Source organism: Jaculus jaculus, chromosome 6, assembly GCF_020740685.1.
Source record: "Jaculus jaculus isolate mJacJac1 chromosome 6, mJacJac1.mat.Y.cur, whole genome shotgun sequence".
Taxonomy (NCBI): Eukaryota; Metazoa; Chordata; class Mammalia; order Rodentia; family Dipodidae; genus Jaculus; species Jaculus jaculus.
The window spans coordinates 155,820,185-155,961,192 of NC_059107.1; the positions used below are offsets into that span (position 1 = coordinate 155,820,185).

General features: G+C 51.5%; 3 protein-coding genes across 6 annotated transcripts; 1 reads left to right on the forward strand and 2 right to left on the reverse strand.

The window, feature by feature from the left end:
• Window positions 1–4,373: 4,373 nt before the first annotated feature.
• Window positions 4,374–18,955, forward strand: Maff (MAF bZIP transcription factor F). The gene is made up of 3 exons (XM_045153256.1): window positions 4,374–4,507; window positions 18,026–18,091; window positions 18,509–18,955. The coding sequence occupies exons 2-3, from the start codon at window positions 18,056–18,058 to the stop codon at window positions 18,953–18,955; spliced, it is 483 nt and encodes a 160-aa protein (XP_045009191.1). The 5' UTR covers window positions 4,374–4,507; window positions 18,026–18,055.
• Window positions 18,956–21,896: 2,941 nt separating this feature from the next.
• On the reverse strand, window positions 21,897–82,692 carry Tmem184b (transmembrane protein 184B). Of its 3 annotated transcripts, none has more exons than XM_045152433.1 (10): window positions 82,606–82,692; window positions 46,696–46,945; window positions 45,070–45,235; window positions 33,296–33,386; window positions 32,865–32,940; window positions 29,405–29,496; window positions 28,528–28,697; window positions 27,953–28,147; window positions 24,836–24,856; window positions 21,897–24,137 (listed from the first exon to the last, which is right to left on the reverse strand). In XM_045152433.1, exons 2-10 carry the CDS (start codon window positions 46,885–46,887, stop codon window positions 23,896–23,898), a joined length of 1,245 nt encoding a protein of 414 aa, XP_045008368.1. In that variant the 5' UTR covers window positions 46,888–46,945; window positions 82,606–82,692; the 3' UTR covers window positions 21,897–23,895. The 3 variants fall into 3 exon arrangements, with proteins under 3 accessions (XP_045008368.1, XP_045008369.1, XP_045008370.1); XM_045152434.1 differs by lacking the exon at window positions 82,606–82,692 and adding an exon at window positions 75,798–75,914; XM_045152435.1 differs by lacking the exon at window positions 24,836–24,856.
• Window positions 82,693–101,551: 18,859 nt separating this feature from the next.
• On the reverse strand, window positions 101,552–129,502 carry LOC101597245 (casein kinase I). 2 transcript variants are annotated; one of them, XM_045152544.1, is made up of 11 exons: window positions 129,440–129,502; window positions 126,029–126,116; window positions 114,202–114,312; window positions 113,910–114,058; window positions 110,287–110,515; window positions 109,368–109,538; window positions 108,787–108,935; window positions 104,414–104,606; window positions 104,171–104,310; window positions 103,502–103,565; window positions 101,552–102,825 (listed from the first exon to the last, which is right to left on the reverse strand). In XM_045152544.1, the coding sequence occupies exons 2-10, from the start codon at window positions 126,102–126,104 to the stop codon at window positions 103,533–103,535; spliced, it is 1,251 nt and encodes a 416-aa protein (XP_045008479.1). In that variant the 5' UTR covers window positions 126,105–126,116; window positions 129,440–129,502; the 3' UTR covers window positions 101,552–102,825; window positions 103,502–103,532. The 2 variants fall into 2 exon arrangements, with proteins under 2 accessions (XP_045008479.1, XP_045008480.1); XM_045152545.1 differs by lacking the exons at window positions 101,552–102,825; window positions 103,502–103,565; window positions 104,171–104,310; window positions 104,414–104,606 and adding exons at window positions 106,298–108,020; window positions 108,118–108,221.
• Between the last annotated feature and the right edge of the window lie 11,506 nt (window positions 129,503–141,008).

Genomic DNA, 141,008 nt, shown 5'->3' on the forward strand with positions numbered 1-141,008 from the left:
CACTTAGAAATCAGTATGACCACAAAGATTCTTAAGTTATAACCCAGTATTGCCATTATCTGTTTGCATGTTCCGATCACCCCAGACTTAGCCAGTGGAAGCATCAGTAAGCCAGAGAGGAAGGCCCACTTTTTATCCATGTGTATGCGTGGTGTGCATGTGTGTATTCATGTTTGTATGTTTGTATGTAAGCACACCTGTTAAGCCCTATCTTATATATTTATTTATTGTGGTGCTGGACATTGAACCTAGGGCCTTAAATATGCTAGGCAAGTGCTCTACCACTGAGCACAGAGTCAGCCAAGTCCCACTTTAAAAAAATGTTTATTGAGGGGCTGTAAAGATGGCTTAGTGGTTAAGGCATTTACCTGCAAAACCAGAGGATCCCGGTTCAACTCTCCAGGACCCATGTAAGCCAAATGCACAAGGGGGTACATGCATCTGGAGTTTGTTTGCAGTGGCTGGAGGTCCTGGCATGCCCATTTTCTCTCTCTCTCTGCTTCTTTCTCTCTTTCTCTCTCTCAAATAAATAAATTTAAAAATTGTTTATGGAGGGTTGGGGAAATGACTCAGTGGTTAAGGTGTTTGCCTGCAAAGCCTGAGGACCCCGGTTAGATTCCCTAGGACCCACATAAGACAGATGCACAAGGGGGTACATGCATCTGGAGTTTGTTTGAAGTGGCTGGAGGCCCTGGCATGCCTACTTTCTGTCTATCTGCCTCTTTCTCTCTTAAGTAAATAAATAAAATATTTAGTAAAATATTTACTGAGGGCTGGAGAGATGTTTTAGAGGTTAAGGTGCTGCCCACAAAGCCTAAGGACCCAGGTTTGATTCCCCAGTACCCATGTAAAGCCAGATGCATAAAGTGGCGTATGCATCTGGAGCTCATTTGTAGTGGCTAGAGGCCCTGGTCCACTTATTCATTCTCTCTGTCTCTTCCTGCTTGCAAATAACTAAAAAAGTTTAATAAAACGTGTTTATTGATCCAGGTGTGGAGGCACACACCTTTAATCCCAGCACTCAGGAGGCTGAGGTAAGAGTTTGAGTTTGACCGAGGGAAGCTGTGAGTTTGAGGCCAGCCTGAGACTACATAGTGAATTCCAGATCAGCTTGGGCTAGAGTAAGATCCTACCTTGAAAGACCCCCCCCCAAAAAAAACTATAAATTTTAATTCATTCATTTATTATTTGTGTATGTACATACACACATGCACATGTGCCACAGAGCACACGTCGAGGTCAGAGGACAAGTTCACGGTCCCTGTACTCCACCTTCTTTGTGGCAGGATCTCTTGCTGTTGCCAACGAAGTGCCGGACTGCAAAGGAACGTCAGACAAGCTGCCCCGTGAGCTTTGGAGTCTCCTGACTCTGCCTTCCGTTGCCCTGACACACTGGGATCTCAGATGCATGTGTCACTTTGCATCCTGCTGTATGTGGGTACTGAGGAATTGAACCCAGGCCAGCAGACTTTGCTAGCAAGTGCCTTTAACTGCCAAGCTGTCTCCCAGCCCCAAAGTCCCCCCATTTATTTTATTTTATTCTTTTTTATTTTTTATTTTTTGGTTTTTCGAGGTAGGGTATCACTCTAGCTCAGGCTGACCTGGAATTCACTATGTCATCTCAGGATGGCCTCGAACTCACGACAATCCTCCTATCTCTGCCTCCCAAGTTCTGGGGTTAAAGGCATGTGCCACCACGCCCAGTCCCCAAAGCCCCATTTAAAAAAAATTTATTCATTTTTATTTATTTATTTGAGAGTGATAGAGAAAGAGAGAGAGAGAATGGGCATGCCAGGGCCTTCAGTCACTGCAAATGAATTCCAGACACGTACGCCCCCTTGTGCATCTGGCTAACGTGGGTCCTGGGGAATCAAGCCTCAAACTGGGGTCCTTAGGCTTCACAGGAAAGTGCTTAACCGCTAAACCATCTCTCTAGCCCCCCAAAGCCCCATTTTAATATTAAAAATTTTTAATTTATTGCACTGGAGACATGGCTTAGTGGTTAAGGCACTTGCCTGTGAAGCCTAAGGATCCATGTTTGACTATCCAGATCCCACATTAGTTAGATGCACAAAGGTGAGGCAAGCACAAGGTCACACGTGTCCACTACATGGTACAAACGTCTGGAGTGTGTTTACAGAGGCTGAGGCACTGGTGTGCCAATTCTTTATCTCTCTTCTCTCTCTTTCTCTCTCGCTCTATCTAAAATTAAGAAAAAGTGGGGGAGGGTATTACCATGGGATATTTTTTATAATTATGAAAGTTGTTAATAAAAATAAAATGGGCTGGAGAGATGGCTTAGCGGTTAAGCACTTAAGGTTTGAGGCTCGATTTCCCAGGACCCACGTAAGCCAGATGCACAATGGGGTGCGCGTGTATGGAGTTCATTTGCAGTGGCTGGAGTCCCTGGCATGCCCATTCTCTCTCTCTCTCTCTCTCTCTCTCTGTCACTCTCAAATAAATAAATAAAAATAAACAAAAATGTAAAATTAAAAAATTATTTATTTGAAAGAGAGAGAGACAGAGAAAGAGGAAGACACAGAGAGGGAAAGACACATAGAGAGAGCATGGGCGCACCAGGGCCTCCAGCCACTGTATACGAACTCCAAATGTGTGCTCCACTTTTACACAAGCAAAGGCCTCCAGCCACTGAGCCATCTCCCCTGCCCCTTGAGTGTTTCTTTTAGCTATGCAAGAGGAGGGCAGCAAGCCATTGGTTTGGGGCGTTATTCTGAGTGCTGGAGAAAGCTGTCTTGACAACTGGTCACTAGGGAAGCTAGTAAGACATTGCCTATGAAACTCCAGGCTTTACATAGGTACTGGGGAAATGAACCCTAGGCCAGCCAGCACGCTTTGCTAGCAACAGCCTTTAACCTCTAAGCCATGTTTACAGCCACTTTTTTTTTAAAGACAAGTTTGGGCTGGAGAGATTGCTTAGCGGTTATGGCAAAGCCAAAGGATCCTGGCTTGACTCTCCAGGACCCACGTAAGCCACATGCACAAGAGAGTGCATGCATCTGGAGTTCATTTGCAATGTCTGGAGGCCCTGGCGTGCCCATTCTCTCCCCCCACCAAACAAATAAATAAAAATATTTTAGGGCTGGAGAGATGGCTTAACGGTTAAGGCGCTTGCCTGCAAAGCCAAAGGACCTCGGTTCAATTCCCCAGGACCCATGTAAGCCAGATGCACAAGGTGGCGCATCATCTGGAGTTCATTTACAGTGGCTGGAAGCCCTGGCGCACCCATTCTGTGTGTCTCTCTCTCTCCCTCCCTCCCTCCCTCTCTCAAGTAAATAAATGAAAATAAAATATTAAAACATATTTTTAAAAGTCAAGTTTGCATTATTTTGCCTAGACTAAAGTGATCCTCCTGTGTCAGTCTTCCATGCAGTCCTTCCAAGCCGTCGGGAATAGTTTCACAGTGTTACGCCCACCTTAGCAAACTGGTCTTTGCGACGATAACAATGACTAGCGATGGGAGAAAGCCTTTGGGGGAGGGCCAAGGTGGTGGCACAGGTCTGTAATCCCGGGACTGTGGAGCCTGAGACATGAGGAGTTACAGACCAACCCTGGGCTACGCGGGGAGACCCTGAAGAAAGAAGGAAGGAGGGAAGGGAGTACCTGTAGGTTTTAAGGGCAAAGTAGGATGGCATCTAGACCAAGCATGGGACACGCAGGAGAGGGTCTGATCTATGCAGAGGGAGAGAGAAGGATGGAGAAGTCTTGAACTGCTGAGCTAAGTGTGACTGGAAGGAGTCAGGTAGGACTGACGACCAGAAGTTGGGTTTTGGCCGAGCTGTGCTTGCAGTCCGCATCCGACACCCATGCGAAGGCCCGGGGCAGACGGTTGGAATCGCTCTGCAAAGACAAATCTGGGGTTCCTAGGTGTGTGGATGGCGTTTAAAACCACGGGACTAGATGAGATCATCCAGGTAAAGTGTGTAGGTCGAAGGGAGACGAGGCCCGGCCGAGCCGACAGGCAATAAAATGAAGCAACTGACACTTCCACCCACGCGGTTCTCGCGAGGTGTCACGTGAAGGCAGCCAGCGAGCGGCGTAAGCAGGGATGAGAACACAGGCGTCAGCAAGGGCCCCGGGGCGTGGCCTGGAGGGGGCGTGGCCTGGAAGGGCGTGGCCTCTGCGGGAGGGGGCGTGGCCCCGGCCTCCAGCGGCCGCTCGGAGCCCTGCGAGCGGCCGGGGCGCTGACGTCACCGCATGACTGGGTTTTTATGAATGAAAGGAATCCTGTGAGTGAGTAATTCCGGGAAGCTCGCCTTACAACTCGGCGCGGTCCCGGCCCCCCGCGCCGCCCGCCCGCCCGCCCGCCCGCCCCACAACAAAACTCGGCGCTGCGCAGCCCCGAAGCCCGGTTCCGAGTGACCCGCGGAGGAGACACGGGTCCCGGGGAGCGGCCTTGGGGAACAGCCGCCGCGACAGCCTCGGGGAGGGGACGGCGACGAGACCCGCGCGTGCGACGGGGCACCGGGCCTAGCGGGCAGAGAACCGGGTGAGACATGCGGGTCGGGATCGCGGCGGGGGGGGCGGACTGGGTCATGCGGGGGGACCTCCCCCGCCCAGACGGCCGGGGATGCCGCGCTCGGAGCTCGTGTCTGGGACGGGCGCCGGACCCTCGCCGTCGGTGTCCCTGAATGTCCATCTGTCCCGATGGATGGCGCGGGGACCGGGATCGGCGCCGGGGGACCGAGTCGGGGTGGCGGGGTGTCGCGCCCCTTCTCCTGGCTCGAGAGGAAGGGCCGCGCGGGCGGGCGGGCGGGCGGGCGGGGGCGGAGTGTGCACGTACGTGACTCGCCGAGGACAAGTCCCTGGAGCGGTGCCCGGGGACCGTGTGTGCGCCGTTTGTTTACGTCCAAGGGCGGCGTGCGTGCGTGCGTGTGTGTTCCCTGGCGAGCGCCCTGGGGAATCCTGGCGGGTGCGTGTCGTGCATGAAGTGTATGTACCTCGGCGGTGTGTGTGTATGTGTCCGTCCGTCTGTCCGTCTGTCTGTCTGCGCGCTCCCTGGAGCCTTGACAGTAGCGGCGCGTACCTTGGAGTGGGTGCGCCCCAGCAGTCCACGGAGTAAAGGCGGAATAAAAGACCTGGGTGAAGGAAGCCACCCAGCCTCGGGGTCACACTACGTCTGGAAAATTTCTCCCGAGCTCCCCTATCCTACCCCTCCCCCCCCGCCCCCAGGAGCCAGGACTGCCCGGTCCCTGCTGTCCCTGGAGTTTCCCATGGTCCGTGCCACGTGACCTCAGTGTTTGTCTCCCGCCCAGTGCTGGGACTTCTAGCGGTAGACTGGGGGCGGAGGTGAGCAAGCGAGCAAGCTTCACCTGGCCCCTTTCCTGAGCCCCAGGGTTTCACGCTCCACAGCGAGGGCAGACCTTTGGGATTAGGACTGTCCCATCCCCTTGGTCTCCGGAGAAACAGGGAGGGCCAGAAAAGCCATGGCAAAGGTGGAGGTAGGTTAGGCTCCACTGGCTGGTCTGGGTTCCGGAGGATGGGGTGGGGCTGGGTGCCACCTTCCTGGTAGTTTCAGTTCGCAGGTGGGACTTGTTAGACTGGACCTCCATGTGGACTGTCAGACCCCAGGGCTAAAGACTGGCCCAGCTTGCAGACCCGGAGTCCACCCTGGACTGGCAGGATCAGCAGGCAGAGGGAATGGGTGGTCTTCCTGCTGAAAGGGTGAATATGAGAGGTGCAGTTTACACCTCACCTCACCCACCTAAGAGTCTGCAGAAAACACCTACTTAGCCCAGCAGCCTGAAGGGTGGGCTGGTGCTGGGAAATCCCCGTGGTCCTACTTCAACCCAAAGGGCCTGGTCCTGCAGGAGGGGCAGCGCTTGCTAGGGGGCGGAACCAATGATCCTTATCTATAGAAGAAAGGGACAACCCCCCACCCCATGTGGCAGGATGGGCCCCTCTCGCCTGTTTTTCAGAGAAACTGTGAGAAAGCAGGGCTGGTCACTGGGTCCAGAGCTAGAGCTGTTATGAACAGTTTGCAGGGCTGGGGCAGGATTGCAGGAACCAGGTGGGTCCATCCTCAAAGCTGGTCAGGAACATCCCCTGGTAGGGCCAAGGGTCAGAGAGTGAGGGGAAGCGGCTGGTTGGCTCAGTCACAGATGGAAAGTTAGTTCTGGAAAGTTCAACCTTCCCTTAAATCCCCATGGAAACGCTGGGCCCAGCATCCCTTGTCAGTGCTTTTGTTTAGTCACTAATTCTTTAAGGGGAGGAATGATTTATCTTGAATGGTGGTTTCAGGGGAAGTGTGTCCATCAGGGCAGGAAGTGGGACCAGCTCGTCTGTGGTGGTGGGACCATGAGGCTGTTTTGTTCACATCTCAGTGGATCAGCAAGCAGAGCCCTTGCTGATGTTTTTAGTCTTGTGTGGCCATATGGCCAGCTCTAGAGACTGCTTTCTGGGAGCAGCTAGCTGAGTGGAGGAGACAAAAAAAAGTGAAAGAAAGAGCCACAGAACTAAGTGCAAAGACACCACTGAGACTGGAGACATGAGGGGAAAGTCACTCCAGTTCAAAGTAGTAATAAGGGCTGGAGGGATGTCTTAGGGATTAAGGCGTTTGCCTGCAAAGCCAAAGGACCCAGGTTCTATTCCCCAGGACCCACATTAGCCAGATGCACAAGGGGGTGCATGTATCTGGAGTTCATTTGCAGTGGTTGGAAACCCTGGCACGCCCATTCTCTCTCCCTCTCCCTCTCTCTCTCTCTCTCTCTGTCAAGTAAATAAAAATAAAAAAAAAATAAAGTAGTAATAAACCGGGCATGGTGGTACATGCCTTTAATCTCAGCACTTGGGAGGAAGAGGTAGGAGTATCACCATGAGTTTGAGGCCAGCCTTAGACTATATAGTGAATTCCAGGTCAGCCTGGGCTGGAGCAAGACCCTACGACAGAAAACAAACAAACAAAGAAAATAAGTAAATAAAGTAGTAATAAGACTACTTAGCCAGGGAAATCAAGGAAGGCTTCTCTGGGGAGGTGATTTGGGAGTAGAGTTTGATAGAGTGGTGATTGTGAAGCCCTCAGAGCAAGGACTGTGATTCCTCACAGAGCCTGGCACACAGCACATGCTCCTCGGATGTTTAGTGATTAAAGAAATGAACACTGGGTTCATGTCTTTGAAGAGCCATAGGACACATGGAGAGAGAGGACCAGGAACCCAGAGGAGCAAAAAGCCAGGACAAGCTGGGTGTGGTGGCGTACATTTTTAATCCTAGCACTCAGGAGGCAAAAGTAGGAGGATCACCATGAGTTTGAGGCCACCCTGAAACTACATAGTGAATTCCAGGTCAGCCTAGGCTAGAGCAACACCCTACCTCAAAAACAAAAAAGAAGAAGAAAAAAAAAAAGCCGGGCATGGTGGGGCATACCTTTAATCCCAGCACTCAGAAGGCAGAAGTAGAAGATCGCCATGAGTTTGAGGCCAGCCTGAGACTCCATAGTGAATTCCAGGTCAGCCTGGGCTAGAGTGAGACCCTACCTTGAAAAACCAAAAAAGGAAAAAAGCCATGGGCCGGAGAGATGGCTTAGCAGTTAAGGTGCTTGCCTATGAAACCTGAGGACCAATATTCGACTCTCCAGGTCCCTCGTAAGCCAGATGTACAAGGTGACACAAGCGGGCAAAGTCACACATAACACACGAGGTGGTGCATGTGTCTGGAGTTCGTTTACAGATTACAGTGGCTGGAGGCCCTGGTGTGCCAATTCTCTCTCTCTCTCTCTCTTTCTCTCTCTCCCTCTTGCGAGCACTCTCAATATGATACCACTCCCTCTCATTAAAAAAGGGGGGTCAGTCTGTTGGGCTCAAAAAAAAAGGTTGGGCTGTCTGAGTCTTGAAGGGGGTGTCCCAAAGGTGAGCAGGTTCAGGGCACAGGTGACTCCCTCCTCCTGTCGCCCCCCACATTCACACACTATACCTCTCTTTCTGTCTCTCTTACTTATTTGCAAGCTGAGACAGAGAGACACATACAGAGAGAAAACAGGCACAACAGGGCCTCCAGCTGCTGCAACCAAACTCTAGAGGCAGGCACTGCTTTGCACATCTGGCGTTACATGGGTACTGGGGAATCAAACCCAGGCCATTAGGCTTTGCAAACAAGCACCTTTAACTGCTGAGCCATCTCTCCAGCCCCGACTATACATCTCCTTTGGGGACCAGCCAGTGGAAATCCTGTCTGCTTACTGACTGGGTGTTGGCAGGAGATCCTGGGAGCACAGAGGGAGCATAGCAGAGGCCTGAGGCCCCTCTGCAGGCTAAGGACAGCGGCAGCAGAGTGTTCTTTTTTTTGTTTTTAATCTTGTTTTTGACTTTAAAATATATATATATATTGGATGGGCTGTGTGTGGTGACACACACCTTTAATCCCCACACTTGGGTGGCAGAGTTAGGAGGATCGCCATGAGTTCAAGGTCATCCTGAGAGATGACATAGTGAATTTCAGGTCAGCCTGAGCTAAAGAGAGATCCTTCCTCAAAAAAAGAAGACCAAAAAAACCTATTTTATTTATTTATTTATTTTAAACTTTATTTTTATTTATTTATTTGAGAGAGAAAAAAAGGCAGAGAAAGAGAATGGGCGCACCAGGGTCTCCAGCCACTGCAAACGAACTCCACATGCGTGCGCCCCCTTGTGCATCTGGCTTACATGGGTCCTGGGGAATCGAACCGAGCTCCTTTGACTTTGCAGGCAAAGGCCTTAACCGCTAAGCCATCTCTCCAGCCCCTTTATGCATGTATTTGTTTTACTTATTTGGTGGTGGGGGGGGTTCTAGGTAAGGTCTTACTCTGGCCCAGACTGACCTGGAATTAACTATGAAGTCTCAGGGTGGACTCGAACTCATGACGACCCTCCTACCTCTGCCTCCTGAGTGCTGCTGGGATTAAAGGCATGCACCATCACTCCTGGCTATTTTATTTATTTGTGAGCAGAAAGATATAGACAGAGAGAGAGAGTGAGGAAGAGAAAGTATGGGCACACTAGGGTCTCTTGCCACTGCAAATGAACTGCATGTGCATGTACCACATTGTACTTCTAGCTTATGTGAGTTCTGGGGAATTGAAGCCTGGTTGTTAGGCTCTGGAGGCAAGCTCCTTAACCCTGAGCAATCTCTCTAGCCCCGACTTTTTTTTTTTGAGACAGGATCTCATTTAGCCCAGGCTGGTCTTGATCCTCCTACTGCTGCCTCTTAAATGATGGGATCAGGGGTATGTACCACACCTTGGCACAAGATCTTGAAACATGCCAAATATGGTTAAGTTCGTAGGTCCTCTGATGCTCTTGGGGTTGGAGATGGAGGCAGGCAAGACCCAATGCTACTGAGGAAGTGGCTGTGGTCCTGGGCCAGCTCTAAGAGGAAGTGGCCCCTGGCTGGGCGGGTTAAGAGGGGTGGTCAGGACTGATATCGAGGGTGCTTGTATTATGCCATTGCTTCCAGGAAGTCCTCACTGATTTCCATCACTCTGTTGGTGGTTTTGGAGCTCCACGACAGGCCAGAATCACTCTAAACTCTGAGACCTTTGTTGCTGGGTGGCACCTAAGGTTTGTGGGAGGTTGGACATGTTGGGAAACCCAGGCACAGAGAGAGGGAGTGACACAGCTAAAGTCACACAGCAAGGATATGGGTGGCAGAACCAGGCTTGGAAGCCTAGGCGATTGCTTCCTTGCACACATCAGTTCTCCCAGCCTTGTTCCCTTCCAGCAGGGAGGAGGCGCCCCTTGTTTGCTGCCAAGGCCCAGGCAAACACATTTTTTCCTTGCGTCCTCACCAAGCAAACGGCATGGCTCAGCAGCCCATGCCAGCGGGTGGGCTGCCTGCAGGTCGTCTCAGGAGTGTGCCAAAGGGCCAGGAACAGAGACAGGAAGGCCATAGCTCCTGGCTGGGCAGCTGTCATTGTCCACGAGAGTGTATCACTCCTGGGCCTCCAAAAAGTGCTAGGAACCTCAGACCTGGAGTTAGCTCTGCTGGCCTTCCTGGGAAGAAGAGAGGCCCTGGGGGTGAGGTCCCAGGGTCCAGCAGACTGGTGACAGGGTCTAGTCTTCCCACCCAGAACCCTTGGCCTGCAGCTGGAGGCTGAAAGCCTAAGATGGGAAAGTTCCTCTCTCCCCATGACGTGATGTTCCCTCTGTGACTGGCTGGCTGCTGAGCTAGGACATTCCTGGGCAAACATGGGCGTCTGAGACTTCCAGGATGCTGCTGAGGGCCTGAGGCTAGGATGGGAACATGGGGAAGAGGAGGAAGGGCAGGTCCCAGCCTTCGTAAGGCCAAAGTGCTCAGCTTCGCAGCCAGCCTCAGCACTGTCTGCAAAAGGATAGCCCTGGTCCTGCCTCTTGGGCCTGTGCTAGAGGGCTGTCCAAGCTCACTGGAAAACACTGGTGTGTTGAGAAAGATTCAGAGGCTCTCTCATCTCCCTGGGAATAAGAGTTGTGACTGGGCTTAGCAGTTAAGTGCTTGCCTGTGAAGCCGAAGGACCCTGGTTCGATTCCCCAGGACCCACGTAAGCCAGATGCACAAGGTGGCGCATGCATCTGGAGTTCGTTTACACTGGCTGGAGGTCCTGATGCACCCATTCCCATTCTCTGTCTCTCTCTCTCTGTCTGTCGCTCTCAAATAAATAAAAAGAGCTGTGACTGGTTACAAATATTTGTGCCAAGCTACCCACGTGCAACTATGACCTAATCTAATCTCCTTGTGTTCTTTCCTAGGTAGGGTCTCCCTCTAGCCCAGGCTGATCTGGAATTCACTATGTAGTCTCAGGGTAGCCGTGGGGATCCTCCTTTCTCTCTGCCTCCTGAGTGTTTGGATTAAAGGCGTGCACTCCCATGCCTGGCTAGCTCCTTCTATTTTACATACTAACTGCATTCTACAAGTGAGGAGACCAGGGCTTGGAGAGGACAGTTGACTTTGAGGGCACGGCATCTGCTGCCAAGGTTCTGTGTCAGGCACGGCACCCAGCAGGTTCAGTTCACTGTGCATGGGAGAGGCTTCTCTTTCACCCTGTTTCTTGGGAGAGTGCAGACCACCCAAGCATCCCTCACCACAGAGCTGGAGGGGTGGGGGATAAAGACCCGGTGTCACTTTCATATCTCATCCTTAGCAGGAAGGACGTAGATCTGGCATGTCACAGTTGAGGTGGCCTTGGAGATTGGCATGGTCAGCTTCCTCTTCACAGAAGTGTGAAAAGGCCACCTTGGGAGGAGGCACCTTCCTCAGGGTGGCTTCAGGCTTGGGCTGTACCCTGGGTTGTCTGTGTGACCCCGAACTACTTGGTCGCCCTCTCTGGACACTCACAGCATTGTCAGCAGGGGCCCAGAGACCACAGCCTCAAGGCATCGAGACCCAGTGGCAGGCCTCTGCAGGTGTCAAGAGCTCCTCCCTGCTAAGGAGGGTACTTAATAGGTTGATATTGTATGTATGTAAGTACAATGATTGTGATGGGGAGGTAATATGATGGAGAATGGAATTTCAAAGGAGAAAGTGTGTGGGGGAAGGGAGGGAATTAACATGGGATTTTTTTTTATAATCATGGAAAATGCTAATAAAAATTTAAAAAAAAAAAGAGTTCTTCCCTGCTAGCAAACGATGCCCTCTCTGGGAAGGGGGACAGGTGATCAGTGGTCTCTGGGGGCTTTTCTTACAGTTTTTTGTTTATTTACTTATTTATTTTTATTTTATTATTATTATTATGGGTTTTTGTTTTGTTTTGTTTTGTTTTGTTTTGTTTTTTGGTTTATTGAGCTGGGTCTCGCTGTAGCCCAGGCTGACCTGGAATTCACTATGTAGTCTCAGACTGGCCTTGAACTCACAGCAATCTTCCTACCTCTGCTTCCCAAGTGCTGGGATTCAGGGTGTGCACCACCAACACCTGGCTTGGCTTCTACAGTTTTCTGAGTGATCCTGGCTGAGTCAGGTTCAGATCCCAGTGCTGGCTACAAGGTGCCTCCTGGACAGGCTCAGCAAGTTTATATATGTATTATTTTTATTTATTTATTAGAGAGAGAGAGAGAGAAAGTGCAAGAGAATGAGAATGGGCATGCCAGGGCCTCTACCCACTGCAATGAACTCCAGAAGCATGGGCCACCATGTGCATCTGGCTTATGTGGGTTCTGGGGAATAGAACCTGGGTCCTTAGGCTTCACAGGCAAGCGCCTTAACTGCTAAGCCATTTCTCCATTCCCTCAGCAAGTATTGTATGTATGTATGTGTTTTTTTGGTTTTTTATTTTATTTTATTTTATTTTGGTTTTTTGAGGTAGGGTTTCACTGTAGCCCAGGCTGACCTGGAATTCACTATGTAGTGTCAGGGTGGCCTTGAACTCAGGGCAATCCTCCTACCTCTGCCTCCCAAGTGCTGGGATTAAAGGCGTGCACCACCACACCTGGCTTTTATTTTTATTTATTTATTTATTTGAGAGAGAGAGAAATAGGCAGGGAAAGAGAGGGAGAGAGAGGAGTGGCAGGCACAGCAGGGCCTCTAGCAGCGGCAAACGAACTCCAGACCCATGCGCCACCTTGTGCATCATCTGGCTTACATGGGTCCTGGGGAATGGAACTTGGGTCCTTTGGCTTTGCAGGCAAGCTCCTTAAACACTAAGCCATGTCTCCAGTCCTGCTTTTTTTGTTTGTTTGTTTTTGAGGTAGGGTCTCCAGCCCAGGCTGATCTGGAACTCATTCTATAGTGCCAGGCTGGCCCCAAACTTAAAGCGACCCTAGTACCTCCCTGCAGGCTGGGATGAAGACATTCACTACAGTTTATAGCACGTGCTTCCACTGAAACCTCACAAGGCATTCTTCCAATAGCGCAGATGGGAAAGTGGAGACCCAGGGAAGTGGAGCAGCTTGCCCAAGGTCGGACAGCCAGCAGAAAGCAAGAACAGGACTCAAATCTGTGCTGGCCTCTCCAGCCAGTGCCTCTTTCCCTACATGGGGTCAAAGGGAGTTTGGCCAGACTCATTTGCAGTGACGAGAGAGCCTGTCCCTCCAAGAAGGTGGAGCATAGACGACTGGCCTCCACATGTGCCCCGTGGCACGGCCGCCCATATACACACATATGAATAATACTTAAGAACGGTAGCGTGGCTGGGGTCCCTGTGCCGGCATCCCATTCTCTTAGCATGTGTGATGTCGCCACGGGAGCCTGGAGGCAGAAGCCCCGGGTAGCAGGGTTTTGCTCAGACTGCATTCCACTAGGTCTGGAACTTGGCTTGGAATTTGGTTGGAACACTGATCGACTGGGTGACCATGACAGAGACTCCACCTATCCCCGTCCCCTCAGCACCTGCCCCTGCCCCTGCTGGACTTGACTGGGTAGCCTCAAGCACCCCCGGCCGACTCAGCAGCCTGGTATTGGGCAACAAGGAAATGGATCATGATGGGGAGGGGGTGGCAGGGAACTCCCAGCAAGGACTAGGGGGTCAGGGAGGGCTTCCTGGAGGAATACCTGTGCCCAGGGCAAAGGGTGTGCAGAAGTCTGCCAGACAAAGTGAAGGAGGAGCACTGCAGCGATAGCTTAAGGGTTAAGGCGTTTTTGCCTGCAAAGCCAAAGGACCCAGGTTCGATTCCCCAGAACCTGCCTTAGGCAGATGCACAAGGGGCGCAGGTGTCTAGAGTTGGTTTTAAGTGGCTGGAGGCCCTGGTGTGCCCATTCATTCTCTCTCTCCCTCTTTCTCTGTCAAATAAATAAATAAACACAAAGTGGGGGAGGAAACTTGAAGAAAAGTGTCACAGGGTTGGAGGCAGCCCAGGGAGGTGAGGAAGCTAGGGTGGGAGGAAGTGAAAGCAAGTCCTCAAGGCTGGAGTGCAGACCAGCGGCTGCTGGTGGGAGGTGTGGGGCTAGGCCCAGAGCCTGGGGGTTGGGGGGCACCCTTCGGGGTAGGGCTTGTCTTTGTCCTGGACTAGTAGGAAACCCTAGGAGGTATCCAAGCTGGCCGTGCCTTGTCAGATTCATTTGGTAGAAAGAGCCTCCAGTTGCTATGGGGAAGGGAAGCTGAGGCCAGCAGCCAGGCACGGAGCTGTGCTGCAGACAAGTGATCACCATTCAAATGGGTGTGGTGCCCCGTGCCTGTAATCCCAGCACTTGAGAGGCAGAGGAGGGTTACCACAAGTTTAAGGCCAGACTGGTCTCCATAGCAAGTTTTTTAGGCCAGCTGGTGTATAAAGCGTTTGCCATGCAAGCAATGAGGACCTACCTACCTGAGTAGAGTGCTGGAGGCAGGTGGACCCCTAGCACCTGCTGGCTAACTTGTCTAGCCAAACTGGAGAGCTCCAGGGCCAGAGAGAGGGCTCAGTGGTTAAAGGCCCTTGCTTGGAAAGCTCCAAGTTCAGTGAGAAACTCAATCTCAAAAAATTAGGTGGACAGGCTGGAGAGATGGCTTAGCGGTTAAGGCTCTTGCCTGCAAAGCCTAAGGACCCAGGTTTGATTCTCCAGGACCCACGTAAGCTAGATGCATAAGGTGGTGCATGTGTCTGGAATTTGTTTGTGGCAGCTTGAAGACCTGGCACACCCATTCTCTCTGCCTCTCTCTCTCTCAAATAAATAAGATAAACTAAAATAAAATAATTTTAAAAAATTAGGTAGAGGGCTGGAGAGATGGTTTAGTAGTTAGGCACTTGCCTGCAAAGTCAAGGGACCTAGGTTCAACTTCCCAGTACCTACGTGGTGCATGCGTCTGGAGTTTGTTTGCAGTGACTAGAGGCCCTGGTGCGCCTGTTCTCTTTCTCTGCCTCTCTCTTTCTCTCTCTCTCTCAAGCAAAATAAATAAATAGCTTTTTAAAAAGTAGGTGGGGGAAGGGAGGGAATTAACATGGGATATTTTTTTATAATCATGGAAAATGCTAATAAAAATTATAAAAAAAAAAAAGTAGGTGGAGAACAAATGAAGACACCTGGTGTCGACCTCTGGCTTCCACATGCACACACATATTTACACCTCAAAAAAGAAAGGAAGAATAGAAGGACAAGAGGGAGGGAAAGGAGAGAGGCGAGGGAGAAAGAGAATGAAGAGGTTCCTCAGGATTTGTTCAGAAGGGATGGGCGGGGGCAGAGCATGGAGGCCCCCCAAGGAGAGCTGGTGAGCAGCCTGGACACAAGTGTCATAAAGGCTGGGACGGGGGACACTAAGGCCCTGCTGTGAACCCTCTGCCTTCATCCAGGATCAGCGCCTCAGGCTGCAACTTCACAAGAAGCCTGGTGACATCTTGCTTTGTGTTGAGAGTGTGTCAAGGCTGACTTTGAACTTGCGCTGTAGCCGAAGCCAGCCACGGATTTTTGATCCTTCCCAGAACTTAGATTATAAGGGCACATGCTACCATGCCTGGCCTGGTGGCCTTTTTGTTTTTGTTTTTATTTATTTATTTATTTATTTTTGGTTTTTCGAGGTAGGGTCTCACTCTAGCCTAGGCTGACCTAGAATTCACTATGGAGTCTCAGGGTGGCCTCGAACTCACGGCGATCTTCCTACATCTGCCTCCCGAGTGCTCGGATTAAAGGCATGCGCCACCATGCCCGGCACTTGGTTTTTAGTTTTGAGACAAGGTCTCACGTAGCCCAGGCCGGCCGTGAACTTGAACTAGCCAGCCAAGGATGAACGTGAACTCCTGATTTCTCATGCTCTAACCTCTCATGGGTGCTGGTAGTATAGGCCTGCGCCACCCCTCCCCCCATGCCTAGCTGACCGGGTGGCTTTTTAGTCCTTCCTAGCCCCGGGACTACATTAGCCATCTCTGCCAGGACAGTATAGTTTCTTGCATCATCTTCCTTTTCCTGTCCCCTCCTTCCTTCCATTTGAGCTGCCATCTGTCTGACCTGGTGGGCCAGGAGGAGTTAGGGGTTCCTGAGAAGCTGGACTATGGCCATCTCAGCCTGAGTCACACGAGAATTCCACAGTTACCACATACACATCTGCTCTGACCAGGCTCCATTTTAAGTCCCAAGAAGAGCACCAAGGATGTGACCAGGCCATGCCCTCGGGGAGCTGGCATGCTCACTGGGCAGACACAGAGCAAATATGGGACGTGCCCATGAGCAGAAATGATTCTGTAGACAGTGCTGCAGAGAAACTCATGGGAGGGACAGTGCTGGCTCAGCGCCAGGTATGGGCGTTTGGAGATCCTGAACCGAGTGAGTGTGAGATGTACAGAGGCCTGACAGGGCCAAGAAGCAAATGCTGGTGGGGCTGTCCAGGAACAGCATGCCAGCAGGCATGTATGCAAAGGTCCTGACACAGTGTCAGACAACCAGCCAGGAGGGTGGGAGTGGCTGAGCAGACCACAGACAGGAGTTTAAGTCAGAGGCAGATGCTAGGGCTACAATGCGCTGTGGTGACTTGTTAACGTCAATGACATAGGAGCCACGGAAGGGTTCTGAGACAGTGATATGACCCGACTAACACTCAGCTATTCTGTCACCTAGGGAGAAGTGAGGCAGTCTCACTAGTGAGTGGGTGGGTCCCTGTCCAAAAAGCCCAGCTGTCTGGTGTACTGTCTATCTCTCGGTGTTCCCTTGAGACACCTGGGTCTTATCAAACCGTCAGAGGCTGGGCCGACCTGAGGTTGGTCTCCCTAGACCTCTCAGGGAACCAGGACTTGGCCCTGGCTTCTGCTTTGTTAGTCTGGGCATTGCTAATGATAGTTCACTGGGAGCCCCTCAGACAAAAGCCCCCCTTTTTTCTTCTTCCTCTTCTAGGCTGACCTGGACCTGTGTAGTCTCAGGCTGGCCTCAAACTCATGTTGATCCTCTCACCTCTGCCTCCCGAGTGCTGGGACTGAAGGCGTGCGCCACCACCAAGCCCGGCTCTCCAGGAATTTGAATTCACCTTGTTTCCCCAGTGCCAGGCTCATGGCTGGCAAGTGATAGATGCTCAAGGAATAGTCGTTGAAGAAATATGAGGACCCGTGGGGGTTCCACGCCAGGCTAGGGCCATGCTGGATTAGTGCTGCACAGCTCCCAGGCAGCTTGGGAAGCCTTCCAAAAACAGGCCTGGATGAGAGTGGCTTGGGAGGGGACTGGCATGTTGTATCTTGACAGGGTGCTGGTCCCCATCCATCTGTCCTCATGTGTCTTGGATGTTTTTCTACCTGTGGGTTGTACATAAAAGTTAAAAATAAATAAAACCCAGGGCTAGAGAGATGGCTTAGTGGTTAAGGTGTTTGCCTGTAAAGCCAAAGGACCTCAATTCGATTCCGCAGGCTCCATGTAAGCCAGAGGCACAAGGTGGCACATGTACCTGGAGTTTGTTTGCAGTGGCTGGAGGCCTTGGTGTGGCCATTCTCTGTCTCTCTCCAAATAAAAATAAATAAGTAAATAAATAAAACCAAATATGCAAAGGTGTGGTGGTACATGGTTATAATCCCAGCACTAAGGAGCCAGAGGCAGGAAGACTGTGAGTGTGAGGTCTGTTTGGGCTACAGTGAGAAAAACAAACCAATCTGAAATACCATGACCAGTGGGAGACCACACCTCTGCCCCTATGGGCTGGCAGTTCCTTAGAGGAGTGGGAAACAGAAACAAACTATATGCTGGATAAGAATTGCAGAAGAGGCAGGCGTGGTGGCGCACACCTCTAATCCCAGCACTCAGGCGGCAGAGGTAAGAGGATCGCCGTGAGTTCGAGGCCACCCTGAGACTACATAGTAAATTCCAGGTCAGACCTGGCTAGAGTGAGACCCTACCTTGAAAAACAAACAAACAAACCAAAAATTGCAGAAGAGGTGACTTTTATGAGAGTTCATAATAGAGGGTGATGTGACTAACACAAGGAGGTGTTTCAGCCAAGATCGTCAGAGGACCTCTTTGAAGAGATGGCAGTGGGTAGAAAGAGACCTAGATGACGAAGCGTCACTATGGAGAGTTCAGACCGTAGAGGCACAGCCAGCGTTGGAGGCCCTGAGGCTGAACCACTGTGGTCGCGGGCGACAGGTTGACATCTGAGAAAGGAGCCTTAAATGCCACGGTAGTGAGGTTGGGTTTTACCGTGGAGAAACAAACCAAGGTGACATCTAGCCCCTCTCTCCCCTAGGTATCCAGCACAGAGGCACCTTCCGCAAAGATGTCCGTGGATCCCCTATCCAGCAAAGCCCTGAAGGTGAGGAGCTGGTTCCCGCTGCCCGTGTCTCCAGTGTCTTTGCAGAGCCTCAGCATCCCAACTTCCCCTTCCCTTCCTAGAATCCCCAAGAGAGGATGGCGGGGCAGGTCACTTCCCACCCTGGGCCTGCTTCCCCATTCGAAGGTGTTTTCCGAGCTGGGTTTCTAGGTCGAATCCAGAACTGGATGCTAGGTTAGATTTCCGTGCAGCCCTCGATGTCCTCCTTTTTTGCGTGCAGATCGTGCTTTGGCCGGCTTTCCCTTTTCTGAATTGCGGCTCACCTTTAAGGTGTGGGATGGAGTCCAGCCACGGCCACAAGTGGCCCAGGCGTGGTGGGTTGGGGTGAGTGTGGGGGCGGGGGAGGCGGCACACGGGGAAGAGAGGGGCGCCCCGGCCTCAGTTTCCCCGTGCCCGCAGGTGAAGCGCGAGCTGAGCGAGAACACGCCGCACCTGTCGGACGAGGCCCTGATGGGGCTGTCGGTGCGCGAGCTGAACCGGAACCTGCGCGGGCTGTCGGCGGAGGAGGTGACGCGGCTCAAGCAGCGGCGCCGCACGCTCAAGAACCGCGGCTACGCGGCCAGCTGCCGCGTGAAGCGCGTGTGCCAGAAGGAGGAGCTGCAGAAGCAGAAGTCGGAGCTGGAGCGCGAGGTGGACAAGCTGGCGCGCGAGAACGCCGCCATGCGCCTGGAGCTCGACGCGCTGCGCGGCAAGTGCGAGGCGCTGCAGGGCTTCGCGCGCTCCGTGGCCGCCGCCCGCGGGCCCGCCGCGCGCGTGGCGCCCGCCAGCGTCATCACCATCGTCAAGTCCGCGCCGGGCCCGGGGCCTGGCTCGGACCCCGCCCCCGGCCCGGCCGCCAGCTCCTAGTGCCCGCCCCTGCCCCGCCCCCTCCTCCGATCGGCACCCCTTGGGTCCCCCTCCCTTCCCAAAGTGCCTACGTGTTTCTGTGCCCCCCCTGCACCCCTCCCGTCCTTCCTATGGCTCTGCCATCACCTGCTCTGCCCCTGTGGTGAACCCACGTTCCTGGGCTCGGTCTTCCTCTTGCAGCCCGCTGCCCGCCCCCCCCCCCCCGCCAAAAAACTGGTATCTAATTGTCCTGGGGAGGGGCAACTTTGCTAGGTTATTGGGGCGTCCGGGTTCAGGGTCTCCCTGGGCAGGAAAGTCCATTCAAACTTTCCCAGATTGAAAGGAATGGGGTGTAGAGATGACTAAGACAAGAGCTGTGGGGAGAGGGGAAAGGAGGGCACGCCTCGTTTTTTGGAGGCAATTCCAGTGTGCCAATATGCCCTCCCCACTCTCCCAGGATTCAAGACCAGGTGAGCTTTGTGAGGCTGTCCTGCCGAGCACTGCACGGAAGACCCTCCGGCCTCGGCTTGGGCCTTGGTACACCTGGCGGGGAGTCTCTGGAAATGGGGAAGCTGTTGGGCCTAAGGCCACTTAGTTGCTTAGCGCTTGAGCTTAAAACAAAAGCTGGGCCTTCTCGGTGCTGTCCTAACACTGTGGGTTTCACAGGGAGAGTGGACAGGAGCTGAGAAGGCGGCAGGGCAAGTGAAGTGAGGGAGAGAGAAGGTGACACGGGGAGGAGAGGGAAGGAGCTACCTGGGCTTGCTCCAGGGCTCTACCTGCAGCCAGGGGACCCTGGGGCTGGCTGGCCAAAGAGAAAAGGGACAATGGAACTGACCACTGTGGCAGGTAGGGAGGCAGATACTACAGTCCTAACGCAGCAAATGAAGACCTTTAGAATTAAGGTTTCCATCTCACCTTGACCCTTGAGAAGCCACATGGGGTGGGCTGGCCACTGCTCTAAATTCGGAAGCCGAGCTCCAGCCCCCCCCCATCTACAGCTGCCCCTCCCCACTGTTTATTTATTGCACGAATCTAAGTTATTCTCCCCAGCCAAAGCCCAGATTTCCTGTTTCCTGGGAAATGTGTGGGCCTTAAGCTGGACTTTGTATTTTATATCTGCAAATAAATCACATTTGTCTTATATATAGGGAAAGCCGGATGGCAAAAACAAAAGTTTTTAAAAAATGCCAGGCCTCCACAACTTATTTATTTTCTGACTTACATTGAGCCAGTTATCCACCTTATATATTTTGTAGACTTTCTGAATAAAGTCGAGTTCTCTTTTTCCACAGAGAAGTGTATGTCCTGGACTGTTTTGTGTGTGTTCTGAATGAATGGCCTGAAGTGGGTGGTCAGGGCCCTTTGGGGGGTGGGCGGCTAAACCCCCATCACTAGCATGGGTGGAGATGTGAAAGGGAAGAGTATCACCCAGCTGAAATTCAGAATAAATTCCACTCATACAGTCCCACCCCAAATGGAAAAGTCCTGGACATCAGATGGGTCTTTCTGGTACTTCCATGAAGTCTGATTTTCTGACGTCCAGGTGGAAATCTTTCCTCATATTCTGGAAGGCCTACAAGGAAGCCAGAGAAGTAGCTTGCTCAGCCCATCAGCAGATCTCAGCCTAGTCTCTTTTTTTTTTTTCCCTTATTTATTTTTTTCTCAAATTTTATTAACATTTTCCATGATTATAAAAAATATCCCATGGTAATAACCCCCCTCCACTTTCCACTTTGAAATTCCATTCTCCATCATATCACCTCCCCATCTCAATCAGTCTCTTTTATTTTGATGTCATGATCTTTTCCTCCTCTTATGATGGTCTTGTGTAGGTAGTCATCAGCCTAGTCCTGAGTCTCATATTCATTATGTCAACACCACCACCACCACCACCACCCCCGCCGCCCCTGTGCCGGCCCTCTCGGGGCTGAGGAGAGGCACTGTGGTCTTTGGTAAGGCTGGAACCCCACGTGCATGCTCCTTAGCACTTAGGGTTTGTTGCAATCTCTGTAAAATGAAGGAGCTATAGGGACACAGACCAGGAAAAACAAAACAAAAACCCTGAAAGGGCTGCAAGGTTTAAGAGTAGGACACAGTTGGACATGGTGGTGCACGCCTTTAATCCCAGCACTTGGGAGGCACAGGTAGGAGGATCACCATGAGTTCAAAACATAGTGAGTTCCATAGTGAGTCAGCTTGGGCCTACCTCAGAAGACCCTACCTCAGAAGAACTAAAAAAAGAAGAGTGAGAAAGAGGACTGGAGTGAGAAGCACGTGTGGCTGGGGAAGAGATGGTGGAACAGAGTCGGAGAGCCAAGAGCCAAACCACATAGCTTGGCTGGACCCACAGAGCTTTCTCTCCTGAGGCTGGGGCTCTGCCAGGACTCTATCCTGAAATGCTGAGCTCAGGCCTACAGCATGGGCAGCAGGAAGCCGAGGGGAGGGACAAGTGGGCTGTTTCCCTCTAGGTGGCTGGGATTTTCCCCCACCCACGCTGCATTCTCTACATTCCAGTCAGCAACAGGCCAGGCCTCAGAAAGGCATTCAGAGGGGAGGGAAAGTGCCATGCCCAGTAAGTACCCTTGTCCCAGGCTTCCTGGTGCCCAGGTTCCTAGGATGGAGCATGGGCTCAGGCGAGAAGAGACCCAGAAGAAAGGTTTCCTAATTCTCTTCAATGTCCGGGGAATCAGGGCTTGAACCCAATGTCTCCTCTTCTAGGTGACGAACCCTTACTTACTTTTCTGCAGACCCAGTCGCCTACAGAAGGGATCCATCTAACTGGTGGCTGGGAGGATGGAGGCACTGTCCAGTGAGGACCTGGAACCTGACCAGTCTGACACCGTGAACGCCATCCCATGATCTACGTATCACACACAGGGAAAGGACAGACACCCCAGCTCATGACCACTATACCCCACACACATGAAGTCGGGTGGGAAAAAAACTTCACCTGTAGGCAAGAGAGATTTCAATACAATCTATATTATTTCATATATATTTCTTTCTCATTTTATTTGCTCATTTCTGTCACGCATTTAAAATGTCACAGAGACCAAAATAGAGCGGCTTTCTGATGGAACTCATGGCAGTCATACGACGAGATACAAAACTAGGGGACTCTGTCCTTTCATACATCATACAATTAATTTTCAAGTATTTTTTATGTACAAAGAGCTACTCTATCTGGAAAAAAAAAATTTAAAAAAAAGAGAGACAAGATAGGTTATGCATCCTATGGAGGAGGAAATCGCAGTCGGGCACAGGTTCCCATCCCATGTCATTGGGAACCACTAGTTCCCTGCCACTGAGCACCCCGAGGCCAGGCCAGGGTGGGCAGGGCCCGTGGGGACAGGAATCAGCTGCACGCTTTGGCCTAAGAGGAGAGGAAGAGTCAGAAACAGACTGGTGAGCAGACGTGGGAGGGAGCCAGAGTCACTCCCGAAAGGGCTCACACCCGCCAGCCACCATCCTGGACAGCTCAGGACTAGGTGGGACTGAAAGCTGGCCCTGTGGTAGCCCACATGCAGGCCTCTGGGTCACAACGAAAGAAGGAAGAAGGCAGGGAATGTTGCTGGGATGCAAGTGTCCCATGAGGACCCTCCCCACAGAGCCCAGCGAGGGAGCCTGTTGGTTCTAGGAGTACCAAAGGAAGGTCACAGAGCCGGCCCCTTCCTGCTCCCTCACTCCACCCTCTTCTCAAGGCTACAGCAACTCTGACCCAGGCACTGCCCGGGTCCACTTGCCGGGAGCTCTGCCCGCACGAGGAGTATGTGCTGTCCTCCCTTGAAGTTTCTTCTTAGGCCAGTGACTGGCACAGGCTCACCTGCCTGGGGCTCTGGCCCTGGAAAGAGGCTTGGGATATGGGTGTGCAGAGGCTAGGGGAGGGGATGGGTGGTCCCAGCCATTCCTGAGGCCTGGCCAAGCGTGCCTGGCCCAGTGTTGCAGGATCCTGAGTGCCAGCAGCTTAACAAGAACCCCCGAGGTGCCTGGGCCAGTGGGGACTTGGAAGGGGGCTTTCGTATTTGACTAAGGCACAGAAGAGATGGGCTGGGGCCCCATGTAGCCAGAGGACCCAGGGGTGGGGTGGGGGATTTTCTGGGATTATGCCCTACCTCAGCCTCCACTACATGGCAATCCCTCCTGGCATCCCTGAGGTTTCAGGAATGTGGAGGCTCAGACCTTCCCCTGACCTAGGAGGGAGAAGCCTTGGGGAGAGGCCAGGACCAGCAGAGGCTCTGGCTGCTCCATGGAGGAGCCCCTGGAGCAGTCAGGAAGTGGGGGGGGGGGGCTCTACCCCACCTATCAAGAGCAGGACCTAAGTGAGAGGGCAGTATGGGCTGCTGGCTATCCTTGGCAGGCCAGAAGGAAGGGTAGGAGGCAGGCAGAGTGGCCACAGTGAGGACACCAGGGGTCCGGAGGCCCCTGCTTCACCAGAAGGACCTACAGGCACTGACGCCCCTTACTAGCTGGGTCCCAAGGCTCCTGGGGCCTGGCTCTGATGCTTGCAGCATGCCAGTCCTGAATTGGGAGGGAGTCCCCAGAGCATCCATGTCCCTCTGCCTGGAGCCAGGCAGATCTCACAGACAAGGTGGGGCACACACGCGAAGAGCCGAGGTTGGGGTATTGCACGGTGTGGGGGTAGGCTATGTCTTGTTGGGGAGGGGGCTTAGGCTGTAGCTGCTGGTCCACACACAAGCATTTGGGCCCAGGCATGGCTGGTACTGGGGTATCCCCAGTGCAGAGTGGGCAGCAGAAGCATGGAACTGCGGCCAATGTCCTCTGCTCCAACCCCAGGGCTGGCCACATCTACATATTCCTGGAGGCCTGTGGGGAGTCTGGGCTGCCCCTGGTGCAGACAGCCTAGGCCTGGTTCCTCTGGAAGAGATATGTGAGTGTTTCTTTCTGGTCCAATAAATAAAGGGCAAGGGCAAAGCTGAGGCCACTCCTTCCAGCGCCCGCACCTAGAATTCGTCATCAGAGCTGAGCAGCAGCGTCTTTTCATTGTCACGGGCGCCGCTGAGGCTGTGGGAGCGGGAGAGGCCGTGGGCACCGCCGCGCCAGGTAGGCCCCGGCTCCAGCGTGGACTGCTGCGTGTACTGCTGGTAGGCGGGCGAGAAGTTGTGGATGGCGTCCTGAACGATGTCATGTGGGTTCATGGTCTCCTTGAGGCTGCTGGAGATGCTCTTCATGGGAGCACAGCGGCCTGTGGGGGAGGCGGGCGGAGTGAGGGGCCAGGACAGGGACGATGAAGACTCCTGGGAGAACCCCCACCCTGCGACTATCACTCAGCCTCCACCCCCCCCCCCGGGACAGGGCACGTGAAAGGGACAGGACTGTAGCGACTGCGGCTGGACAGTGGCAGTGGGGAGCCCACAGGGAGCCCGGTCAGAGGGAGAAAGGCACCCCTGGGAGCACAGGGAAGCTGCAGGCAGTGTGTGTGGCTCGCCCTAGACCCCACGGGGCCAGACCTTGGCTCCCACCCGGAAGGACTCTTCTATGGGACTGAGCCAAGCACAGAGGCCTCGCACGCCGGGCTGGCCCCCTGGCTGTTCCTCTGAAGGGTGGGGAGCTCTCTGCCCTCCCTGTCATGATGTGCCCCATAAGCTCAGGGGGAAAAATGACCCAGGCCACCAAGCCAAGCTGGTCTGCCAATCCGGGGCTTGTGACTCATAGCAGAGTCTCCCATTCTGTTTTCTCTGCTTCTGAAACACTGCTACACGCCAGGACAAAAGCTGACAAGCACTACAAAGGACGGCCGTCCGCAGGTGGGTGCTCTGGGCTCTCCCACCCAGGGGTGTCTCCCAGGAGGAGACAGGGACACAGATGTACACAGAGGCATGCCGGTGACAGGACCAGGACAGACGTGCAGGGTGGACGTGCAGACAGCAGAGAGAGACCTACCGTAAGGGCCGTATGTTGGCACTACCCGCGGCCAAACCGGGGGCAAATGCAAGGCAAAGGGGCGGGGAGAGAAGCCGGAGGGATAGAGAAGACAAGAGACAGCTGAGTGAACGGTGCCTGCCCGCCCCAGGCCCTGCTAACACCTCCCCGATGCTGGGCACCCGGTCCTCTACGGCTGCCCAGAAAGTCAGGGGTGATTTCACCCCTAGTGCTCATGCTAATGGGTCACTTGATGCAGTGGGAGTTCTCTCTCCTCATCTGAGCCGTCCCCACCTTCACCACCCCCAGGCTTGGCTGCACCTGCACCACAGCCCAACACACAGGGCTACAGAAATCGAGGCTCTGAGGGGAACCTCAGAGCAGAGCTGGCTCAGCACCCCAACCTGACGTGAAGCTGAGAGAAGCCGGGGCCTTGGTTAGAGGACACACACAGCCTACAGCAGCCGCAGCTTGCCCTGAGCAGGTTGTACTCCAGCTGCACTGTTTCTTCCTGAACCTCTAACTGGTGGCAGGGGTGGGTGTCTGAGGGACAATGTGTAGAATGCCAGCCTGGGCCATCAGCAGACAGCTTCTACAAGAATGGTTCTCTGGCCGCAGCCCAGCTTGCTCCTTCTAGTGGTCTGGTTCCAGTCCCCAGAGTGGTATCCCCAAGCACATACTGTCAACCCAGGCCCAAGGGACATGGGTTAGTGTTGGCCGGATTCTTGCCACCCCCGCGGGGCCCAGCAGGAAGCAAGGGGCACCAGCCAGCTAGTAACTTGAAACAGGGAAGGGGCCATCAACCAGAGTGCGGCCACTGGTATGCCGAGAACCGTGCCCAGCAGGCATGAGGCCTCTTCAACCAGGGCAGGAGCAGTGGAGGGAGTGAACAGGGAGCCCTGTGGCTGCAGACCCCTGCCAGCCGGCGCAGGGGCCTGTGGTGGATGTTGGACCTGCAGAAGTAGGTTTCTTGCCTCCAGCCATGGGGAAAAGCTGACATCTCCAAGGACAATGCCTTGGACAGGAGGCCTCCTCTCCCAGGCCCTTCCATCTCTCCTACTGGGCATGCCAGCTTCCTCTTCCTCCTCTGGAAACAGGCCCAGCCTCCTCTCCCCCGCCCTCTAAGCCCAAGGATTCTACAGGCAACTACACATCCCTATCACTCACCACCAGGGAGTTCACCCCAATAACACAATCACAGCTCTCACACAGACCCTGACCAATCACAGAGGAGAAAAGTTCCCCCAAGGCCACCTCCTGTGTGTCCTGGGCTGTTAACCACAGATCTAGCAAGAAAGGTTAGAGGTATAAAGGAATGCATTGAAAAGCTACTGCCTTCTGACCCTGCTTCTTACAAGTAAGCAGGGCTGCTATTTGAAGAACTTTACAGGGCTGGAGAGATGGTTTAGCAGTTAAGGGGCTTACCTGTGAAGCCTAAAAACTCATGTTCGAATCTCCAGACACAGACGCACACATTTGGAGTTCATTCACAGTGGCTGAAGGCACTGGCACACCCATTCTCTCTCTCTCTCAAATTAATAATAATAATAAAAACTTTACAGAGGCCAGAATTAAAGGGCAAAACAAGTATCGTGAACCATGTTGGGTACTGGGAGTTCTTAGGAATTTATTTATTCCGACTCTGTTATAATTTCTTCTTCTTCTTTTTTTTTTTAAGGTAGAGTTTTGCTCTAGCTCAAGCTGACCTTGAATTCACTCTATAGTCTGAGACTGGCCTTGAGCTCACAGCAATTCTCCTATTTTGGCCTCCCAAATGCTGAGATAAAAGGTGTGTGCCACCATATCTGGCTGCTCTTTTTTTAAAAAAATTATTTATTGAGAGGAGACAGAGAATGGCACCAGGGCCTCTTGCCACTATAAACACACATAAGATATATGAATCACTTCATGCATCTGCCTTTTACATGGGTACTGGTGATTTGAACCTAGGCTGGTAGGCTTTACAAACAAGTGCCTTTTAACCACTGAGCCATTACCATTTCCCCAGCCCCCTTTTTTCTTGTTTGGTTTTTTGTTTTGTTTTGTTTCCCAAGGTAGGGTCTCAGGCTGACCTGGAATTTACTATGTATTCTCAGGGTGGCCTCAAACTCACAGCAATCCTCCTACCTCTGCCTCCCAAATGCTGGATTAAAGGTGTGTGCCACCATACCCAGCTTGATTTTGTTTTTATTTATCTTATTATTGTTATTATTATTATTATTATTTTGGTTTTTCAAGGTAGGGTCTCTAGCCCAGGCTGACCTGGAATTCACTACAAAGTCTCAGGGTGGCCTCAAACTTATGGTGATCCTCCTACCTCTGCCTCCTGGGTGCTGGGATTAAAGGTGTGCACTACCACGCCTGGCTAACCCAGCTTGATTTTGTTGTTGTTGTTTATTTTTCTTTATGTATTTGAGACACAGACAGAGAGAGAGAAAGGGGCAGAGAGAGAAAGAATGGGCGTACCAGGGCTTCCAGCTACTGCAAACGAGCTCCAGATGCATGTGCTACTTTGTGCATCTGGCTCAAGTGGGTTCTGGGGTAATTGAGTCTTGAACAAGGGGTCCTTAGGCTTCAGAGGCAAGCACTTAACCACTAAACCATCTCTCCAACCCTTTTCTTTTTCTTTCTTTTATTTCTTCTTCTTCTTCTCCTTTTTTTTAGGCAGGGTCTCACTTAAACCTAGGCTGACCTGGAACTCAGTCTGTATAGCCCAGGTTGGCATGAACTCACTGAAATCGTCCTACTTTAGCCTCCCAAGTGCTGGGATTATAGGTGTGAACTACCAGGTCTGATGTTTTTTCAAGACAGGAACTCTCTATGTAATCCAGGCTGGACTTGAACTCATGGCAACATTCCTGCCTCAGCCTTTCAGTACTGGGATAACAGGTGTATTACTTTCTTTCCATATCATTTCTGGGTTTCCATATGAGACCCACTGCAAGACAAGGGTGGACTTAGCTTCTAGGACCAAATTGGGGGTCCTCCTTGGCCCTGACCATGGTGGCCCCTTTCCTACTACAGATGAGGGCCAGGCCCCGCAAGATACTGGGCAGCAGGAGTCCTACAATGTGACGCACCAGAGGCTCTGGAACCCCCTTCCTCGGCAGAGGGCTGCCCCAGGGGCCTAGCGCGTACCTTGCGCATCCAGCCTCTTGTCAGCATAGACCTTGTAGGTGAAGGCGTGCCGCAGGGCCAAGGCTGCGAAGAACATTTCCACGCAGATGATGAAGTCCTGATAGCCGGCTGCCACGGTGCCCTCACCCACAGACACACGGGCCGAGTGGATCTTGGGAATGGCCCCACACTTCTCCAAGATAGCCAGCAGCATGCCTGGACAGGAAGGCACGGTCTAGCCCCAGACTGGACCCTGGCCAGACTCCTGGCTCCATGCAGCCCCACCCAAATGCCCACACAGCTAATGAGGTTGAAGGGGACTCGGTGGCTTCCGTGGAGCAGGATGGTGATACAAAATCAAGGCCTCTGGAAGCCCCACCCTCCTGGCTTCCTGACAGCCATAAAACTTGGACATCACCAATTATGCACTTTCTTGCAAGCCTCATCCCTCCCAAGTGTCCTCAGTGGCCGAGTGCCAGGCTCCCGAGAGCCTCTAGGTCAGCCCTTAGATCCTAGGGACACAAACACAAGGGGTAATGGGGCTCGGAAAGAAAGAGGCGCAGGGGCCATGGTCACAAGGCTGGGTGGGGGCAAACCTTGCCAGAAGGAGAGAAAGATGACGGACTTGACCATGAAGAACTTGAGCACAGGGCTGTAGGGGCTGAGCAGCTCCCGCGTGGCGAAGTAGAAGAGGAAGAGGGCGTAAAGGGCCAGGCTGACGGAGATGTTGTAGATGATGGTCACGTAGAGGTAGCCGCTGGTGACACTGGGGAACAGGCATGCTGTGGCTGGGACCACCCTGCTATGGCAGGTGGCTCCCTTGTCACCCTGCCCAAACTCTGTCCCCCGTGGTTCATGTCCATGCTCTTCAGCAGGGCACAATGAGGCAGCAGGGGATGGGACGGAGAAGCACACTGGAAGTGGGGTGCAGGTGTGCCAGCAGGTGTGCCAGCCTTCTGCTCAGCTGCACTCATGTGGGGCCCTGCTGAGGGGCTCCTCCCTGGCAGGGAAGCCAGGCCATGCTGGAGGGCCTCATGCCTGGCAACAAGTGGTCTAGTGGGTGAACCTGAGCCTGCTGCGCTTCCACATCCCTTCAGTGGGCTTCCCGCCCAGGCAGCGCTGTGGCAGGGGTCACAGGCAGTGTGAGGGAAGCATGGAGCCAGGAGTGTGGCCCCTTTTGACGACCCCAAGTGAAACACATGGGAACTTTATACTCGGACTGGCTGCTCCTTCCCTCTCAGCCTGCCTTACAGTAGTCCCCACCCCACTGAGGCTTGCCCGTTGGCACTGCTGTGAAGCCTGAAGGTGAAATGACTAGCTCAGGAGCTCCTGGACTGGCACTGCCAGGCTCAGGCTCAGGCTCAGGCTCAGAAAGTCAGCTCAGGAGGGTCACAGTCACAGGGCCTGTGTGGGTAGGATACCACCCCTGTGCCAATACTCTACCCACAGGTCCAAGGGAGGAGCCTTGCTTACTCGAAGTCACCATCCCGGTACTTGCCGAAGGCCTGGAGGACAACGGTGCTGACAGCCATGAGGGGCTTCACCACGCAGAACTGCAGGGTGGCCTGTTTGAGGAGACAGAACAGGGTGGGCTGGGGGGGGGGCGTGCAGAAAAAGCCCCTCCTCTGGCAGCTGGACCTGGGCTGCATGCTGGACAGAGGGAAGGCCTGTGTCCTGCTGCTAGGGGACTGCTGCTGTCTGCAGGAGGAGGACACAATTCCCGAGGACGCTGGGGATGCAAGAACCAACGATGCAGGGCCGAGTGGACCAGGAGGTAGGTGACATCTCAAAGAGGCTCTCAGAGGGGAAGGCCTTCAGGAACATGGCAGGGGACAGGCTCCGGCAGAGGAAGCAGCTCTCACACAGCTCTGCTTGTCATGCAGGCACAAGGCCAAGGGCCGGGACTGGGCACTGGAGACACAGCGGCTTCTGTGTGCTAAGCAATCCACTCTGCCCCATGGGCATCAGGTGGGCGAGGGCCACCTCCCATGCTCTCAGCTAACTCCCCAGCCTCATGCTCGGTCCTGGGCCAGTGTTTCTGTTGGGCTGGGGTCTGACTTGGCTGGAGATGATGTACAGGCACAGCAGGTGAGAAGAGGCATGCCCCCTCGGGTCCTGCAGTTCTGAGTGGTGTCAATTAAGACAGCACTGGCCTCTGAGTGACACAGCCATCTGGTGAAACAGACATAACCAACCCACACCACAGGGTTGCAGCTGTGAGGGCAGAGAGCCACAGAACATCCTTGAAGTTGCCCACTCCATCTGTAGTCCACGATTCCTTAGCCAGGCTCCACGGTTCATGCAAACCTGAGGGGTAGCTGGCACCCACAGAATCCCTACACTGACCACAGATCTAAAAGCAGCCAACCTAAGCCAGAGGCCTTTCCCCCCTTGAGGAGGAGGGAGTGGGCAAGTGAGAGACTCCAAATACAGAGGCTGAGCCATTATAGCTCCAGATGGAGCTGGGGGTGGAGCAAAGAAGGCAGCCTGGGACCCCACTGAAGACCTGACCAGAGGGGAGCCACAACCAAGGCACATGTGACAGGGGCAGAGCTTTGGTGCTGCTGACAAAAAGCCGGACAGCACTCCCTGGCCACAAGACCCACCCGGAGGAAGTGGACTGACACCCTTCAGGGAAAAGAGAAGAGTGGAGGTCACACCACAGCGCATGGTGAGCCCTGTGACATGAGCTCTTCTATCACCCCAGCCTGACGTTTGCAGGCCAGGACGGATGTCAACATCACATGCTATATGGGCGTGCTGCCACACGCCTTTAATCCCAGCACTTGCATGGTAAAGGTAGAAGGATCGCCAGGAGTCTGAGGCCACCCTGAGACTACATAGTGAATTCCAGGTCAGCCTGCGCTACAGTGAGACCCTAGGTCAAAAAAAAAAAAAACAAAACAAAACAAAACCACCACAACAAAAAAGACCACATGCTATAGTGAGGGGTGGGGGAGTGACATCAAAATGGGAGACTAGTAACAAACAAGAGACTCTCAGGGGAGGGGGAGGGAGGCTGGTGGGAGGGGATTATGATCAGGGTATATTGTCTATATGTATAGAAGTTTGTCAATAAAAAGTTTTTAAAAGCCAGGCATGGTGGTGCACACCTTTAATCCCAGTGCTTGGGAGACTGAGGTAGAAGGATCGATGTGAGCTCAAGGCCACTCTGAGATTACACAGTAAATTCCAGATCAGCCTGGGCTAGAGAGCAAGACCCTATCTAGATAAATAAGAAAAAATAATAATAATCACAAGCTGGTTCCAGAAGTGGATATTTCTTTCCAGAGCTCGGTTGGGCTGGGATGAGACCGCTGTTTCCGCAGTCTCTCCTTCCCTCTTTCATGTGGTGTAGGGGACAGAACTCAGGGCCTCACACATGTCAGGCAAGCACTCTACCGTGGACCTTGAGCTTCAGCCAGGAATTTCTACTTCTAACAAGAGTTCCCAAGGACTCAGGCCCCCCGGGAGCCTTCCTGTGCGCCACCGTCCCTCATCACCCCTCCCTGCCCGCGCAATGAGGCTCGGGAGCAGAGCATCGGAGCCCACTGGGCTGGGAAACTATTTGTAACTGGGCGCTGGTGACGCCAACTTGAGGTCATGAGATCAAAACTTTGTAGACAATATAATCATCAAGCAAGGCTGAGTCACAGCTGGGCCTGGAACCTGGCCGGCTGACCACGTAAACAAAGGCTTGACAGCCCCACCCAGGACCAGGACAGCTTTAACCCTTCCCTGTATTTTGGGGGGGGGGATCCTGAAGCATCTCCAGGAGGCAGAGCCAGGAGCAGAGAGCGACCCCTCATGGCCATGTCTGCAGGGACTGTGTGGGTGGTCTCTGCACAGAAGCTGGAGTTAGAATGGCCTCAGATGGGCTGTGATGCCTGGGCTGGGATGTCATTGCCCTCTTGACTTTTTTCTTTTCTTTTTGAGGCAAGGTCTCACTCTAGCCTAGAATGGCCTGTAATTTACTATGTGGCCATGAACTCACAGTGATCCTCCTATCTAAGCCTCTGGGAATAAATGTATGTGCCGCCACACCAAGCTCCCTCTTGACTTTTTGGCTATACTAGAGGGGTTGACAGAGGCCCTATGGAGGCCAACGGCAGATCATGAAGACTGGGTGTGGTACCCTCAGACTCACCATTCAAGGAGGTACCCTGAATGTGCCATTGCTGTGTTAAAGGCTTATATCAATTACCTCATCTGTTTCTAACAATCTTCCCTTGAGACAAGTATCAGCACACCCATTTCACAGAAGGTTAAACCAAAGCTTAGAGAGGTTAAGCAAACGATCTAAGGTCATAGTCAAATAAGAAGCTGGGTTCAAACTCAGATGGTCAGATACCTAGGCCCAGGCACTTTACACCACCTCTAGCCAGGCTATAGTGGCCAAGGAAACCAGAAGCCACTGCACTGCCAACTGAGAATGTGGGAATAGGGCAGAGAGACCACGACCACACAGGCCTGTCTGCTATGTGTCATATTAAGGAAGCCCTTCCACCTGTAGTCACAGTGACTAGTTTTTTACTGAGTAAAATCCCCAAGTTGTTTCCTCTGATTTTCATATACATCAAGACTTGGGGGCGTGTGTGTGTGTGTGTGTGTGTGTGTGTGTGTGTGTGTGTTGATTTTTTCTCACTCTAGTTCACACTGACCTGGAACTCATTCTGTAGCCCCAGGCTGGCCTCAAACTCATCAAGCCTCCTACCTCTGCCTCCTGAGTGGACTAAAGGCACGTGCAACCACAGCCAGCAGGATGCTCGCTTTTGTCCGAGCACATGCTGCTAACAGCGCGCCTCCAGTAAGCTTGGGGACCTCCACACGTGGGGCCCAGGTGGCCTGCAGCAGGGGCTCCTCCCTAGGAAGCAGACCTGGACTGGGGCTCCGAGCCTGCTCCTCCGGGCTTGGGGCACAGCTGGGCACACACCTGTTTGCAGAAGCGTAGGAATCCGATGGAGTAGGTTTTTCCCCAGAGGCAGCATGTGCCGTACATGCAGCTGGACCTGGAAGAGACAAGCATGGGGACTGTGAGGAGGAAATGTGGAGCCTTCCTCCCTATTAGGCAGTCCAGGCACCCAGCTGGGGTAGCTTTTGAACCCCGGGAGAGGTAGCAAGGCGTCTGAATGAGTGGTAGGTAGTGAAGGAAGCAGGCTTCCCTGGCCAGAGGGTTGGGGACACACAAACCAGGAAACACAAGCAGGAAAGGACAAGGGTGACAAGAGGAAAGGAGAAGTCCCAGAGAGACCTGGCCTTGGTTAGGAAAAGTAGGCAAGCACAGCAGGTCAACTTCATGGGCAGAAATGGTCGGTGTGTCCAGCTGGGAGGCCACCGTGTGGGCTTGGGGGCTGCCATACTCACTCGATGGCCTTCCCCCTGATCTCGGACATGATGGAGCTCTCTCCTCCCAGGTACTCGTAGCACAGGCTCAGGAAGTTATAGATGACCAGGGCTGCGGGAAGTCCAGAGGAGAGTACTCAGACCAACAGAAAGGACCGACGAACAGCTGGTGGGGCCAGAATGGCAAGGGAAGTGCCACAGCCACATGCAGCAGCAGTAGCAGAGGAGCCTTGGGGGACTAGCCACAGTTACCCGCCTTCTGTAGGGTCTAAGTTCAAACAGGCAGTCATACTGTCAGGCAAGCCACCCTGCTCGGTGGTGATACCCCAAGACACCAGAGTGACAACCACAGATTTGGTGTGACAGAGGGGGCTGAGAGCAGGGGGGACCTGGGAGGGCTGGCAGTGTGCTTGCTCCGCAGGGAAATGACACTTATCTATTGCCTGGGTGTTATAGATCGCAATTTTACAAGACAGTGAAGGGGGCCGTGGGAGAAATTCTAAACAAGGATGAGGACAGAGCTGCACCCACCCCACAGCCTGCAGCAGCATCTGGCGTACGCACAGCTGACAGGACACGAGAAGCGCCCAGAATACAGCGCAGGTGCCTGGGACGAAGCACGGTGCGCTCACTCTGAGTCAGGGAAGCCTGACACCCTGACATCGTCGCAGAGACCCCAGATCTGTAGCAGAAGCTCTCAGCGTGAGGGTCTGTGCCAGAGGATTTCTGTCGGGCCAGCTCCACGAAGGCCTGCCCGCAGGGTGCCAGAAGCCCACAGATGGGTGGCACCGAGGGAGGAGAGGGCACTGTAGTCACTATCAAGATGGGAAGAGGGTGAAGGAAGAGCACGCTGAAAGCACAGGAAGCGGGATGGTGTTCAGAGAGGGGTGCGGGCGGGGAGAAGAGCGCCCCCATGGGGCGCCACAGCAACCTGCGGAGACCCTGTCCCTCCCTCCCACAGCCCTGCGGCCGTCCTCCAAGGCTTCCCAGCGTCAACCACCTCAACTCAACCAACGCTGAGGGGGTAAATGGCAGAGGGACAGGCCTGGGGCCTAGCTCCAGGGGAGGTGCGGGGCAGGCCATGGGCCTATTCTGTCTGTCCTCACCGAGTGTACCCCCCTGAGGCAAACTCTTCCAACGCTTCAGGGGCCTGAGACTGTCAGCCCCTCTCACCAAGTGGTTCCTGTGATCCACTCCTGAGGATTTGGAACCTGAGCTCACATCCTTTCCCTTCCTGTGTCACAAGATACATGACATTGGTGCACACCTGCGTTCCTGGTCAAGCCCTCGCCATATCCTCCTCTGTATATGGCTGCTTGGTACCATCAAATTTCACCCACCTCTCAGGTAAAGAAAAGAGTTTCTTTCTTTCTTTCTCCTCCCTTCCTCCTTTCCTTCCTTCCTTCCTTCCCACCCTCTCTCCCTGTTTCCTTTCTTCCTTTCTGGTCTCACTCTAGCCCAGGATGACCTGAAAGCCATTAAGACTCTTCTACCTCAGTTTTCTAAGCGCTGGCATTAAAGGCATGAGCCTTCACACCCAAACAAGAGCTTCTGGGGGCTATGGCTCACATTTGAAGCCCTGGGTTCCATCCCCAGCACTAAAAATAGGCTTGGGCTGGAGAGATGGCTTAGCAGTTAAGGCACTTGCCTGCAAACCCTAAGGAGTCATGTTCAACTCTCCAAGTCCCACATAAGCCAGATGCACTAAGATGAGGCAAGTGCAAGGTCGCAGGAGGGGGTGTATGCATCTGGAATTGGATTGCAGTGGCTAGAGGCCCTGGCATGCCAATTATCTCCCCCACATACATACACACACATAAACAGACATTTTAAAAAAAATGGCCAGTCTGTTGGAAACAAACAAAAACCAGGCTTGGTGGTACTTGTCTATAATCTTAGCACTTGGGAGGTAGTGGCAAAAGGATCACAAGTTCAAGGTCATCCTTGGGCCAGCCTGGGATATGAGACCCTGTCTTAAAAAAAAAAAAAGACTCCAAAGTGCTTTGGGGCCAGCCAGTCAGGAAAATACCAATTTGCTGAGTTTCCTTCAAAGAATTGTAAATCAATAACGGATGGGCTCAACGATTTTCTGAGGAGACAGGAATCAACCAGCCAAACCTGACCTCCTGACTGGACAAACCCATCCCCTTGCTAGGAGAATACAGACCCACACAGAACACAGGCCAGCCTCAGCAAAGGAGTTTACACTGGACGTCAAAACATGAAAAGAGCAGAGAGGCTGGCACATGGTGAATCAGGAGTGGGGTGCTGAGGCAGCAGGCTTACTGCCCTGCCGCCCTCTGATCACGGTTACAGGCCCGGTCCCCAGAGAGGTCCCTCTGCCTCCTGAATATACACCACAGCCTGCATGTCAGGCCCTGTGCCAGGCCTGGGGAACACAGCAGTGACCACAGGCCCCGCAGTCAGGTCAGAGGGAAGAGATGGTCTCTCTCCCTCTTACTCTGGACATCAGGTACCTAGAACTTTCTCCTTCTAGATTCCAGCCTCACCTGGCACTATGTAGGCAAAGATGACTTTAAACTTCCAATCCACCTGTCTCTTCCTTCCAAAGTATCGGGATAACAGCTGTGCAACACCACAGCCAGTTTTATGTGGTGCTAGAGATTGAACCCAAGGCCCCATGCAGGCCAGGCAAACACTCTACCAACTGAGTCATATTCCCAGTCCTGGATACCGTATCTTAAAATTAAGGCAAAAGCTTGCCATTAGGGGAGGAGGAGGATGGGGTTGACGGCAGGACTGAGATGCAACGTGGTCAACACGTCAGGGAGAACCCACACGGCCCCAGAGCAGCTCCCAGGAAGGAGTGTAGTTCAGTGTGGCCTCACACTTGTGGAGATCCTCTCGTGTCAGCTTCCCAGAGGCTGGGATCACGGGCATGTGCCACCATGCCCAGCTTGGAAGGAAGGCATCTTCAGAGCGTAAGGGTGAGCTTCGGCCAGTGGGAACATGTGTCAGAGACAGAACGGGGCTGCTTCTACCCAAAGCCCGAGTCTTCCTTTTCTCAGGAGCAGCTTCTCTAGCCAGGAGCTGCCAGGACAGGGAGCTGTAGACCAGGCCACTGCCACCCACCCAACCTCTCGGCTGTAGCCCCCATAAACCAACAACTACAACACACACCAGGGGCCCTGGACTTCGGAGAGAATCTGCTAAGGGGTTTCCTCTGGTCATTTCTGCCAGCAGCGCCCTGGTCAGGTGGCAGACATATCCATCTGTTCACTCAGTAAACACTCATTGGCACCTACTGTGTGCCATGCGCCATGTGCGGGGCAGATGGCCCTGGGAGCACCAGGCTGCTCCAAGCTCTCGGCAGAGCTCGTGGCCTCGCCCACCACGACACCGAAATCATCGGGTGATCTAGAGAGATGTGGGCTATCCTAGAGAACGAAGATGTGGCTAGAAAACAGAATTCTGTGTGCCGGCCACAGAGATCTGTTCTGCTCAGTGCACAGGGGCCTCAGCACTCCTCCCCCTCTTCACGGCAGGTGGCCATCTTGGGCAGTAACAGTACAATGTGCCACTCCCCTGGTGGACAAGAGACCAGCCCTGTGTAAATGTCCCCAGGTCCATGCTGCTCCCCCATGGCTCTCTGCCCTCTGCACACCTGCCTTTCTTCTTCCACCCCGAATGTTTTCTGCCCTGCCTCTTCCATTGCTCCTCAGAGCGCCTCGCTTCACCCAGCTCCTCTGAACTCTCATGCCTCCCATCTGTCAGAGCCGTGGCCAATGCACCACAATCATCACAGTTGCTTCTGGCAGCAAAGCAACCTACGGCTTTCCCATGGCCCATCAGCTTGCTTAAGTCATTTGAATCTGCCTAGGACTACTACTAGACCGTGTGAAGTCTGAACTCTGGGGCTGGGTATAGGTTCAGATCTCCCGGTACATAGGAAGCGGAGGCAGGAGGATTGCAAACTCAAGGCCAGCCTGGGCTCCATAGCATGACTATCTTGAAAAAAAAGTCTGACTTTGAAATGGGATGAAGGACACTGCATTCCTCCTGTTGCCCTCATACATGGAATGTCTTTCCCAATAGAGTTCCTACTTCTCTGAAAAGCTGGTCTTGTCCTCTCATTTACCAAGCCTGGCACAGAGCAAATCCCAGGGTCCAGAGACCCAGGTGGAAGTCTGGCCTCTCACCACTACAATTTGGGTCATCTCGGGCAAGTTTTGTGGCTACCTAAGCCCTGGTCTCACATTTGTGTAATGGGGATGGTAGCAGACAGTCCACCAGGTGACGGGGAGGTGAGAATGAGCTGGCGGTGAGGAAACAGCAATGGTAAACCAAAAACACCACATAAAAATCCCAACAAGCTGGGCGTGGTGTCGCACGCCTTAAATTCAAACACTCGGGAGGCAGAGGTAAGAGGATCGCTATGAGTTCAAGGCCACCCTGAGACTACCTAGTGAATTTCAGGTCAGTCTGGGCAAGAGACCCTACCTCAAAAAAAAAAAAAAAAAAAAAAAAAGACCAACAAAAAGCTGGGCATAGTGGTATACACCTTTAATCCCAGCATTGGAGAGGCTGAGGTAGGAGGATGGCCATGAGATGGGAGGCCATTCTGAGAATACAGAATAAATTCCAGGTCAGCATGGACTAGAGAAAGACCCTACCTCGAAAAAAAAAAAAAAAAATTCCCAACAAAGCCAGGCATGGTGGCATACACCTTTAATCTCAGCACTCTGGAGGCAGAGGTAGGAGGATCGACATGAGTTCAAGGCCATCCTGAGAATACACAGTGAATTCCAGGTCAGCCTGGGCTACATACATGCATACCCTATCTCCAAATAAATAAGTACCCTAGAAGATCCAACTGTGGTGGTACACACTTATAACCCCAGCAGAGGCAGAAAGATTCTGAGTTCTAGGCCAGCCAAGGACACACAGCAGGGAGGGAGGGAGGGAGAAAAAAGGACTCCAGAAGACCCTAGCTGGATTGTGTGTGGCAGCTCTGAGGCTGAGACAGGACAAAAGGAGAAAGTGGCTAAAAGCCTTTAAGTGTAGCCACTGCATTGTTATTTTCTAGAGCTTTAACACAGAACTTGGATCATAAGCCCAGTGTGGTGTCACAGATCTTTAATCCTAGCATGTAGGAGGCAGAGGAAGAGATAGGAGGATTGCTGTTACTTTGAGGCCACCCTGAGACTCTATAGTGAATTCCAGGTCAGTCTGGGCTAGAGTGAGACCCTACCTCAAAAAAAAAAAAAAAAAAAAAAAAAGAACTTGGCCCAGCTGAGGGCAGTAATGGTGTGTCCAGAGAATGCAGAGCTTTAGTGTGACTGTGGGGACAAAGACATCCTCTCGTTCTCTGCACTCAAGCCTGCCAGGTGAGAACCACGTGGTGCCCACCTGCAGCTTCATAAGCATGGCACAGGAAAGGCTCTGTGGGCTATAAAAAGTATTTTTTATATTGAAGAATGAGCCAACCAGAAGGTTCATTCTTCAATATAAAAAATAGTCAAAGCAGGCTGGAGAGATGGCTTAGTGGTTAAAGCGCTTGTCTGCGAAGTCTAAGGACTCATGTTTGATTCTCCAGATCCCACATAAACCAGATGCACAAGGTGAGGCAAGCAGGCAAGGATGCACATGCGCACAGGTGGTGCATGCATGTAGAGTTCAACTGCAGTGGCTGGAGGCTCTGGCGTGCCAATTCTCTCTCTCTCTCATTAAATAAAAAAACAGTCGTCAGGCGTGGTAGTGCATGCTTTTAATCCCAGCACCTGAGAGGCAGAGGTAGGATTGCCAAGAGTTCAAGGCCACCCTGAGAACAGAGTGAATTCCAGGTCAGCCTGGGCTAGAGTGAAACCCAACCTTGAAACACCAAAAAAGGGAAAAAAAAAAAAAAGTGAAAGATACTAGATATTTGAGGAGCGCTTCTAACACAAAAACCAAAACAAACAGATGCAAGGAGCCCAAGACTGAGTCGAAGCCTCCTCCCTGCGACTGGAAAAATCTATGCAGCCTGCTGGGGGAGAAAAGGTGTCAACGGTCATAACCCCACTGGACACTGCAAGCTATACAACCAGCCAGGCCTTGAAAGCAAGCAGTCAGACTGAAACAGAAGGGCTCCAAGAGAAACCCGCCAAGTGACAAAGCTGGCATTGACAAATTCACGCATCACTGCCTTCATGGAGAGAAGGGCTGCTTGGCTATTTTGTTTTTTAAGGCAGGGTATCACTCTAACCCGGGCTGGCCTTGAACTCATAGTAATCCTACCTCAGCCTCCGAAGTGCTAGGATTATAAGCATGAGATACATGCCTGGCTAGGGCTTGTTGGTTTGCTGTTTTTGTAATCCAATTGAAGTATTCAGGAAGAAATGAGTGACCAGCACATACAAAACAGAGCAAATCAAAAAGCCAGACAAGCAGCACATGAAGCAAAAGCTACATTTATCCAAGAAAAGGGACAGGAAGGCTGCGTGGACACACGCCTGTAATCCCAGCACACAGAAGGTAGAGGGAAGAAGGAGTGAAGCTGGATGCAGCAGCAAGTGTCTGTGAGACGGGCGGCCAGGCAGCCCAGTGCTCACAGCAGTAAGAAGAGGTTCTGCCTCAAACAACGTGGAAGGTAAGGACCAACACTTGGGGTTGTCCTCTGACCTCCACCTGTGCACCATGGCCATGTGCAGGCCTGTACTCACACACAAGAACTTGAACAGAGAGAGAGAGAGAATAAGGGAGGGGAAGGAGGGAAGAAAGGAAAAGAGCCAGCATGGTGGCACATGCCTGTAATCCCAGCACTCAGGAGGCAGAGGTAGGAGGATCTCCATGAATTCAAGGCCAGCCTGGGAATACATAGTGAAGTCCAGGTCAACCTGGGCTAGAAACCCTATCTCTAAAAATGAAAGAAAAAAAAACAAGAATGGAAAAGAAAAGGTTATGGGACAGTTTTCCTGGAAAGGTGACAGAAAGAAAAGGACACAGGTTCAATGCCCCAGATCCCACATAAACCAGATGCACATGGTGGCTCAGGTGTCGAGTTTATTTGCAGTGGCCAGAGGTCCTGCCATGTCCATTCTCTCTCCAGTCCCTCCCTGCCCCCCCCCCCGGCTCTCTCTCTCTCTAATAAATAAATATAAATAAAATATTTTTTTTAATGAGGCAGCTAAAGCCCGGGCGTGGTGCAGGCCTTTAATCCCAGCACTCGGGAGGCAGAGGTAGGACGACCACCATGAGTTCAAGACCACCCTGAGACTACATGGTACATTCCAGGTCAGCCTAGGCTAGAGTGAAACCCTACCTTGAAAAGAAAAAAAAAAAAAGAGGCAGCTGCATAGACTTAAGGATGGGCAAGCAGAGCAGAGACCTGAGTGGAGGTACAAAAGGGCCAGGTGGGGGTGAGGCCAGGAACACTGACTCAGACACTAAAAGCAGGTGAACTTGCAGCCCCGGCTTCAGGGCAGCTGTGTGCTGTTTGTAAACTCCCTGGGAGAAGCCAGGCCACAGACAATAGCGTTGCTAGGAGATGGTCTTCGCAGGGCAGCAGAGGACCTCTCTCCAGCGGGGAAGCTAGTTAGAGCAGGCGGGCACAACAAAGAGGTTTCTAGAGTGGGGGTGCTGCCCACCATCTGCTGCCATTCTGGAGCGCTGAGTGAGGACCCAGGGCAAGTTCCCTTTTCTCCCCACTGTTTGTTAGGCACCCCACCTTCAGAGAACAGCCAAGAAGAGGGAACCTACATTTGCTCCTAGTCTACAGGAGCCTTTCACAACTTCACGCAAGGAACGGCTTTTTGCTTCTGAAAGAACCAAGGAGGAGGCAGAGGTAGGAGGTTCACTGTGAGTTTGAGGCCACCCTGAGACTACATAGGGAATTTCAGGTCAGCCTGGGCTACAGCAAGACCCTACCTTGAAAAGAAAAAAAAAAAACTGGGCGAAAGCTGCTTCCAGGTGCCCACTGGAGGCTGGCACCTGCAGAGTGAAGGATGCTCAGCCTTATCCTTCCCCAGCCCAGAGGTTTCCCTGTTTCCAGGAACACCAGGCTCTAACGAGAGCCCCAGCGGAGCCCTGAGCAGGTCCCCTTCTCTGCATTCTCTCCCAGAAATACAGGAGCACTGTGCCTGGGGCCACCAGAAGGAAAAGCAGGGCTCCCAGCACAAGCCACTAAAGGTGTATTTAAAAATTAGAGTACTTGGGCTGGAGAGATGGCTTAGCGGTTAAGCGTTTGCCTGTGAAGTCGAAGGACCCTGGTCCAAGGCTCGATTCCCCAGGACCCACGTTAGCCACATGCACAAGGGGCCGCGTGTGTCTGGAGTTTGTTAGCAGTGGCTGGAAGCCCTGGCGTACCCATTCTCCCTCCCTCTCTCTCTCTCTGTCTCTTTCTCTGTCTGTCACACTCAAATAAATAAATAAAAGTGAACAAAATTTAAAAAAAAATTAGAGTTCTGAGCGGGGTGTGGTGGCGCAAGTCGTTAATCCCAGCACTCGGGAGACAGAGGTAGGAGGATTGCCGTGAGTTCAAGGCCACCCTGAGACTACATAATGAATTCCAGATCAGCCTGGGCTACAGCAAGACCCACCTGGGGGGATGGGATTATGGAATTCTGGGCTGGAAAGATGGCTTAGCGGCCAAAACCCTTGCCTACAAAGCCAAAGGAGCCAGGTCTGATTCCCCAGGACCCCCATATAAGCCAGATGCACATGGTGGCACCTGCATCTGGAGTTCATTTGTGGCGGCTAGAGGCCCTGGCACACCCATATTCCTTCTCTCTCTCTAATAAGTAAATAAAAATGAGGGGAATAAAATAAATAAAAATATATATCCCTCTCCTCATTCCCCTCCCCACCCCAACCCTCTCCTTCGCTCGCTCAACCTCTTTTGTTCAGCGTGTGTAACTTGAAGCTAATTTGTACTACTGGATAGCTAACTGAAGCCAAAGAAACAAAATCTGTATTGTTTTTACTGAAACAGAGTGTGGAATTAACATTAAATTTCAACAAACCTAAACTAATAAAATAAATACAAATAGTAAATAAAAATATTGTTTAAATGATGGAGTTCACTGAGGTAGGACATATGCTTAACATGTGTGAGGCCCTGAGTTCTATAGCAACCAGTAAAAGAAAAAAAAGAGAGTGATACGAACCACGTGCCTGCCTCTGTGCTCACACTGCGGCCTTTGAGGGCTGTGTCCAGAGCAGACAAGGCCCTACAGTTGTGCCCAGCACAAAGAATGTGGCGCAGGGGAGGAAGCAGGATGAGGCAGCCCCACATGGGGCTGGGAGCAAGTTGTCCAGCACTGGGGAAACAGTATATGCCACCCTCCCAAGGCCATGAAACACCCTGCTGCTCCAGCAGCCGGTATGGTTGTGGTAGAGGGTGAAGGGGGAAAAGAGACACAAGGGGTAACGTGGACGGGAGAGGCGGGGGGGGGGGGGGCTCCTATTAGGTGCCTCCATTTCCTTGCCAAATCCAAAGGCCTTTCCTGTGCCAGGTATGCAAGGCTCAGTGTGGGCCAAGAAGAGCTTCCAGCTGCCTAGGGTTGAGTATGTTGTGGCCAGACACCGTCAAGGCAAGGCCTTCCAAAGTCCTGAAGCAGCCAAGTGCTGGGCGTGGCCAAAGCAATGCCTTAAAATCAGCAAGGAGTTGTGGGGGGTGGGGGAGGCTGGGAAGATGGCTCAGAGGTTAGAGGTACTTGTTACCAAAGTCTGCTAGTATGGGTTTGATTCCCCAGTGCCCATGTAAAGCCCAATGCACAAAGTGGCACATGTTTCTAGAGTTCATTTGTAGTGGCAAGAGGCCCAGGCATGCCCATGTTCTCCCACTCCCCCGCCCCTGCAAAGAAATAAACAAAAAAAATTTAAAGACAGCAACAAGGGCTGGGAAGATTGCTCAGGGGTCAAAGGCACTTGCTTGCAAAGCCTAGCAACCCAGATTTGATTCCCCAACAACCACATAAAGTCAGATGCACAAAGGGACACATGCATCTGGGTTTCATTTGCAGTGGCAGGAAGCCCTGGCATGTACCCAATACTCTCCATGCAAATAAATAAATAAGCAAGCAAGCAAACAAACAAACAAACAAACAAAAAGTAGTGAAGTAGTGCAGACATAGGAAGACCCAGGGGACCTTTTGTACAGCCCTCAAAAGGCTGGGGAAGGGCTGGAGAGATGGCTTAGTGGTTAAGCGCATGCCTGTGAAGCCTAAGGACCCTGGTTCGAGGCTCAATTCCCCAGGACCCATGTTAGCCAGATGCGTCTGGAGTTTGTTTGCAGTGGCTGGAAGCCCTGGCGCGCTCATTCTCTCTCTCTCTCTCTCTCTCTCTCTTTGCCTCTTTCTCTCTCTGTCTGTTGCTGTCAAATAAATAAATAAACAAAAAAAAAACTAAAAAAAAAAAAAAAAGGCTGGGGAAGAGGGAATCTCGAATTCAGAGACCTCTGCTCCTCTCTATCCTTGCTTGCCCGCTCAGTCTAAGACCTGGGCATCCCTGGACTATGACCTATCTTTGGGCTTTTGGCTTTTCCCTCTTCTACCCTGCATGTGGAGATTTTCTTAACCTGAATTCTGTTGTTGTTGTTTTTCAAGGTAGGGTCTCACTTTAGTCTAGGATGACCTGAAACTCACTCTATAGTTCCAAGCTAATCTTGAACTCAGAGTGATCCTCCTACCTCTGCTTCCTGAACGCTGGGATTAAAGAAATGAACCACTATGCTCACCTTTAACCTGAATTTTTAAAAAATATGTTATTGCTGGGCATGGTGGTACACGCCTTTAATCCTAGCACTTGGGAGGCAGAGGTAGGAGGATCTCCGTGAGCTCAAGGCCACCCTGAGACTACATAGTGAATTCCAGGTCGACCTGGGCCAGAGTGAGACGACCCTACCTTGAGAAAACAAAACAAAACAAAATATATGTGTGTATATGTTTATTTGAGAGGGAGAATGGGTGTCCCAGGGCCTCTAGCCACTGCAAATGAACTTCAGATACATGCACCACCTCGTGTATCTGGACTTACATGGGTACTGGTAAAAATGAATTAAATGAACAAATAAGGAAACAAATTTTTAAAATCCAACCATGTACACAGTCAAAAAACTGTCTCTGCCCTGGCCTTCCAGTATGATGTTCCCTTGTCCAGTTATTGGCCTCTCTCCTGGCCAAGGCCAGCCCAGTAGATGTTCCCCACAGCTTCCTCCCAGGCGGACCCTCTGTCCCTGCCAGAGCTGCTTCCATGTCTCCCTATGGCAGCTGGTAGCATTGGCCAGAGCTCTGGAGGAGGGTGAGGGCCAGCTCACTCCACACTGGGAGTTGAGGCCCATGGAGACAAGATTCCCTTGTCTTTTTTTCTTCTTTTTTTCTAGGTAAGGCCTCACTCTAGCCCAGGCTAACCTAGAACTCACTCTTATAGTACCAGGCTGGCCTCGAACTACAGACATCCACCCTCCTACTTCTGCCTCCCAAGTGCTGGGATTAAAGGCATGCGCCAACAGGCTGGGCTTTTTTCTTTTTTTTTTAATTCCCTTTTCTGGAGACACTAAACACCTCATGGGACACATGTAGACATGGCCCCAGACTCACCGCAGACAGCTATGTAAGCCTTCCCAGCGGCACCTGGGGTTTGTAAAGGGAGACTTGGGATATATGTGCAGTTACCTGTCGATCTGGGAAGGATGCAGACCCAGACAGGTAAGGCACATCTGGACCGGTCCTCATGAAGTCTGACAGTCCCTGGGAGGAACTCAAGAGAGGGGGCTGGGGCCCCCATCAGAAGCCTGGGAGTGTGCGCCTCCGCCCGGGGCCCCGCCCCCGCCCGCCTGCTCCGCGGCCCTCGCTCACCCTCATAGCAATCGCGGACGGTGCCGAAGTACACGTAGTACTGGTCGTTGGTGAAGAAGAGGAGGCTGAGCCACGAGTCGAAGGCGTAAATGGGCACGATGAAGAGGATGCGCACGATGTAGCGCTGCTCGTTGGGGCGGCTGTAGCAGCGCAGGTGCATGTAGATCTGGAAGAGGGGCGGAGAGCGGAGGCTGCTGTCACGCCCCAGCCCACCTGAGGCCTTCTGACGCCCACTCCTTGGAGAAGGTGCCTGGCCAGATCGAGACTTTTTTGTTTGTTTGTGTTTCACGGTAGGGTCTTGCTCTAGCCCAGGCTGACTTGGAATTCACCATATGGTCTCAGGGTGGCCTTGAACTCACAGCGATCCACCTACCTCTGCCTCCCGAGTGCTGGGATTAAAGGGGTGCGCCACCATGCCCAGCAGACCTTGACTTCTGTTTCTGCCCTTCCCCCTTCTATGGCCTGATATAAGCAACCCTCCCTAGCCCTAGGAGATGCTCCATCAAATGCAGATGACAAACGTCCCATCATGACAATCAAACTAAGGGGCCCCAAAAAGCTGGCATCTGGATGGGTCTACAGGCTAGCCTTGTAGCTAGAAGGATGATGAGGCCACACCCAAGGCCGTGGCCCTCAATGATGTGTGCTCCTTCTCAAAACCTGGTCCCTGGGGTCTCACAGCAGCAGCAAGAGTTAATTGAGGGGTTAATTAAGGGTTAATTGAGACCATCTGGCTGTGGCTCCTCTGTCTTGGCCCTTAACTGATGCTAGCTAGAGAGGGTAGCAGATGAGAGCCTCACTTCTGGGGACATGGACAAACTTCCTGGCTGTGTGACCACAATGACGTGCTCACACCATCTTCCTCCTCGATCTGCCAAACTGAGGCGGCACTGTGCCCTCCCCAGAAAGGGAGGAGAGTGAAGTTGGACTCGAGGAAGCAGAGGAAAGTAAAAATTCCATGGGACTGCCAGAAACAGCTTCAGTCCAAAGTCCCGGCAGCCCTCAGTGCCTAGTCCTGACTCTCATGACATCACTCTTGACCCAGCCCAGCCGGCTGAGGAGGAAAAGAACAAAACACACCCCATCTGCCCTGGGTGCTAACAGATCTAGAAGAGAGAGAGGCACAGGGCAGCTGTCAAGTGGCTGCTGGGGCCTGAGCAGACTCACCCTCCTACCCTGACCTCGACATTTGGCAGCCATCAAGCCGTGGGGGTGGGGGGCTCCCCCAGCCCACTCCAGCAGTGTGTGCACACAAGAGCCCTCCCTGCCAGCTCCTCTCCTACCTCCCCCTCTTGGGCTTGCAAGTCTTTTGTCTGCAAAGGGGTTCCTTCCTGACAGCTCTGAATTCCCCGCAGCCTTGGCTGGACTTAAGACCAGATCTGGCCAGTGGCTAGTGGGCAGAGGTGTTTTCCCACACCCCTGCCCTATAGTCAGAGGGCTGAGGCTGCCTAATGCCATGGCCTCAAAACCGAGCCTGATCTGCCCCTGGATAAGCTGGGTTGTGGGCAAGAAGCCACCCAGGATGCAGGCTAACGCATTACTGTCACCAGGCCTGACCCGCCTAAGCCATATTTTACTGGACCAGGGACTTCTCAGGACCTGAGGTGTTCCTGCCATGCCAGGTACCTGGTGACAGGTGATAAGCAGGGCTGTCCACACAAAGAAGCCGGAGATGGCCTGGGCAGCGGTGGTCATCAGGAACACGGGCTGCTCCATGGCGGTGGGGCTGCCCTCAGGGGTGGCGGAGACACTGGGCGAAGCGGCTGCAGTTGTGGGTGATGCGGGGTCTGGGGCCAGTGCAGCCCCCCTCACTGTCATGGTGGCTGGTGACTTCAGGCTCCCTCAGAGAATCTCTTACCGTGAGCAATGGCCTGGCCTAGAGAGGAAGTCAGAGTGAGGGACGGCGCTGAGGACAACCTTACCTTCCAGGTCTCTGCGTTACCTTCTGGCCACAAACCAGCCCAAACGCAGTCATGTCTAGCCGGCCTCAGCCATGCCCCTGCTCTGCCATCTTGGCGCACAGGGCAGCATGGCGACATGTCCATTGACACACACCTTACCCTGGCAGAATCTCTTTGGTTCTCTCCCTAAACAACTTGCATTTCTTCTTTTTTTAAAAAAAAAATTTTTTGTTTATTTTTCTTTGAGAGCAAGAGAGAAAGAGAATGGGTGCACCAGCGCCTCCAGCCACTGCAAACGAACTCCAGACGTGTGCGCCCCCTTGTGCATCTGGCTAACGTGGGTCCTGGGGAACTGAGCCTCAAACCGGGGTCCTTAGGCTTCACAGGCAAGCACTTAACCGCTAAGCCATCTCTCCAGCCTCTTCTTTTTTTTTTTTTCTTTTTTTAAGAGAAGGGGCCCACCAGGGCCTCCAGCTACTGCACTTGAACTCCAGACGTGTGCGCCACCTTGTGTGTCTGGGATTATGTGGGTACTAGGGGATCGAACCCGGGTCCTTAGACTTCAAAGGAAAGCATCTTAGCCAGTAAGCCATCCCTTCAGCCCATAACTTGCAATTTTTTCTTCAAAATTTTTTTCCAGTTTCCCTAATGGCTGACACCACTCCTCAGAACCCAGCTGGGCCATTTTGGTTACTTTATGGCCCTTCCCCAATGTGTGCCCTCAAACTTTTTTTTTCCTTCCTCCGTGTTGGAGATGGAATCCAGGGCTTTACACAGCTAGGAAGCATCCCACCGCAGCCTCAAACTGTCCCTGTAACTCAGCTCAGAAATCTTTGCCACTAAAAACCTGCCTTGCCAGGCGTGGTGGCACACACCTTTAACCCCAGCACTCAGAAGGCAGAGGTAGGAGGATTGCTGTGAGTTTGAGACCAGCCTGAGACTACATAGTGAATTACAGGTCAGCCTGGGCTACAGCGAGACCTGACCTCTAAAAGAAAAATAATAAAAATTAAAATTAAAAACCTGCCTTACGTACTTCCCTCAGTCACACTCTCTGCTCAGTGCAGGTGGGCTTCATCCGCACGTCGGGCCCCACCTATTCTGAAGCAGGGCCTTCGTTCTGCCTTTGTATCCCTCGAACTGAGCCTAACACCCAGCCATTTATAATGCTCAGATGCACCATGTACTCGTCACAAACAACAAGGAGTAACAGGGTTGAGGAGGCTGCAAAGAGGGAAGTTTCTAGTGGGAAAGTGGAGCTGAGGTGGAATGCACCTTTGTGGAAGGAACATCTCTCAGCCAGTCGTGACGCACGCCTTTAATCCCAGCACTTGGGAGGCAAAGGTAGGAGGATGGCCGAGAGTTTGAGGCCACCCTGAGACCACAGAGTGAATTCCAGGTCCTCCTGAGCTACAGTGAGACCCTACTTTGAAAAACCATCAAAAGGAAGGAAGGGGGCTGGAGAGATGGCTTAGCGGTTAAGTGCTTGCCTGTGAAGCCTAAGCACCCCGGTTCGAGGCTCGGTTCCCCAGGTCCCACGTTAGCCAGATGCACAAGGGGGCGCACGCGTCTGGAGTTCTTTTGCAGAGGCTGGAAGCCCTGGCGCGCCCATTCTCTCTCTCTCCCTCTATCTGTCTTTCTCTCTGTGTCTGTTGCTCTCAAATAAATAAATAAAAATTTAAAAAAAAAAAAAAGGAAGGAAGGAAGGAAGGATAGATAACTCATCTGTCTACATTGGAGCTGGGTCCCCAGAAGAGCTGGTTAGTGTTAACTTTAGTATTCCTAGGAACCAATAAGCAATTTCACATTAAGAAGTAATTCAGGGGTCTGGAGGGATGGCTTAGTGGTTAAGGCATTTGCCAACAATGCCAAAAGACTCAGGTTCAATTACCCATGACCCACGTTAGCCAGAAGCACAAGGTGACACATGCATCTGGAGTCCATTTTCAGCAGCTCAAGGCCCGGACATGCCTATTCTCATTCATTCATATTCTCTCTCTCTCTCCCCCTTTCCCTCTCTCCCACTCTCAAATAAATAAAAATTTTTAAAAATGGAATCCAAGTCTGGCGTTGCTGTCAAAGAGTAAAGCAGGAGACGAGCGTGGTGGCAAATGCCTTTAATCCTAGCACCTGGGTGGCAGAGGCAGGAGAACGGACATGAGTTCAATGCCAGCCTGAGGTTACGCAGTGCCTTCATTCTCAGTGCTGCAACCTGTGGACGGGCTGGCGGTGCCATTCACCCATCAGACGACCTGGAAGACCACTGCCCAAGCAAGAACTCTGACCTCAACCTACACTGCAAGCACAGCACAGCTGACGAGAGGAAACAGAGACAGGTCAGGTGGACACAGAGAAGGATGCCAGCTGTGTGCCCAGCGTAGGCTCACTGGGCCCCAGAAGGTCTCCACTGCTCATCCCAGAACACAGCCAAGCCCAGACACAACTGTCACCACGGGAACCCTGCATCAACCCAGGTGACCAGTCCCACCACCCCTCCCAGATCCTGGGGCTGACGACTCCCACGGCCTTCCTGGGGGAAGGACAGCTCAGAGCCTGACCCGCAATCCAGAGCCCGTGCAGGTGCAGGGGCTTGCCGTCTACCTGCACTTCCTGCCCTGGCCCAGGGCCCCTCCAGCATTTCTCACCTCCTCTGAAAGCTGCTCATGAGCAGAGCGCCTTACACGTCAGTTTTCCTACATATAAACCCAAAGGGTCTCTAAGAGACCAGCCAAGAGATGGGTGTAGATTAACAATTCAGAAACAGAGAAGACATCTAAACTAAGAAACTCAAAAATGAAGAAGGTGTTTATATAAAGATTGGTGGCAAGTTCTGGGAAAAAAAAAAAAAAAGACACAGTGACAGACTAATAATAGCTCCCAAGCACGGCTGCAAAGTTAAAAAGCAGTGCCAGAGTGTTTCTCTAAAAAGCAGAGCTGAGCTGTAAATCACCATCTTTGCCCGTCATCCCAGATCAAATGAACAAACGGGGGGGGGGGGGTAGAGGAAGTACAATGCTCCTCAGTCTTCCCCATTTTTCCAAATATTATCTCATGTTTTTTTTTTTTTTCCCTCACAGCAACTCTGAAATAACATTATGGACATCTTGGAAATGAGAAAAAGGGATATGGAGCTTATTTTACAGCCTCTATCAAATGATTGTAGGGTGTTCAGAACAAACCTCTAAACAATACTTAAAGCCACGCCCTGACTCACTGATGCTAGGTCCCTAGCCTTCTAGACAGACAGGAGTGACAGAGGGCTTCCTGACCTGGACCAAGGCACACACAGAGGCTGTTGACCAAGACTGTACCACTCTAGACTTGCAAACTAGTAGGTGCTAAGAGAGGGAGTGGAACTGGGGACCGCCCCTCTACACCTTGGTTGGGGGTAGTATCATTTTCTCAGTAACATAGTAAACAGGATGTGGTTCTAGCTTCGCCCCACGCCTTGGAAAAGAGAAACAGGGAGGTAGGGGCTGGTGCCCTGGGACAGTCCTTTTGCTCACTGTGGAAGTGAAGCCTTTATTGCCCCACCTTTTTTTCTTTCTTTTTTTCATTTTTATCTAAAGAATGGGTACCCAGGGCCTCCAGCCTCTGCAAATGAGCTCCAGATGCATGCACCACCTTGTTTATCTGGCTTACGTGAGTCCTGGGGAATTGAATCTGGGTCCTTTGGCTTTGCAGGCAAGCACCTTAACCACTAAGCTATTTTTCCTGCTCTTTTCTTGTTTTTATTTATTTTGGTTTTTCGAGGTAGGGTCTCACTCTAGCTCAGGCTGACCTGGAATTCACTAGGTAGTTTCAGGGTGGTTTCAAACTCACAGCAATCCTACCTCTGCCTCCTGAGTGCTAGGATTAAAGGTGTGGACCACCACGCCCGGCCTTTCTTGTTTTTTTGAGGTAGGTAGGGTCTCACTCTAGCCCAGGCTGACCTGGAACTCACTATGAATGAGTTCCAGGTCAGCCTGGGCTAGGGTGAAACTCTGTTTCAAAAAAAAAAAAAAAAAATCAATTAAGTAGTCAAGCACAATGATGCAAGCCTTTAATTCTAGCACTCTGGAGGCTGAGGTAGGAGTATTGCCATGAGTTTAAGGCCAGTCTGAGCTACAGATTGGCCTGAGCTAAACTGAGACCCAACCTAAAACAAACAAATAAATGAATGAAAAAGAAATACTGGTACAATTGTCAATCTAGATTTGTCTCAAGGCCATTATGTTTAGTGAAAGTAGCTAATCTTAAAAGTTACATAATGAGGGGTAGGGAGATGGCTTAGCAGCTAAGGTGCCTGTCTGCAAAGCCAAAGGACATAGGTTCAATGCCCCAGGACCCATGTAAGCCAGATGCACAAGGTAACACATGCATCTGGAATTGATTTGCAGTGGCAGGAGGCCCTGGCATGCCAATTTTCTCTCTCTGCTTTTCTCTCTCACATAAATTAATAAAAACAAAAGTATTTTAGGGCTGGAGAGATAGCTAAGTAGTTAAGGCACATGCCTGTAAAGCCTAAGGACCCAGGTTCAATTCTCCAGGTCCCATGTAAGCCAGGTGCACATGCTGGCGCATGCGTCTGGAGTTCATCTGCAGTGGCTAGAGGCCCTGGTGTGCACATTCTCCCCACCCCGAATCAAATAAATAAATGAAAATTTTAAAAAAATAGTAAGTATTTTTTAAAAAGTATTTTTAAAAGTCACACCGATTGCATTTATAGAACATTCTCAAAACAGCAAAGGTATAAGCCGTAGGGGAGATACTACTGCTACTGTTTGGCTTAATGGATTTATAATGACCACAAACTGCCCTCTACGTACTGAGGTTCATGCCCATAGATTAATGCTACTCTCACTTTTGGTTACAGAAGCTTTCCTTTAACTGCAATAATTCAAAACTCATCAAAGTACTAAGAACTAACACTGGAGTTCAGCACTGAGACATCTCTATCACATCCTCCAAGGCTCAGGGACTATTGTGGAAGAAGTGGTGGAAAGAATGTAAGAGCCAAAGAAAGGGGAAGAGTGTTTATAATACTGTCTTCCAGACACAAAGCAGCCTTGATATGCGTGACCTCACAGTGGCTGATGCTACCTACCTAAGACCTGCATAATAGAAGGGGGGGGGGGAATGACAGTGGGCTGGGGAAATGGCTTAGCGGTTAAGGCATTTGCCTGCAAAGCCTAAGGACCCAGGTAATATTCCCCAGGACCCACGTAAACCAGATGTGCAAGGGAGCACACACATCTGGAGTTCATTTGCAGTGGCTGGAGGCCCCGACGCACGCATTCTCTCTCTCTCAAATAAATATTTTTTAAATGATGACATCAAAAGAGAATGAGGACTAATTGGAAGGAAGGGATTGGGGGAGTGAGGAATAAGGGAAGGTGACAAAGGAAAGTGGTGGGAAGGATTATGATCATGGTATTTTGTATGTTATTTATGGAGATTGCCAATAAAAAATTAACACATTAAACCAGGTGTGTTGATGCATGCCTTTAATCCCAGCACTCAGGAGACAGAGTAAGGAGGACTGCCATGAGTTTGAGGCCACCCTGAGACTACAGAGTAAATTCCAGGTCAACCTAGGCTACAGTGAGTTCTTAGCTCAAAAAAACAAACAAAAAAAAAAAGTTAACAAGAAGGGGCTGAGGAGATAGCTCAGTGGTTGAAAGTGTTGTTTGCAAAGCCTTCTAGGCCAGGTTTGATTCCCCAGTACCCATGTAGAGCCAGATGCATGTATCTGGAGGTGGTTTGCAGCAGCAAATGGCCCTGGTACATCCAAACACACTTTCTGCTCACAAATCTTTAAAAATTTAACTACTAGAAAGTCCATTAAAAGATTCCTCAGAGCTGGAGAGATGGCTTAGTGGTTAAGTGTTTGCCTGTGAAGCCTAAGGACCCCAGTTTGAGACTCAATTCGCCAGGACCCAAGTAAGCCAGATGCACAAGGTGGCACATGCATCTAGAGTTCATTTGCAATGGCTGGAGGCCCTGGTGTGCCCATTCTCTCTCTCTCTCAAATAAGTAAATAAATAAAAATAATATATATATTTTAAGAAAAGATTCTTTAGCCAGACGTGATGATGCACATCTTTAATCCCAGCACTCGGGAGGCAAAGGTAGGCGGGTTACCGTGAGTTCAAGGCCACCCTGAGACTACGTAGTGAATTCCAGGTCAGCCTGGGCTAGAGTGAGACCCTTCCTTAACACAAAATAAAAAACTTCACACACGGCACACACACACACGGCACATACACACGGCACACAATCACACACACACACACACACACGGCACACACACACGGCGCACACACACACACGGCACACACACACACACACACACACGGCACACACACGGCACACACACACGGCACACAGTCACACACACACGGCAGGCACACACACACACACGGCACACACACACGGCACACACGGCACACACACACGGCACACACACACGGCACACAATCACACACACACGGCAGGCACACACACACACACACACACACACGGCAGGCACACACACACACACACACGGCACACAATCACACACACACGGCACACACACACACACACGGCACACACACACACACACACGGCACACAATCACACACACACGGCACACACACACACACGGCACACACACACACACACACACGGCACACACACGGCACACAGCTGACACAACAGTTAAGGGTACAGTGGGTGCTATGTTGACAAATTCCTTCCAGATGACGTGACAACTGCTATCTTTTTCGTTGTTGTTTTGTTTTGTATTTTGAGGCAGGGTTTGGCTCTAGCCCAGGCTGTATCTTCGTAAATATTTTTTGTGTTTGACAAAGAAAACAAGAGGCAGAATGGGCATGCCAGAGCCTTCTGCTGCTACAAATGGGCTCCATGCAGGTGCATGCGCCACTCTGTGTTTGGCTTTATGTGTACGCTGGGCTTTGAAAGCATCTTTAACTGCTGAGTCATCTCTGCAGCCCTCACAGCTGGTGTCTCAACAGTGGCAAGGGCACGTGAATCCATACCTGAATAATGCACATGCATGCACACACACGCACGCACGCACGCACACACACACAAACCCCATGGGTGACAGGACAGAACTAAGGGCTGTTAGTCCAGTTCTCACAGCTGCTATTAAATGGCTACATGCTACAGCCTGGGAAGACGTTGCCATTGTAGGGAACACAGGACGTTTTATGTTATTTTTGTAACTTCCTGTTAGTCTCCAATTATTTTTAAAAGTTTTGAAAGTAAATCTCCAACAGATTCATACTTGCATATTAAAGGGTAAAAAAATAACAAAATACCTAAGATTCTTCTCTCTCTGGTCTCACTCCATGGCCAAGGCTTGTCTTCAACTTCAATGATCCTTGGGTCTGGGACAACTGGCACAGAATCAGGCTTGATGTCTTTTTTTTTTTTAAATAATTTTATTTATTTATTTGCAAGCAGAGAAAGAGCATAGACGCACCAGGGCCTCGTGCCACTACAAATGAAGTCCAGACACATGCTCCACTTTGTGCATCTGGCTTTATGTGGGCACTAAGGAATTCAACCCAGACTATCAGGCTTTGTAAGCAAATACCTTTAACCACTAAGCCCTCTCTCCAGCCCAAGTATTTTATCTATGTAGTTCTTATTTATTTATTTGAGAGAGATTGAGGCAGAGAGAGAGAACCGGTATACCAAGGCCTCTACCCACTGCAAACAAACTCCAGATGCATGTGCCACCTTCTACATTAGGCTTTATGTGGGTGCTGGGGAACTGAACCTGAGTCTTTTGGTTTTGCAGGCAAGCACCTTAGCTGCTAAGCCATTTCTCCAACCCCGAGACTTCTTTTTAAAAGGGGAAGGAGAAATATGTGAGAAGACTGTTGTAGTCAGGTTCACATTGCTGGTAAGAAATCACCCAACCAAGAGCAGCTTGTGGGAAAAAAGAGGTTTATTTTGGCTTACAGACTTGAGGGGAAGCTCCATGATGGCAGGGGAAAACGATGGCATGAGCAGAAGATGAACATCACCCCCTGGCCAACATAAGGTGGGCAATAGCAACAGGAGAGTGTGCCAAACACTGGCAAGGGAAACTGGCTATAACACCCATAAGCCCACCCCCAGCAATACACCACCACCTCCAGGAGGTGCTAATTCCCAAATCTCCATCAGCTGGGAACTAGCATTCAGAACACCTAAGTTTATAGGGGACACCTGAATCAAACCACCAATTCTGCCCCTGGGCCCTATAAACTGATATCCATATATGATATAAAATACAATGCATTCAGTCCAACTTTCATCGGGGCCGGCAGCTTTCCTTAGCTCCCGGCATCTCCACTGAGTCTTCACTGCAATCCACGGTTCCTCTGCATGGCCCCATGGGGTCTCCATGCAGGCATCCAGCAAACCTGCTTCACACTGTCCATGGCCATTTCCAACACACAAGACCATGTTGCAAACTCAATGACCCTCTTTCCTGCATTTCTTATACCCCACAATACCAGATAGGGTGCTAATTTGTTAATCAAGGAGGGGAATAAAGCAGACTTTGTAGAATAGGACACACCTTCTGCACTCAGATCCCCTTCAAAAGAGTCTATGTTCTTCTTGTTGCCCCAGTGCAGGTCAGCTGGCCCAGTCTCAAAGGTTGTGATCTCTCAATTGCTGCTGAACGGGCAACAGCTCACCCAAAGATTTTTCTTTCTGTGCCATATCCCTCTGCTCACTCCAGTTCATTTCTATGCAAAGCAACCCTGCACAACTTCTCAGGACCCAGGCATAAGAGCAAGCTTCTCACACAAACTGCTAGCCCAGTCCAAGCAAAACTCTTTCTCACCCTTATAAGCCAAACCTCACAGTCCATAGTTCTTACTGCGTTCAGGTCTTGCAGCTCTGACCAGAATAGTCCGTCAGCTGTACTTGCAGCGCTGCAAGGCATCTCTTAGGCCAAGGTTTCAACTCCTTCCACATTCCTCTTGAACATCAGCTCCAAAAGGCCAAAGCCACACAGTCAGGTATCTAGCAGCAATCCCACTCCTCGGTATCACTTTACTGTTGCAGTCAGGTTCGCATTGCTGGTAGAAATCACCCAACCAAGAGCAGAGGGTGGACATCAATCCCTGGCCAACATAAGGTAGACAATAGCAACAGGAGAGTGTGCCAAACACTGGCACAGGGAAACTGGCTAAAACACCCATAAGCCCACGCCCAACAATACACTCCCTCCAGGAGGTGCTAATTCCCAAATGTCCATCAGCTGGGAACCCAGCATTCAGAACACCTAAGTTTATGGGGGACACCTGATTCAAACCACCACAGACTGTACCATGTAGTAACTGCTGAGACCCAGTGTAGGGCAACAAGAGATGTGCAGGCAATTTTCTATAATAAAACACTTCAGGGCTGGAGTGATGGCTTAGTGGTTTAAAGTATTTGCCTGAAAAGCCAAAGGACCAAGGTTCAATTCCTTACGACCCATGTAAGCCAGATGCACAAGGTGGCACATGCATCTGGAGTTCATTTGCAGTGGCTGAAGGCCCTGGCAAGCCCATTCTCTCCATCTGCCTCTTTCTCTGTCTCTCAAATAAATAAAATTAAAAAAAAAAAAAAAAACAAACACTTCAGACAGTAAAAAGTCTTCTACAAAAGCTATCCTGAGACCTTAAATGACCAAGGAAATGGCCTGTATTAGGCATTTACTGTTTGCTTGTGGAAAAACAGTCAGAGCAGTGAAAACTAACAGGGAGATGGGGCTGGCTCAGTGGAGAAGCTCTTGCAGTATCATGCCCGGGTTCGGCCTTAGCAGTGCCCCTCACCCCCAAAGCGACATTGTTCTACACTTGGCCATTTTGTTCTAGGAAAACTTGCTGTCAGAAATACGCCTCCTAGAGCAAGCTTCAGACATGTTTTTAAACATGTCTTCATGGTCAAGGTGTGTTGTCACATGAGTGAGAAGGGAGCTGCTCTTTGAGAGGCCCAGACTAGGGCAGTGTCTGGAAAAATCATAGTTGGAATATTTCTACTATTGTACAATTTTGTTACCAAAAACAGTGTCTGACGCTGATTAAAAAAAAAAAAAATCACCAGGTGTGGTGGCGCACACCCTTAAACCCCGCACTTGGGAGGCAGAGGTAAGAGGACCACTCAGAGTTTGAGGCCACCCTGAGACTAGTGATTTCCAGGTCAGCCTGAACTAGAGCGAGCCCCCACCTTGGGGGGAAAAAAAAGGAAAAACAGAAGAAAAAAATCTTAAATCTCAATTCCTAAAACACTGTGCAATAGAATTTTGTTGGTCAAAAAATTTTCCAACAAAAAAATAAATAAATAAAAAATTTCCAACACATTTGTGTTTTGGACGCTTATGTTAAAAACTTTAAAATAAAACCCTTCTATTTAGCTGATAAAAACATCAGATTGGCACTGGAGGATGGAAATGTACTAGCCAAATTTCAACACATCCTTTGTACAGTCAGTGGCTGAGATGGAAAAGTAACCTAATTCAGAGGAAACGCAATGGAGCGCTTCCCTGAGGACTGTGGCCTGTGCAGATGCAGCCTGTGCAAGGCAGGGTCTGAGGGGACAGCAGCCAGATCTCCAGTCAGGCCTTCCAGATGCTCCTCCTGGAAGCCAGTGGGGTTTGAACCATCAACAAAACAAAGTTAAACATCTAAACTGGGCATGGTAGTGCATGCCTTTAATCCCAGAACTCAGGAAGCAGAGGTGGAGGATCTCTGAGTTCGAGACCAGCCTGGCACTACAGAATAAGTTCCAGGTCAGCCTGGGCTAGAGTGAGACCCTGCCTCAAGAAGAAACAAAAATTATATCTTGGGGCAAACCTGCTTACCCATGTTTAACTCCTTAGCACCCAGATAAAGCCAGTGGGTCTGTGATCCCAACAGCCTATGGGCCATCAGAGGCAGAACAGGAGAATTCAGAAGCAGCTCATGAGCCAGCTAGACTGGCCTACATACAGCAGAGGTAAAAATAACAAGCCAGGCTTGGGAGGCTGAGGTAGGAGCTCAAATCCAGCCTGGATGACAGAGTGAGTTCTTGGTCAGCCTGGGCTACAGTGAGACCATGATTTTAAGAAATAAATTAAGGGCTGGAGAGACGGCTTAGCAGTTAAGCGCTTGCCTGGGAAGCCTAAGGACCCCAGTTCGAAGCTCGATTCCCCAGGACCCATGCTAGCCAAATGAACAAGGTGGTGCATACATCTGGAGTTCATTTACAGTGGCTGGAGGCCCTAGTGCACCTATTCTCTCTCTATCTGCCTCTTTCTTTCCCTCTCTCTCTCTCTCAAATAAATAAATAAATTTTTAAAAAGAAACTAAGTTAATTAATTAATTAACACAAGGGCTGGAGCGATGGCTCAGTGGTTAAGTGCACTTCCTATGCAAGCCTGAAGGCCTGAGGAGACTGAGACGCCACTGAAATTCGGTCCCCAGAGCACAGGCATGCAGTTTTACACCCAGCCACATGAACAGCTGGGCGTGGTCATATGCCTTTGTAACCCCAATCCCACGGGGAGCCGAGCCTGAGAATCTTTAGGAGTCCTGAAGTGGGGGGAGAGGGGCAAGGTCCTGATCCGTAAGAGACTCTGGCTCCAGGAAAAGCAGGTGGACTAGCAGTGAAGTGAGTCCTCGGACATTGCCCCTCTGGCCACCATGTGGGTACACACCACAGCAGGTGAGCTCACCTTGCCACAGGCAGGCATGCAGGGCACCACATGGGCACACACTGAGAGGGAGTACAGTTAAGGTGACTGGACCCCTGGAAGTAAAAAAGGCAGGCAAGTTTGCACTTGCTAGAAATCAAAGAGGATCTGACTTCTTATCTCTTGCCTAGTTCCCTAGACCTGTTTCTCCACAACCAACCAGGAACCCTCCTTAGAGGGGATCTTTTATAGGATTTAAACACTGTGGTTGGTCAAGTTCAGTCCCTGGCACTTGGTGTCAGGGCTAGCCTTTTCCTGAGAAGGCCCCTAGCCCTAAACAACCAGCTGTCCTTGTTCACCTGAGTTGGAAGACAACCTACCATTGTGAATACCTTTGTAAGGGGAAGGCTGGCTCTCTGACCAGTTAAAAACCTCCAGCTGTGGGTAAGTTTTTCCACTCAGCTGGGTCAGCCCAGGGCCAACTGGCTTGAGCCAAGGGAGGAGCCCCTAGCCCTTACTCTCCACATGGTTCTTTATCCCGTCCAGCTCCCTACAGGACAAGAACTCCTTGAACTTTCTTTTTTCTTCTCCTCCCCACCCCTCCATAGGGACTCACTCTAGCTCAGGCTGACCTGAAATTCACTAGGTAGTCTCAGGGAGGCCCCAAACTCATGACAATCCTCCTACCTCGGCCTCCTGAGTGCTGGGATTAAAGGTGTGCACCACCACACCTGGCTCCTTGAACTTCCTTTTCTCTCTTATTTCCACGGTTTTTCCAGGCCCACCACATGGGATCTCTGGCCACATGACTGCTTTTCCTGGGCTCTTTACTTCCCTCAATAAATACAGTAATTTGATAATTATCTTTCTCAGTCTTTTTTATTCAATTCTTTGATTAAAATTAGAAATGAAAGCCGGGTATGGTGGCGCACGCCTTTAATCCCAGCACCAGGGAGGCAGAGGTAGGAGGATCACTGTGAGTTCGAGGCCAGCCTGAGACTACATAGTGAATTACAGGTCAGCCTAGACTACAGTGAGACCCTACCTCAAAAAATCAAAAAAAAAAAAAAAATTAGAAATGAACCTAGGTTTTGGGGTTCAAGGGCTTTCCTGGACCCCGAGAACCCCGTAACAACAGCACAGCAGGTGAGCACACCTGCCACAGACAGGCACACAGGATCCCCCATGGTCACACTACAGCACACAAACCAAACAAGTAACAAGGGAGAGAGCCTGTCTCAGCAGTGGAGGGAGAGGACAAGCACACTAAGGTTGTCCTCGGCCTTCTGTGTGTGCACCAAGGCACACGTACACCCATCACACCCATCATAAACATCCACATACACACACAAACACATAATACAAAGTTGTGACATGGTTAGCTTATCGTCATGTACACACTGGTAATGTGGGTTCTGATTTTTCTGTTACTGACAGAAGTCTATAACCAAAAGTTTGCAGCTCAGTGCGCAAACGCCAGTCTGTAAACTGGGCCACCAATGCCATTCTCCTGCCTCTGCAACCTCTGTAATTCTTCTTAAGAGATGCCCCCCCCCCAGTCCCCTCACACCCGGGCAACAGACCAGACAGAAAGTAAAGTGAAGCTCTCCCAGTTGCCCACCTGCCAACGAGCGCGGTCACTCCACCTGCCTCCCACTCGCCAGCCGCCCAGAGGCACGAAGAGTCGGCTGCACACTGCACACACTTTGGCCCAGGCTCTGAGTCAGGAAGCTAGGTTGGAATCTCGGTGCTGTCACCTGAGCTGGGCCTGGGACAGGTGACTGGACTTTTGGGAGGGGAGAGGAGCACAGGTGTGCACTGTTCTTCAGCATGGACTTTGGGCTGTAAATCAGCATTTCCTAGACTCCTCTGCACTCATGAAGCCTTGGACCCGGTTCCCAGCACTGTATAAGACTGGGTGTAGTGGTGCATGCCTATAACCTCTGCACTTAGGAGGTAGAGACAATAGGATCAGGCGTTCAGGCCAGTCTTAGCTACATGAGACTGTATCTAAAAATAAATGGAAGAATGACTCCAGTGAATGAATATAGTGCTGAACAGGATTTGACGCTCCCACGGGACATGGGAAGTCCCCCAGAGCCAAGAGCATGGCACTCTCACAGAGAAAAGCATAGCTAATCGCCCCAGGCAGTGGAGTGGTCTCGGGGTAGCCTCCTACCTCTGCCTCCTGAGTGCTGGCATTAAAGTTGTGCGCCACCACATCCAGCTATCTGCACACCATTATCACTTCTCTAGGCCACCAGGCACACAGCAGGAATGTGGAAGAGAAGAGATTCATGCCCTCGACTGAACAACGGACACCTGGCCTTGGACCGTCCCCACCTCTGACACTTTCCAGAGGGCAGAGGATGGAGGCTGAGTCATAACCACTGTCTTCCAGAATCAAGAGGCCACACCAAGGAGGGCAAAGGTAGGTGTTATGGGCTCCATCAGGACACAGCCTGGCCCATCTGGTGGGGACAACAGGAAGGTGAGTCTGTCAAGACTGAGACATTTTCAGCCACTGGAACATTCTAGCAGTGTGCTACTTGCTTCTGGAATAAGGAAGCTTCCCCTCAAATGGGACTAGACGCTTGCTCCTTGAGATGGGGACACTCACGAGGCCTGCCTGACTTCACCTGGACAACACTGCGACCTTCCAGGGGTGGGTCGGAAGCCATGTCTTAGGTGTGACTATACTGGGACCTGTTTAGGTAGCATTCAGCATGCTGTGACTGGATAAGGGAACCACTGATGAATTTGCACTTTGTGGCTCCTTCTAACTGAAACTACACCATCCTCCCAGCACTGCCAGCCTCGGGGACTGGAATGTTCTCATCTTCACCACAGAACTTTATCCCCACTGCCTCCACATCTGTCACCTTCAATCGTGTCTGTGTGTGCCATGTCTTCTCTGGCCTATTCTTTTCTTTCACAGCAGTTAGGGCAGGGACATGGCCCAAGGGCTAGCTGACAATGGCTGCTAAAACATACCTACTGGACGCTACTTTGGGGACAGGGGCTACAGCATAGACAATGTGTGACACTCCAGCAGGTGTGTGCTGGGAACAGACCGCATGATATGTGTACGGTGCAACCTGACTGGTGGGCCACTTGTGGCCCTGTGTGTTTACAAAGCCCTCTGATAGCCATGTGAAGTGAGTCTTGTCCTGTCAAAACACTAGACAGGTATGTGTCATTCCCCCACCACCACCGCCCCCAAGGAGCCCAGGTCCTATGGGGCCATCACAACCCAGGCGCAGGGCTCATGACTCCCATGCAGGGCTTGGGGCTGATGAGAAAGAGAAACAGGCTCAGGCGAAGCCAGTTCACAAAACAGGAGGTAGCCAGTACAATGTCCCCTCCACCTTTCACCAGAGGACGGAGGGAAGTGCACAGGGGCCGGAAGGGGTTTGAGAGGACAGGGAAGCAGCAATGGGTTCATGAATCAAACTCAACCAGGGCCCAGAGCCTCCATCAACCATGTATGCTAAGCCCAGAAAGCCACGTAGTGGCATCAACAATTGTCCCCTGGACCCTGCCTGTACCAGAAGCCTTCTCCTGGAAAGACAGGGCCGCTGGTCCCTCTCGGAGGACACTCTCCTTTCTCAGACAAGTCATATAGCTAAGTGCGCATGACCACCTCTCCTGAGGAGCTACATGTTCCAGAGAGCGACTTGGCAGCTCATCCTGAGTGCATTCTGAGTGTTCGAGCCTTGTTTCAGGGACACCTTATCACATGTCCTGTGTGTTGAGCACCTATGAAACACGTCCACATCCTAGTCACCAAGTCTGTGAGCGTGTCTCTTGACAAGGCAAGGGGACTTTACAGATCTGCTGAAGCTGAGGCCTGGAGCCACAGAGCCTACCAAGGAGTATCCAGGTAGCCTGACGTCATCACAGAGGGGCAGCATGGGAAGAAGGCCCTGTGACAGAGGGAGCAGAGAGAAAAGTGGGGCACACAGCTGTCTTAGGAGGTGGAAGAAGGGACCACCAGCCAAAGAATGCAAGGAAGTGGAAAAGGCCCAAGAGCGGGCTCCACCCTCGGCACTCCAGGAGGGCAGCCTTGCTGGCGCCTAGATTTCCCACCCCCACCTCCACCCCAGGTAAGGTCTCCTTCCAACCCAGGCTGACCTGGAATTCACTATGCAGTCTCAGGCTGGCCTCGAACTCATGGCAACCCTCCTACCTCAGCCTCCCGAGTGCTGGAAAAGGCCTGCACCACCACGCCCGGCCTGGCACCTTGACTTTTGCGCTTTGGACTTCTCAGTCCACAACTGTGAGATACAAATGCAGCAGGGTTGGAATCACCACCTGTCTGGAAATGCCTGCACCAGAAGCAGTTTCCTAGCCGCCTGGTAAGGGTTCCTTCACACTGCCCGCAGCCCACAGGGCCCACAGCCTGGTCCTTCTTCAGCCTCGGACCTGGAGCCAGACCACCTACATCTGACTCCCAGGTCTGCCAAGTCACAATAAGTTAACCTGTCCCTACTCAACTTCCTCACCGTGTAACGGGCACTCAGCGCGCGCCTCCCTCAGAGGAGCTTCGAGAAACGAACAAAACAGAGCAACAGCCAGTGCTGCTGTTATGAAAGCTTTCCTGCCTCGTGGCCTCATAGGTGCTGGCCAGGCTGGGGCTCACTTTCCAATAGTCTCCCAGGCCCAGGATGCTTCCAGCTTTGGCAGTGGGTCTCTAAACCTTCTGAGATTAGAATTCTCTCTTTTCTTCCTCCTTTCCTCCCCTCCTTTTTATTGTTTTTTTTTTTTTTTTTTGAGACACGGCTTACTCTATAGTCCAGGTTGGCCTTGAACTCAGGGCAACGTCCCTGCCTCAGCCCCTCAAGTGCTGGGATTACAGGCATGAAACCATTCATTAATTTCTTCAGATCCAAACATTTCCAAGCTGGACCCACGAAGGGCTCACTCAGGCAGCTATCACCACCAACAGGCCTCGCTGCACTGGCAACAGGTTGGCAGGCATCTTTGGAATGTTAATGCATCCTGGGAGGGATTTTGTTCTCTGTTCCCTACCCCTGAAGGAACTTCTGTCTTCACATGCCACCCAGGTAGGGTCTGACCCCTCCTCAGTAGCCTGGGAACACTGAGCCCTTGGGCCTCTGGTGGCTGCCTGGCTCAGTTATCTTCTGGGTGGCTGCCTCGGGGTGGGGGAGAGCTGACCCACATCAGAGCCAGACAACAGCCCACAGCCTGGCCCCTTTACAGAGGGGATTAGAGGAGAGTGAACGCCACAGCCCGCCTGGCAGCTCTGCTGGGTGAGGCTTCTGAAAAAGGGTCACATGCCTCCCAACAAGGCAGGAGTTCACATTTCCCTCCCAGTCTCCTCCCATCCACACACACCTGCCCAGGACCCTCTGGAGGGCACGTAGCTCCCCTGCTCCCAGGACCATGACCCCGCCAATGTCTCAAGCAGAAAGTTAAAACTGCCCAGTTGAGTACCTACCTATTACTTGGTGGGGTGGGGTGGGGTGGGGACAGAAGCAAAGGGCAACAACAGAGGAGTGCAAACTCTTCAGTAGATTGCTTAATTGTGCCTTGAATTAAGTCTTTCTTCAAAAATATATCAGTCCGGGATTTGGGGAGATGGCTTAGCAGTTAAGGTGCTTGCCTACAAAGTCTATGAACCCAGGTTCGACTCCCCAGCTCCCACATAAAGTCAGATACACAAGGTAGCACATGCATCTGGAGTTCGTTTGCAGTGACTAGAGGCCCTGATGTGCCCATTCTGCTTTTGCCTTTCATAAAGAAAAAAATATATTTTTTGTTTGTTTGTTTTTATGTTTTGTTTTTTTGAGGTAAGGTCTTGCTCTATCCCAGGCTGACCTGGAATTCACTATGTAGTCTCAGGCTTACCTCAAACTCACAGTGATGCTCCTACCTCAGTCTCCTGGGTGTTGGGATTAAAGACATACACCATCCCCCCCCAAAAAAAAAAGAAAAAAACTTTAAAAAAACACCATTAGTGACCTGGCAGCACACTCTTGTGCACACTCACAGCAATGGGGGCGCGTGGGCCAAGACAGGAGCAGAAGAGGCAACAGACAACCCTGATGTCATCTGCATAAGAAGGAAGACATGCCAGGCAGGGTAGAGGGATCACTGTGAGATCAGGGCAGCCTGCAGCTGCAGATGAGTCCCTGGTCAACCTAGGCTACAGTGAGACCCTACCTCAAAGAAGGAAAAGAAAAAAAAAAGGACTACACGTATATGAACAATGTTATCTTCAACCAGCCGACACCTCTGCAGCAGTGGGAAAGACCAAAGAATGTTTCTGCACCTCCTGATGATCTCACTGAGAGGAGCCAGGCACTCAGGTATCCAGGCACCAGGAGACTCTGTGCTGCCTGGCATGGGAGGCTCAAACCAGGCCGGCTGCATCCAATGCTAGGGTGTGAGCAGGTTAAGTGACTTGGAGAAGATCCAGGGAGGAATCAGGTACCTGGGACACAATGCACAAAGTCCCAAGAGCCAGCAACAAGGCAGAGTGAGACCCTGTCCCTGGAGGGGGTGGGAGAAGACACACAAGATCTGCAGCAGGCCCGGCACCTGGGCCTCCCAAGGGCATCACAATGGCAGCACCAGCGTCCCCCAGAGGCTTCACGGTCCCCAGCTTCTTGTGACTGTCCAGAGGTCCTCTGTACAGACAAAAGGAATCATTCTCCTTCGCTTCTGCACAGGGGCCTTCAGACACAGTGCCCTCTACCTGACATTTCCAATGGTAGCACCTGGAGCCTGTGTCTTATTATTATTATTTAACAGAAAGGGAGGAAGGGAGAGAGATGAGAGGATGGGTGTGCTACAAACTCCAGGAGCATGTGCCACCTTGTGGATCTGGCTTATGTGGGTCCTGGGGAATCAAATCTGGGTCCTTTGGCTTTGCAGGCAAGTGCCTTAACCACATAAGCCAGCTCTCCAGCACCTCTGTCTTTTTTAAAAAAATTATTTTTATTTTTATTTATTTGAGAGCGACAGAGAGAGAAAAAGTGAGAGAGAGTGATAGAGAGAGAGAGAATGGGTGCGCCAGGGCCTCCAGCCACTGCAAATGAACTCCAGATGCATGTGCCCCCTTGTGCATCAGGCTAATGTGGGTCCTGGGGAATCGAGCCTCGAACCGAGGTCCTTAGGCTTCATAGGCAAGTGCTTAACCGCTAAGCCATCTCTCCAGCCCACCTCTGTCTTTTGTTGTTGTTGTTTTTCAAGGTAGCGTGTCACTCTACCTTAGATTGACCTGGAATTGACTATGTAGTCTCAGGGTAGCCTCGAACTCTCAGCAATCCTCTTATCTCTGCCTCCTCCTCAGTGCTAGGATTAATGGCTGGCATCTGTTTTGTTTTTCATGGCTGCATTGTATTACATTCTTTGGACAGGTCATGATTTCTTTTGTAGTTCCCTTGAATAGACATTTATGATGCATCCAATCTTTTGCTATTTCAAAAAAATAAATAAATAAAAGGAACACAGGCTGGAGAAATGATTCAATGGCTAAAGGCACTTGCTTGCAAAGTCTGGCAATCTGGGTTTGATTCCCCAGCACCCACATAAAGACAAATGTACAAAGTGGTGCATGAGGCCAGGTGCAGTGGCGCACACCTTTGCTCTCAGCATTTGGGAGGCCAAGGTAGGAGGATTGCTATGAGTTCGAGGCCAGCCTGAGACTACTCAGTAAATTCCAGGTCTGCCTGGGCTAGTGAGAACCTACTCCAAAAAAGAGGGGGGTGGTTGGAGAAATGGCTTAGTGATTAAGGTGTTTGCCTGCAAAGCCAAGGGACCCAGGTTCGATTCCCCAGGACCCACATTAGCCAGATGCACATGCATCTGGAGTTGATTTGTAGTGGCTAGAGGCATGCCCATTCTCTCCCTCTCTCTCTAATAAATAAAATATTTTTTTAAAAAATCAATAAAGTAGGGGAAGTGGGGGGGGGAGTAGTACCATGGGATATTTTTTATAATCATGAAAAATGTTAATAAAAATTGTGAAAAGTTAAAAAAAAAAAAAAACAAAATAAACCTTCCTCCTGTCAAAAAAAAAAAGCAATAAAGTGGTGCATGCATCTGGAGACCCTGGCATACCCACACTTGCACTTTCTCTCCTCCCCCACCACGTGTGTGTGTGCGTGTGTGCATGTGCCTTTTTGTCTTTCTCTCTCAAATAAATAAAAGTTTTTTTAAGTAACAATGATTAACTTTTAAACCAGTCACTCTGCCAAAATGTTAACACATCTGTAGTATAAATTACTGTAAGTACAGCTTCTAAGTGTTCAAAAATGTAATTGTGAAGGCAGGTGTGGTGACATACGCCTTTAGTCCCAGCACTCAGAAGGCAGAGGTAGGAGGATCGCTATGAATTCAAGGCCAACCTGGGACTACAGAGAGAGTCCAGGTCAACCTGGGCTACAGTGAGACCCTACCTCAAAAAAAAATTTTTTTTAATGTAATTTTGAGAAATGTCACCAGAGAGGTAGAATACATTTAAAATTGTTCATCTAGGGAATGAGCCTTGGTGTTGGGATAATACTTGAAGATGCACCGGGAAAGAAATGGTAGAAAAAGCTTAGTTTTCAGTTAACAGAGCTGAGGCAGGACATGGTGCTGGGCGCAGGTCAGTCCCAGCTGGCTGAGTGCTCTGGTCCAGGAACTTACTCTCCTCTGTAAGTAAAAGGCTAGGCCCAGGGTCAGGACGCAGCTCAGTGGAATAGCCCTTGCCTAGCATGCACAGGCCCTGGGTTCCATTCCTAGCATTGACAAAAAAGGAAAAAGGAAAGGCCAGACCCTCAGCCCTTCCCAGATCTGGCTCAGGACAGAGATGGGTCATCAGGACAGTGTCCCCGAATAAAGGGGTCACTATGCAGGAGGAACAGGAAGGCCTGGTAAGGAGAGGAGGGGCAGAAGCAGAAGGTCACCATCTTTCTATCTAGCCATCCTAAATGATAAAAAAAAAAAAAAAAATCTCTTGCCACACCTCCTGCCAAAGCTGTGGGTACATCACAACCATGCAAGACACTCATGCTCGGTGACATTCACCCTCGGCCAGCTCCGTTCCTGGTCCATCACAACCCTGTTATGTAACTCGCATGCCCACAGCCACTGCCGCTGGAGCACTGCTCACCAGCCAGCCAGCTGTGGAGGGCAGAGGCCGTCTAGGGCAGGAACGCGAGCACTCCATGAGCAAGGGGACACGGAGGACACGCAGCCAGCAGGACGCGGCTTCCTCCCAGCTCCCCTCATCGGAGCATGAGCGCACAGCTGTGCAGGAGAGGCCTCAGAGAGAACCTGTCAGCCTGGGTTCTGGTCTCATTGCCAGAAACATCCAGGAAGCCTGGCATATTAAGTCACCTTAACCACACCAAGGTGAGCGCTGTGAAAGTCTTTCTATAATTTGCAAAGCCTTACACAAATCACAATGAGGACAAAATGAAGATAACTAGCTGCTGATATTGATTAATACGAATGACTGCACACACCGATGCCAACACCTTTGTCCTATACAGACACAGAACTGGAGTGCGGCTGACACCCCGCCCACTGCTCACCCGAGACACATGAGACCACAGCACAGGAGGCAGAAAGCACGCGGCTCTGTGGCAATGAGGGCCACTGTGGGGTTTTCTTGTGCAGCTTTTCTGCCCATGACCCTTGGGCCTTGGGATCCGCCCCACCACGGGGAGAGGAGGGCCTCACTTGCCGCAGTCTGTCCATGGGAGTTGCTGCCGGAGAAGAGCAGCAGTAATCAGGGTCCCTCGGAGGGGGAAGGCTATCTGATCTGAAAATCCCTTTCAGGGGGACAGGTGCAGTTTCTCTGGGAGACAACTCTACCTACTTTGAAGGTGGTAGCCATCCTGGGACCAGCCACGGCCACCAGGAAGAGTCCACTGGCCAGGGCTTCCCAGGGAGCAGATCAAAGCCTTCAGGAGGACCACGGTGCAGACTTCAGGTCTGTGGAAAAGCACCATGTGCACACACCTATACAGTGCATGCATCCTCACAGACACACGCACAACCTTCTCAGCAGCCATAGGACCTGCCCACCCTCCAAATCATGCCCCTCGCCCTTGGCGTAAAGCCCTCTAACCTGAGGGTCCCCGAGCCTTATGACACGGGGAGGGGGAGGGCAGAGGGAAGAAGACCCCCGGGAGGGGGCGGTTAACTGGATAAAGAGCTTGTCAGGCAAGCATGAGCACCTGAGTTCAGATCCCACACCCCACAACCACAGAAAAGTGTTGGGCTGGCAACATGAACAGCTAGAGACCCTGCCCCCAGCTGGGTGTGGTAGCCCACATCTTTAGTCCCAGGACTGAGGAGACTGAAGTAGGAAGAGTGCCTTGAGTTTAGGGCTATCCTCAAACTACAGAGTGAGTTCCAGGTCAGCCTGGGCTACAGTAAGACCCTGCCTCAAAAAAGGTGAAAGGCTGGCCTGGAGCGATAGCTTAGCACTTAAGGCACTTGCCAGCAAAGCCAAAGGACCCAGGTTAGATTCCCAAGTACCCACATAAAACTAGATGCACAAAGTGGCGCATGTGTCTGGAGTTCATCTGCAGTGGCTACAGGCCCTTGGCACTCCTGTTCTCTCTCTCTCTAAATAAAATACCTAAAAACAGGTAGAAGGCAAGGACTGCCACCCAAAGTTGACCTCCACATATGTGCCATGGCATGTATACACCCATAATCACACCCCACACATGTGAACACACACACACACACACACACATGAAAAAAGGAGGGAAAAAGGGAAGAAACCCCATTGAAGAGCAAAGCTCAGTGAGGGCAAGTGACCTGCCATTATCCAAGCTCATCTCTGTCGGATGCCCTGTCCCCACTCAAGCCACACTGATGGGTCAAGGCTAGGGACCTCACACACAGAACTTGAAACAAGGCACCAGGACTGGGACTTCCCTGATGACCTTAGCCACCTTTTTTAAGGAAAAATTTTGCTTATTTATTAGAGAGAGAGATAATGGGCATGGCACATGTCAGGGCCTCCAGCCACTGCAAATGAACTCCAGACTCATGTGCCACCTTGGGCATCTGGCTTATGTGGGTTCTGTGGAATCAAACCTGAATCCTTTGGCTTTGTAGGCAAGTGCCTGAACTGCTAAGCCATCTCTCCAGCCTTTTCTTTCTTTCTTTTTTTTTTTTTTTGAGAGAGAGCGAGAGAGGGAGGGAAAGAAGGGGCATGTTAAGGCCTCTAGCCACCACAAACAAACTCCAGACACGTGTGCCACCTTGTACACCTGGCTTACATGGGTATTACTGAACCTGGATCCTTGTATTTCATAGGCAAATGCCTTAACCACTAGGCCACCTCTCCAGCTCCCTGCACCCCTTTTTGAGGTAGAGTTTCACTGTAGCCCAGGCTGCCCTCTAACTCAAACTCACAGCGATCCTCCTACCTCCCACCACACCTGGCTTTAGCCACCTTTTTAATGTCAAGAATAAATGCTAATGACTGAGGCAAGGTAAGTTCTTGTCTAGAATGTATGCCACCCAAACTTATACAGCAATTATTTCTCTTTAGGGGAGGAGCAGGGGTGGGGCGTAGAGGGGTTAAAAGGTCTCACGTAACTCAGGCTGGCCTTGAACTATGTGGCTGATAATGACCTTGAATTCCTGGTCCTCCTGCAGCCATCACCCAAGTGCTAGGATTACTTCTCAGTTGTGAAAATGGGGCGATTTCTATTCTGTTTGTTTGTTTTTTGTTTATTGAGGCAGGGTCTTACTCTAGCCCAGGCTGACCTGGACTTCACTATGTAATATCAGGGTGGCCTCGAACTCATAGCAATCCTCCTACCTCTGCCTCCCAAGTGCTGAAATTAAAGGCATGCACCACCATGCCTGGCGATTTCTATTCTTAGCCCTCCTTTCTGTGCCCCAGCTACCTACACTCTGTAAGAGCCAGTCTAACATCAGTGTGGCCTATTGTTTCTCAAAGGCTACACCAGACTACACGAGTCTTTAACACAGCAGAGCGGAAGTGACACAGGGCAGGCACAAAGGCTTTCTGGGTGGGATCTTCCCCCTTCCTTTCCACCCAGAGGAAAAGGAAAGGGAATTGTCAGCTGGGCTTCCTGGCTCCTCACAGGCCAGAGACCTCCAGCACCCTCAGGAAGGCCCGAGGCTGCTATGGGGCACCAATATGACCTCAGACCTAACTGACAACCCTGTTCTGAGCCAGAAATGGTGGCACATGCCTATAACCCCAGCACTCTGGAGGTAGAAGCAAAACAATAAGGAGTTCAGAGCCAGCCTGGATTACATATCAAGATCAAGGCCAGCCTGGGATGCATGAGACCCTGTTTCAAAAGAACAAGGGATTGGAAAAATGGTTTAGTGGTTAAAGGTACTTGCTCGCAAAGCCTGATGCCCTGGGTTCGCTTACCCAATACCCACACAAAGACAGGTGCACAAAGTGGAACATGTTTCTGGATTTCATTTGCTGGAAGGAGGCCCCTGTATGCTTATTCTCTCATTCTCTTTCTCTCTCTCTCTATCTAGAAGAAGAAGGAGGAGGAGGAGGAGGAGAAGGATAAAAGAAGAAAAGAAGAAGAAAGAAGAAGGAGGAGGAGAAAAGAAGAAGGAGAAGAAGAAAAGAAAGAAGAAAGAGGAAGAGGAATGAGGAGGAGGAAGAAGAAGAAGGAGGAGGAAGAAGAAGGAGGAGGAGGAAGAAGAAGGAGGAGGAGGAAGAAGAAGAAGGAGGAGGAAGAAGGAAGAAGGAGGAGGAGGAAGAAGAAGAAGGAAAAAGAGAGGAGGAAGAAGAAAGAAGGAGGAGGAAGAAGGAGAAGGAGGAAGAAGAAAGAAGGAGGAAGAAGAAGGAGGAGGAAGAAGAAGGAGAAGGAGGAAGAAGAAGGAGGAGGAGGAAGAAGAAGGAGAAGGAGGAAGGAGAAGGAGGAAGAAGAAGGAAGAGGAAGGAGAAGAAGGAGAAGGAGGAAGGAGAAAGAGAAGGAGGAAGGAAAAAGAGGAAGGAGAAGGAGGAAGGAGAAGGAGGAAGAAGGAGGAAGGAGAAGGAGGAAGGAGAAGGAGGAAGGAGAAAGAGAAGGAGGAAGGAGAAGGAGGAAGGAGAAGGAGGAAGGAGAAGGAGAAGGAGGAAGGAGAAGGAGGAAAGAGGAGGAGGAGGAGGACGGAGAAGGAGGAAGAAGAAGAAAGAGGAGGAAGGAGAAGGAGGAAGGAGGAGGAAGGAGAAGGAGAAGGAAGAAGGAGGAGGAAGAAGAAGGAGGAGGAGGAAGGAGAAGGAGGAAGGAGAAGGAGGAAGGAGAAGCAGAAGGAGGAAGAAGGAGGAGGAGGAAGGAGAAGGAGGAAGGAGAAGGAGGAAAGAGAAGAGAAAGAGAAGGAGAAGGAGGACGGAGAAGGAGGAAGGAGAAAGAGGAAGGAGGAAGGGGAAGGAGGAAGGAGGAGAAGAAGAAGGAAGAAGAATTGGCCAAACAAGCCAAAGAGTGCAATAATGGCATATCTGTTATGGGGGAAACCAACTGCTCACTAATTGGACTGGAAGCCAGGTCCATAGAAGGGTATACATGAATGGTACTGAAAACCTATGATGGGGGAGGTCATGAGCCCTATGAGTATCTGGCTAAACACATATATTAGGCTCACCAAACTGACCAGTAAGCACTAAATGTTCATACTCATCTATTAATGTTACTCTCACTTTTAGAAAACCTCTGCCTCCATAGTACTGGGATGAAAAGCATGCGCCACCACACCCAGCCAATTATGTCTTGGGATCCAGGAGTGTGTACAACTGAGTGTGCGCTAACAGAGGGAGGGGGACGATGGAGACTGGTAGGTGACTAACACATCCTCGCCTGTGTAAACATCCAGGTTCAGGAGCCAGGTGTGGTGTAACATGTCTGTAACATGTCTGTAATCCCAGGAAACAGAGACTGAAAACATCAGTATTTCAAGGCCAGCCTCATTTACATAGCAGGTTGGCAGCCTGCCTGGGCTCCCTAGAGATCCTGTTTCAACACCCTCCCACCCCCAGACAAGTTCAGGTTTGGGGCACCAGGGGCCTCGTTCATATGTGCCGTGCTTACCTGTGCTTCGTTCAGACACAATCTTTGTATGGCTATCACTCCCATGGTGTCTCCATACGTCTGCACCTACTACAATTCCACTGAAGGATGTTTCCTTTGGGGTCAGTAGCTGGGGTTTTTTGTTTTGTTTTTCAAGGTAGGGTCTCACTCTAGCTCATGTTTACTTGGATTCACTATGTAGTCTCAAGGTGGCCTCAAACTCACGGCAATCCTCATACTTCTGGCTCCCAAGAGCTGGGACTAAAAGGTCCTGTTCTGTCTTTTTTAATGATTTTTTCTTTCAAGGTAATAAGACCTTACTCTAGCCCAGGCTGACCTGGAACTCACTCTGTAGTCACAGACTGGCCTGGAACTCACAGTAATCTTCCTACCTCTACCTTCCCAGTGCTGGGATTAAAGGCATGGGCCACCATTCCTGTTTTCTATTTATTTTTTAACATTTATTGATTGGTTGATGTGACTGAGAAGGGAGCACACAACAGGGCCTTCAGCCACTACAAATGAATTCCAGACATATTTGCCATTTTGTGTATCTGGCTTTATGTAGACACTGGGGAATTGAACTAGCGTCTTTAGGCTTTGCAAGCAAGAGCCTTTAACAGCTGAGCCATCTCCCTAGGCTTTTTTTTTTTTAATTCAAGGATGTACATCTACTGGAATCCATGTTTCTGAGTAAAGAAAGAATATATTCAAAAAAATTCTAGGGCTAGAGAAATGGCTTATCAGTTAAGCGCTTGCCTGTGAAGCCTAAGGACCCCAGTTTGAGGCTTGATTCCCCAGGACCCACATTAGCCAGATGCACAAGGGGGCGCACGCATCTGGAGTTCATTTGCATTGGCTGGAGGCCCTGGCGTGCCCTTTCTCTGCCTCTTTCTCTCTGTCACTCTCAAATAAATACATAAAATTTTTTTTAAAAAATTTAAAAAATTCTAAGAGCCAAAGGAAGGGTAGGACTGCTTACAATACACTCTTCCAGACACAAAACAGCCTGGATATCCATGATCTTGCAATGCCTGATACTACCTATGTAAGACCCTCATAATAGGAGGAAAAGATGACGACATCAAAATAAAAGAGACTAGGGCTGGAGAGATGGCTTAGTGGTTAAGGTATTGGCCTGCAAAGCCAAAGGACCCAGTTCAATTCCCCAGAACCCACGTAAGCCGGATGCACAGGTGGCACATGCACCTGGAGATCGTTTGCAGTGGCTGGAGGTCCTGGCGTGCCCATTCTCTCTCTTTCTCTTTTTCTTTCTCTTTCTCTTTCTCTTTCTCTCTCTCTCTCTCTCTCTCTCTGCCTCTTTTGCTCTTAAATAAATAAAATTTTTTTTTATAAATAAAAATTTAAAAAAAAGAAATAAAGACGAATTGAGAAGGGGAGGGAAAATGATGCAGACTGGATTTATGAGGGGAAAGGGAGGGAATTATCATGGTTTATTGTCTATAATTATGTAAATTGTCAATAAAAAAAAGTTAAAACAAAAAGAGGCCAGGCATGGTGGCATACACCTTTCAAACACAGCACCAGGGAAGCCAAGGTAGGAGGATCGCTGTGAGTTCAAGGCCAGCTTGGGAATATATAATGAATTCTAGAATCAGCACGGGCTACAGAGAGACCCTGTCTCAAAAAAGGATGGACTAGAGAGATGGCTTAGCTTGCCTGTGAAGCCTGAGGACTCCGGTTCAATTCCCCAGAACCCACATAAACCAGATGCACATTGTAGTGGATGCATCTGGAGTTGATTTGCAGTAGCTAGAGGCCCTGGCACACCCATTCTCCCTCTGGCAAATAAAATACTTTTTTAAAAATTTTTAAAAAGCTGGGTGTGGTGGCGCATGCCTGTAATCCCAGCACTCCTGTAATCCCAGCACTTGCCTTTAATCCCAGCACTCGGGAGGCAAAGGTAGGAGGATCACCATGAGTTCAAGGCCACCCTGAGACTACAGAGTTAATTCCAGGTCAGCCTGGACCAGGGCGGGACCCTACCTCGAAAAGCCAAAAATAAATAATTAATTTAAAAAAAAACAAAAACGAAGGGCACTTGGGAGGTGGCTCAGTGGATAAAGTGCTTGCCTTGCAACTCTGAGTACCTGAGTTTAGGTGATTACACGCCACATAAAATCCCAAAGCTGTGGCAGGCTTCTGCAATACCAGCATTTCCCAGAAGGTTTAATGGAGTGGTAAACAGTGACTGACCCTGCCTCAAGTTGGGTGGAACCCAAGGACTGACCCAAAAGTCGTTCTCTGAACACCACACTTATGTCCACATGAACGTAGGTACTAATTGTTGTTGTTTTTGAGGCAGGGTGTGTCACTGTGGCTCAGGCTGACCTGGAATTCACTATCTAGTCTCAGGCTGGCCTTGAACTCATGGCGATCCTCCTACCTCTGTCTCCCAATTGCTGGGATTAAAAGTATGCACCACCTCCAGCTGTATGTTAATATTTTTCTAAATTTTTTAAAAGAAAACAAATCAAGACAACCCTATTCTGAGCACCCTGGACAACCATTACATTTTGAAAATAATTCCAGCTTCATCCTGAACGGCACTGCCTTGAGCGCGTTCAACTGCTCATTAGTTCATCTGAACTATTTCAGTACCTGCTTAGTACAGGCTTCACAGGGTGGCAGGCTCTGAGCCAAGGGGAGCTGAGACAGGAGTGCACCCCCTGGAAGCCTCGGGCAGGTCTTTGCTGTGCTCAGGCACAGGGCTGGGGCTGTGCTAATGGAGCAGCCGATGAACAAATGTGTGTGCAGGCTGCTGACTGCAGCTCCTCAACTCCCTCTGCTCAAGGCTTTCTCCCCCCGCCCCCCCCCCCCCAGGGCTTTGAGAAGCAGTTGCCTTCACAGCATGGTGTGAACTGAGTTCCAGTCCCAGCACCACATCCCACAGGGCAGAGGCGGAGACCATGGGAAACAAGAAAATCTACAAGTTATAGACACCCAGTTCTCACTATGGCCAATTGCCACTTCTCCCCTTTCTGGCCTCTCTGGGGTCAAGATCACATTCAATAAACAGGTAGTCCAGGCCTCACAGCTAGGACCACATGGCTTGGCAGGCATCAACTCAGATTTTTGCTTTGCCTGAAAACCACTCTCCAACTTTTCACATAGTGACATCTTCTTAACCATTACCTCAGAAAAGTACTTGCCCAAGGCAGAAATGGCCTCAGGTTCCCTCAAAGTACCCATGTCAGTTGTAACCATCTCCTTAGCTGCATTCAGCTCTTGAGAGCAGCTCCCACAGAGCGCCTGTAAGGTAATAAAAGCTGGTGGTTACTGAGCATGCCCTATTGCCAGGTGCCCTGGTGAGCTCATGCAGACATTGGTCATGACAGTCCCACTTAGCAGACGAGAAGATGGTGGCTCCAGCCCTCTCCCCACTGCTTTTTATGAAACAAGGTCTCATTATGTAATCCAGGATAGCCTTACGCTCACATTGATCCTGCTTGCTCAGCCTCCTGAGAACTAGGATATTACAATGTGCAACCTCCAGTGCCTGACACTACCTGCATAAGACCATCATAAGAGGAGGAACAGATCAAGACATCAAAAGGAAATGAGAGACTGATTGAGATGGGGAGGGGGTATGATGGAGAGTGGAGTTTCAAAGGGGTAAGTGGGGGGAGGGAGGGTATCACCATGGGGCATTTTTTATAATCATGGAAGTTGTTAATAAAAAAATTAAACATTTTTTAAAAAATCAAAAAATAAAAATAAATAAAAACAAAATATTTTTAAAAAGTACAACCTCCCCCATTTTTAAAAATCAGGATTTATTAAGCCAGGAATGGTGGCACACCCTTTAACCCCAGCACTCAGGAGGCAGAGATAGGAGGATCATGATTAAGTCTGAGGCCACCCTGAAACTACATAGTGAATTCCAGGTCAGAGTGAAACCCTACCTCGAACCCCCCCCCCCAAAAAAAAGAACAGTTTAGAACGAGGTAAGCAAGCTGCCCAAGAACACAAGGCTAGTAAGAGCAAGGATTTGAACTCCATCTCCTAACTCTCTTTCCAGGTCACCAGAACTACTCAGCTCATTAGTTCCCTCTGTCTTCCTGATCCCTTGCTCTTAGTGACCATTCTCAACTGGTTTCTAAATTTTCAACCTCTTATCCCAAGGTATCCAACTGGAATTTCTCTGACACCCACCCTCACATCTTACCCCGGCCACAGCTGAGCTTCAGCAGGGTTCTGCAAGGATGCCCAAGTACAGCCCTCAGTCCTGGGGAGGAATGAAGTCCAACTCCTCACACCCTGGTAGGACCAGCATGTCGCTGCATCAAATGACAGCTGCACCTCCAGCAAAGTCAAGCGGGCAAGTCCTCAGAAAGCTCACAACAGAGGCCCAGCAGCCAAACCCAGCCTGCTCTGACCCCCGCCACTCTGCCTGTGGTCACAAGCTAAGGGCTCCAAGCATGGATGAGAGAACAAGCTCCCCAAGGCCTTTGGGGGAGCTACTGCATAAGCTGGTGAGAACCACAAGACCTGGAAGAACCAGACGTTCAGTCTTTAAGGAAACAAAGCCAGGCATGATGGCGCAGCAGTCGGGAGGTAGAGGTAGGAGGCTGGCTGTGAGTTCGAGGCCACCCTGAGACTACACAGTGAATTCCAGGTCAGCCTGGGCTAGAGCAAGACCCTACCTCAATAAGAAGAAGACAGCTGGGCGTGGTGGCGCATGCATTTAATCCCAGTACTCAGGAATCAGAGAGGAGGATCACTGTGAGTTTGAGGCCATCCTGAGAATACACAGTGAATTCCAGGTCAGCCTGAGCTAGAGTGAGACCCTGCCTCAAAAAAAAAAAAAACAGAAGAAGAGAAGAGGGATGGAAAAATGGCTTAGCAGTTAAGGCGTTTGCCTGCAAAGTCAAAAGACCCAGGTTCGATTCCCCAGGACCCATGTAAGCCAGATGCACAAGGGGCACATGCATCTGGAGTTTGTTTGCAGTGGCTAGTGGCTCTAGCGTGCCCATTCTCTCTCTCTCTCTCTCTCTCTCTCTCTCTGATTGCAAATAAATAAAATTTTAAAACTAAAATAAGTAAATAATTTTTTTTTAAAAAACAGAAGAGAAGAAAGAAAATAAGTTTAAGCTGGGCTCACACCTAAATCCCAGCATTCACGAAGCTGAGGTAGGAGGAACGCTATGAGCTTGACGCCAGTCTGGAACTACAGAATGAGTTCCAGGTCATCCTGGGTTAGAGTGAGACCCTGCCTCAAAAATACCAAAAGATACTGGAAGGAAGGAAAGATGGAAGGAAGGGAGGGAGGGAAGATGGGAGGGAGAGAGGGAGGAGGGAAGAAGGAAGAAAGGAAGGGAGAAAGGGAGGGAAGAAGGGAGGGAGGGAGGGAGGGAAGCTGGTTAGTTCAGGGGCTGCTGGAGAGATGGCTCAGCCAATCAAGTATTTGCTACATCAACACGAAGACCTACACAAAGGTGGGCACACAGGGCAGGGCACCTTCAGAGGCAGACACAGGGCATCCTCAGGGCTTGCTATTTTATTTCGTCTAGCCAAATCAGTGAGCTCCAGGTTCTGAGAGAAGCTCTGTCTCAAAAATTAAGGTGGGGGGGGGACGCTGGAGAGATGGCTTAGTGTTTAAGACACTTGCCTGCAAAGCCTAAGAACCCAGGTTGGATTCCCCAGGACCCACATAAGCCAGATGCACAAGGTGGCGCACGCATCTGGAGTTCGTTTGCAGTGGCTGGAGGCCCTGATGAGCCCATCCTCTATCTGCCTCTTTCTCTTCTCTCAAATAAATAAAATTAATTTAAAAAAATAAGGTAAAGGGAAGAGAAAGGAAGGGAGGAGGGTACTTAATAGGTTGGTATTGTATATATGTAAGTAGAATGATTGAGATGGGGAGGCAATATGATGGAGAGTGGAATTTCAAAGGGGAAAGTGCGGGGGGGGGGGAGGGAGGGTGTTACCATGGGATATTTTTTATAATCATGGAAAATGTTAATAAAAATTGTAAAAAGAAAAAAAATAAATAAATAAGGTAGAAGCTGGGCATGGTGGTGTACGCCTTTAATCCCAGCACTCAAGAGGCTGAGTTAGGAGGATCACTGTGAGTTCGAGGCCACCCTGAGACTACAAAGTGAATTCTAGGTCAGCCTGGGCTGCAGTGAAACCCTGCCTCAGAAAAAAAAAAAAAAAAAAAAAAAGTGGAGAGCTGGGTAATGGTGGCGATAGCCTTTAATCCCAGCCCTGGGGGAGAGACTGAGGTAAAAGGATTGCTCTGAGTTTGAAGCTGGTATGGGTAGAGTAAATTCTAGTCAGTCTGGGCTTGAATAAGATCCTGCCACACACACACTAAAAATAAAGACAGAATCGGGGGTGGAGAGATGGCTAAGGCTAAGGCACTTGCCTACAAAGCCTAAGGACCCAGGTTCAATTTCCCAGAACCCACGTAAGCCAGATGCACAAGGTGACACATGCGTCCGGAGTTTGTTTGCAGTAACTGGAGGCCCTGGTGTGCCCATTCTCTCTCTCTCAAATAAATAAAAATAAATGACAAAGAGAGGAGAGGAGAGAAGAGAGGAAAGTTGAGCTCCAGCTCAGTAGATCCAAGGGAAGAGGCAGAAAAAGGCAGCTGCAGAGCAGACATCCTTACAACAGAAGGGCCAGAGGCCAGATCTGGCGCACAGGGGCCCTCAGAGCAGAAGCTACAGGAGAGAATAGAGAGGCAGCACAGGCTGACAGAGGCGGCCACCAACAGGAAATAGGGGTCGCCTGGGCTACTTGCTGGAATGAAGGAAGCAGGGTACAGGATGGCGGTACTGCTAACTCTCAGCTGAGTGTGTCACTTCCTCTCAAAGTTTCAAAGGCTCCTTGGTGGCCAGGCGTGGTGGCGCGCGCCTTTAATCCCAACACTCAGGAGGCAGAGGTAGGAGGATCGCTATGAGTTCGAGGCCACCCTGACTACATACAGAGTGAATTCTAGGTCAGCCTGGGCTAGATAGAGTGAGACAGTACCTGGGGTGGGGGGTGGGAGGCTCCTTGTTGACCACACCTGGATGGAGTTCAAACTCCTTAGTGGGTACTGCTACATCTGTCTAGGGTTCCCTCTACCTAGAATGCCCACTTCTTCCTCCTCAGTCTGCCCTCCTAGTCCTTCAGGGCCAGAAAGGCATCTGGCACATCCCAGGTCCGTGAGGAAATAGCAAAGCTCTGAGGTCCAAACAACTCGGCTCTCATTTGAAAGTGACAGTCCCACCTCACCGGGTGTAGGAGGATAAAAGAGTTAATTCGTGAAAATGCTGTGAACTGTGCCTGGCACAAAATAAGTGCTCAATGAGTGAGCTGCTGTTCCTATTGTCCTGTTCGGGCCTCTCTCTACCACAAGTAGAGCACTCTCCTGCATATACTGCTTACAAACTCAGCTCCCGAAGCCAATCAGAGCCTTTTACAGGGCACAACCCGCAACTCTGGCCTGCCCTCTCAGTTGCTAGCCAGTTTAGGGCACACAGTACGTGTTCAGCAAGCAGCAGACCCCACAGAGAGCTCTGAGGGCCCAGCCGCAGGCCACCCGGAACTCACACGCCAAATCCCCAGTCTCAGTGGCTGCTACTCAGGTTCAAAACAATAAAGGGTGTTTCTACTCCAGGGAGTGTGTGGAGAGAAATGAGCACAGCCGGGGCGGGAAGTAGCACCAAGGCTCTCAGGGAGCAGCTGGGCAAACCGGAGCAAGACTTCCAAGACAGACAGACAGCAGGAGAGGGCCAGGGTGAGGCTCAGCAACACACCATTTGCCAAGTATGCATGAGGCCCTGGGTTCAATACACAAAACCAAAGGAGGAAGGAGAATAGGAGGGAAGAAGGGAGGAAGTATGGGAGGGAGGAAGGGAAGAAGAGAGGGAGGGAGAAAGGAAGGGAGGGAAGGAAGAAGGGGGATGAGGAGGGACAGAGGGAAGAAAGGAAGGAGGGAGGGAGGAAGGAAGGAAGGAAGGAAAGAAGGGAGGGGAAAAGGAAGAAGTAGGGGAGGGAAGAAGGAAGGGAGGGAGGGAGGGAAAAAAGGAAGAAGGGAGGGAGGAAGAGAAGGAAGGAGGGAGGGAGGGAACCCTTCCGACCTGGCATCTCTTCTAGCCACTGACGGACTTCAGGACAGGCTCCTTTCCTTGTACAGTCCTGACCACCCTGGATACAACTTAAGATACATACACTGCCCCAAGGACAAGGGCATATCCACCCTCCAAGGATGGCACCAAGGCACCCAGGTCGCACCTGAGGCTCCTGGGAGGAATCGGCAGCACCTCTCCACCCACACGAGCCAACACTGTCACTACGAATGTCCACCTTCCCAGCAGACGGGGAGTCCCCAGAGAGCAGGCACCAGGTCCTCCTCAGACCTCTGTGCCGCTAGGTGCTCTACTGCAGGGAATACAAGGAGAGGAGATAGGCACAGCCAGGGCTGGAGCCTGGCCCATATAGTAGATGCTCAGTAAGTTACAAGACGAGACCTAGTGAGACCCAGGTCCTGAGTCATGGACGACTCCATCAGGACCTGCAAGTATCAGTGACAAGCGAGTCATGAATTTCCTAGAGGCCTCAGTTTTCCTCATTCACAAATGGGCATAACAATTCTTGACTCACACAGCTGCTATGAGAAAGCTGGGAAAATATACCTAGAAAGCAAAATACCCTAGTAATGCCGGTCACCCTTTCGGCTTAACAGTCCCTCTGTGCTGGAGTCTTTTTCTCTGTGGGCGTCCCCTCCCCCCCCCAACCCAACACTGCACTTTGCTTGGGGTTTGCACATACTTGTGATGACCTTTCCAAGTCTTACCACCCCAGCCCCCAGAGCTCCCGGATAAATGGAGGCACCACCTTCTAGTCCAGATGAACCTAAGCCTGGATGAAGGGCTCACTCAGGCCACTGTCCCAACTCTGACACACACACACACACACACACACACACACACACACACACACACACACACGGCACGCTGAAGATGCTGAGACGGCCCACCAACGTGTTTACAAGGGACACGGGAGGGGACGCTTCAAACAACCTGCAAGGAAGCCACACCTCTGAGACCTGTGCCATCTGCGCTGGTGCAGGTGTGCCTACCTGCCTCCAGGGCACAGATTGCTACTTCTTTTCTTACACAGAGCACCCGGGAGTCAGATGAATAAAACATCACCTTGCACACAGGTATCAGGCAAGGCAAACACCTGTGCTGCCCCATCATGCCCTGGAAGGCAGGGAGGGAGGTAGAGGTTGAAATGTCTGGCCTCCTACAACCGCCTAGAGAGGATGTGGGCTGGGAATCTGTGCCCACTACCCAGACTCCCTGCCGGGCCACGGCCTCCAAGCAGTGTGTCCAAGGGTGTGCCTAGGGGAAGATGCGCTCAAGTCACCGGTCAGATACACACACCCAAAGAGGTGGCTATGTATGGCGTCCCTTCGTTAGCAAATATCCTGAGAGCCCCGGCCTCCCACCGGTGCCCCTCCAAACCCGGTGACCCGTGCGCAAGGCTTCTTCCACCACCACTACCACCACCCCCTAATTTTGAAGGCCTCGGGGTCAACTACCCTTCCAGGTCACCGCCACCGCACCGGGCACGGATGCGTCCCCACTCACTCGGCCGTGCCAGGCGCCAGCATCGCCCCCACCCCCCGTGTCCAGCCCCTCGAGCTGGCACACACTCACCAGCAAAGGGCCGGTGCACCCGTCGCCCCTCTCCCCCGCCTCCCCCACCCGGAGGTCCGGTTACACTCCCGGGCGCGCCCCCGCCACGTCGGCAGGAGGGGGAGCGGGCACACCCACGGGCCTCCCCCCCCCCCCCGGCGACCCCGACGGCTCGGGGCCAGGCGGGCTGGGCCTCGGCGCCCCCCTCCTCCCCTGCCCATCCCGGGGACCCGAAGGAACAAGTTCCCCCACACACATACCGCACGCGCCCCGGGAACCCGCGGCCACCCCTCCCGGGCCTCCGATACCTCAGGGGCCCATGGCGACGGCGTGCTGGGCGACGCGCGGCTGCCAGGCTCTGCGGGCAGTGCGGGCGGCGCCGTAGCCCCGGGTCTCGGCCGCCGCCGGCGCGTCCCGAGCCCAGCGGAGTTGCCACCGCGGCGCGCGTGCGCACTGGGGCGCGCCGCTGGGGAGGGCGGGGCCGCCGGCGCGCGGCTGAGATCACTCGCCGGGTCTTAAAGGGGCCGCGCCGCGGAGGCCCACGCGCCGCTGCTGGGTACGAGGCGGGCGACTCGGTGCTCTTGCCACTCGCGAACCGACTGTCCAAGACCGAACCCCGACTTCCCCCCCCTCCCCTCCGATCCCTCCCACCCGTAGCTTCTCAAGTCCCCAGAAACCTCAGTGCTGGGGAACAAGCTGCGGGCCACAAACTCTGTCCCCGAGGGCCAGCGCTTCTCCAAGACTTTATTAGTAGAGTCTACTTTGATGACGAAACAAAATATAGTGGCTATTTGTTCCGTGGAGGGCGCAGGTGGAACGCTGGAGCGCATCAACAGCGAATGGCTGCGTGAAGATGCGTGGCGCAGCCCGGCGTGGTGGCGCACGCCTTTAATCCCAGCACTGGGGAAGCAGAGGTAGGAGGATCATCCTGAGTTCAAGGCCACCCTGAGACTACACAGTGGAATCCAGGTCAGCCTGGGCTCGAGTGAGACCCTACCTTGGGAAAAAAAGCGAAGCTCAAAAAGAGGTTTCTTTCTTTCTTTTTTTTTTTCCCACTCCACTGAGATCGCGTGGGTACTGCCTTCACCTGGCTCTTGGCCATCTAGCTAGCGGAAGGCAGCAGGTACCATGCCAAATGCCTGGTCCATTTCGGTTTGCTAGACCCACATCTTACCCAGCTAACTAAAAAATAATAATAAGCCGGGCATGGTGGCGCACGCCTTTAATTCCAGCACTTGGGTGGCAGAGATAAAAGGATCCCCGTGAGTTCAAGACCACCCTGAGAGTACATAATGAATTCCAGGTCAGCCTGGGCTAGAGTGAGACCCTACCTCGAAAAACCAAAATAATAATAATAATAATAATAAACAATCAAGTTCTGAGTGGATGTGTGAAAGATCCCCAAGATATATATAGTTTACTTACGAAGAGAGAGAGAGTATGTCACTGGGCCTCTTGCCAATGCAAATGAACTCCACATGCATTTGGCTTCACATAGGTGCTGGGGTTAATTAAACCTGAGGCCAGTAGGCTTTGTGGCTTTGCAAGCAAGCAGTTGCTAGCCTTCTTGCCAGCCCTAGCTGTCTGCTACTGTCTCTTGCTCCATGGTCTCAGAAGCCGCCCCTTCCACACACATACAACCTTTTCCCCTTACAGCCCTGCACCACCAGCTATGGGCAACTCCATGCTTCCAGTCCCCAGACCAGAACTTCTGGAGTCATCCTTAAGTCCACCCCCTAACCCCGGTCCACTTAGGTAGGTGTTGGCTTTATCTGCAAAATATACCTAGTACTCAGATCTCTTCCAGCCCACCCCACTACTGCCACCATGGGTCCAGGTCTGGTCTTGCAAGGTTCACCTGATCCAGCTGTGGTTTTCCAGTGGTGTCCTATCTGCCTGTCTGAGTCAATGTGGCTATCAGAATTTTTTATTGCTAATTATTTTTAGTTTATTTATTAGAGAGAGTGAGAAAGAGGCAGAGGAGGAGTGGGCACACCAGGGCCTCCGGCCACTGCAAAAGAACTCCAGACTCGTGTGAAACCTTGTGCATCTGGCTTATGTGGGTCCTGGGGAATTGAACCTCAAACTGGGATCCTTAGGCTTCACAGGCAAGCACTTAACCGCTAAGCCATCTCTCCAGCCCTTTTTATTTTTTATTTATCTTATTTATTTTATTTTTTAAGATTATTTATTTATTTAGTAAGGACAGAGAGAGTGAGAATGGGTGTGCCAGCGCCTCTAGCCAATGCAAACAAACTCCCGATGCATGCACCACCATGTGTATCTGGTTTACGTGGGACCTGGAGAATCTAACCTGAGTCAGTCCTTAGGTTTCACAGGCAAGCACCTTAACTGCTAAGCCATCTCTCCAGCCCTCATTTTAAAATATTTTTATTTATTGATTTGAAAGCAGAGAAAGATAGAGTTAAAAGAGACAGAGAGAATGGACACGCCAGCGTCTCTAGCCACTACAGACGAACTCCAGATGCATGTGCCTCTTTGGCATCCAGCTTTACATGGGCAGTGGGAAATCAAACCTAGGCCATCAAGCTTTTCAAGCAAGTACCTTTAACCACTGAGTCCAGCTCTATGTGTGGCATTTTTTAGAATTTTTTATTCATTTGCAGGCTGGAGAGAGATGGCTTAGTAGTTAAGGTGCTTGCTTGTGAAGCCCAAGGATCCAGGTTTGAGTCCTCAGTTCCCATATAAGCCAGATGCACAAGGTGGAATACACATTTGGAGTTCATTTGCAGTGGTTAGAGGCCCTGGAGCACCCTTTCTCTCACTCTCTCTCTCTCTCTCTCTCTCTCTCTCTCTCTATCAATCATCTGCCTCTTTCTGTTTCTCTATCTGCCTCTCTCACTCTCTCTCTGAAATGAATAAATAAAAAAAATTATTCATTTATAAGGAGAGAGAGAAAATGGGAACAATCATGGCCTCCAGCCAATGCAAATGAACTCCAGATGCATGCGTCACTTTGTACATCTGGTTTTATGTGATCGCTGGGGAATTCAACCTGAGCCGTGAGGATTTGTAAGCAAATGCCTTCAACCACTGAGCCATCTCCTGTCCTGGGTGGTTTTTTTTTTGTTTTTTTTTTTTTTTGTGGTAGGGTTTCACTCTAGTCCTAGGCTAACCTGAACACATTCTGTAGTCTAGGCTGGCCTCAAACTCAACATGATCCTTCTACCCCAGCCTCCTGAGTGCTGGGATTAAAAGTGTTCACTACAACACCTGGCTCCCCAGGAAAAGATAATGCAACCAGACAAAGCTTTCGTTTTTCTTTTCTTTCCTTTTCTTTTCTCTCTCCCTCTTTGAGGCAAGGTCCCGCTGTAGCCCAGGCTGACCTAGAACTCAGGCGATACCCCAAGTTGTCCATACAAGCATGGGCCTGGGTTCAATCCACAGCACCCATGCAAAAAGCCAGGCATAGCTGGGCGTGGTGCCACACGCCCTTGATCCCAGTACTCAGGAGGCAGAGGGAGGAGGATCACTGTGAGCTCGAGGTCAGCCTGAGTCTGCAGAGTGAATTCCAGGTTAGCCTGGGCTAGACCAAGTCCGTACCTTGAAAAAAAAAAAAGGCGGGCATGGCACTGCATGCTGGTAACCACAGCACTGTTACAGCGAACAGAGGCAGGAAGATCTCTGGGGCTCTGTGGGATGGCGGGACAGGAGCTCCAGGCTCAGTGAGACTCTGCCTCAGGAAAACAAGACGGAAAAGCAGCAGAGGAAGACACCCAGTGTCTGCCTCGGCGCTCTGCTTGCATGGGCATGTGCACACAAATGTGCATATTCCACATACACACACACCAAATATACCACACAAATTGAAATTTTTAAAGATCTGGACGTGGTGGCACACACCTTTAATCCCAGCAGAGGTAGGAGGATCGCTATGAGTTCAAGCTCACTCTGAGACTATGTGAATTCCAGGTCAGCCTGAGCTAGCATGAGACCCTACCTCAAAAAACAAAACAAGACAAAAATAAGCCTGGAGAGATGGCTCAGTGGTTAAAGGGTCTTGCTTGCAAAATCTGGTGGCTTGAGTTTGACTCCCTGGTACCCACATAAAACCAGATACATAAAGTTCCTTTGCAGTAGCAGAAGCACTGGTGCATCCATACTCACTCTCTCTGTACACTTTCTTTTCTCTCTCTCTTTCTCTCAAATAAAAGATAAAAATTATTTTATAGGTTTTTTTTTTTTTTTTTTTTTTTAAGGTAGAGTCTCATTCTAGCTCAGGCTTACCTGGAATTCATTATGTAGTATCAGGGTGGACTTGAATTCATAGAGCTCCTCGTACCTCTGCCTCCTGAGGGCTGGGACTAAAGGCATGTGCCACCACAACACCTGGCCTGAGCTAGAGTGAGACCCTACCTCAGGGGGAAAAAAAAAAGAAGAAGAAGAAGAGGAGGAGGAGGAGGAGAAAGAAAAATTCTTCCCAGTCCAAGTCCGGAGCCCTCATTTGTTCATGACTCCCTAATTCTTCCTTGTGATATGCTAACCCCATTAGGGTAAAGACCTTGTCCCAATTATCACCACATCAACAGTGCTTACAAACCAGACCCTATCTGATATCCATAGTCCCCTCTCGAGCTTTCCTTTCGGGCCAAACCCTACTCAAATCCAGGTTCTTAGCCCCTATTCCTCAAGGGCCTTCGTAGGTCTCAGATTACAGGGGCCCTGTAGGTTAAAAGCAGAGGCAGATGGTAGATATTTTTAGGCATGAGTTGCGAGAAGAGGGCTGCAAGATGGAGTCACCTGGCCTGGTGACATAGCCTATCGGCAGGTGGCCTTGGGAGCCCTGGTTGGTTGCTCCTTCCAGGGAGGTAATCTCGCCCACCCCAGCCCCACCCCACCACCCGAGGCCTTGCCCACACTTCCCAAAAAGAAGAGACAAATACAGGTCCCTTCCTTGGCTGCTTGCAAACCTGCCACCAATTGTCCCTCCCATCTGGCCTTTCTAGTCTGGCTCAAAGGTCCCAGCTCACCTCTGTCCTGTCTCATCTTTGGGCTTCACCATCCTGCTTCAAAAGCTGCCTCAGTTTCTGGGCAATTGTAACAGTTTCTCAAACCACCATTCTCCTTTATTTTATTTATCTTTATTTATTTATTTATTTATTTATTTATTGAGGTAGGGTCTCACTCTAGCCCAAGGCTGGCCCAGAATTCACTATGTGGTCTCAGGTTGGCTTTGAACTCATGGCGATCCTTCTACCTCTGCCTCCCCAGTGTTGGGATTAAAGATGTGCGCCACCACACCCAGCACCATTCTCCTTTGTACATGCCCACTGGTATTTTGCTGTTGTTTGTTTGTTTTGTTTTGTTTTTCGAGGTAGGGTCTTACTCTAGCTCAGGCTGACCTGGAATTCACTATGTAGTCTCAGGGTGGCCTTGAACTCATGGCAGTCCTCATACCTCTGCCTCCCAAGTGCTGGGATTAAAGGCATGAACCACCATGACCAGCAAAATATATTTTGTTTATCTATTTGAGAGTGAAAGAGGCAAAGAGAATGAGAGAGAATGGGCATGCCAGGAGCCTCCAGCCATTGCAAAGGAACTCCAGACGCATGCACCCTCTTGTGCATCTGGTTTAGGTGGGTCCTGGAGAGTTGAATTGGCTTTGTAGGCAAATGCCATCTCTCCAGCCCTTTGCCCATACCTCTGACTCCACCTCTCTTTTCTGGGAACGGCCAGCTTCCTTCAAGGACCAAAGATACCTTACCACCTTTTGATTCCTTTTTGTTATTGCTTGTTTATTTTGGTGCTATAACTAGAACCCAGGGTCTTGTATATGACTGTATCCTAGAAGGTGCTGGCTAGGGGCAGTTCCATGTCTGGTGAGGCAGAAAAGAGGCTCAAGTCCACTGGCTGCTGCTCCTAGCCTCTGATGGAGAAGTATGGCGGGAACAACAGAGGCTTCAGGCAGGCGGGCCGGTGAGAAGCCCAGAGCCCTGCTCCTCTGCCTGCAGCCTCTGTGTCCCCACAGATGTTACAGGAGATCTGCATGGGGGCCCCCAAGAATCAATACGTGTGGCAGGCAGAATTGCTTCCCAGCATGGTGACCCTAAGCTCCCTGAGCCTCAGCCTCCCCATCAATAAGTGGATACTAGTTGGACGCACACCTTTAGTCAGCACGTGGGAGGCGAAGATAGGAGGATTGCCATTAGTTTGAGAACAGCCTGGCACCACACAGAGAGTTCAAAATCAGCCTGGGCTACAGTGAGATCCTGCCTCAGAAAAAAAAAAGGGGGGGTGGGTTCTGGGTATGGTGGCGCAAGCCTTTAATCCCAGCACTCGGGAGACAGAGGTAGGAGGATCACTGTGAGTTTGAGGTCACCCTGAGACTACATAGTGAATTCCAGGTTATCCTGGGCTGGAGTGAAACCCTACTTCAAAAATACCAAAAGAAAAAAAAGTGGGGGGGGGATGGGCTGAAGAGATTGCTCAGTGGTTAAATGCATTTGCTTGCAAAGCCTGCCATCCTAGGCTCAATTCCCTAGTACCTACATAAAGCCAAGTGCATAAAGTGGCTCATGCATCTGGAGTTCATTGGCAGCAGCAAGCATATCCATTCTCTCCCTCTCTCTTCCTCTGCTTGTAAATAAATAAAAATACTTTTTTTTTAAATTATTTATTTATTTATTTGAGAGCGACAGACACAGAGAGAAAGACAGATAGAGGGAGAGAGAGAGAATGGGCGCGCCAGGGCTTCCAGCCTCTGCAAACGAACTCCAGACGCGTGCGCCCCCTTGTGCATCTGGCTAACGTGGGACCTGGGGAACCGAGCCTCGAACCGGGGTCCTTAGGCTTCACAGGCAAGCGCTTAACCGCTAAGCCATCTCTCCAGCCCAAAATACTTTTTTGATATTTTGTATTTATTTTACTTATTCGAGGGAGATCTAGCAAGAAAGAGGCAGACAGAAAAAGAACAGGCGCATCAGGGCCTCCAGCCACTGCAAACGAACTCCAGATGCATGCTCCACCTTGTGCATCGGGCTTACGTGGGTTCTGGGAAATTGAACCCTGGTTTTTTGGCTTTGCAGGCAAGCGCCTTAACTGCTAAGCCATCTCTCCAGCCTTTTTTTGGCATTTTTGAGGTAGGAGCTCACTCTAGCCCAAGCTGACGGGGCACTACTCTGTAGTCCCAGGGTGGCCTCGAACTCACAGCAATCCTCCTACCTCCTCTGCCTCTGAGAATACTCTTATTTATTTATATTTTTTGTTTTGCTTTTGGTTTTTGGTTTTCAAGGTAGGGTCTCACTGTGGCCCAGGCTGACCAGGAGTTCACACTGTACTCTGAGGGTGGCCTCGAACTCTGAACAATAATCCTTCTGCCTCTGCCTCTGCCTCCAGAGTGCTGGGGTTAAAGGCACCACCACACCAGGCTTTATTTTTTATTTATTATTATATTTTTTTTGAGGTAGGGTCTCATTGTAGCCCAGATGAACCTGGAACTCACTCTGTAGTCCCAGGCTGGCTTCAAACTCACAGCAATCCTCCTACCTCTGCCTCTTGAGTGCTGGGACTAAAGGTGTGCACCACCACACTTGGCATTTTATTTTTTAAAAAATATTTGTATTTGTTTTCAAGGACAGAGAAAGAGAATGGGCACACCAGGGCCTCCAGCCACTGCAAACGAATGCCAGATGCATTCACTGCTTTGTGCATCTGGCTTTATGTGGGCACTGGGGAAATGAACCCTGGTTGTTAGGATTTGCAGCAAGTGTCTTAACAGCTAAGCCATCTCTCCAGCCCTTTGAAAGTACTTTTTTGTTTGCTTGGTTTTTTTCGAGGTAGGGTCTCGCTCTAGCCCAGGCTGACGTGGAATTCACTCTGTATTCTCAGGGTGGCCTCTAAATCATGGCGATCCTTCCACCTCTGCCTCCCAAGTGCTGGGATTAAAGGCGTGCGCCACCATCCTCCGCTGAGCACATTTATTTTATTACAACTCATCCAATGCCCAGCTAAAAATACTTTTCTTTTTCTGTTTTGTGGATAGTAAAAAGGATTCAACACAGCATTGTCCAGACAGCTATTGTGAGAATGCCAGCATATGATTTTGGCTGGCTAGCAGCATTTTGCTGTTGTCTAAAGAGGAGTGACTATGTGTGGGCTGGAGAGATGCCTTAGAGGTTAAGGCGCTTGCCTGCAAAGCTAAAGGTCCTTGGTTTGATCCCCCAGGACCCACCTCAGCCAGATGCACAAGGGGGCGCACGCGTCTGGAGTTCCTTTGCAGTGGCTGGAGGCCCTGGCGCGCCCATTCTCTCCCTCCTCCCTCTCTCCCCCCCTCCTCTTTCTCACTCTCTCAAATAAATAAAAATTTTTCAAAGTTATGCGTGTATGTGTGTACGCACGCTAGGGTCTCTCGGCAGACAAACGCCAGATGCACGTACCTCTTTGTGACTGGCTTTATGTGGGTGCTGGGGAATTGAACCCAGGCCGGCAAGGTTTGCAAGCAAGCACCTTTTAACCATTCACCTCTCTGGAACTGGAGCTTGACGGCTGTGATGTACTAAAACTGAAATCCAATACAAACCAAGCTAAACAACACAGCTGCTGTAGGCTCACTTAGGGAGGTCAAGGCAGAGCCGGGCTTGGGGCTGCGCTGGGGGGGTGGGGGTCAGCGGCCCCAGAGTCTTGGCTACAATTCCCCCGCCAGCCTTTCTTTCTCCTCAGTGACAGTGAACCTCTTTTCCAAGAATTCCAAAGTGTGTCTCAGGATGGACTCTGATTGGCCCAGCTGATGAGATGGTCCCATCTCTGAGCCAATCGTCGTGGAGAGGAGATGCAGCGCCTTCTTTGGCCGTGCCTGGGTCACGGGGCCCCTCCCGGAGGCAGGGGGCGGAGTCAGCCCGTCCGAACCCAGAGGATGGAGGAGGGGTGAGGAAGGGAAGAGTCTTGTGCAGCTCAGGGGCTTTAGGTGGCTGCATGAGTTCGGTCACCCGAAAAGGAAGTTCAGGGATGGGTCTGAAGGGGGACTTCACCCAGAGCACAGGAGGAGGAGACAAGGCCACAGCTGCCAGTGTGAGGTGACCTTTAGAGGCCTGAGCCTGTGACATGGCCAAGCCACTTGGCTCGAGCCTCAGCGGCACCAATGACAGGCAGGAGACCTGGGCAAATCCCTTGAGGCTCATTAAGGCTCTGTTTCGTCATCTGTACTATGGGGCTGATCACAGAACTATCCTTTAGGAGCTAGTGTGGGGTTAGAGTAAATGAAAGGGTGCCTATAATCCCAGCACTTGGGAGGTGGAGGCAGGAGAATCAGGAGTTCAGGGCCAGCCTTGGCTATATCAACAAGTTTAAGGCCAGCCTGTATTACACAAGATCCTATCTCAAAACAAAAGGGGCAGTGCTAACAGATCTTCACTGCTAAGCCTGCTGGCTTTTCTGAGTTCTGACTCAAAAATGTAACTATTCCTTTTCCCTTTTCTAGCTCATCTTTGGGTACTGGCCAAAGTCTTTTAAGAGTGCTTGTGTGAATGCTCTGGGCTATCTCACTGTTACTTCTGAAGACTTCACTTTCCCTTGCCACTCTCCTCCCTTCCCTGCTCCCAAGGAGCTGCTTTCTGTCCCTAAGTCAGCAGTCATGACTTTCTCTCTTCCTCTTCTCCATCTCCAGTTTGCCTGCCTTGTGGTTTTTCTCTCAAACTCTAACAAAATGATCCTTGAGCAAAAGACAGAAGGAAATTTAAAAAAAGAAAAAGAAAGAAAGAGAGGGCTGGAGAGATGGCTTAGCAGTTAAGGCGCTTGCCTGCAAAGCCAAAAGACTTCAGTTCGATTCCCCAGGACCCATGTAAGCCAGATGCATAAGGTGGTGCATACATCTGGAGTTCATCTTCAGTGGCTGGAGGCCCTGGCATGATGATTCTCTCTCTCTCTCTCTGCCTCTTTCCTCCTCTCAAATAAATAAATAAATGAAAAGAAAATATCCTAGGCATGGTGGCCCACACCTATACCCTAGCACTTGGAAGACTAAAGTAGGAGGAGCACAAGTTCAAGGTCAGCCTGGTATACAGAATGAGTTCAAGGCCAGCCTGGGCAAATTAGTGAGACACTGTCTCAAAAAGTTTTTTTTAAAAAAAAAGCCTGGCATGGTGGTGCATGCCTTTAATCCCAGCACTTGAGGCAGAGGTCAGAGGATCACTGAGAGATGGCTTAGAGGTTAAGGCGCTTGCCTGTGAAGCCTAAGGACCCATATTTGACTCTCCAGGTCCCAGGTAAACCAGATGCACAAGGTGATGCAAGCACCCAAGGTCTGACATGCGTGTGTGGAGTTTGATTGCGGCAGTGGAGGCCCTGGCATGCCAATTCTCATTCTCTCTTTCTCTCTCTCTCTCTTTTTTTTTTTTTGGTTTTTCGAGGTAGGGTCTCACTCTGGTCCAGGCTGACCTGGAATTAACTCTGTCATCTCAGGGTGGCCTTGAACTCATGGCGATCCTCCCACTTCTGCCTCCCAAGTGCTGGGATTAAAGGCGTGCGCCACCACATCTGGCTTTTCTTTCTCTCTTGCATTAAAAAAAAAAAAAAAGCCAGTCTTTTGGGCTTGCTTAAAAAAATAGAAAATAGAAATGCACTAAGTTTTGTTATCTCAGCAAACAGTAGAACATATCGCTTGACATACGAGGAAACTGAGGCACAGAGAAATGTTGCTTGGTAGCAGTCTCCCCAAAAGGCCAGGCACCAAGCAAGCTCCATGGATGTTTATGGAACTGCTTCAGTGCCCCTCCCCCCAAACCAGTCAGCAAGAGAAAATCCACAGAGCCCTTCATGGTGAGGCGATGACATCAGGAAGCAGAGAGCAACCATTCCTGGGGGGCCTCCACAAGGGGTGAGTGGATCAAGGACGAGACCAGGGCCATGGTCAGGTTGCTCTGAGTTAGAGACCAGAGAGAAGTGTCCTTTTTGTGTCTGTCAGCTGCGCACATCCTTGTACCTAAAAGCGGTGCTGCAGGTGAGGGGCTCGCTCTTCAAATGTGGCCAGTGCAGACAGCAGTGCAGACTAAAGCAGATCGAGGAAACTGGCCACTTCTTGGAATCACTAGGAACATGCTTCAGCTCCTTCACAAAACCCCAGGCCACAGCCAGCCAGGAACGTGGTCCTTAGGAATATGATAGTTTATCTCCATTGTCCGCTTGATGGGATTTAGAATCACCATAGAAACATTTCTGGGTGTGTCCATGAAGATATTTCCAGAAAGGTTTTTTTTGTTGTTGTTGTTTTGGTTTTTTTCGGGGTAGGGTCTCACTCTAGTCCAGGCTGACCTGGAATTCTCTAGTCTCAGGGTGGCCTCGAACTCATGGCAATCCTCCTACATCTGCCTCCCAAGTGCTGGGATTAAAGGTGTGTGCCACCATGCCTGGCACCAGAAAGGTTAACTGAAGCGGGCAGCAGTGACCTTGCGGGCAAGGGGGTGGGGGGCAGGATGCATTAAAGTAGAAAGTGAGCTGAGCACCAGGAGCAGTCACCTCTCTGTGGATTCACTGTGACCAGCCGCCTCGCGTCCCTCCTGCCACGACAGACTGGGATCTCGCCATGGTGGCCGTGCCTTCAAACCATGAGCCAAAATAAAGCCTTCTTAAATTGCCTTGGACACACATTTTGTCCCAGCAAGGAAAAGTAACTAATCCAAGGGACCGGTTCTGAGGTCTAGAGCTGCCCTGACTCGTTAGGACCCTCGCTGGGAGGAGTCAGCCAGGATGATTTGACTTCAAAGAGAGGGGTGGAGTGTGGGGCGCAGGTGGGGGGGTGACCCTGAATCTCAGGTGCTTTGAAGCTGCTGGATAAAAGGTCTGGGAGGTGTAATTACCTGAGAAGTATCCTCCAAGGGGCAGGGAGGGGCTTGGGCTTTGTCTGCAAACACTGTGGTGAGGGTCTCCAAGGGAGGCCTCCTTAAAGGGACCGTGCTTCTCCAGGCAACCCCTGCACAGTCCACGGAGCTCTTCCTATGTGGAAAGCAATGTATTAAGCCTGCTAGGATATTGTCCCTCCCAGCAGCCTCTTGTGCATAGGAAGCCCGGGGCTCAGGTAAGTTCAGGCCTGGGGGTACAGCCCCTGCACCTCACTAGGTTACCAGATGTGGCCTCTCATGGGACAGTGAGTTGGACAAAGAGGCGCTGGTGCTGCCTGGAGGCCGGAGTGAAAGGAGAGGTGGCCTCAGGGAGGAGCAGGTATATAGTGGCTTGGTGTCCCCATGGCAACCTTTATCTGCCAGGCCCCTCCTCCTCCTCCTCGGTGCCCTTGTGAGCAGGGAGGGGTCTAGCCTCCCAGAAAGGACTTGGAGAGACAGGCACAGATGGCTGTGGCTTGGGTGGGCGCTCTCGGAAATGGCAGTGTGTGTTCCTAGGGCACCCATGTCGTGCACTCTAGGACTTATAGGTTATTTGTATTTTATTTATCTGTTTGATGCGCATGTGTGTATGGGCGCACCAGGATGCCTTGCTGCTGCCCTGGAACTCCGGATGCAAATATTACTTTTTGGGTCTGGCTTCAGTGTGTACTGAGGAGTTGAACCCAGGCCAGCAGGTTTTGCAAGCAAGCGCCTTTAACCCCTGAGCCATCTTCCCCACCCAGGCTTATCATTTTACAGAGGATGAGGAGTCCAGGAAATGTCTAGTCTTTGGCCCCTGCAAGCATATTTTGGCCTCTAAAACACTTTCAGATCTTTTTGACTCTTACAACACCCTCCTCCCATGGCCGACTGAAGAGAGGCGGGATCAAGCCTTTCTGTTCTTGCCTGCAATAAGCTTAGGCAAGATTGGAGTAAGTTCAAAGTTAGCCTGGGTTACAGACTGAGACCTTGTCTCATAAAAACAAACCAGGCCAGATGTGGTGGTGCACGTCTTTAGTCCCAGCACTTGGGAAGCAGAGGTAGAGGGGTTGCTGTGAATTCAAGGCCACACTGAGACTGCACAGTGAATTACAGGTCAGCCTAGGCTAGAGTGCAAGAACCTACCTCAAAAAAACAAAAACAAAAACAAAAAATAAAAAAACAGGGGCTGGAGAAATGGCCTAGCAATTCAAGTGTTTGGCTGTGAAGCCTAGAACTCATGTTTGAATCTCCAGGTTCCACGTAAGCCAGATGCAGTAATGCAAACATGCAGTGTCTCACATGCACACAAGGGGGCGCACGTGTTGAGTTCATTCACAGCCACAGAATGCCCTGGTATGCCCATTCTCTCTCTCAAAATAAGTTAAAAACAAAACAAAACAGAAGGGGCTGGAGAAAGGACTCAGTGGTTAAAGGCACTTGCTTGCAAAGCCTGATAGCCCAGGTTCAACACAAACTCCAGACACACAAAGTGGTGCATGTGTCTGGAGTTTGTTAGCAGTAGAAAGAGGCCTGGTGTGTCCATTCTCTTTCTTTCTCTCCTGGCAAATGAATAATATATATTTTTTAAAGCCAGACATGGTGGCACATGCCTTCAATTCTAGCACTTGGGATTTTTTTGGGGGGGGGTTGGTTTTTCGAACTCATGGCAGAAGTATCCTGTAGAGGTGGATAATGTTGTGCCTAGGAGCCATAGGTTGGTATTAGAAGAATTTCAATGCCAGGGAGGACACTGGTGCCCCCAAAACATTACAGGTTATTGCCAAGGCTCTTGATTGCCCACTAGAAGTAGATGGTAAAATTCTATTTCTGAAGACTCCACATGCTTGGGCTACTGGTCACTGAGGAATCAAGCTGGAGCTGAGCTGGAAGCCTCCTCCCTGTTGACAAGCTGTCAGGATGCTGGAAAGAGCTTTGCAGCCTTTGGAAGAAGAAAGTCATCAAGTCTTAAGCAGCAGTGCAAGGGTCATGGCTGGACAGCCAGGCCAAATGTGCCAACTAGTACAATGGTGGCATGTCTGTTTTTAGGAAAAGCAATTGCTCTCTGGAATTAAGGCCTGTTCCATGGGAGGGAATTCCTGCCTGGTACTGAAAACCTACTGAAAAGCTTATGGCTGAGGAGGTTTTAAGCCCTGGGGGGAAACTATTACTAGTGCCTGTCTAAGTGGATACGTTATGCCCATCACATTGCCTGAGAGGGAGCAGGCAGCTAGGGTGACTGGTCCCCTGAAAGTAAAAGCAGGAATGTCTTTGAGCCTATCCACTCTGCTAGAGATCAAAGTATGATCTGACTTATCTCTTCTCTAGATCTGTATTTTCACAAATAATCTGGGTCCCTCCTAGGAGGAAGGTCTCTCCTAGGAATTTTAAGATTTATTTTTATTTTTTAAATTTTACTTATTTATTAGGGACAGAGAGAGAGAGAGAGAGAGAGAGAGAGAGAGAGAGAGAGAATGGGTGCACTAGGGCCTCTAACCTGGACCCTTAGGCTTCGCAGGCAAACACCTTAACCACTAAGCCATCTCTCCAACCCTTTCCTAGGATTTAAATCTAGCCCTAACATTGTGGTTGGTTAAGCTTTGACCCCAGGACATGGCCTCATGGCCAGCATCTTCCTGAGATAACCCCTAGCCCAGACCAATCACCCCTCACTCTGGTTCACCTGAGCTGGAAGGTAGGGCCCACCACTGTAAGGTTATAGATACGTCTGTGAGGGGAGGGCCCGCCCCCTGAACTGCCTGACCTCTCCGGAACCTTCAGCTGTGGGTGAGCTGTTCTTTGGCTCAGTGCAGCTGGGTCAAGCAGAGGGGAGAGCCCCCTAGCCCCCATTTCCACTTGGGCTCTTTACCCACACCTGCTCCCCACCTGGCAGTTCTTTGTACTTTTTTGTCCTCCTTGTGGGTTTTTTCAGGCCACTGCGTGGGCTCTCAAGCTTTGTGGGTGTATTCATTCTTTTTCCCTTGGCTCTGTACTTCCCTCAATAAATATAATAATTTAATAATTATCCTTCTAACTCTATTTTATTCAATTCCTTGCTTAAAAGTAGACATGGGGGCTGGAGAGATGGCTTAGCAGTTAAGCACTTGCCTATGAAGCCTGAGGACCCCGGTTCGAGGCTTGATTCCCCAGGACCCACGTTAGCCAGATGCACAAGGGGGTGCATGTGTCTGGAGTTCGTTTGCAGTGGCTGGAGGCCCTGGCGCACCCATTCTCTCCCTCTCTCTCCGCCTCTTTCTCTGTCTGTCGCTCTCAAATAAATAAATAAACAAACAAAAAAAAATTTTTAAAGTAGACACAGTAAAGTAGGGTTTGGGGTTCAAGGACTTTTCTGAACACCTAGCATCCCATTACATGCCCTCTAAACATCTGTGTTTATGCTATATATAAATGCTACTCTCACTTTTTTTTTTTTTTTTTGAGGTAGGGTTTCACTGTAGCCCAGGCTGACCTGGAATTCACTATGTAATCTCAGGCTGGCCTCGAACTCACAGCGATCCACCTACCTCTGCCTCCCAAGTGCTGGGATTAAAGGCGTGCGCCACCACACCAGGCTTACTCTCACTTTTGAAGCTTCTCTTTTCAGATGGCAGTGACAACCGGAGTGACTCAAAAGTGGTCAGGGCTAAGAAAAAGTGAGAGCAGAGAGTGTTCAGCACTAAGTGAGACATCTCTATCACACCATCCAAGGCTCAAGACCATTGTGGAAGAGGTGGCAGAAAGAACACAAGAGCCAAAGGAAGGGCGTAGTGCTTAAATCCTGTCTTCCAGACACAAAGTGACCTAGACAGTCATGAGCTCACAGTGGCGGAGGCTATCTACACAAGACCTGCATAACAGGAGGGGAAAATGATGACATCAGAGTAGGAGAGAGACTACGTGAAAGAAAGGATTCAGTGGAGGTGAGATTTGAGAAGAGGGGGAAAGGGAGTGATGGGAGGAGATTGTGATCATGATATTGTTTATTTTATGGAAAGTTAAAACAAGTTGGGCAGAGAGATCATCTCAAGAAGTGAACAGGGGGCTGGAGAGATGGCTTAGAAGCTAAGGCACTTGCCTGCAAAGCCACAGGACCCAGGTTCGAGTCCCTAGAACCTACGTGAGCCAGATACACAAAGTGGCACATGTACCTGGAGTGTTTGCAGTGGCTGGAGGCCTTGGTGTGCCCATTATCTCTCTCTGCATCTCTCTCAAATAAAAATATTTTATATAAAAAAGTGAACAATCTCACAGGGGAACAACTACTAAGGTTATCCTCTGGCCTCCACACACATGCACGCATAGCTCAACACAGATGTGCCCACACACACATAAACACACATGCACACAAGCATACCTCATGTTTTGCTACCCTTTCAGGTCTCTACAGTGAAGGGCAAGAGCTTGGGATGCAGATTGGGTCTTTTCCTGCCTCGATGTCCTCATTTATGAAATGGAGGTCCAGTCACCAGTCTCACTGGATTGTCATGAACAAGGGAAACAGCAGTTGTGCCCTCAGTGAACTTGGCATTGCCCATCCACTCTGACAGTACCAGAGTGCAATTCCTACCTTGCATAAGAAGTAACTGAGACCAGAGAGTGCCCAGGGTCATAGAGAGGCCACCAGGCCCTCTGCAATTCAACCCTGCGCTCCTCCCCTGTGCCACCTCTGCCCAGCACCTACACACCCCTGGCGTCCACATGAACCCGGCCAACGTGTTTGTTACATGGGTGACAGTGACTCACCAAGTGGCACGGCTGCCCTTTCTGGCTTGAGAAAAAAAATTCCTGGCAATTGGATGGCATGTATAATAAACTGTGTGGTTGGTGTGTCCTGGTCACTCCTCTGGCCTCAGCTGTCACTTCCCTCATGTTAGCCATTGCTCCTCTTACATGCAATCACTCCCTGAGGAAGCATAGGAAGGAAGGGTAAGAAAGGTAAGGAATGGCATGGCTCAGCAGGGATGATACTGTTTTTTTTTGCTGTTGCTTCTTGGAGGCAGCAACTCAGCACCCTGAGGTTGGGGAGAAGGTTCAGCAGCTAAAGGCCCTTGCGCTCTCTCTCTCTCTGCCTCTTTCCTTCTCTCTCAAATAAATAATAAAATTAAAAAGGGTGGGAGCTAGAGAGATGGCTTACCTGTTAAGGCACTTGCTTGCCTGCAAAACCTAAGAATTCACGTTGGACCCTCCAGATTCCATGTTAGCCACTCATAAAGGTGAGGCACGTGCAAGGCTGAACATGCCCGCTAGGTGGCACAATCGTCTGGAGTTTGATTGCAGTGGCTGAGGCCCTGGAGCGCCAATCATCTCACTCTGAATTTTTTTTTATTATTTTTCTTGGTTTCTCGAAGTAGGGTCTCTAGCCAAGGCTGACCTGGAATACACTATGTAATCTCAGGGTGGCCTTGATCTCGGCAATCCTCCTACCTCTGCCTCCCAAGTGCTGGTATTAAAGGCATATGCCACCATGCCTGGCTGGCTCTGAAATTAAAAAAAAAAAGAAGAAAAGAAAACATAGGATGCCTGGGCATGGTGGTGTGTGCCCGCCTTTAATCCAAGCCCTTGAGAGACACAAGTAGGAGGATCACCATGAGTTTGAGGCCAGCCTGAGACGATATAGTGAACTCCAGGTCAGCCTGGGCTAGAGAAAGACCCTACCTTGAAAACCAAAAAAAAAAAAAAAGTAGGAAGATTGCAGAGTTTGAGGCCAGTCTGGACTACAGAGTGAGCTACAGGTCAGCCCGGGCTGTAACGAGACCCTGTCTCAAAACAAAACAAAACACCCCACACTCGTGAGTGGGGTGTGGTGGGGCACACACGTTGAGGAGTGCACAGTGCACTTCTGTTGTGCCAGCACCTGTGAGGTAGGAGCAGGAGGATCAAGGCCAGCCTGGGCTCTGTGAGACCCTGACTCAAAAACAAACCAACCAAAAAAATTATTCAAGAACAAAAGTTACAATTTTGGGGCTGGAGAGATGGCTTAGTGGTTAAGGCACTTGCCTGCAAAGCCAAAGGACCCTGGTTTGATTCCCCAGGATCCATAGAAGCCAGATGCACCGGTGGGCACGTGTCTGGAGTTTGTTTGCAGTGGCTGGAGGCCCTGGCTTGCCCATTTTCTACCTGTCATTCTCTCAAATGAATGTTTAAGTTACAATTTTCGCCGGGCGTGGTGGCGCACGCCTTTAATCCCAGCACTCGGGAGGCAGAGGTAGGATTGCCTTGAGTTCGAGGCCACCCTGAGACTCCATAGTGAATTCCAGGTCAGCATGGGATAGAGTGAGACCCTACCTCGAAAAACAAAAAAAAATTTACAATTTTCATTATAAAAAATTTAAAACCCTTGCAGTTTTGGGGGACCTTGGTGGCTTTGGACTGTGTGTAAGGCTGGGACTCTGCTACACCCCCTCATCCAGTAAGGGAACGTGAACAAAAGGCACCTCAGCAGCTGTCCACTGGCTCTCCAGTCACACAGCTTACTCAGCACCGCGCTCCTGCTCAAGGCTCACTGGTGTTTCTTGGCTTTGGGCGACTCTGGCTTCTAAGAATAAGAGACCCCCTTCCTCCTGAGCTTCAGACATGAGGGGCCACAACGGCCACCTCTTTCAGGCCCACGAACAAGGATCTCTGTGTGTGTTACAGCATCTCCAAAATCAGACATTGCACGGGCTTTAGGATAGGCCCAGGACTCTGAAATGTCTGAGGGGAACTTCCCAGTGGGCCCCAGGATGTACCAATCACCAAATGGCCGCTCTCTGTGGGATGAGGCTGGTGATGGTGGTTTCTAGGTTATAGGTAGGGGCAGTGCGTGCTGGGTGAACGCATGGTGAGACGCTGTAGTTTACAATGGCAAGACCGAGAGGGTGGGTGAAACAGAGCTGCCTCACATCCTGGCTACCCACAAGCCACCCCCCCTGGAGCCATCTCTTGGAGAGCTCCATGATCAGTGGCCAGTGCAGGACAGTTAGACAAGGTCTGTGCAGAGGCCACACAGCCTAGGCTCAAATCCTGGCTTTGCAACCTAACCTGGGACCCCCCCCAGGCAAGTCATCGGACCCTGGATGGGAGACATGACCATCAAGTGGCCTGAACCCACGGAACTCTCACGTGAGTAACAAGATGGGAGTATGTTGGGGTACAGGCCCTCAGCACTGCGGCAAGTGGGAAAAGGGGCGGGCACTTCATAAGACCCCCCAGGTGCTACCTGTGTACTGTACACCCTTGAATTCTCAAAGCCACCTCCAGGTGCCAAGTGACAGTGAGGCGGCCACCTTCAAGGGCTTGCTCTTGGTGACGCGTGCCGTTGCTCCTGGCGCTGCCTGTCGCTTCCTCCTTCCTGGGGCCCTCAGCAGACATCAGCAGTCCCCAAGGCAAGCACTGGTCCACAGTCCAGGGGTACTGATTCCACAGCCCCAAGCACGGGCAAAGAGGTGGACAGAGGGCCGCCCGCTCACTTTGTCCTTTTCTACTTTATTACTTCAAATTAACAACCACAATAAAGCTCAAAAAAGTCCAGTATTTACACAGGAAAAAAGTACAAAATTCCCCCCAAAGTTCTTCAGTAATTTTTTTTTCAATTTTTTTAAATTACAAAGTAATAAAAAGTTTTGTTCTTTAATTAAAAAAAAATGGGAAAAGGGGAAACAGAGGGAAATAAATTAGGAAATACACACATGGAGAAAACAAATAAAAATTAAAAAAAAAAAACCACCAACAACAAAAAAAAAAAACAAAACACCAAAACCAGAGGTTAAACTAAGGATGGGTAAAATTCAACACTTAGCCCCCCGACCCAAGGTCCCTCCTCGGAAGTCCGGCCTGGGGAGAAGGGAGAGCCTGCACGACAGAGGACGGCCAGGACCCGGGGTAGATGACGACCCAGACAGAGCCAGTGCGATCTGGGGCCTGGAAACAGTCTCTGCAGACTTGCCCTAGGACCAGGAATGGAAGATGGCGCTGCCACAGACTGGTGTCCGGGCATGAGTGGTGGCATGGACTCTGTGCCCTGAGGGATGTGGAGGTCATCGCCCGCCCCCATCTTCTTTTTAGGGGATGGGAACAGAAACTTTGCCAGGCAGGTGGAGCGGGGCACCTGCCACTCTGGGAAGTACAGGTCAAACACACACACACTCACACACACGCACATACACACAAGGCATTGTGGCCCACCACCTCGCCAGCCCCTCAAGGTCTCCACCTCAAGGTTTCCACGAAGAGGTAATGGAAGGGCCCAAAGGCTCACAGGTCCACTGGGAAAGCCCAACACAAGGGCCAGCTGCTGCTGTCATCACAGAGAGGCTGTGCGGGTCTCCTTGGATCCGAGGCTCGTGAGATCCGGTAGGACTTCTTTTCGGCTGGATGTGAGCGCCATGCTGGCACCTCTGAAGACTCTCTTCGACTGGGAGAGGCTCCCTCCGGGGCACAAAGTGGGCAGTAGTGGGAGCAGGTGTGGGGCCTTGGGCATCTGGCTCATGTGACCCAATGTCATTGGAGGAGCATTTGGCAGCTTGAAGGTTGGGAGCAGTGGGCAAGGCAGGGGGATGAGGTCCTCAGTGCTAAGGGCATCTCATCTTTTTTGCCATTGGCAAAATAAATCAAAGAAACAAAATCCATCGTCAGTTTTGTGCTGGGTTTTTTTCTTTTTGTTCATTTGAGTGGGTTTTTTTTGTCCTTTTCTTTCTTTCTTTCTTTCTTTTTTTTTTTAAAGAAAATACAGTGAAGACACTAGAGGGGTGGAATAAAGAAGAAAGATTAGGTAACCAGCTGCCTCAGTCTACCCATCCATCAGGCCCTCTTCAGCTCCTATCTTCTGGCCCCCAAGGCCATCCATCCCTCTTGGGGTCCACTGTCCCACAAAGGGAATAGACTCCATCCTCTGTCCTGCCTTGCCGTGGACAGGCCAGCCATCCATGAGTGGGCTTCAGTACAGTGAATCCTGCCCAGCGAGTCCCTGCCTGGTGAACTACTTACTGATACCCGCATATTCCCCAGGGAGCCTCCATGCATTTGAAACACCCTCAGCCCCTTCCCCAGCCAGGCCAATGAGGGTTCCCACCCAGACCTTCCTGGGTGCAGAGCTACCAACGCCCCTATACACTCTGGCTCCGTTCTAGAGGTTTTGAAGAACTAGCTTATATAACAGCCCAGAGGCACAGGTAGCTTATAGCCCTGATGAGGCCTGGTCTCCTCTAGAAGCTAGCTTTTCAGAATATTAAGGCAAGAGGATGGAGCGCAGGTCCAAGGGCAAACAGTTTCTCTGCAACATTACCCTGCACAGGGCTCAAACTGTACCCTCTTGAGGAGCCTTGGTTTTGAGGAGCATGGTACAACCTGCCACTTCCTCTATTCTACAGCCCACTCTGGCCTCTTCCCGGGGGCCTCAGCTGATACCAGGACTCACCTAAGCAAACACTGGTCCACGGTAGCTCTCCTCACTTCCCGAGGTGGTCAAATGGCACGCTTGTCTTCAGGAGGGGCAGAGAGACAGGTGTTAGCTTTAAGGCAAGTCCCTCCTCACTGTGAGTGCCACCCACCCTACCAGACCACTCAAACCAAGGCGAGGGGGGTGTCACCCCGGTGGTCTGGGGCTGATCCTGCCCTGTAGATAAGAGCACTACCTAGGGAGACAAAGCAACGGCTCCAGGTCACTCCCAAGTCAGCCGCTAAGGAAGGTTCACCCCAGGGCCTGGTCCACAGAGACAGGAAGGGGCATGTCCACCGTCTACCTCTGTCAGGCCCCTCTCTAACGTTCCTTGTATAAGCATGACCCTGAAGTGGGCCATCAGACAAGACCTCGGGGACCTTGCGATCATCTATCCCCTTCCCAACAGCAGGGGCTGGGTCTCAAGCATTGCCTTTTGTCAGGCTGAGCTATTTCTCTGAGCCTCAGTTTCTGAGTCTGCTCAGTGGAGGAGGGCTAATTAGACCTTAGGGGATTAAGTAAGGCCAAGTCCAAGCTTGGAGGTGATCAAAGGACAGAGCCAAGAAGAGGACAGACGGACACCCAGGCTCTCCAGGTCTGCCACGGCCCAGAGGGACTAGGAAAAGAGGTCAGCGCGGGGCAGCTAACCTGTGAGGCTGAAATCCGGGAGACCTCTTGCCGCCCAGTGAGGTCTGAGGACGAGACGTTGGCAGGGGCACCTCTGTGGAGCCTCAAGCTCACCTTCCTCTCCCGGTCTGCCCGTGAGATCGCTCTGGGAGAAGTATTGCCTGGAGGGAGGGCAGGGGGCCATCCTCAGTGGGGGTCACAGTAGGAACCCCTGGGGTCCCCTCCCCCGCCGGGTCTAGTCCTCAGCCTGAGGCTGCTACTGACCAGCTTGCTGGATGCGGGTGGCAGGGGTAGACGCCACAGGCTCGGCTGCGCTGCGGAGCCGGTTGGCGGCGGCCCCCGTGGGCGGGCCAGGGGGCAGGGCTCGCGTCGCTGACCCCCGCAACTGCCCCATCCTCTCCTCGCGCTCGTGTTCTCGCCGCTCCCGGTCCATGTCCTCGGGATTCCGGGCTGCACCCTGTACAGGGATGTGAGAGGAGATGTGAGCCAGTCCCGTGACGACAGAGTGCTCTGCAACCCAGAGCCCTTGCAGGACGAAGCAGAGGGAGAGAGGCGGGTGGGTATCTCAGAAACCGCCCTGGTCCAGCCTCCTCCGCATAGAGATCAATGCTCCCAGAGGGCTGAAGATGACCCTTGATCACAGCGCACAGACAAAGCCACCCAATGCCCAGAGGAGAGAGGCGGTGGGGCAAAGAAGCAGTGGGGGGCTCAGCCTACTCTGACGCTCGCAAGACGGCGAAGGGATCACCTTGATGCTCCCAAAACGGGCCCCTATGTACCAAGAGCACTTAGCCCCTTGAGATCCCAAACCAAGGAGGAAAAACATTTGAAGGCCCACTAGCTGATAGGCAGGGGCAGCCAAAGGGGAAAAGACAGGCCTGGAGTCACAGAGCTGTGAAGGCAGGGCCAGGAGCTCCCCCAGAGGGCTGCCCTTTTCTGGTTCCCAGACCTGGCCATGGCTCCTACCGTGGGATGATATCCAGGGGGGCCCAGGGACTCCACTGATGCCGCCTAGGAACTGAAGCCCAGGGCAGCCAGGGAAGAAGCTGGCCTTGAAGCCCCAAGGGGGAAAGAGGCCCTCAGGCAAGTCAGGACAAAGGAATAGAGAGAAGCATGATCTGGGAGCAGCGGCTAGCTGCATTACCTAGCGGATCCTGGGGCTGTCCGCAGGGAAGGGCAGGGGGCTGGCGCAAGGGGGGCCGCATCTGTGGAGGAGAGAGCTGAAGGCTGAGTTGGGGGTGGGGTGGGGTGGCTCATGGCCGTGGGGTGTGGGCTCCTACAATCCTGTCTATCCTGGACACTGGCTGAGAGGCCCTGGGAAACGGGAGGGTTGTCTTCAAGCATCCCTGGGGGGAGTGGCCAGGATCAGAATGATTCCTGAATCCCAGTGGGGAGCCAAGCCCAGCAGGCCCATGCCCTCTCTCCCACCCCTTCCTAGTGCCCTTCTGAGGCAGGCTCTGCGATCAGAAGGCAGCACAGATGTCTTTAGCCTTTGTCCTGGTCACACAATGAGAGCAGAACCGGGACTAACCTAGCTGGGCCACGGAGTCTCACTGTGGCCCTCAAAAGGACACTGTTCAGAGACCTGCCTTGGCAGGATACTCCACAGCCCCTCTACGGGAAGCCAAGACACAGACCCGGGCCCAACAGAGCTCCAGCTACACTTTTATTTTGCTTTGTTTTGTTGAGGTGGGATCTTGCTTTAGCCCAGGCTGACCTGGAATTCAGTACGTAGTCTCAGGCTGGCCTCAAACTCACGGAGATCTTCCTACCTCTGCCTCTTGAGTACTGGGAGTCAAGGCGTGCGCCACCACGCCTGGCTTCCACCTACACTCTTGCAGGCTGCCAAACTCAGCCAGAACACGGCCCAACCCAAGATAAAACAAGAGCTATGGCCAATAGTTCTTCGCTAGGCAGGGGCATATTGACTCTGCAGGTCAGGGATGATTTTCAGCCTCTTGTCAGGGACACCGAGGCTCAGTGAGACCCGGTAATTCACCGGGACGGGTGGAGGCCTGCCGTCGGTAGCCAGGTGAATGGCCGGCCCTGGCCCTCGGCAGGCTCAGGACACTGCCTGCTCCAAAAGGCTGGAGAAAGAGAGCTGTCCACATTTCCACCCGACCCATTCAACAAGAAATGCATACCAGGAAGTTTCTATGGCCTTTATTTGCCCATTAAGCAAACGCAAAGTTGTACATGAAACCCACTCCGAGTGCCCAGCCCCGCGACACGGAGTTCTGTCCTTGGCTGGGAGGAGCTTCCTCCTGGCCAGCTGTTCGGACCTCAGGACACAGCAGCTGTGCACGCTCAAAAGTGGCATCCCAGGTCCCAGATATCTGGGGACAAACCCGGGGAAACCACTTCAAGAAGGGCGAGATCCTTCCAGACCATCCACAGCTCGTGAAGCCCAGAATGGAGTCCCGCCTGTCAGAAGTTCTGGTGATGGCTTCTTGCTTGGCATGTTCCAGGAGGGCCTAGCCTTGGGGTGACACCCGTGGATGTCCCCACTGTGTGTCCTGCAGACACTCCTGCCACTGGAGGTGGCCAAATTCACCATGAGGGTGATGCTGGGGCCTCTGTCCAGCTTTGGACTACAGAGTGTGCCTCACAGAGAACCCCGGGGGGGAGGGTCCAAGCGCCAGCGATGGGGTGGGGTGGGGAGGGCACACCCAGCCTAACTCGAGCTCTTGCTGGCTTGTCAGTCCCACAAGGGCCATTGTGAAGGAGGCGTAAAGAACAGCTGTCCGCAGAACTTTCTGGATGACAAATGTTCACATTTGCCATGCTGGATGAGAGAACCACTTGTGGCTTCTGCTAACTTAAATTTGACAACTGGGACTAAGAAAGTACAATTTCAATTTTGACTAATTTTAGTTAATTAAGAGTTAGTCCCAGCCGGGTGTGGTGGCTCATGCCTTTAATCCCAGCACTCGGGAGACAGAGGTAGGAAGATTGCTGTGAGTTCAAGGCCACCCTGAGACTACATAGTGAATTCTAGGTCAGCCTGGGTGCGAGACTCTACCTCGAAAAACAAACAAACCCCCCCTTTTATTTTTGAAAAGTGAGTCCCCATGGCTAGTGGCTACTGAAGTCTAGAGAATACAAAAATCCATTCTTGGAGCTTCACTGAGCAGAAAGGCCCAGCCCATCCCATCCCAAAACCAGACTCCGGGAGAACCTTCTGTAGTAAGTACTGTATTCAAGGCCTGGAACTCCCTGTAGTGAGAAGAGCTGGCTTCCATGTCCAGGCCCCTGAACACGTTCCAAGCTAGATGGCAAACCACTGCCCATCTCCCCACTCCTATTCACAGAGAGGAGAGCCACACAGCCCTGCCCTCAAGGTCCCTGGCCTGTCAACATCTGCCTGACAGGTTGTCCTCTTAGAGAACAGCATGGGGTTGCTGACAGACCCAGGGAGCAGAGCAGCCCAAGGCCACTCTGTGAAAAGAGAGGCACACCAGGAAGTGGCGCAGGGAGCCTTTAATGAGTTCAGGTTCCATACAGAGGCCCCGGATGGAGCCTGGCCAGAGCTGGGTCTTGATCTCTGTGTCCATCAGGCCCTTTTTCGGCAGGGCCACAATCCCTTCCTCAGCCTTGACCTGGCCTCAGGCAGCTGGTTCATTCTTGAGAATCCCATGCAGGGCCTTTCCTGCCACACCCTCTCCACTGTAGAGGCATCTCTCAGAAACAGGGTGCCACCCCCACGATCCTAAAACATGCTTGCTTCCGCAGGCACGTCAGCTGAGGTCAGAACCGGGGCCCCGAAGTCCACACCACAGGCCAGTAGTTTGGCGGGGGCAGATGCTCAACCTCCTCCACCTCCTCCATGGGCCTATCTGGGGGTCCTTGGGTGCCCAGGGGCGCCGGGCACCTGGAAAGGACAAAGAGGGCACAGCTGAGGCTCGGACTTTCACATTCTCCGGCTAGGCGGCAAACCGTGGAAGGGCCAGGCCTGGGAGGATCCTTACCAGTACGTGGCTGGGCACGTGGGCCCGGCGCGGGGCCAGGGGCAGGGGCAGGGCTGTGCAATAGCTTCTTTGTCTCGGGGCTGAGCCTGGCTCGTGGAAGCCCCCTTTTCCAGAAGAGATGTGAAACAAGACAATTTTGCAGATTCCAGAGCTCAGGGCACAGTTGGCGAACGCATCTCCCAACCCCCTCCCCTAAGACCCTTAAAAGAGGGAAACAGAGTAACTGCCTAACAAGACCCAGGGTCCCATGACCAGGAAGAAAGAGGCCACTCTGAATGAGTCCAGGCTGTCCAGGGAGACCTCAGTGAGGGCGGCCACTTGGGACATACAGATCAAGAGAAACAGGAGGGTACACACAGCCATCAGGGCAGCAGGAGTGGCCGCCAGGACCATCCGTGCCCTGCCACTGACACCCAGGAGAGACTCAAGGCCAGACCAAATCCTCCCCAGCCTGGGGGGAGGTGGAGCCCCGCCCGGGCCCTGCCCACCACGGCAGAACAGACCGCTTGCCCTGACGCAACTGGCGACCCCAGCGACTTCGCTGGCGCTATCCAGCTCATACCTCCCATCGGATGGGAGCCCCGCGCCCCACCACGTCATTCTGGCCTTATGAGTTAGAGCCTGCCCTGCCCAGTCCCCTAAGCCCGCCCTGGTCTGCCGGTGACTCACGAATTTGAGCATGTTCCAGTCAAAGACGTAGTCGTAGGAGAAGCCCTGCCGGTGGAAGAGGTTGCGGAAGAGCTGGCGCAGGTAGGAGTAGTCAGGCTTGTCGTCGAACCGCAAGGAGCGGCAGAAGTTGAGGTATGTTGAGAACTCAGCTGGTGGGACAGTCACAGGGGGACAGGGGAGGCGCTGTGAGGCCACGCTCCCAGGGCCTCCAGCAGCCGCCATTGCCCTGGCCACCCAACCGTCCCCACAAACGTGGCCAGCCTAAGAGGAGGCAGAATCAAGAGCCACCAGAGCTCTTGACCAAGCACCCCAGGTCACGATTAACAGGTCAACAGCTGTCACTAACCCAAAGGCCATTTAAGAGCCTTATGGGGCGCGGGATCCCAACACGAGCCAATCCATACGAAGACGGCTCCGACTCCCTCCATCTGGGCCAGAGTCGAGCCCTTGTAAAGAGGCAGGAGGAGCCCAGGCCTCCCAGCCGCTCCGCGCAATGGCGAAGCCCATCATCGTTGACACTGCGGACCAAGGGCTGGGTGGCCTTCTCTGGGCAGGGGTAGCTTCCCCGCTGGCATACTCACAGGGGTAGCCTTTGCAGAGGACCTCGATGGGCGTCGACATCTTCTTCTCACTGATCCGCTCGTACTTCTGACGTTTGGTAGCGGCCTTGAGGCCCTGCCAGGGCAGGGAGCCCAGATTGAAGTACATGAGCACATAGCCCAGACTCTCCAGGTCATCCCGACGGCTTTGCTCTGCAGACAGCCAGCAGGGGTCAGGTTATATATACACTGGGGGCCCCCTCACCCTTCTCCAGGGCCCACTGGCTCCCTGCCATCCTATTACATCGGGTGCATTCTCCTCCTCCTCCTCCAGACAGCCCGAGGCAGAATTTTCTCATCTCCCATGTGGTCCCAGGTGCTATCTCACTCAAAATCTATGAGTGGGTACCCACCACCTCCTTGCCTGGCCTGCCCAGTGCAGAGGGCACACAGTGCCATGAGATGGGGATGAGGCCAAATCCAGCTTGGCATTAATTAGCTAAGCTACCAAGCCCTTAAGCAGGCATGTAAAACTGCTGGGGAAGCAGATGAGTAAAGCGTTAGCCGGACGTGGTGGCGCACGCCTTCAATCCCAGCACTCGGGAGACAGAAGTAAGAGGATCGCCATGAGTTCGAGGCCACCCTGAGACTACATAGTGAATCCAGGTCAGCCTGGGCTACAGTTTGACACTACCTCAAAATATCAAACAAAGAACTGAGCACTTGGCAAACAGGGCCCCTTCAAGGACAAAGTAGGGCATGCTGAGATGGGATACCACAAGCACTCTGTTTACAAAGAAGACAAGGAGCCAGTCTGGGTCAGGGACACATGGGGTTGGAACCTTCCCAGTGACTCTACTCTCATCAGAAAAATTCCAGGGGCCTCCAGCCCAGTTAGGGACATAAGCCTGTCTCTCAGCTGGCACCCACAGTGTGCTTGCTTCTGGCCCGGCTCACTCACCAATGCCCAAGTGGGTGTTGATGGAAGCATAGCGGGCAGTGCCAGTTAGGTTCTTGTTTTCCCGGTAGGGGATGTGCTGGTGGGTGCGGGCATCGCGGTACTTCTTGGCCAGGCCAAAGTCTATGATGTAGACCAGGTTGCCTTTCTTTCCCAGGCCCATGAGGAAGTTGTCGGGCTTCACGTCCCGGTGGATGAAGTTCTTGGAGTGGATATACTCGATGCGGCTGATCTAGGGTCAGGGGAAGGGACAGTGGGTCACTCGGCAAGAGCTCACTGGAGGCGCCATCACGGCACGCTCTAGGGCAGCCAGGGCTGGAGTCACTGAGAAGTTCGCAAAGCACGGTGAAAGACTGGCAGGGAGCAAGGAAGGCGGCCCCTGGCAGACACACACCATTTTCTTCCCTTCAAGAGATGTTCAGCAGGGTGTGATGGGGTGTGCTGTAATCCCAGCACTTGAAAGGCTGAGACAGAAGAACCACTATGAGATTGAGGCTAACCTGGGCTATAGAGACCTTGTCTTTAAAAAAAAAAGATTTGGGCTGGAGAGATGGCTTAGCGGTTAAGCGCTTGCCTGTGAAGCCTAAGGACCCCGGTTCGAGGCTCGGTTCCCCAGGTCCCACGTTAGCCAGATGCACAAGGGGGCGCACGCGTCTGGAGTTCATTTGCAGTGGCTGGAAGCCCTGGCTCGCCCATTCTCTCTCTTTCCCTCTATCTGTCTTTCTCTCTGTCACTCTCAAACAAATAAATAAAAAATGAACAAAAAATATTAAAAAAAAAAAAAAAAAGATTTCTCACTGATCCTGGAGCATGCCCTCAACCCCCCACCTTTTAAAACCAAAACTAGGGTTACATTAAGTGTGTGGCCATGCCCAGCTGTTTAATGTGGTCCTGAGGATCAACCTTGAGTGGTCTTTTAGGCATCCACAGGCCTGCATGCCTGGATAGGAAGTGCCTTAAACCACTGAACTATCTCTGCAGCCCAAAACTTAAAAAGACAAAAAACAAAACAAACAACAACAACAAAATAAAAAACACAATGGGCTAGAGAGATGGCTTAGCAGTTAAGCGCTTGCCTGTGAAGCCTAAGGACCCTGGTTAGCCAGATGCACAAGGGGGCGCACGCATCTGGAGTTCGTTTGCAATGGCTGGAGGGCCTGACGCGCCCATTCTCTCTCTCTCCCTCCCTCTTTATCTCTGTTGCTCTCAAATAAAAAAAAATAAATAAACAAAAATTACTAAATTAAAAAATAAATAAATAAAAATATTTTTTCAAAAACTTCAAATTAACACTGATGTATGTGACACGTGCTTGTCAGGTCATACCCACTCTGGGCCTTGGGTCTTAGCATGGATCCTAAGAGGTTTTGGAAGTTTCACTCTGAGAATCTGACTGCAAGCCTCGGCATATAATGCAAGGTGGTCACAGACTAAGACCTTCCAAGCATGGCTTCATATGCACACATGCATGTAGTATGCAAAGGTTTATATGTAGGTATGATTTCTGTGTTTTTCTGTTTTGTTTTTTTTTTTTGAGGCAGGTCCTTGCACAAGCCCAGGCTGACCTGGAATTCACTATGTAGACTCAGGCCTTGAACTCACATGAATCCTCCTACCTTTGTTCCCCAAGTTGTGGGATTAAGGGCGTGCACCACACCATGCCCAGCTTTTTTTTTTTTCCCCTTCCCTTTTGAGGTAGAGTTTCACTCTATCTAGCTCAGTCTGACCTGGAATTCACTATGTAGTCTCAGGTGGCCTCAAACTCATGGTGATCCTCCTACCTTGCCCTCCCAAGGGAGTAAAGGCATGTGCCACCACAACCTGGCTTTTTGTTTGTGTTTGTTTTTGCAGGTTGGGATCAAACTCATAACCAGGCAAGCACTTTACAACTGGACGAATCTCCAGCCTTGGTTTTGTCTTTGAGGCGGGGTCATGTTTATGTAGCCCAAACTGGCCTCAAGCTGTGGTATAATGCACCTGCTTCAGGCTCCTGAACTCTGAAACTACTAGTGTGAACTACCATGGTCAGCTCTTCTGGTTTTAGTTGTCTCTTTTTTTAAATGAATTTAAATTTTTTTTATTATTTATTTCAGAAGGATCGAGAGAGAGCAAGAGAAGATGGTGCACCAGGGCCTCAGTCACTGAAATCGAACTCCAGAGGCTTGCGCCACCTAGTGGGCTTGCGCAACCTTGTGTGCTTGCCTCACCTTTGTACGTCTGGCTTACATGGGATCTGAAGAGGAACATGGGTCATTAGCCTTTGCAGGCAAGCGCCTTAACCACTAAGCCATCTCTCCAGCCCTAGTTCCTCTTCCCCCCACCCCCCCAAGGTAGGGTTTCACTCTAGCCCAGGCTGACCTGGAATTTACTATATAGTCTCAGGGTGGCCTTGAACTCACAGCAATCCTCCTACCTCCGCCTCCCAAGTGCAGGGATTAAAGGCATGTGCCACCAATCCCAGCTAGTTTTTTCTATAATATTTTATTTATTCATTTATTTCTTTGAGATTTGATAGAGGGAGAGAGAAGAGAGAAATAGGCAGATAGACACAATAGCTGTGCCAGGGCCTCCAGTCACTGCAAATGAACTCCAGATGCATGCGCCACCTTGTGCATCTGGCTTACGTAGGTACTAGGGAATCGACCTGGGTCCTTGGGCTTCACAGGCAAGTGTCTTAACCACTAAGCCATCTCTCTAGCCCTCTTTGCCGTTTTCTGAGAAAGGTCTCAGTCTAGCCCAAGCTGGCCTTGAACTCACTGTAGTCTTTGTTTCAATCTTCCAAGAGATGGAATTACAGGTAATAATCACTCCCAGCTCTGGAGGTGGGTCAGCATTCACAACAACTTGCTTGCAAAGCCAGTTAACCCAGGTTTATCTTCCCAGCACTCAGGTAAAGATGGATCTAAAGTGATGGATAGGTCTGCAGTTTGTACGCAGCAACAAGAGACCCTGGAACACCCCCACATGTTTGTGCATGCAAATAAGAAAAATAAAATAGGAAACAAAATTAGGGTGGGGAGGGAATTATCATGGTTTATTGACTATAATTACAGAAGCTGTCAATAAAAAAAATTAAGCTGGGCGTGGTGGCGCAGACCTTTAATCCCTGCACTCGAGAGGCAGAGGTAGGAGGATCACCATGAGTTTGTGGCCACCTTGAAACTCCATAGTGAATTCCAGGTCAACCTGGGCTAGAGTGAGACCCTACCTCGAAAAACCAAAAAAAAAAAAGATGTTAAATTAAAGGTGGCGCACGCCTTTAATCCAGCACTCAGGAGGCAGAGGTAGGAGGGTTGCTGTGAGTTTGAGGTCATCCCGAGACTACGTAGTGCATTCCAGCCTGGGCTACAGCGAGACCTTACCTTGAAAAGCCTAAATAAATAAATCAATGAAGAAAAGAAAAGAAAGAAAGAAATAAACACCCAAGGATTCTGCAACAGGAGGCCAAAGTCCCCTAGTCCAGCAACAAGTGTGTCCTATGTCCCTGTCACTACCTCCTCCTCCAGCATGCTCTGGGGTTGGGACACAGGGCTGGAAAACACTGCCCATTGGCACAACAGGGAAGCAGAGTGTGAGAGGGCAGCTGGCCGGGGGGAAGGGGTGGGGGAGGTGAGGGGCTGACTCACCATCTGGTCGGCCAGCAGCAGCACGGTCTTGAGGCTGAACTTGCGGGAGCAAAAGTTGAAGAGGTCCTCGAGGCTAGGCCCCAGCAGCTCCATGACCATCACATTATAGTCGCCCTCGGCCCCACACCACTTGATGGATGGGATCCCCACTGGGTGCAGAGGAGAGAACGTGGGGCTCAGTCAAGGAATGACCACTCCCTACCCTCACTCGCAGCACGGCCCCTGCCCCTGCCAGAGGCCCCCATCTACTTACTGCCCACCCCTTCCTGCACCCCGCCCTGCGGCAGCTCACCTCCCCCCTGCATCATCTTGTAGAACTTGCTCTCGATGTGGAGCTGTGGGTGTTTCGTCTTCACACACTCGAGCTTGATTGCCACCTCTTCGCCAGAGGCGATGTTGGCACCTGCCGAGGGAGGGCAGATGAGACCAAGGATCAGAATCACCCTCAGGTGGCCAGGTAGTCTGTACCCAGCTTTCGAGACCCCTGTGGCCCAAGCCTGGGCACCAGCCCCTGAAGGGGTCACTTGGAGAGGCTGGAAGGATGGCAGCGGCTGGCTTCTGTGACACACCCTAGGCTGCTCAAGAGACCAAGAGTCGGGGGTACTGAGAGAGCCTGACACCTGCAGGGGGGCACAAACCCCCAAGGGAATGGAACTTAATCCTAGAGATGCATGATATCAGTGAGCTGGAGGGAAGAGGGAGGGGGTATGCTCAGCAACAAGCCCAATTAAAGGAGGTTCCAGGAATTAGTCCAATAAACACCCTCCTCACAGCAGCATCAATGCTGACCTCTTTAGAAGCAGCCCTCCACACTTCACCCAGTACCTCCATCTCTCATTTGATTCTCATCCCCATTACACAGAACACTGACAGCCAGACAGGGTTGCCTCACTGGTAAGTGGTAAACTGGAGAGTGAGGCCCAGCTCTGCTGGTTGGGGATCTACACTTTCTCCTCTCACCCTCCTGTCCCCGGACTTCTCACCTACGGTTGAAAGGGGCTTTGAGAATGTTAAGAGCCAAAGGAAGGGTAGGACTCCTTACAACGTGCTCCCTCCAGACACAAAATGGCCTGGATATCCATGACCTCACAGTGCCTGACACTACCTACACAAGACCATCATAAGAGGAGGAAAAGATCATGACATCAAAATGAGAGAGACTGATTGAGAGGGGGAAGGTATATGATGGAGAGTGGAGTTTCAAAGGGGGAAAAGTGGGGGGAGGGAGGGAATTACCATGGGATATTGTTTACAATCATGGAAGTTGTCAATAAAAAAAATAATAATAATAAAAGAAAGGGGGCTGGAGAGATGGCTTGGAGGTTAAGCGCTTGCCTGTGAAGCCTAAGGACCCTGGATTGAGGCTCAATTCCCCAGGACCCACGTTAGGACGCACAAGGGGGCGCATGCGTCTGGAGTTTGTTTGCAATGGCTAGAGGCCCTGGCGCACCTATTCTCTCTCTCTCAAATAAATAAATAAAAATAAACAAAAAAGGGGCGGGCTTTGACTAGCGCGCGGACAAACACACACACACACACACACACACACACACACGGGGTGGGGGAAATTCAATTTATTTTAAAATGTAGTTGATATTGTATATATGTAAGTACAATGATTGTGATGGGGAGGAAATATGATGGAGAATGGAATTTCAAAGGGGAAAGTGTGTGTGGAGGGAGGGAGGGAATTACCATGGGATTTTTTTATAATCATGGAAAATGCTAATAAAAATTAAAAAAAAAAAAAGTTGTCCACCTCTATTTGAACCAGGGTCTCTCACTGGGAGAGCTTAGCAATTAGGCTGGTCAGGGAGCTCCAAGTATCTGCCTGTCTCTGCCTCCCAGACACACACCATGGTTTTATTTATTTGTTTTGTTGTTTGTTTTCTGTTTTTTGTTTTTTTGAGGTAGGGTCTCACTCTCCCCCAGGCTGACCTGGAATTCACTATGTAGTCTCAGGCTGGCCTTGAACTCATGGCAATTCTCCTACCTCTGCCTCCTGAGTGCTTGGATTAAAGGTGTGTGCCACCATGCCCGGCCCTATTTATTTAATTTTATTTGTGTGGGGGGGGGCGGAGACAGAGGGAGAGAGAACTGGCATGTCAGGGCCTCAGCCACTGCAATCAAACTCCAGATACTTCCACCACCTAGTGGGCATGTGCAACCTTGCACTTGCCTCACCTTTGTGTGTCTGGCTTACATGGGATCTGGAGAGTGGAACACAAATCCTTTGGCTTCTCAGGCAAGCGCCTTAACCACTAAGCCATCTCTCCAGCCCACACCATGTTTTTTGTTTGTTTTATGTGGGTTCTGGGGATCAAACTCAGGTCTTTTCTTCTTGTGAAGAAAGTCATGGACTACAGAGCTATCTAACTTCCTAGCTCTACTTTTTTGTTGTTTTCGAGGGAGGGCCTCACTCTTGCCCAGGCTGACCTGGACCTCACACTGTAGAGCTCCAGCCTGGGCTGCTGGCCTCCAACTTGAAACCACACTTCTCCCTCTGCCTCCCCAGTGCTGGGACTGAGGTGTGTCCACCACTTTGGCTAATTCTTCATTTTGAGAGACAGAGAAAGAGAATGGGCATACCAGGGCCTTCAGCTGCTGCAAACCAACTCCAGATGTATGCACCACTTTGTGCATCTGCCTTTACATGTGTACTGGGGACTCCAGTTCTTAGGTTTTGCAGGTAAGCACCTAAACCACTGAGCCATCTCTCCATCTCCCCTCACCTCCTTTTGTAAAAATTTTATTTATTTAGAGCAACAGAGAGAAAGAGGGAGCAAATGGGGGCAACAGGGCCTCCAGCCACTGCAAACAAACTCCAGATGCATGTGCCACCTTATGCATCTGGCTTATGTGGGTCCTGAGGAATTGAGCCTCGAACCAGGATCCTTAGTCTTCACAGGCAAGCACTTAACCACTAAGCCCTCTCCAGCCCCTCACCTCCTTTGTTTTTGAGATTAGATTTTACTATGTAGCCTGGGCTAGAGCTTAGAATTTATAATCAATCTTCCTGTCTCAAGTTGCTAGAGTTTGGGATTACAGGCATATGCCACCACACTCAGCTTTGAACTGTCACTTAAGAATGTGTAATTTTAGGGCTGGAGAGATGGCTTAGCGGTTAAGCGCTTGCCTGTGAAGCCTAAGGACCCCGGTTCGAGGCTCGGTTTTCCAGGTCCCACGTTAGCCAGATGCACAAGGGGGCGCACGCGTCTGGAGTTCGTTTGCAGAGGCTGGAAGCCCTGGCGCGCCCATTCTCTCTCTCCCTCTATCTGTCTTTCTCTCTATGTCTGTCGCTCTCAAATAAATAAACAAAAAATTTAAAAGGAAAAAAAAAAAAAAAAAGAATGTGTAATTTTAAGTGACCGAGTGCTCAGTACTGCAATAACTCTATCACACCTTCCAAGGCTCAGGGTCCATTGAGGAAGAGGTGGCAGGCAAAAAGAATGTAAGAAAGAGCCAACGGAAGGGTAGGACTCCTTACAACATGCTCCTCCAGACACAAAATGGCCTGGATATCCATGACCTCACAGTATGTGACATTACCTACACAAGACCATCATAATAGGAGGAGAAGATTATGACATCAAAATAAAGGAGAGACTGATTGAGATTGGGAGGGGATATGATGGAGAATGGAGTTTCAAAGGGGAAAGTGGAGGGAGGGAATTACTATGCAATATTTTTTATAATCATGTAAATTGTTAATAAAAAAATAATTTGAAAAATAAAATAAAAGAATCCAATAAATCACATTTTTCTGTTTAAAAAATATGTAATTTTGCTGGGCGTGGTAGTACACACCTTTAATCCCAGCACTGGGGAGGCAAAGGTAGGAGAACTGCTATGACTTTGAGGCCACCCCAAGACTACACAGTAAATTCCAGGTCAGCCTGGACCAGAGTGAGACCCCACCTCAAAAATAAAACAAATAAATAAATAAATAAATAAAAAGAATGTCTAATTTTGCCAAGCATGGAAGTGTATACCTTTAATCCCAGAACTAGGGAGGCAGAAGCAGGAGGACCTCATGAGTTCAAGGCCACCCTGAGACTATACAGGAAATTCGAGGTGAGCTAGAATGAGACCCTACCTTGAAAGATTTAAAAAAAAAAAAAGTCTAATTTTATGTTGTGTGAATTTTACCTCAAATTTTTTTGTTTGTTTTTCGAGGTAGGGTCTCACTCTCACCCAGGCTGACCTGGAACTTACTATGTGGTCTCAGAATGGCCTTAAACTCATGCCAATCTTCCTACCTCTGCCTCCCCAGTGCTGGGATTAAAAGTGTGCGCTACCACACCCAGCTTCACCTCAATTTTTTTTTTAAAGGGAGAGGGAGAGCAAGTGACAGGTGAAGCGGGGGGGGGGGGGTCTCTTTATCTCAACTTCAGCCAGAAACATTACAGGCATAGTTAAGGGATATAAACATAATAAAAATTCTTAGTTGTAGCCAGGCATGGTGGTAGAGTCTTTAATCCCAGCACTCAGGAGGCAGAAGTAGGAGGATCACAGAGAGTATGAGGGTACCCTAAAACTACATAGCAAATTCCAGATTAGCCTAGGAGCAATTCAGTGAGACCCTGCCTCAGACAAGGTGGAGGTAAGAACTCACCCAGAACCTGTCCTCTGGCCTCCACACACATACACACATGTGCCCACAGTCACACATATGAACACACACACACTTTTTTTTTTTTTTTCCAAGACAGGGTCTCACCCTAGCCCTGTCTGACTTGGAATTCACTTGTGTAGTCTCAGGCTGGCCTTGAACTCATACCAATCCTCCTACCTCTGTCTCCTGAGTCCTGGGATTAAAGGTGTATGCCATAATACCTAGTGGAATTTTTTCTTAAAGAAAGATTTCCTCCCCTTGGAAACCAAAATCCCTTAGAAGTGACAAAAACAACAGAAATCAGGCTGCAGGAAAAGTTTACAATTCTTATAACAGGCAAAGAGTAGACAGATGATGATGATGATGATCTCCCACAAATGGGCAGGAAGAGATTCAACAGGAAACAGGATGAAGGATGCAAGCAGGCCTGTTCCAGAGAGAGACCACTGATGGGAAAGGCACCCTGGAAAAGCGTGCACAAACACAAAAAAGGGTCCCTGAAGACTGCGCACGCGCTGTGCCAAGAGGCCTGGCCCAGGCTGTGGCTGTAGATTGTTTGCAACAGCAAAAACTTGGAAATGACCCAAATGCCCATCTTTCAGGACTGGTTAAATAAAGAATGGCCCATCCATAAAACGGAACACAATGGTGAGAGAGTGAGGAAGCAAGTGGAACATCTCCAAGACACAGGAAGTGAACAGCAAAGCACAGAACATGGATTCTGTGTTCGCCTTTCAGTTAACAAAAAAAAAAAAAAAAAGGATCCGCTGGGTTGTGTCCACATAAAGAAACACTGTAACAAGTGAGAAATGACTTGGGGTTGTCACTGGATACGTTGTTGCCTTTTCCTCATCTTCTTTGAGACTTAACATACATACTACACTGATACACTCACTGGTCCTCTACAACTGGGTGGTTTTAATCTGTTCAAGAGGTTGTGTAACTATCACACAATCCATTTTAGAATTCCCATCCTCTGCCAACACTCATACACACCCTTTAGGAGTCACATCTTAATTTCACCCAAGCCCCCAGACTCTGGCAACCCCTCTCCACTTTGTCTATGGATTGGCCTGTGCAGGCATTTCATTAAGTCTTCTGTGATCTGCCTCTTTCAATGAACCAACACGTTTTACTGTTCCGATTGTTAAGTTTTGTGCATGCACTTTTGAGTCACAAAAGAAAACTACATTAGATGACTAAATCTGGCAAGCAATTAAGAGACTGGTTTGTAAACTGTAAAATTACATTCGACACATCAGGTTGCTGGGGCGCCATGAGGCTATGGTACATGAGGGGAGCTGGGATGCCCTGAAATCTACTTGTGTGACCCATCATACCATGGGCACCAGATGCAGGATACAGTGGGTAAAATGTTGGTTCCTAGCTAGGTATAGTGGTGCACACTTGTAATCTAAGCACTAGGAAGGTTGAGGCCAGTTTGGGCTCATATTAAAAAGAAAAAAAAAAAAAGAGCTGGAGGGATGGCTTAGCGCGTAAGGTGTTTGCCTGCAAAGCCAAAGGACCCAGGTTCGATTCCCCAGGACCCACGTTATCCAGATGCACAAGGGAGTGCACACATCTGGAGTTGGTTTGCAGTGGTTGGAGGCCCTGGGGTGCCCATTCTCCCTACCCCCCACTCTCCTTTCTCTGTTAAATAAATAAAATAAAATAGATGCTGAATCTGCCACCTCCTGGCCAAGAACCTCAGATAAATCACCTTACCCCTCCGTGCCCGGGCACCTCACCTGAAGACAGCTAGCAGAATCCCAGCATAGACAAGCAAGACCCTGGTGCACAGTCACATCGGACAGTGAGGGCCGGCAAGGGACCCGCTGTGGCCAGAGCTCAAGTCTGTGCTGGAGTGAGGTAGTGGTGAGGTGGTGGCAGCTGCCCACAGGAAAGCAAAGTGGCAGAGTGTGGCATGCTAGGACAAAGCAGCATCTCGGGGCCACAACACAGAGGCCATTGCATGTGCAAAGGCTCAAGGGGAGCGGGTACAGCTAGCTCTGAGGGGTTTGTTGCCACAGGAACGGGGGCAGCTGAAGAAGGAAGTGGCAGAGGGGGGCAGGGAGGGATGAGATCTGAGGGATTCTAGTGGACAGCTAAGATCCTGACCTCCCAGCTGAGGGTCTTGGCCAGGTACGAGTGTGTGGTGGCAAGGTTCTTGGTCTCAGCTTGGCGTGGTGGCACACGCCTTTATGCCAGCACTGGAATGAGTTTGAGGCCAGCATGAGACTACATAGTGAATTACAGGTCAGCCTGGGCTACAGTGAGACCCTACCTCAAAAAAAAAAAAAAAAAAAGTCAGTCTTAGGCCAGGCGTGGTGGCGTACACCTTTAATTCCAGCACTCGGGAGGCAGAGGTAGGAGGATCACAATGAGCTCAAGGCCACCCTGAGACTATACAGTGAATTCCAGGTCAGCCTGGATTAGAGCAAGACCGTACCTCAAAAAACAACAACAACAAAAAGAAATAAAATACAAGTCAGTCTTGGCAGTTCTGACATTTAGGGTTAGACAGTTCCTTGTTTTGGGATGGGGGTGTTATCCTGTGCATTGCAAGGCAGCATCCCTGACCTATTCCCTGGATACCAGTGGTACCCCTTCCTCCAGTTCTAATAACCAGACAAAATTCACCAACCCCCGGCCATTGGAGATTTACTGTTGTATTAGAAAGGGCCGGATGGGGGGCTGGAGAGATGGCTTAGTGGTTAAGCGCTTGCCTGTGAAGCCTAAGGACCCCAGTTTGAGGCTCGATTCCCCGGGACCCATGTTAGCCAGATGCGCAAGGGGGCGCACGCGTCTGGAGCTTGTTTGCAGTGGCTGGAGGCCCTGGTGTGCCCACTCTCTCTTTCTCTCTCTCTGCCTCTTTCTCTCTGTCACTCTCAAATAAATAAATAAAAACAAAAACAAAAAAATTTAAAAAAAGGAAAGAAAGGGCTGGAGGGGAGCCCAAGAGGAGGCCACTGCAGGGTGACCCTGCCCAAGCACAGTACAGAAGCAGTGACACGGGACCTTCAGCACTGGTGAGTCAGCGAATGAATGCGGTAGTAAGGTAGACTGGCCCTTCAGCCCCTTGAACTCAGACACCATCCTGCCAGGGCTACTGTTTGCATCTTCATTTAGACACAGGAAAAAAAAAAAAAAAAAAACCCAAGTCACCAAAGATCTAAGGACCATGCCACCTAACTGCTCAGGCCAGAGACCTAAGCTATCAGGCCAAGTCTTAACCCCCCCTCCCCCGACACACACAGAACAGAACACTGGACCCCACCATGGCCGCATCCTCCCCACTGGGCCCTTGGTGGCCCGATTCCCATCAGGAGGCAACCAGTCTTTTTTCTGACCTCCCTTAATCCTGCCAACTACTGAGCTGAGGTTCAGAGAGGCTAAGTGACTGGCCTGAACCAGACAGAACTGGTTGGCACAGAACCAGGATTTGAAATGAAGCTTCCATGGCCCCTACTTTTTGCTTCATTCTAGTTCCCTAGTATCTCATTCATTCCTCCAGCCTGCAGATGGCTCCGGGCAGCTGGGCGGTCCTGGAGCTCTGCTCACCTTCTATGGAGAGGCCACTAGGCCAGGAATGTTCGCCTGACAGAAAAGCTGGATAGGCAAAAGCAGGAGAACTGGCCCCAATTCCGACAGAGAACATGGCCCATGTGCTAGACACAGCAGCAAAATGAGGGGACTGGTGAGTCCCCCAAACAAACGCAGATACAGGGAAGAATGGGATGGTGGCCAGCCCCAGAGGAGCTAGGACCTTGGGAAGCTGTAGGTGGGGTTACCAGTTCCTTCCAGCAGACACCCAGATGGACACAATCAAGGATGAGAGGGTCTGGGGTTGAAGTGAAACCTACACGGGCATGAATGGCAGCACTGACCCCGGCAAAGGGACGGTGTGTTCTCTGTCACCTCTCGTGCCCATAGCCACCTGCTCCCTGTCCCTCGTGGAGTGGAGGACCAGAGATTTTTAGAAGTCTAGAGAGTTTCCCAGGGTGGAAAGGCAGTTAATGGCCCTAGGCCTGGCCACCTCTGGACCTTGTACAGACAACCTGAAGTCCCAACAACTTGGGCCCCACTCACCCTAAGTGCTGGTGATACTGGGGTGTGTGTGTTTGGGGGGGGATGACACAGGACTGTGGGTGGCTTGAAGCAGAGCCAAAGGCCTCACAGCCTATCCAGAAAAGTAGGGCTTGGAAGCCTCTGACTGGCCCCACCTGTAGAGGCCATCTGGAGCCAGGCCCTGGCTGGGTACCACGATGAGAACGTGGCCAGCACTCCAAACAAAGAGCCAGCAAAGCCAGCTGGAGAGGCCTGACCACCACCCCTGTCCTCACACAGGCCAGACGGGGCCTAGGGTGGCATGCATGGGAGGTACACCACGACAGCCCCAAAACCCGCGCCCCCCTTTCTTCCTCTCAGCCCGAGGACCAGGCAGAGAGACCGGGATTTTGTCGTTGTTGTTTTGTTTATTCGAGGTAGAGTCTCACTCTAGCCTAGGATGACCTGGAATTCACTCTGTAGTCTCAGGGTGGCCTCAAACTCACGGCGATCCTCCTACCTCTGCCTTCAGAGTGCTAGAACCAAAGCGTGTGTCACCACACCCAGCTCTTTCATTTATTTATTTATTTGAGAGAGAGAGGAGGAGAAAGAGGCAGACAGAATGGGTGCACCAGGGCTTCCACACACTGTAAAGGAACTCCAGCCTTATGCGCCACCTTGTGCCATCTGGCTTATGTGGGGAATTGAACCTGGGTCCTTAGGCTTCACAGGCAAGTGCCTTAACTGCTAAGCCATTTCTCTAGTCCAAAGGGCCAAGATCTTTTGCAAGCAGCAGCTCTCAACAGAGCCTGGAGGTAACCCCAGCATAAAGTGCCACTGCAGGGCCAGCCCAGAACAGTTAGGTGTTTCAGACACCAGGATTTCATTACTTCTCAACGACTCCATCTCACAGACGGAGATGTCAAGGCAGGCAGACGTGCAGGGCACAGAGCTAGGAGAAGGAAAATGGCCTGCAGCTCACTTGTACAAGAGCACATCTGGACCTGGTCATTAGCATGAACAAGATGACTCCATTAATAAACAGGAAGTTCTGCACTCAGGGAGGCCAACCACACTAACCAGGGACACTGACTTTTCTGAGCTTCAGGTTCCTCCTTCATGAAAAGGTCAAAGGTATCATCTGGGGCACGTTGTCTGTTTGTACCAAGAACTGTCCCTGCCCCCTTCAGTCCTGAGTTCAAGAGCCTCCACAGAAGGGTTCCTGCCACACAACAGGATGGCCCCCTCCCCCATGTACAGATAAGGACAATGAAAAAGCGACTGACTCCAGGTCACATGGCAAATGAGGAAAAGACTGAGAAACTGAATATAGCCTAATCCCCAGAACGAACAGTCTTCCATTGTGCCACAGTGAGGCCTTTGAAGACAGTCCTTGGGCTGGAGAGATACATGGTTTAGCGGTTAAGGCACTTGCCTGCAAAGCCAAAGGACCCCGGTTCAAATTCTCCAGGACCCATGTAAGCCAGACGCACAAGGTAGAACATGCATCTGGAGTTTGTTTACAGTGGCTGGAAGCCCTGATGCACCCAATCTCTTTCTCTTAAATAAATAATTAAGAATAGAGTACTTTTTTAAGAAATTAAAAAAAAAAAGATACAGCCATTATTCCTTGACAACCCTTCATTGGAAACCAACCAGGAGCATGCTATACATGCTGGACACTGGGAATTTGAGGGGGGGGAGGCAGAACAATCTCACATTTCCTCCTGGGATGGGCTTGCAGACAAAACATCTTGATCTTATTTTACATCATTTTTTGAGCTGAGATCTGCCTATGTTGTCCTGGCTTGGCCTTGAACTCCCGAACTCAAGCAATCCTCCTGCCTCAGTCTCCAGAGCAGTTGGGTTTGTGATCATGCACCACCACTCCCTTTACAGCCGCCCTTTAGAGGTTGTTTATAGCAGCAATGACTACTTCCTAGCAGTAGAATTCTTGTCATTGTTTTGGGTTGGTTCTGTGTGTGGGTGACTCAAAACATCAGGCAGGGGCAGGGCATGGTGGCACACACCTTTAGGGTTAGGGTTAGGAGGCAGAGGTAGAGATTGTCATGAGTTGGAGGCCACCCTGAGACTACATAGTAAATTCCAGGTCAGCCTGGGCCAGAGTGAGACCCTACCTCAAAAAAAAAAAAAAAAAAAAAAATCAGGCAGGGCCACCACAAACTCTGCGGTCGGGGACACTGAGGTCACAGGACAACCACATGAAGTGAAGTGAGAAACCAGGCATCTCTGCCTTCTGCCCTTTCACCCAGTGAAGCTGTGATATAAAGACCCCCTGGGCTAATTTTCTGGAGTCAACTTGGGTGGTTACCTTGGCCATGTGGCCTTCAATACCATCAGCAGCTAATGATGGGGAGGAGTGGTTTCCCTGAAGGAAACTGTTTAAAATCTCTGAAGATAAGAGCTACAAAATCACGTAATCTCCTGCTGAGAGGGGTAGAATTCATATTCCAAGTGACAAGGATCCGTTATGACTAATGAACTCAGCACATCAACTTGTCCACATTCTGCCCAGGCCAGACCAAGGATAACCCTGGCTGGTGAGGACTCTTCTCTTGCTCCAACAACTTCAAGATTCCCAAACTCCATATGCAATCAACCACTCTCCCCTCCAGGCCAACAACCAACGGCAAAGGAAGGGGCCGTGACCCATGCCAGGGCTCGGAGGGCAAGGAAAGTAGCACCGAGGGCAAGAACTTTACTTCTCCATGGCCAGAGAGGTAGAGAGCTCAGTAAACTGCTTAAAATGACAATGGAAGTCAGGTGTGGTGGGGGCCTCCTTTAATCCCAGCACTTGGGAGTCAGAAGTAAGAGGATTGCCCACCACCCTGAGACTACACAGTGAATTCCAAGTCAGCCTGGGCTAGGGCGAGACCCTACCTCAAAACCCCTTCCCCACACTACCCCCCCTCCAAAAAAAAAAAAAGACAATGGCAGAACAACCTCAAATTTTCCAACAGGAAGCCAACTGGGAGATCCGTGAGGGAAGAAACCCCTCCTGAGGCCCATTTCTAGAGCTGGAGAGGACACATCACTGGGAGGAGGCTTTTACTCCCTAGGGGACTCGCTGGACTAGTGGAAGCCCAGAATCTTTCTCCCAAGAGACAAGAGACGAGAGATGCTCAGCCGGAGTTTTCCCATGTCCAGCTGGACACCCAGGTCAGTTGCAGCTGGAAACCAGCTAAAAATACCTCCTCTGCCCAGCGCAGAAACAGCCACAGCCAAGTCCACAGAGCCCCGCCTGCCCAGCTGTTCAAGAAGCTTCCAAGCCACCTGAAGCTTCCTCCCTAGTTTGAGATGACCCTCTCCAGGAAAGACATGCCACAAGACTCAAGCAAACTTCTACCTCCAGATCCTGACATCCTGGCCTCTTCTCTCCTCCTCACTCGCCCCACCCCCACCCCACTAGGACTGCAGCTGGAGGCCAAATACTCACCCAGGTAGATGTCTCCAAAGGACCCGCTGCCGATCTTGCGGCCCAGGCGGTACTTATTCCCCACACGCAGCTCCATGATTCAGCCTTGCTGCAGGAGAGGCAGAAACACTGGGATCAGAGAGGACAGCTTAGTTCGCCTTCAGGAACTGGTCCCCACCCAAGACCAGCATTCCCCCTCCCACTGTCCGGGAAGCCATCTGGCCTCACAATGCTTGAGGGCAGCCAGGTGTCAGGTAGCTCCGTTCCCCCCCCACACACACCTATACACCTGGGGAACAGCTGAGGCAGGTTTAGAACAGCTTTCAGCCTAGTCTGGAAAGGAGAGAGGGGAGACAGTCAAGACATTCGGGGAGCCTCCTCCCCAAGGGGAGGCTGGTCCCAACGGGCCGAGGCCCTGACAGGAACACCAAGGACACATGTGTCTTGGGCTCAGCAATGAATCTCCACCAACCTCAATGAGCTAAAGACCAAAAGTCTTGTGCGGTGCCCTGTTTCCATGAACTTTGGAGGTACTTATATATCCCAAAGGGGGCCATGACTCCCAGAAATGGGATGGAAAGCAGAGATAGGATGGGCAGGAGCTGACCATACTGAGCACTACCATGGCAACCATCACCAAGTTCCAACCTCCAGGGGTGGGCAGGTAAACTAGAGGGAAGGGTCCTCAAAGAGCTCCTCAGCCTCTTAAGATCTCTGAAATGACAGGGTCCCCCACTACCACCGCCATCCTTAGGCTTCTAGGTGCCCCATGGGAGAGGGTCTGATTCCCACTCAGACGAGGCACCTTCCAATGGTCTCCCCAGCTCAGCTCTACTCAGTCCCAGGCCATCTCTTTGGGTAGACCCAGGGCTGGCTTCCTTCTCCTGAGGGAGCCCGGATACGGTCTGGCTTTTAAGTCCCCAGTGTCCGTGAGGCAAGAGGAACTCTGATTTGAGCAGTTTTCCTCCTTCTCCTCCTCCTCACTAACCCACTCCACGTGCTTCAAACCCATTGGTGACAGGGCCTACGTCACTCTGGCATGGGACCCTTCTATGCTGGCCTTGCTAGGGGTCTGGGCACCTGCCCTTTAGATCAGCAAACAAGGAGACTCACGGCTAGGGGCTGTTGTGGATGCTGGGGGATAGGACTGAAAAGCAGCTGGCAGGAAGGAAGGGTACCCAAGACCTGGCATGTTTACAAGAAAGCCAGTGTCTGTGACCAAGAGAGGGCTACTTTGGCAGGTGGGAATCCAAGCCCAGAGTGGCCTGGCCGCCATCCCCATCGTCCAACATCAAGGCAGTGGCAGAGTCTCCCCCAGAACCAGACAGGGGTCCTGCTGGCCCACCCAGTGGCCCCCTACCCTCCCATCCAGGACTTATTTCCTGCCAGGTCTGGGCGGGGGGGGGAGTGTGGCAGCTGTGCTGGCTCTGAGGGCCTGCCCCTTCCCCATGCCAAGGCTAACCCCAGCTGCCAGACAGCCTGGAAAGAGATCCACTCACTGATGGACAGGCTGCAGCTCCCTACGAGGCCAGAGCCAACCGCTCTGGGCCAGAAGAGACACCTCGGCCCAACACCAACTCTCAGGGACCCTCCACAAGCAGCAAGCCACAGGGAAAGTGGCCTTCACCCGGCGCCAGCCAAACTCTGGACTCTCCATCAAAGGCCTCTGCCCACATGGCTGGCCGGGCCGCCGGAAGCAACACCACACCATTTGCTGAAAGCAATCTCCCCCCTTCCCGCGGGGGGGGGGGGCTCCTAACACACCTCATCCACACGCGCGGTCCACCTTCCCAAGAGCACCCGCCAAGCCAAGGGAAGACAGTGGAGCCGGCTTACACCGAGTTCCCTGTGGGGGAGGGGAGTGTGTACGCACAACACCCCCCCCACACCCCATTTTTTTTTTCCACCAGCGCCAACTCGGAGACCACACAGAGCAGCGGGGAAAGCCGCAGGTTAGGAAAGAAACAAATACACCGCATCCTATATTACATAAATACCCACGCCGGGTTATATAAATACCCATGCCCTCTGTCTGGGTGTCTTACATAAATACACTGCACATAACCCCCCCCCATCTCTCGCCCCAGCCCCTTTCCATTCATGGACTGTCTGCGCAGAAAGGGAGAGAGGGCTGTAAGCTCCCCCCACCCCCCAGCACTGCAGAACCACACATCTGCCAGGGTCTCCCCACCCCTAGGCGCCCCCCCCCCCCAGCCTTAGGGAAAGCATAGCCGGTCCCAGCCTTCTTTCCACCCACCCACCTCCACCTCCCAAAGAAAGACTTCAGAGATTGGGAGTAGCTTTCCAGTCCTGGCCAGCTTCTCCCCGGAGGGAGGGGTGGGGGAGGGGGGGAAATGAAGAAAGTTAAAAAACAAAAAAGGTTGAACGTGTAAAATCAGGAGTTTCAGCTGATTAGAAAAACTAGACAAACTGTCAACCAGCCTGGCACATGGGCAGGTGTTTCTTTCTTTTTCTTTTTTTTTTTTTTTTTGCTGGCGAGCCCCCTCCCCCCTTTCTCAGGATTAAGGACCTCTGCCAATGAACCATTGAAATGAAAACTGAAGGGGCATCCAAACATGAGTATTCACTGGGAGCTGCTTAAGACACTCAACGGCGCCCCTTTCTCTCCCCAATCCTCCCTGGGGGAGGTTAGGAAAAGAAGAAAATCTGTAGAAAACTTAGGACAAAGTTGGGGAGGGGGCTGGGCTCCCCGAGTTGGGCCCGGAGTTGAGAGCCAGCCCTCCCGGGCCAGGCTCCCGGGCGCCCCGGCGGCCTTCCACCGAGACCTGCAAAACGCAGGCGAGCGCCCAGCGCCCAGCAGAGTCCCGGGGATAAATACGCCCTCCCCCGCTCGCCCTCTCCCCCACTCCACAAAGGAAAACAAAGCCGGTGGCCTGGGTGACCAGGCACCCCACTACCTCGAGACCCCAGAACATCCCCAGCCGGGCTGAGCCCCAGTCTAGGGGGCCCCGGGGCCACGCGAGGAGGGCCCGCTGTTGCCGGTCGGTCGGGCGAAGCCTCCATCCATCCGCCCAGGGTCTGGCCGGGAAGCCCGAATCCACAGAACCGTGCGCCCAGCGGCGGGGGGGGGGGCACCCCAAAACCGGTCCCTGTCCTCCCCCACCCCCGGCGTCCCCAGATGCCAGCCCGGCGGTCGTCTCTGGGGACGGCGGACCGGCCCGGGGGTCGAGGAGGAGGAGGAGGGGGTCTTCCCCGGGCCCGGCGACACAATCGGGTGCCCGGGTCCCGGTCCCCAGCCGCGTCTTTGTCCTCGCGGGCCGCGCCCGGCCTCGCCCCCCACCCCGCGCCCCGGCTCGCGCAAACACAAAGCGGCCGAGCGACGGAGACCCGTCCGCCCGCCCGCCCTCCCTCCCTCTCCCCCCACCCCCGGGCTGGCGCCCTCCCGCGAGCCCCCGGCCCCCCGATACTTACCCCGCCGGGAAGGCGCCGGTGCCGGGCCGCTGCTCGGGGGGACTGCCGCGGGCGAGGGCGGCCCGCCGGGGCGGATGCCGGAGGATTCGCGGGGCCGCCGGGCGCGCCAGCCTCTCCCGGCCCCGCCGCCGCCGCCGCCGCCGCCGCCGCCGCGCTGCGCTCCGCTCGGCCCGGCCGGGCTCAGGCTCTGGCCGCCGCCGCCGCCTCCCGCCTCCCTCCTCGCGGCCGCCCCCGCCGCCCGATCGCGCGCTCCCGCCCCGCGCGCTCCCGCGGCTCCCATTGAGCCCCGGGCCCGCCCGCTGATGTCATCTCCCCCCCCACCCGCCGCCGCCGCCGCCCCGGAGGATTTAAAGGGCCCGCGACCCCGAGATCGCGCAGCGTTCTCCCCCCCCCCACCCCCGACACCGACCCCCGGGAGGAGTCCCTGGGCCGGAGCGTGTGTGTGTGTGGGGGTGGTCCTGGGAACGCATGCAGGCACAGACACGGCCGCAAGCACCAGAGAGGACAGGGTGCGGGACGCAGAAAAGCTGGGTCCCCAACCTCTGATGTGGAGTTGTGCAGAAGGACCCCGCCTGGAGTGGGGGCTCAGTCCGCCTCGAGGTGCTCCGAGAAGGAGCCTGGGCCCAGACACGCTCCCAGTCCAAACTCTAGGGCAAAGACCCTTCTCTCTTCCCTGCCCTGACCTCCTGCAGCTCTGCCCACGGGGGGGCACTGGATTGATTACAATTTTAGTCTCACCCTTTAAGCACCTCTCCCCAACCCCCCCCCACACACACACACACACAGGACCACAGATAGCACCAGCCCTGGAGTCAGGGACCCAGAGTGTGACACGTTCAACCAGGTCACCTCACAGGCGTAGGCCTTGGCGTCCTTACCTGGGGAACAGGGAAGCAGGACCCTGCCCTCCCCGGGTCACAGAGAGTTAATGGGAGCTTCCCACTGGCTTCCCGCACAGCCATGCAAGGGTCCAACACAGGGCTATTAAAACAATGATATTTACACTGGGTCATACATAGCTGCAAATTATGACACGCCTACATTCTCACGCACACAACTGTGACTGTGGACGGAGTGCCTCCATGCACCACATCCAATCCAGGAAGCACATTTTCCGGAAGAGTCACTTCCATAATCATTGCATCTTCTCCCAGGCCCGAGGGACTTAGTCAGAGGCGGACCAAATTGCCAGGAGCTCTACGAACCAAACCAAGTCCTCTCATAGGCCCAGAGGTGTGCCAGAAACACACAGCCCATCAAGACAGCCCTGTTTTTTCCAAGCGGCCTGGGGGACACTGGCCAGAAGTGCCCACTTCCAAGAGGCCTAAGAGTGAGGAGGAGGAAGCTTCTCCCAGAAGGTATCAGCAACCATCCCATGGGCACCTGCTCTGGGCCCACCAGAGCAGAGCAGGAGGTCACCCACCAGCTGGTGGGCCTGCCTTGGCCTGCAGTGCTTTTCTTGGGGTTGTTAACTGATTCCCAACTGGGAGATTTCACGTTACAGGCCCACACTGCTGACTTCTCTTAGCCTTTCTGGGCTCAGACTCTCACCAGGCTCTGGCCACAGGCAGCTGGCTGAGCAGCAGTCAGTCCCGCTGGTCTGAGTCCAGGGGCCCTATCTGTGTCTCCTATCAGCCCAGACAGTGGGGCCCTGGCACAGCTGAGCAGGGGTGAATGGACCCCAGGGTCCTCCTGTTCTTACCACCCCTAGCCTGGGCCTGGTCCCCAAATACAGGCCTGTTCTCCAACACCTACTGTGTTAGCACTTGGAGGCACCTAGTTCGTGCAACCCTCTCCAGCAAGCCCTGGCAGAGTCAGGATTCTTTCTATAGTTTCCAGAAGAACCTTAGCACCTGCCCAAGGACACAGATCAGCCTGTCCAAAGACTGGAACCCTAGTCTGCCTATACCGCCATTCTCCCGCCACCTTCCAGCACTCTAGCTGTGAGTTCAAGGCCACCCTGAGACTACATGGCGACTTCCAGGTCAGCCTGGGCTAGAGGGAGACCCTACCTCGAAATACCAAAAGACAGAAATTTCTCTGCCTGCAGTGTCCTGTCCCAGCTCCCCCTCTTCATCTGTCACCTGCCTTCCTCACCATTCCAGGACTGGTAGCCCCCCCCCACACCCCCGCCACACACTCCCTCCTACCAGAGCCAGCCAATCTCAAGAGCCCCTGGGCCCCACAAAAAAACTCCAGAGAATGGTGAGGTGCCTGGACTCTCCCGGGCTCCCTCTCAGATCCCTGCCTTGGAAGGATGCTCCCCACACAGTCGCCTGATCTTCTTCCTTCCTACTCCCCCATACGTCCAAGCTGTGAGGCCTCTCCAGAGCTTTGCAGCCGAGCTCGAAGGGGAAGCAGACATGACGCAAAACCCGACCGAGGAGGGGAGGGGAGGCTGCGCTGAAGGAATTTTACCTCATTCTAGCAGCCAGGGGCCTGCCTTCTGCTCGCTCTAGAAAGATCCCTCCACCCCACCGGAACTGACTCCCAACCCTCAAGGCAGACAGCTGGTGTTCCCCTAGTCACCCTCAAGGCAACCTTGGCTCACCAGGGGCCAGGATGGGTGCCGGCTCTCCCGTGTGGGGTCAGGAGCAGTGGCCCTCCCAGCCACCTTTCCAGATGACACGTGCACCCCTTTCCTTACTTCAGACCTCGGAGGACCTCCTGGCACGCCAGAACACCGGGCTTGGGCACAGCCCTGAACCTGCACACGGGTACAGATGAGACCCGGCAGAGTCTGAGCCTTGGCTGTGGGCACACGGACTTACAAAACATCCAGAACGGTTCTGAAAACAGCCTGCCACGATGTGTCCCAACCCCTAGCTCTCATAACCGGGGCTTCTGGAAGTCTTGGACTTATACCCCCAAATTCCCTAGAACGAGCCTCAGTCATGGCACGCTGGCCCTCAGCTGCCTGGCACACTCTTTCATAAGAGATACACGCTCTCTTTCTCACCTCCCCAGGGCTCCACACTCAATGCCCTTCTCAGGGCAGCCTTCTTTATTTCTCCTGAGTTAAAATTCCAGCACAGGGCTGAGAGATGGCTTAGTGGTTAAAGCACTTGCCAGCAAAGCCAAAGGACCCAGGTTCGATTCCCCAGGACCTACATAAGCCAGATTCACAAGATGGTCCATGTGTCTGGAGTTTGTTTACAGTGGCTGAAGGCCCTGGTGAACCCATTCTCTTTTCCTCTCTCTTTCTGAAATAATAAATAAATTCCAGCACTGGCCCACTGAGGCACTCTCTTCCTTTCCTGAACTGTGCTGCCCCCTGGCACTTAGCCCTCTCCAACACACTCTAGATGCTTCTTTGGCTCTTGTTCTGCTCTCCCACTTAGAGGACTAAGTTGCATGAAGGCAGGGAGCGAACACTATTTTGGGCACTGCCGTGTCATACATCTAGAAAAGTGTCTGGCACCGGAGAGACATTTAACAAATGGGCTGTGAAGAGGCCACCTTCACCTTCTCTCTCTCTCTCTCTCTCTCTCTCTCTCTCTCTCTCTCAGATCAAAGGGGACCCAACAAAGTGCTACCCCTTGGCATGTGCTAGACCACCCCCCCTCGCCCCCTTCCCAGAGATACGTGGCCTGCCTTGACTCACACAGGCTCACATCCCCCCTTGCAGGACAGGAGTCCTCGGTGCCCTGTGACTCCTGCCCTGCGCGCTCTGGTAGAGAAGCGCTTTGGCCAGGGCCCCAGGGGCTCCTCCCCCTCTGCTTGCCAGCTCCAGAGACAAGGGCCCACAGTGGGGGGGGGGGGGCAAGGGCCTGGCCTCCAGGTCCCAGGGAGCTGCAGACAGTAGCCCACTGTGGGGAAGGGGCTGGCTCCGGACACTCCACTCTGCCTCTTTTCTATTCCACTATGTGAGGGGAGTCCCTTAAAATCTCTGCACCTCACTGGTAAAATGGAAGCCATGTAGACTCAAAATCCACAACAGGGCGGGGCGGTTGGCTCAGCGGACAAAAGTACTTGCTGTGCAGTTAAGGTGTTTGCCTGCAAAGCCAAAGGACCCAGGTTCGAGTCCCCAGGACCCACGTTAGCCAGATGCACAAGGAGGCTCAAGCATCTGGAGTTCGTTTGTGTGCCCATTCTCTCTCTACCACTTTCTCTGTCAAATAAATAAAAGTACGAATTAAGTCAGTAAAAAAAAAAAAAAAAAAGTACTTGCTGTGTAAGCAGGCGTGAGAACCTGAGTTCGGACCCCCAGACCCAGAGCAGAGCCCAATGCAGGAGCACGAGCGCCGGTCACCTCAGTGTCCCTACAGCAAGGACGGAGGCAGAGACAGGCGAATCTGCTGGAAGCTCACCAGCCAGCTAGCCTGGCAGACGGAGCAGCAGTGAGACCCTGATTCAAAGGAGACAGAGGGCGAGGACTCACACCAGAAAGCTGTTCTCTGACCTCCACACATGCGCCAAACCACCCACCTGCCCACACTCACCCACATGAACACACACACCCCAAAAAGTAAAAACAAACTCACAACAGCAACTTGGCACCGATGAAGAGCTGGGTAGGGGGCAGTTGGTACCTTCACTACTCTTAGGGGGAGAGCAGCCTTATACGTGCCTGGGACTCCTTTTAGCACCGCAAGCCACGTCCTGGCTGCTTCCTGCCTTTCTCCAGCCTTCCTCCATGGGGCCACCAGCAGCCCCCTCAGAGGCAGGATGGGGTCAGAAGGCTACGGACCTAGTTGGGCTCTTGGTCTGTTTCTGGAGCACTTGCAGGAAGTTCTCCATGTCACGTCTCCCTCCCCCCCATCCCCTGGGTCCCATGCCTGTATCTCCCCAGACACCCAAGATACCCCTTCTACCTCACTTGAGGCCGGGTCTCTCATTGTTCAGCAGGCTAGCTGGCCTCTGAGCTTCTGGAAGATTCTCTGTCTCTGCCTCCCTTCTCACTGCAAGAACACTGGCATTGCCAATGGTCCCACAGGCCTGCCAGCCTAAGAATGCTGCCCTAATGCCCAGGAGGGCCTGAGCTCTCTGTTCATAGATCTTTCATCAGTTCGGCCCACACCTGCCTGTTTCCAGGTGAGTGCCTGGCCCTTTTCTTTCACACTGGTTTCCCCGGCAACCTTACCACAGGGCCACACCTGGTCAGGTGAGCAGAAAGCCTGGGTCTGAGTGCTACTCTCAACCAGTGGATTTCAGCAGGAGCTTGCAGAATGTGCCACACCCCTCTCTGAGAGACCTGTCTTCTGTCTCCCTTTCTCACAGGGGGGGTGTGTGTTGGGGGGGGTTGCTGAGCACTAGGGCAGTGCCCTCAGGCTGGCAGGTCTGCAGGACCTCTTGGAATGCTAGCATGGGTAATCTTAGTATACCAGCATGGAGATTGGAGACAGAGGCAGGAGAATCTGCAAGAAGCTCACAGGCACTAGAGATCCTGCCTCAAATGAGGGATCAGGGCTCCAGGATTAAGGCCTGGTGGGCCGTCCCCTCACCATCACCCATTCAAAGCCAGAGCTGGTGCCCTCTTCTCTACGTCCTTTCTTCTGAACCCAGCCACCAATCTCCTGGTTTCCCAGCAGGACACTACAGCAGCTGGTTAGCCCGCGAGCCCGTCTTTCCTCCCAGGGTCTGCTATGAGCTGGGCCCGCACCTGCCCTGCGCCTTATCACGCTGCACGTACTGGTCTCTTACCGCGCCATTCATGGCGGCCTTTGCACTGCTAACGCCTGCTGCCCCAGACCTCCAACGGCTGCTGCCTGCTGATATCAGGTGCAGATCACCTCCTCCCAGAGGCCTTCCTTGACCACACAGCATTCCTCCTAGGTCTTCAAGCATGCTAGCCCAGAGCTCCACCGCTGAGCCGTATTTCTAGCCTTCATTTTACTTTTTTTTTTGTTTTGTTTTTTCGAGGTGGGGTCTCTAGCCTAGGCTGACCTAGAATTCACCTCACTATGTAGTCTCAGGCCTCAAACTCATGGCGATCCTCCTACCTCTGCCTCCTGAGTGCTGGGATTAAAAGCATGCACCACTAGGCCCAGGACCTACGTGGGAATCAAATTCAGGCCATCAGACTTTGCAAGCAAGCACCTTTAACCACTGAGCAATCCCTCCAGCCTCCAATGGTGTTTCATATAGCCCAGGCTGGCCTCAAACTCACTATGTAGCTGAAGATGACCGTGAACTTGTGATCTTCTTGCCTCCACCTCCCAAATGCTGGGACCATAGATGTGCTGGGGACTGAACCCAGGGCCTGTGCCAGCTAGGCAAGCACTCTACCAACTGATCCACATGCCCAGCCCTTACTATATTTTCTTTTTTTTTTCATTTATTTTTTGTTCATTTTTTATTTATTTGAGAGCGACAGAGAGAAAGGCAGAGAGAGAGAGCGCGAATGGGCGTGCCAGGGTTTCCAGCCACTGCAAATGAACTCCAGACCCGTGCACCCCCTTGTATATCTGGCTAACATGGGTTCTGGGGAATTAAGCCTTGAACCAGGGTCCTGAGGCTAAGAGTGGCTAAGCCATCTCTCTAGCCCTATATTTTCTTTATGCTACTTATGATGGACTGAAAACATTGTTGCTAGTGATCACAAGCTCCAGTAGAGACAGAAACTCTTATATCAGTATCCCATGATACCTGTGTGATGGGAGATGCTTCCCGCATGTGGTCTGGGCAGTAGAGGCAGGGGACGGTTTCCACTCCTGGGCCAGTCAGTCTATGTCTCAGTCTTCCCTCAGGGATGATGAGCTTTGTGCCATGGCTTGCGCATACAAGTCCACCACTTGTTTTTTTCCAAATATTAAAAATAATATTTTAGGGCTGGAGAGATGGCTTAGCGGTTAAGCGCTTGCCTGTGAAGCCTAAGGACCCCGGTTCGAGGCTCGGTTCCCCAGGTCCCACGTTAGCCAGATGCACAAGGGGGCGCACGCGTCTGGAGTTCGTTTGCAGAGGCTGGAAGCCCTGGCACACCCACTCTCTCTCTCTCCCTCTATCTGTCTTTCTCTCTGTGTCTGTCACTCTCAAATAAATAAATAAACAATTTAAAAAAATAATGTTTTATTTAATTATTTATGAGGGGTGAGGGAGTTAGAACATGGGCATGCCAGGGCCCCCAGCCACTGCAAATGAACTCCAGATGCATGCACCATCTTATGCATCTGGCTTTATATGGGTGTTGGGGAACTGAACCTGGGTCCTTGGGCTTCGCAGGCAAGTGCATTAACTGCTAAGCCATCCCTCCAGCCCAGGTCCACAGCTTCTCATGGTGACTTTTCTGTCCTTCCACTACACTGGGCCAGAAGTGGGCAAATCTCTGTCTCCCCAAGGCTGTTGGTCTCCTTTAGGAACCTATTCCCAGAGGGGCCAGGAATGTCTGTTACCTGGCACAGGAAACAAAAATCTCTCATATCCCCAAAGGCTCCCCACCCTGTCCCCCCAGCTTGGCCCACCTGCATCCTTATTCCCATTTAGCCTGTCCCCTCCCAGCTACTCTGGGCTCCTCTGACCCTTCTCAGCACAATATCCCTTGTCTGTCTCCAAAATGTGTTCCACACTCTGGGAAGCAAGGGCTCCTGGAATAGACAACCAACCACTCATTAGCTAGGCCTCGGGACAATAAAGATGGCTGCGCCTCAGTCATCCAGATTCCACAGAACGGGTGACTCATGCCCTGGCCACGTCACATGTCTGTCTGTCTAATCACATAAATACTTCCTGATGCCAACCTGAGAGCCTGACCCTGACCCTGGTCACCCACAGTTGACAACTACAGAGGCTGGCCATACATAAGAGAGATGGGTAAACAGTGTGGAAGAGAACATTCTAGATGTGAGCTGCCCTCTCACGCTCCATCCAGCATATTCTGGCCGCGCACCACAGCTGAGCCTCACAGATGGCGAGCTTATACTCCACCACCAGTGAGCTCTAGCTCCTGAGCTCAAGGATTCTCTCTCTCAGCCTCTTGAGTGCAGGGCCTACAGGCATGCCATTGTACCCAGTCCTGCTTTCTTAACACTACCCAACTATGGAGAGGGAATTGGTGGGGGGGGGAGCAAGAGAGAGAGAATGTGTGTATGTGTCTGTGTGTTTTTGAGATAGGGTCTCTAGCCCAGGCAGCCTCAAATTCACTCACAGCAATCCTCCTACCTCTGCCTCCCGTGTGCTGACAGTAAAGGCCACCAAATATGGCTTCGAAATAGAGTTTTGAGACAAGTCTTAGAACCTACCCCACCCCCCCCATAGCCAGACTGCCTCCCTAAGCCCTCTCTCTACAGAGAAACTGAGGAGTTGTCAGTGGGGTTGGGTGGGAGGGGAGGCAGGACATGAGCTCAGTTTAAGAGAATCTGAAGCTGAGCGTGGTGGCGCACGCCTTTAATCCCAGCACTTGGGAGGCAGAGGTAGGAGGATCGCTGTGAGTTCGAGGCCACCCTGAGACTACATAGTGAATTCCAGGTCAGCCTGGGTTGGAGTGAGACTCTACCTCAAAAAACAAAAAAAGAAAGAAAGAAAGAAGGAAAGACAGAATCTGATAGCTGGATATGGTAGTTTATGCCTTTCATCCCAACACTCCGGAGGCTGAGACCGGAAGAGCACAGTGAGTTCAAGGCCAGCCTGGATTAGAGTGAGACCATGCCTCAAAATACACAAAAGAAAATATAAAATATGCAATATGCTGACAGAGCCGAGGACAGCGTTCACGTACCGGAGCATGTGAACCTCCGCGTTCTTCTCTGGCTACTTGGAGCTCACATGGTGCTGGCTGACAAACTCGAAACACTGTTTTAAGCCCCAGTTTTGCCATCTCAGAAATGAGGCAGGCAACAAACCTCCTCAGGTAGAGATGACAGGCACAAAGCCTGAGGTCCAGAGCTGGGCATATTTCAGAGGACAGAACTGGAGTTGGACATGGTGGCATACGCCTTTAATCCCAGCATTTGGGAGGCCGTGGTAGGAGGATGGCCAGCTTGAGGTTACAGAGCAAGTTTGTGGTCAACCTGGGCTAGTGAGACCTTGCCTCAAACACACACACACACACACACACACACACACACACACACACACACGGGGGGGGGGTTGCTGGAGAGATGGCTTAGCAGTTAAGTCGCTTGCCTGCCAAGCTTTAGGACCCAGGTTCAATTCCTCAAAGCCCACATAAGCCAGATGCACAAGGTGGCACATGCATCTAGAGTTCCTTTGCAATGGTTAGAGGCCCTGGTGTGTCCATTCTCTCTCTCTTTCTGCCTCTTCCTCTTGCACTCACTCTCTTTCTCTTTCTCTCTCTCTCAAGTAAGTAAAATATTTTAAAAAGGGCTGAAGAGATGGCTGACTGGTTAAGGTGCTTGCCCATGAAGCCTAAGAACGCAGGTATGAGTTCCCAATACCCATGTAAGCCAGATGCACAACAGATGCATGCTTCTGGAGTTCATTTGCAGTGGCTAGAGGCCTCCTCTTCCTCGCTCTTTCCCTCTCTTTCTCAAATAAATAAAAACTGAATTGATTATTATTTATTTTTGAGAAAAAAAGAGGCAGAGAGAGAGATGGGCATGCCAGGGCCCTTAGCCACTAACAAACTCCAGACGTGTTTGCCCCCTTGTGGCGCATGTGCGACATTGCATGCTTTGCATCACTGCATCTGGCTAAGAGGGACCTGGAGATTCGAACATGAGTTCTTAAGCTTCGCAGGCAAGAGCCTTAAGCACTAAGCCATCTCTCCAGCCCAAAAATGAATATTTAAAAAAAGAAACAAGGAAAAAAAGCCAGGAGTGATGGTGCACACCTTTAATCTCAGCACTTGGGAGGCAGAGGTAGGAGGATTGCCGTGAGTTCAACAAATAAATAAAATGAAGAGAGAAAGAGAGAAGAACTGGACCTTGCTGGATCTCATGGGGGCAGTGAGGTGGAGGTGGGGTGGGCCATGGGCTTTGCCTTCCTCGCCTTGGCAGAACTCATCTACTCCAGGAGACAGAAGCCCAGAACAGGTCATGAGAAATTAGTGTGAATGGGTCTAAGACAGATCAGGATGGCCATAGCCCGTCGCCCCCCTCACCCCCAGGACACAGCATTCTCCCAAAAAGTCCTGATGCCCTGTGCAGGAGACAACAGAGAGATGTATTTGAAAACCTGACTTGGCAGCAGGCCACTCACCACCTCAGAGGAAAGAGGCAGTCAGCACAGGCTCAGGAATGAGAGCTGCCGCTAGATAGTCTGGGATTGGATCCTGGCTCCATTCAGGTCACTCAATCTCTGTGCGTCATTGTCCTCATCTGCTGGATTGCAATGTACCTATTTCATGGTATTGCCCTAAGGGGTAGGTGAGTGTTCACTGCTAAAGTTCCTGCTTAACATGCACATGGCTCTAGGCTCAAACCCTAGACCTGCAGAAAAATTAAAAAAAAAAAAAAGAAAAGAAAAGCAGGGCTGGAGAGATGGCTGGGCGGTTAAGGCAAGTCTAAAGTCTAAGGACCCAGCTTCAATTCCCCAGGACCCACATAAGCCAGATGCACAAGGTAGCACAAACATCTGGAGTTTGTTTGCAGTGGCTAGAGACCCTAGCATGCCCATTCTCTCTCTGCTTCTCTCTCTCTCCCCCTCCCTGTAATAAATAAATAAAATATTTAAATTTTGTTTATAGATTTTTAAATTTTATTTATTTGGGAGGGAGAGAGAGAGAATGGATGCACCAGGACCCTTGCCACTGCAAACAAACTCATATGTGCCACTTTGTGCATGTCTTTAAGTGGGTACTGGGGAATCAAACCCAGGCTGTTGAGCTTTACAAGCCAGCACCTTTAACCGCTGAGCCATCTCTTCAGCTCCACAGAACTAATTCTTTTTTTTTTTTTTAAGTTTATTTCTTTATTTGCAGAGAGAGAGGAAACAGACAGAGAATAGGTACCCCAAGGCTTCCTGCCACTACAAATGAACTCCATATGCACACACCACTTTATGCATCTGGCTTGACATGGCTTGACTGGAGAATTGAACCTGGGTTGTTAGGCTTTCTAGCCCCAGATCTAATTCTTTTTTTTTGGTGGGGGGGGAATTTTGAGGTAGGGTCTCACTGTCTTGCCCAGGCTGACCTGGATTTCACTATGTAGTCTCAGGGTGGCCTAGAACTCATGTGATCTACCTACCTCTGCCTCCTTAGTGCTGGGATTAAAGTGTGAGCCACCACACCTGGCTTTGTTTTCTGGTGTTTTTTTTGTTTGTTTGTTTGTTTGTTTGGTTGGTTTTTTTTGAGGTAGGGTTTCACTCTAGCACAGGCTGACCTGGAATTCACTATGTAGTCTCAGGGTGGCCTCGAACTCACAGTGATCCTCCTACCTCTGCTTCCCGAGTGCTGGGATTAAAGGCGTGCGCCATCATGCCCTGCTCACCCTATTTATTTATTTATTTAGTTAGTTTTTTGAGGTAGGGTCTCACTCTGGTCCAGACTGACCTGGAACTCACTATGTAGTCTCAGGGTGGCCTCGAACTCATGGTGATCCTCCTACCTCTGCCTCCCGAGTGCTGGGATTAAAGGCGTGCGCCACCATGCCCGGCCTTGGATCTAATTCTTGATCAGACCAGTGGGGATGTGTGTCACCCAAGGCCAGGTCTTGATGGTGAGTTCTGGGCC

Coding starts and splice junctions, on each gene's coding strand:
- Tmem184b (XM_045152433.1), bottom strand. CDS start 46,887: ATGACAGTGAGGGGGGCTGCACTGGCCCCAGACCCCGCATCACCCACA. Junction 32,941..33,295: donor ATCAGGGGGAAGGCCATCGA/GTGAGTATGGCA, acceptor TGTCTCTTCCAG/GTCCAGCTGCATGTACGGCA. Junction 24,138..24,835: donor GCCAACATACGGCCCTTACG/GTAGGTCTCTCT, acceptor CCTCCCCCACAG/GCCGCTGTGCTCCCATGAAG.
- Maff (XM_045153256.1), top strand. CDS start 18,056: ATGTCCGTGGATCCCCTATCCAGCAAAGCCCTGAAG. Junction 18,092..18,508: donor TATCCAGCAAAGCCCTGAAG/GTGAGGAGCTGG, acceptor CCGTGCCCGCAG/GTGAAGCGCGAGCTGAGCGA.
- LOC101597245 (XM_045152544.1), bottom strand. CDS start 126,104: ATGGAGCTGCGTGTGGGGAATAAGTACCGCCTGGGCCGCAAGATCGGC. Junction 114,313..126,028: donor CTTTGGAGACATCTACCTGG/GTGAGTATTTGG, acceptor CTCCCTCGGCAG/GTGCCAACATCGCCTCTGGC. Junction 114,059..114,201: donor CAAGATGATGCAGGGGGGAG/GTGAGCTGCCGC, acceptor CTCTGCACCCAG/TGGGGATCCCATCCATCAAG.